Here is a 144,179-nt window from a genome sequence, read left to right on the forward strand (position 1 = left end):
CTGAGGCGACGCTGAGATACAGTGTTAGCTTCATTGGCCTCGTCATTTGAGGGCTGATCTACAGAGGCCAGCATTCAAATTATACACATACAACCGAAATGACAAATGGTGTTACAAGGCATTCACTAGACTAGAAGTGGTTGTCTTGGTCACTGGAGAAAATCTGCTGCATTTGAAATATGCAGGTTTGTGGAAATCATTTTGGACAGAGATGGTTAATAAAGGTATTGGTAGTGCTTCGGATAGATTTTTTTCTTCTCCTGCAGAGGATGTTCATCAGTTGTTGCACATGTAACTAAAATGAGTGCATCTGAAACACTTCTAGATCTTAGAAATTCCATACTACATATTAGAGGATTATTTTAGTTTAGCTGGTGTTACCGGTATATCGTTATAGGACACTTGCAGTTCAACCGCGCGATCGGTCTAAACAATCCCTGGATTTAATTACTTTACAAAATCCCCCATCTGGTTTTCATTTTGTTCAGAGACATTTGAGCCATCAGGAAAACTGAATCGAGTATGTTGTACAGTAACACATCACAAGTGGTTAGAGCCATAAACTGCTAATAGTGGTTTGTGATGTCTTGTCAACCAAGGATTATCCCCAAGTGCAGTTTAAGTCCCAGACAGCCCTCGGATAAAATATGACTTCGAATGCATGGTGCTGGGGCTGCGATGAGACATCACAGTTGACATTTGGCCATCTAATAAAAACCGAAAGGACACCCATAATAAGTCGCAAATTAAAACAAATGCAGCCAAAGTTTTATACAAGCTTTATTTACAACTTGTTTAACAACTGTACATTTTTGCAGCATAGGAAGCATATTGTATTATTAACAGATTTCTAATGGAAAGATACTGCGAAATCCCTATATTCAACCATATACATTTCTATATGACCCAACTCCTTGTCAAAATGTTTCTCACATATGTACATATATGTATACAAGCAATATAAAACTTGGCAGGCAGAGAAAAAAAAACAACAAAGCTTGCTACTTTCAAGAAATGTAAAACAAGAAATCTCCCACTTCTAAGAACAGCAACCAAAACAGATTAACTAAAGCAGAGTTTTGTATGCCTTTGTCTGACAGACTTTGTTAGAGGGTTTTGGTTCTATACAGGAGAGAAGCACACAATCAGATACTCCTATTATGGACGGGTTAAGTGGTAACCTTTTATATTAGCATTTTTTTTCAGGATTTGATCTACCAAGTGGCTTTCAATAAAACCCACCTTTGTGTACCTTTAGAAGTATTGTAAGACTGACCTGCCAAAAGATCAGGTGCAATAAATATGTGGTTTGATCACGTGTGTGTATGTATAAACACATACATATACATTTTAACAGGCAGTTTTAGTCTATATCTCCTACCTATATTTATAGGTTACCTACATTCACGAAAACACAAACGAAAAACTTTAAATCTGACCCTTCCTGCACATATCAAAGATGGAGACACATTTGGAAACATTTCATTACTAGACTGATTTCTAAATATTTACAGACAGACTTTTATAAAATCACTGATGTGTTTTTGCTCCCTTTGGTTTGGAACAGGGAGCTTCATGCTTCATGTCAAGGTGCAGCACAGAAATTGTGGTATTGCGATTATAGTAATCGTTCTGCTTTAATGTTTACATGCCACTAACATCTCACCAAACAATATAATATGAGGTAAGAGAGCTGAATTCTTGGTTTATATCTATAACGAGAGAGAAGACAGCTGTTGACTTTTTTTCGTCTCTTTGGCCTACCTGCAGCAGATGATGGAAAGTTGGATTCTGTGCTATTTTAAAGAACAGGGAAGTAAACATCAGAATCGACGCAATACATGCTAAATAAGCTGAAATGTTACGAATCCCTGAATGTTTTAACTCACGATGACCCTTTATTGGCTGTAATATTTACTTTTAGCAGTTGAAATGCAAACAAAGCTATGTGCTGCCAAGTAGGACATTTTCCATTATGAATTGGCTCCCCTCAGTAAAGTCTACCAGTTAAAAGAAAACTGTGCTGACCGGTAAGTAAATAGGATAACCTAAAATAAAATCTATAAAATAGAATATAATCTTCTAAATGCATCTGTAGGTCAATACTGCATGGGTTAATTCAAAACAGAAATCAATACACTACATTAAAGGCATAGTTGTGCAAAAGCCTTACACTTATGCAGCAGCTCCAAAACACAAACAAAACACTACCCTTTTATTTCAAAGAGAGTCTTTTTTAGAAGAATGGTACAAGTATGATTATGATGTATTCGGGAAAATAATAAAAAGAAAAAAAAAAAGAATGATGGGCATGATGGGTATTACAGAAGATAATACTGTTTTAAAATGGAAAATGCAAATAAATATGAACGAGAAAGGAAAGAATAGAGTGGGAAGTAAGTCATTCAATAAAAGACCTGGTAACTAGGCAACAAAATGGGACATTTCAGGGATCCATGTGATCATGTAGGCAGTAATTACAGGGCAAACTCATTTAAAAACAAATGATGAAATAAAACATTACATTGCGTGTTGCAACCATATTGCCTTTGAAAAAAATAAAACCAAATCCCCTGGGAAAATAAAATAAAATAAAATAAAAATACTTTTTTTATTGAAAATGCAACTTGACAATCTTGCATATGGTTAAAAGAGTTTACAACAGTACGTAGCCCATTTTTGAAGCTACAAAATGTCTTGCCAGATATAAAATATGAGTCATTCGAGAGGAATACCTCTGGTTGAGGAATATCTCAAGAAATAAAGTAAATGCCTCCCCCTCCCCATTTCTCCCTAAAACACCGTTTCTGCCATTACATATTTCTGAACAAAGTGCAAAAGCAGTCCAGAGAGAAGACAACCTTAATAGCCCTGATAAGAACTGATCTGCAGGAAACATAGTAAGAGGCAAAGCCATGCATTTACTCTGGAGGACCTGTGCCCAGTGAAACCCCCACCACAAAGAGCACTGGCCCTTGCTCTGTATTGAGTCTGGGCAGGAATGCAGTTTTAGTAGCACAGGCAAGCTTCCATGATTGGAGCAGGCAATGATCTCCTCACTTTGAGAGCTCTCCCTATGAGCAGGGTTAGTCGATGGGTTACGCAAGGCTCAACTCAAAAAGCCATGCAACTGCACATCATGCAACCCTCAACCATGCTGAAGGTCATGCAATCACATCGCTGCAAATAAAAAACAAAGGAGAGAGAAAAATTACAAGGAGCAAATGATCTTTTGGGATGTTAGTGTTACCCTGTTAGTCATTATATTGTCCTGCACTTGGTCACTGAATCCATGGGTTTAATCTTTCAAAAGAAACACTGGGAAACAGGTTCAAAAGTTATAGCTGACCACAAACAAAACAAAAGAAACGGGAGGTAAAAAGCATGATTTGAAACACAGTACAATAGCTCCACCTACAGTAAAAGATAAACAATGATATATGTCAGGTAAAAATTACATTTTTTGTTGTTGTTGTGAGAAGTTACATTCCCTCAAGGTCTCTCTGTTGAAATAGCAGTCGTAAGCAAGCATTATTCTTTGGTACATTTTCTTCTTTAAAATTTCCCAACGGCAACTGTCTAGAGAAGGGCAATACATTTCAAGGAAACCACTTAAATCGAAAAGTGCAGAATGGGCACTGTAGGGCTAGGTTAACACTGTGAATTGGAAATGGACTGAAAAGGTTGTATTCCCATTCTGAATAAATAGCACAATTAGTGAGAACGTCAGCACTGGTTTTGAAATTCAAAGCAGAAAAAGTCAACAGTACGAGGCAAACAGTAAAGAAACAGATTTTTACCTGGCGCTTCTCATCTTTGAACTCTACCAAAAATATGATCATGACAAAGGAGGGACAATAACTTAAAGAAAACAGATTTGCTTTAAAGTAAATGTACAGTTTTGTTAACTGATCAATATATAAACACAGTCTAGATCATTGTCCAAATATGCCACTAAGTAAGTTCAGAAGCAAAGGTTCACACACAGTCTTGTAATAAAGAGGATAAACACTGATTTCACATACAGAACTATAACTTAGTTGACTTTTGCTTTTTGCATGAAACCATAACCTGTGAAGATAGATCTGTGATGTTGATTGGATTATAAATGCATCTTTTCTGGTTTTCATGATGATCAGGATATATAGCTCATAGAACAATATTACATCTTGTAATTAACTCACGGTTGTACTGTTATTCAATACAATCCACTTCTAAAACAAAAGCGTATGAAGAAGTTAAAGGACTTCAGGGTTATTGGGCAAAAATTCATGAACTGGAAAATGTAAATAGAAGACTCAAAGGAGCTTTGGCACGCTTGATTTGTGGATTCAGGATGTCACTTTCTGGAAGACGTTTGGAAATCTTAAAAAAGGTGAGTATTATGAGCTGGTACTACAAGTTACCATCAAATGTGATACAGTTTTAAAGACTAACAAATCCGGCTTCCTTAAATTAACACTTCTTTCATACAACAAAAAAAATCTATACACTTGAGTTAAAATACAAATTAACATGCATATTGTCCTTTTGTTAACTATATATATTCTTTACTAGAATCTTCTGCACCATAAATAGCCCGAACATTTATAATGGCATCAAACGGATGCTATTGATATTGTGTTTATTTGCAGCCCATAAACAGACTTAAGCACTTAAATATGGGCAGAAGCAAATCAAAATCACAATAAAATAACACAAGACACAAATGATGCATGGTATCGCACCATTGACTTCTAATGCAGAACACCATTTGTCATGTTGCATTGGACGTGCATATATTGTAATGCATTGAAATCTGCATCCAGAAAATTGTTTGTTACAAATTAGTGCAGGAAATCCAGGGTCTACATATATGAGGTGCCAATGATAATGAAAGTTCCCAGTTATACTTAATACATGTGCTTAACTTTAATGCATTACTAATTAAAGTAAAGATCCGTCTCAACCTAATTTGTATTTGGAAGGGGTAGATACAGAAGAACATTATGAAAGAACCCAATATATGGTTCTTGCAGGTTCTGAATATGTTAGTTGAATACAGTGTCTGTATTGGCAATATAAGGGGTCAAATTTGTCAGTGATGAAAAAGCATCAACTTGAGAACCTCCACAAAAACCACAAACACAGAGGAATTAACCTTCAGTTAATGCATATGTCATGGCAGGTCTATACACAGCAATCTTTTTTTATCTCATACAAACAATTTTCTATGTTTTATTGCACCCAGCATAATGTCTTATGAACATGACTGGAATAACAAGACCTAAAATAAATAAAAAATTCTATATATACACTTTGAGAAAAGTGCAGTATGTAAAAACCAGCCTGCACGCCTTATCTTCAATATTCCATTAACATCGCAAACTTACAATCCTTTAGCTTTTGTGTTGTTTCCAAACACAGATCCATGTCTGGTATGTGCTGGTCATGCTGGATAGAGTTTACTTGGTCAAAACCACATCTCATTTAAGGCTACATTGCCACATTCTTATAGGTCTAATGCATAGAAATGGGAATTTTTAGCATTAAAAAAGGCCTGACAGACAAAAAAAAAAAAAAAAAAATGCAAACAACCAAAATCATAATTACATATTCACCATTTAAGCTTGGAAAACAAGGTTTTAACCCCAATTCTACCCAATCCTCACACTTTGTTCATTCAATATTATTTGATTTCCACTATGGGGTTAAGGGAAATTAAGATTTAAGCAGTATTAAAAAAAAAAAAAAAAAAGGATTACATTGCATTTGATTTTGGGCATTTTTAAGCAGTGATGCCAACTACAAAAGAAAGTTTTAGTGTATGGAAGCACTTGATTGCTATTGATATGAAGTGGGATAATACACATTTCTGCTACCATCAAAAGTACTACAATTATTTTTTCATCTAGTAATCCATAACCAAGAATTTTTTTTTTTTTTTTTTTTAGTATTTTTGTGCATTTACTTTCCATCCTAATAATTCAAGCTGTGACAGCTCTAGAAACTAATTATAATATATTTTATATAGGACAATGCCTCTGGCCAGGAAAAACATCTAAATAGTTTAACTTTTGTAAAGATGTACAGAACTAAATTAAAACATATGGTCTCAACTAAAAAACGGCATGTTAGTCCATCAGTCACTTTAGAGTCAAGTTTCAATGAAGACTGATTTTCTTCTACATTGGAGAAAAGGCTGAAATTTATTTTCACTTTCAACTAGCTTGACTGATTATTGTAATAATAATAATAATAATAATAATAATAATAATAATAATAATAATAATAATAATAATGTGTTTATGTATTGAAATATATTACAGCAGGATCCACTCAAAGTGCGTATGTGAAAAAAAATGTTAGCACTTACTTCTGAACAGTATTTCCCAATAATCATGGAATGATATTCAGTTAGAAAACTACTTGCTAAATGAATGGTTTTAATCCAGATTACTTCATGAGACCAGGAAAAAGTGGAGGTGGTGAAACTGATTTTTAATTTAAAAAAATGTAAAATGCTGAACTGCCAATATATACTATATGTTTTCTGTTACACATTCTTTGCTACCTACTGTACATCTCTTTTAGACCCATGTCTTACAAATGTGGTTAAAACCTACAATAAATACACAAAACACAATTATGTATTTAACATCAAGTATCACCTTGTAACTAAGCAAGGAGCAAAAAATAACCACCTCATAACAAGGTCACACTTCTTTTCAAATTTCTTAGCAATTGCTTGGATATACAGTACTTTACTTTCTGTATGTAGACATAAAAATTTGAAAAAAAAGTTAATTCCATAGTATTAATAAATGTACACTTATACACATGTTAATTGTTACATTTTGGGGAAAAAGATATATGTATACATTTTTACATTGAAGCAAATATTAAGTAGTAAAAACTGAGAAATCCAAAGAAATCATTCACTTCAAGCAAGACAGCCTACTTTCAGCAACACGTTGCAAGGTGATTCAGACATCAGTATATGCATATTGTAATGTAAAACATTAATTTCTTTCATAACTTTTACTCTTATTTATTCATCTAAATGTAGATTCTCCAATTACTTTTCTTCTCTCTTCCCCTCAATTTACATATCTCAGCTCAGTGCTATCTGTGCTTTTTCAGCATCCTCTAACCTGAAAACCATCAAAGCAATCCTCTGCGTTTCACATTCTGCCAGCTCAGAATGCTTACTGTTCATCTATCACACCGATCACGGCATCTAATACAGATGAACCAGCCAACACCATGAACTAATGGGCACCTGAAAGCCACAGGAAAAATGAATAACCCGCAGCCGCTTTTCACAGACCCACTTGTGCGCAGTGCCCAGCTCATTGTGCGTGGGATTGTGGGAACACCCGGGCAAAGCCAGCAACAGGAGAGGTGGGATACGAGACAAGCTCACTCTGTCCTGTAGTGAAATAGCTTGCGCTCCAGAAGGCTTTAACAGTTATGCCACTTAGGACTTAACCCCATAGTAACTTTTAATGTCCATGAAACCTGTCAAAAACACCCATCAATTGTGGAATAAAGCTAACCCCCAAATAACCCCTTTGATCACTGTGTACACAATTGTGTACATAATGTAGATGCTAACTATGTATCTGAAAGGGTTCTAAAGGTTTTTGTAGGCAAATGTGTGTAAATAACACTTACCAAAGGTCTGCTGCCACCTGAGCAAATATTACCTTGATAAACAAGGAAATGTACATGGAAAATAGGAGTAATTTGCTTCAGTGGTGAAATCCAGATTCAGATAAACAGGTAAATAAGAGAAAAGTTCATTAAATCTGTTGCTTATGGACTTGAACACCCTTGTTAGTTTAAGATAGACCTAACCCCTTAATCTAAAAACAAATTTAAAATAAAATGCTAATACTTAAAATAAGCCTATTTGCAAAACTTTGCTAAAACTACACATATTTGAAATGTTTGAAAATGTGCTGAAACATTATAATAAAAGTGTGAAATACTGTTACAACATTTCCTAAAAAATAAAAATACAAAACTCAAACTACATAAAACATTCTGCTGAAAATACTTTTTTTCTGATTTTGTATGTGGAAGGTTATACAAGATTAGCCTGTTCCACAGCATATGAACTTAGGAACTGAATAATGACACGTGTGGATGAGTAAAGTAAAAACAAATAAAACATAAAAAACATGAAGATGTATGTAACATTCTCTCCAAAAAGACTAAGAGTTGGCATCTCTGCTTAAATCCATTCATTTTAGGTAAAGAAGCATGACACCCAAAACAATACACTGATATATTAAAATGATAAAATGGAAAAAAAAATATATAAAAAAAAAATAAACATAAGATAAGCAACAGAAATATGTAAATCCCAAAGTTGTACAGTATTTAGTGTTCACCAAAAACATGAATATTTGTCCTGAATTGCTACAATGGTGCAATTACATGATTGCTTGGCTGACATCTCCTCAGGCTAAGCTTCTGTGTCTCTACCTGGCTGTGGCTGGCTGGACGTGACCAGGATATGACCTTCTCGTGCTCGTAGCTTGTCTCTGCCGGGCCAAAAAGGACTGTCCAGAGCCCGTGCTGGCCAGCCTGTCTTCTGCAGCTTTCTTCTGAAGGGCCATACCCTGGAAGGACGAACATTTTTAATTTCTCTTAAAACAATACCTATATTTGACTACTCAGATAGTGTTTTCTGCAACAAAATATGGTGACACTGAGGACACTGACAGCTGCAGAAGTTTTGATTGATCAGCACTGCCTGAAGCAATAAGCAGGACAGATTCACTGGACGAGAGTAAATTCTACACATGAATACATGTTCATGTATCATTTATTTCCCTAGTTTCTTCACACTTCAGTGATTTATCAGCACAGACTTAAGTATGTCTTGCTCTACATTTTCTTTTTTGAATAAGTTTTTCTTAAATGGTATCCTTCCAGATATTTATGTAGTGAAGATCATCATCAAGTCTTACACTTCCACGCCAAAGGTGTTCAGGAGGAACCTGGATTATTATATTTATGTTAGGTATCTTGTGGTTACGATATTCCAACTTTACTGAACTGGGAAAATGGGAAGTGGTTTTAGATAGTTACATTTCATGCAGTTCTGCCCACTCACTTTGCTGATGGACACTCACCATGTTGTACCAAGCGGAAACAATCAGCTTCTCTTCTTGATCTCTCTGGGATTTTGTCTTCTCATATTCTTTCTGGAAGCATAAAAAGAAAGATGATCAAAAATAAGGTAAGGCTGATCCACTCACGTTTGGTATTTTCCAGATAATATCAAACAAAAACAAAACGTACGAACAAAACTGAATTTTGAAGGTGTAACAGTAACAATACTATACCCAGAAGTCTGGGAATGAGCATTTTATCATCTGTAATTTGCAAAACAGGGTCCTTTTCTGTGAGCTCACTGTTTTTAAATGAACACACACACATAGGATGACATTTTTTTTCTTCCTTATGCCCAAGTCCTATGTCTCAAATCTCAAAGATATATTATGAAACTGGTGCATTTCAAGTACTGTATGCCTTAAATTGTCATTCAAATTTAATATAATATGTAAGGCAAACTTTACACAAAGAAATATGAAGTAGAATGAACTTTGTTTAAAATAAGTAAAGCTAGAGCACAATCATTAGTGTTTGTGTGAAAACATAGGAGCAGCATAGCAGTGCAAATGCAAAGACATGAAATGCATATTTTCTGCCAAAAACAACTGCATTCATATGGCCAGAGATTTTTAAATACAATGATTATTATTATTTACATATTCTACACATCCATTCCATACCTCTAAAGAATGAAGCATCCTCTCTCTCTCCTGTAGTTGGTTCTTGAGCGCCTGGACTTCAGGAGCCGAGCCCTGGTTCTGTTTGGGATCCAGTGTCCGGATAACCTGCAGATTAAAAAAAAAAAAAAAAAAAAACCAACGATTAAACAAAAGAATGATGAGTGGTTAGGGCACCGATCTTCGGACTCCGTTACAGCACATTTATTACTATTCAGTCTGGAGTGTCTGGAGTAACAAACCCACAGTTGCAGATGAAAGAAGAGAAGTTATGTTAGTGCAGGCAAGAAAACCGAACAGATGTTTAAGTATTATTTACAGAAAAATGTACCAAACAATCTTTCAGTACTACAAATACAATGAAAACAGTAATTACACAAACTTGTAGGAAAATGGTCATCAGGATAATATTTATTTTTAATTTATTATTTAAGATGTTCTGTTTTAAAGAAAAAAAATGCATACAAAAACAACATTAGAAAGTTTATAGACCCTATATCTATTCAAGGAGAACTATATATATATAAAAAAAAGTGTGGCAGCTCTAAGCAAAACTTTCAAGAGTTATTGCTCAGGCTGATAATGGGCATGATTAAATAAAAAAATTGCAGAAGCATTAGCACATGTCTGCGAATGGATATCGCACTGCTAAACTTTGGTGGTATTAAATCTAACTCGATTTGCGCCGCAAAACGACCTTCTCGCAGCTCCTTTCTTTTATGCGAGAGAATAACTTTCACACAGCCGCTACTAGAAAACTACACCACTGTACTCAGTCGCGCTTTCATGTTTTGCTAGATGCTACATTCTTCTGATTTTTAATGTAAACCCCATGATATATAGTTGTGTAGTTTGCTATTAGTGGCTGATTAAAGTTGTATTTAATCCCACCCAACAATACAGTGGGAGTGGTTACATTTTCGCTGTATTAAATCACATAAATATCGTCGAGAAAACAACCTGAAAATGCTCTTGCAGCTACTCTAGTTTTAGACACTTCGGAGTTGTCTAGAGCCTCTCACGGTTATGGCAAAGTGTAAAGAAAGCCTGTCCGGCACAGGTTTGCGCAGGCGCAGCTCCGGGTTTATTCACAGCCTCCGCGGCTCTCTGTGTTCAGTGGAAATAACTGCTTATTGCTACAGTAACTACAATGAAGTGTGCATCACGAATTAGATGATGTTTCCTTCTTTAGTGGGAGTAGTGCCTACCGCAGGGTCGGTCAATACTGCACTGCGAGCATAAAGTTTGTACTTATTGCTTTCTAAAGTAGAAGGCATCGAGTTATATTACAAGTTATGTTCAGTGAGATAAAACTACTTAAAACATGTTTGTAACCGCTAGGAAGGACAGGCTTGTAGTGTTGTGTCAGCAGAGAGATTAATGCTGTGGATTTACATCACAGAGCGCCAGATCACTGTGTTTATCTGCTTTCTTGACCCATCGCTGCTTCTCGCAGGACCATCCTGCTCTTCCGCCGCCCGGTTTCTCTTCAATTTCGGACACTGGTGATTGGCTCGTGGTACCTCTCGCATTGCCCGCCCACCTCGGAAGCCACACAAGCAAAACACATCTCCTTGCCGTTCGCAGCTCCTCATATTTTAGATTTAATCCAGCGAGGAGCTGAGCTGCAAGATTGCCTCCTGCGACTCTTCCGCGACTTTTCACCCTCGCGCCTTGCAAACATTTTTGATTTAATCCTGCCCAACGTCTAATTGGTTTAATGTGATTTATTTTCATTATGTTTATTTTTATTAACACAGCATCAAAAAATGTTTTGTGCTACATCCTCTTTTGGAAATTAGAGTATCCCTCACTCAAACAGCACAAATCTCACAGCCGACTTCACTGTCTCTGAAGAGAACAGGATTAACTATACTCACACTCTTGGCCTTCTCCAGATACTTCTTGTATCTCTCTTCCATTTGTTTCATATCTTCATCTTTCTTCCTTAAAGCTTCTTCCAATTCTTCAACCTTCTGAGCTGTAAAAGGATCAATACAAAGTAATGTAACAATTAGACCAAAAAAAAAAAGTAAAAGAAACGGGAAAAAAAAAAAAAAAGATTAATTCATTATGCATGTTGCAGAAATCATGTAAGTTGGCTGAGGAAAAAAGTAATTGTTTGCATTTAAAATACACCAAGCTTCTTTTATTAATTTATGGTTCTCTGTCTTGTGTTTGACCTTGGGTTGGCTAATTGGTTTGTAAAATGTACCACTCACAGCTAATGTTGTATTTTGGCTCCAGGTCTTCAATATAAGCACTTTTCTTCTGAAGTTCATTGTGTACTTCCCGCATCTTCTCCCTTTTTTATATATAAAAGCAGGGAGGAAAAAGAAAATTACAAGATTAGTAAAAAGGGCAGAATAACTCGGGACCAAAGAGAACAAAAACAAAAACAAAAAAACAATACTTACAAGTGTTCTTCATATTTCTTTTTCAGAATTATCGACTACAAAAAAGAAGAAGAATTAGGCAGGATAAATGGTTCAACTTTATTGCACATTAAAAAAAAATGAAATACTTTTGTGTCGCAATGCTGCCCTCTGCTGGTAAAATCCCATTTCTAGAGTATTATGACTCAAATTTCATGTCAAATTTTGCTTGGTAGAGCTCCATTTGAAACATATGGCATTCTGTAATCACACATGGCTGTGTTTGTCAATCTCTTAATGACATTTAATGACTGCATACATGCATACTTTAATAAGTGTGAAATTTATCAACAATTTAAAAATGTAAGACTTGTTATTTGAAGGATGCAATACAGATGTGAAAGATTTCTTCATTCTGCAAATGTATAACAGAAGTGAGTCAGTGCAGATCACTTGACATTAGAGACAAATGCAACTATTTAGTATGCCAGTCCCATTTTAAATGCAGAATAAGAATAAAATAAATAGATAAATTGGCACCCCACTTGATTCCCAAATCAAAGGGATCTTCAACACTGTACACTGACGAGAATCTAACTTTGAGCGAAGTGAAATGCTATAATTTGTGGCCAGTCAGTGTGTTGGTAAAAGGTGTAGTAAAATTTAATGTACTGCCTCTGGCCAGGCCTCCAGAGATGCATTATGAGTGCTTGGCTTCCATTCAATGGCAGAGTCAAGTATCGCATCAATCTGAATGGACTGATGACATTGTACAGACTGCTTGGCATATGGCTGTTAGCTACACTGTAGTCACAGATGAGTGACCCTACATTTGTCAAAGCTAGCAGGGCATCACAATATGAAGAATAGATTACACATGATTTTAAATATTAAGTATGTAATTAGCAAACCTTTTACTGTAAAATTTCTATTACGCGCCTGTGGATTTGTAGTAAAAAGAATCATGCTGAGTTTAGATTATATTAAAAAAATGTGCAAATTTGTAATAGGTGTATTTTATGAACTGAAGATCAGCAAGATACATTTTAAATGGTTGAAGAACCTGCTATTGAAAGCACTGACCAACTTTATTTTAAAATAAACATAAAAAAAATGAAGTGAACAGGTGTACAATTTAGTGTAAAAGTATAGTCATTGTTACTAAAATAAATGTACTTGAGCTCTGGATTACTCACAAGACTACTAGAAATGAATGCAACATAGTATACAAATACATCAAGGCAGAATCTAGAAAAATACTGGAGCCTGTATAAGATTAACAGATTTCTTTAAATAAATTTCCAAAAAGCAATGTAATGCAAAGTAATGTAAACTTTTTGTATGAAAGTGTAACAAATTTCCAGCGGAAGGCACAAAACGACACAAAAACAGCAAAGCTGGATCCCCCAGATACACACACATGGCATTTTGAAAAATGAAAGATTTGCCAGGGAAAAAGGCATTGGACTGCAGAGTTGTTGCAGTTCACTTTTTCCCCTCCCCAAATATTAAAGATACAACACCCTTTTCCCACATACATAACATCTGTAATACGTTATATCAAGTTTGAAGAAATATTACATGTGAATGGCAATTGCATCAAAGCAAACTTCTGGCAAGTTAAAAACGTATCTGTCCGCGGTTTGATTACAGCAGTGGACAAGATGCTTATTCAAGACTTATCTAGGCACCGAGGGAAAAGCAACAGAATGGGTCTTCCTCAATCTACACTGTTAGTCTGCATTCCAAGAAGAGAGCAATTCTCTTGTCAGCAGTGGCGGATTTAGGTGTAGGCGACATGGGCAGCCGCCCAGGGCAGCATCTTGCAGGGGGCAGCACGGGGTGGCCGCACAAACAAATTCAAAATGGTGACATTTGCAAAATCAGTTTTCTATTGCTCATTTGCACATCACTTCAACGATATCATGTCACTGTGTGGGACTGTGGGTCAATTAACCTTGGTCGGGGTGGGTGCCCCGATTCTAGTTTGTGAGCTAGGCAGGCTACTGCCTGAAGGAGGGTTCACTCCAGGGTGCCATACAAGCTAGAACGGCCACTGCTTGGCAGGTAGGGTTAAAGCTCACATTGTGTAAAAAGGTACAGTATAATGATCAGGCAGTATATGAAATATCTTGACAATACCCATTCTTGACGATGTGAAAAAAGAGCAGAGTTAAAAATAAAAATAAAATGAAAACAATAATTATATACATGAAAGACTTCTCTCTTTTACACATCAAGTGAAAGGTAAATTCATGTACTTAACATGCACTTCTATATTAAATGTAAATTATTTTGGAGGAATAAAATGTTAATTTACCTCCAATACATGGATTTTGAAGTTGACAGTTTTATCTTAGCAATCTCATATTTTGAGATAAATGACTTCACAATGTGAGATGTCAGGTCATATATACTTATTAATGGGTTACTGCAGCAACTAGGTAAAATTACTCTGCAAGTGTTACTTTTCCCCCTGGCATATGAGTATCACTAACATTTTTATATTTTAATACATGAATTACAACAGTAAATAGTTGACATTATGATTATAGATAAATGCAGTGATTGCAATGATTGGCAGCATAGAGCAAAAGGATGTAATTGTCTGGATTTCTTAATTGTACTTTGCTTAAATCAACTTAAATTCTTAGGACTAAAAATGTTCTCTCAAAAGTTCAAGCTAATAATACGAGATTATATGATGTAACGCCAATGCTGCATCACAACTAATTTGCCGAGATAAAAATGTGGGCTAATGCTTTTTAAATAATTGCACCTTTATTTTAAAGAATTGGGGCATCTACTATATATGGATACATTTCCAAAAGTTTCAGATGTTGACCTGGCCTGTACAGGTTCTTATCCTTCCTTTTATTATTAATTGCTGTTATGATAGTTCCAATCCCAATTACATATACTGAGAGTATGAAACCTCTGAATACCCAGACCACTTAAGTCACCAATCCACCTCATCTTACATGTCTCCAAACTTGTCTCAGTAAATAGCAGGAAATGCAAACATGAGCACGAGCTACATCTCAATATAATTACTTTCCTTGTAGTCTCTAATACAAAACTACATTTAACTTCTGAATAGTGTAGTGTGAAATAGACTATACTGTAAAATGATGGTAGAAGCAATGTATACCGCAGACATGTTTTGTTGCTATATTAGTAAGCACTGGGTTATTGCTTTACAGTTTTAGTCCTAGGAGTTCACAATGATTGACATGCAATACTCACAATAGCCTAGAGAGGAAGCAGCAGAACAAGAGACAAGAAAGATAAGGATGAGAAACCACCAACCGAGAGAAGAATGGAATAATTTGAGACACTGGCAAGCAAGGTTAAGAGAACAAAGAGAGATGTTAATGTATATTTTCACACATGCATTTTCATTCCTCTTCATGTTTTCATCTGTGGAGGCACCAACATGTATCCCTCTGTGGAGATTGCTAGATACACAGGGCTTAGTGTCCACATTGCTTGCATGAAAATGAATGCCTTTCTGCTTCCACACTAAAACATAAATAACATCAATAAGAGTGAAAGGAACACACATATGGACGACTACACACAGCACTCTGCATTATGTTAAGAGTAACATGCTTTACATGTAATATGCTTTATGTGACCCAGAGAGAAGAGAAAATGTAAACACAATGTTAATATCATTATCTTAGAAACAGAATTAGACCTTTATTTTGTTATTTTTTTTGATCATCTCATTCCAAACACTACAATGAAATATGTAGTGGATCTTCTATATATTGGAGATGGTATGAAAAAATACTAAACACTAATGGCTTGCTGATCTTACCCTAGAAAATGTAACACTGTCTATTTACTGCCTTTACAAAATGATTGGCTTTAAATTGTGCAACTCCTGAATTACTAGCTGCCTCTTGCATCAAATCTTTACTCTGTTTTAAAACCAAGATAAAAGATTACTCAAATCATGCAAATGTTTGTCTATGCAGATAGCATATGACATTTGTCTACATGTTGGTTATATATAAAAGTAAACCAAAGAACTCTCAGATTTGTTTAATCATAAATCCATTAATCAAATTATGATACCTGATAGAGACAACGGTTAAGAAACCAGCCACAATTTTTGCTAATGATTTACACTTTCTTCCCTCCAAAAGGCCAATTATCTAATTATCATTTTAATGTCACTTAAGTTCAAAAGGGACTGAAACTTCAGAAACTACCACTACAAATGTATGCGTTTTATTACATTTGCCATTTAATCCTAATTATTTATACAGCAGAATGCCAGTCCAATTCTCAGACGAACACTTCTGAGTGATAACCAGAAACAAGAAACGTACTGCAGTGCCAAGAGAAATGATACCATAAAATAACTACTAAGGAATAACTTTAAATAATTTTGCATTTCATCATATATTTTACCCACTGAATATGGAATGTCTTCTAATTATAATTAATCAGTGCTGGTGTAATTGACACAGAACCTGAACACAACCAACAAAAACAGACACAAACAAGGTTGGGGTATGAGAGACAATTATTGGAAGATAGAAGATTTGCTGAATATTTTAAAATGCTGAATATTCTAGCAAGAGACACTAAATACATTTATGAACTTACTACACATAACATGCATTGTTAAGTGTTAGTACTGTTAATGGCTACATGGTTAAATGGAATCACTCATACCACCATTTTTGACATTTCTTACATGTGTCAATAAGGTTTACAGCAGAAATAAACAGTGTATTTCAACCTAGCTCGGTAATAAGAGGAATACAATAAACGGCTTTTAAATTCTGCGTTTATCAAATGGAATTGTACTCACATCATCAGCCTTTGAACCCTGCTCCTGTAATGACTTCTGCAGTTCCTCTACCTGAGATTGCATTTCTATCAGTCTCTGGTTGACTAGTCTAAAAAGGAGATTAAAAAACACAGTTGCAGTTAATGGATTTTCTTTCACTGCTTTAAGTGGATTTAGTCTAAACTGGATTCCTTAATATTTACTGCAGAGACTCTATAGTACATGTAGTAAACTAAACTTGAGAAGAATCACTATAAAGCGACCCTTCAGTTAAATAAATAAGTAGTACTACTCTGCACAGATGTTATGACTATATTCACCCTTCCATTAACTATCCCCACTCAAGATGCAGGTAATCTATGATGATTCACGATTTGTTAGGATGGGGATGGGATCCTATTACAACTGAGATGACGATCGTGTGATCATCTATAAAAGCCTCACCGGTTTTCAGTCTCCAGCTCATTCTTCCGGCTATTGGCATCTTCCAACAAGCTCTGTAACAAGACTATCTTCTCATTGTCCGAGCCCTCCTGATTCAGCTTCAGCATCTTGTTCTCGTGCTGCAGACGGATAAGCCTCTCCCTGCGTATCCAAAAACAGGCAGCGGAAGAATAAACCGACCATGACAGAGGTAGTTTTTCCACTTTATAATTAGCACACAGAAGTAAGCAAAAGACAAGGGGATTGATTGTGCAGTTGTTGTTTTTTCCAGTCTTCTACAGCTGTTTACAGGGGAAACACCGTTTAATCCCACAAGGCCAATAATCAGCTTCACAATAATCACCCTTTTAATTTGGCATCAAGGTTGGGACAAAAATGAAAGATGAATGTGCAGCCAGGTTCAATTAAAAAGAATAGTGTCTTCATAATTAGTGTCATGTTGTTCAAGTACCCTAATTAACAAACTTCACAAAAGACCAAAAGTAGACATTGGGTTACTGGACAGTATTTAATAAAATAATCAACTTTACCATTATGAAAGATGGGTTCAGACTTCAGACACTTTATATTGCTAAATCATTAATTTGAGTTCCAGAAAGTGATAACACAAACAAACAATCTTAATAACATTGTGCTGAAATACTGGTCAGTAGTCTTTTAAATACTGGGATGTATGTTCTAAACACAGGCTGCTGATACGCTGTTATCATACACTATCGTCAGAGCTCTGGCTGGCTGTAATAACCCATGCTAATGTAAACCATCTGAAACTCGGCTGATACAACTTTAACATCTGGGGAGCCGTTGGAGACATGGTTGTAGATCATGAAACCTGGACATCACTACAGTAATTAGTTTTAATAGGAGTGTTTTGAAATGGAAAAAGGCAGAAAGAATGAAAAACAAAAACAAAAATAAAAATTAGGCCTACAGTTCTCATGTAATGGGGTTAAGAATTCCAAACTAATTTTAGAACAGATCTGATTAGTTCTCACAACAAATAAAGTTTCTGAAAAAAGAAAAAAAAAAAGAAAATTTAAAATGCATTTCCCCTACAATCACTCTGAATTTAAAACCCCAAAGAAAACATAGGTTTGATAAGGAAATAAAGGATAAAATACCCAAATATAATATAAAATATCCCATAACACATGTTATGTATGAACTTTGGCTAAATGTAAAGAAACCCTCAAAAACTATACATTAACAATTTAAAAAGGTGGGTTATTTCTCTTTCTTACCGGATCTCAGGTGTAACAATTTCTGCTGCCAAGCAATCAGAGGCTTCTTGACCATCAAATGGCACAGGTCCTGTAGAAATAAAGAGGGGAACAATTAATCCGTGGTTTTATAAGACACAGGAGGCTTCATCAGAACATTCATTTCAAAGCAATGGGCATAAATACAAAAATTACTCCAGTGAGAAGATCTGAATCATTTGCAGTAGAGGTCTCATATGCTGTATGTAATCAAACCTTTAAAAAGCACCTCAAATGCCAACATCAGCAGACTCTGAGCAAGACTTGCAGGGAGTTTAAGTGAATTATGAGCACTGCAATTCCATGACAGGAAGAGTCTCCATATTGTGGAAATTCATCATGTTTATTTATATTTATGTATTTTATATGGGTTTTCCTAGTACATTACATCGATTATCTAGAGCAGGGGTGTCAAACTCATATTAGGTAGTGGGCCGCATTTGTTCAAATGAGACCTCATGTGGGCCGGATAAATCTTTGCTAAAATCAATTTGACTCTACACATGGATACTTAGGCTGCTTGCAGATTTATTATTCAAAATCATTCAAGAAGGCCTACAGATACCAATCAATGCATTATTGGCACATAACAATAACACACAATGTATTATTACATAAAGCAAAAGAGAGAACTGCAACAAATACATGTTGAACAGAAAGCATTTCCCTATGCAACATTGACAAGAATACATTTCAAGAGAAGTGCAACAAATAGCCGTTCGTAAGTGCCATAGAATGCATGTTTTCTATTAATGTTAACTATTAATAATTACATATTGTGTTGGAATATCTGTGTTATTCATTAATTATACATTTGAAAGAATGCAGGTTAAAGTTATAAAACGCCAAATGTCTGTCCAGAACAGCTGTACCAATCAATCAGAAATTGCATGTTGGCACATGAAAACACCAAAATGTAAAATTACAAAAAGTAGAAGAGAGAAGTGTAACAAAATGGCCTATTATAAGTGCCACATAAAGCATTTCATACAACTATTAACAACAATAATTACATATTGTGTTTGAATATCTGAGTAATTCATTAACTATGCATTTGTCCAGAATAGCTGGTTCAGATACCGTGGTTAATGCAGCTGCCCTGTGATCAGTAGATTTAAAATCCAGTGCGCTATAGTAGGGCTATGACATTTTCACTTGCTGGTTTGAGCTCAGATTGAGTGGATACAGTGATTACCTGCAAATAAACATGGATTCGAAATGGAGATTGAAGAGAGCTCGTTTTGGAAATACCGTGTATATGAACATGACTGATTCAGGGGCATCAGCGATACTTGGGAATGACAGATCATTCGTGGGTTTGTGCCAGTGTTGTGAACACATTGCTAGTGAAATGCCAGGTCCAAATGGCACGGAGTGCTTTTACTCTACTGATCAATTCGCGATTGCTACTGCACATAGTACAGAGTGCAATAGCGCAGACACATCGCATGCAAATTAATGATTCATGGACATTATTAGCGGAGCAGCATTTATTGCGATGCTATATATTCGTGGAGTAAAAGTGTTCACCTGGAGAGGGCTGTCAAAATGCAGTGTGAGGTACAAGCTCACGCAGGGAAAGTGCAGAAACGTGTCCTGTGTGAACTGTACGAGCTTTCAGGTATGCAGGCTAAATATATAGTAAATAGTTTATTGAAATACAACGCTACAGTGAATACAAGCACCGTATGTTGAAAACAAAGTTTACATGATGTTGAAAGTATTTAGTGTACAATTATGTTTTGATAAAAGCACTAGTTATTTTTGCACTATAAAATATTGCTTTTGAGCATTACTCCAAATATTTACGTTTGCACTTTTGTCATTCCCTTATTGTATGCCGTTTTTGAGCTTTTTGTTTATTGTAGGCTATATAGTTATTTATGTTTTGACTGCAGCGTGCACGTTTAGAAAAAAAAGTACATTTATTTATAGCAATAATATTAATGTTTTATGGTAATATTTCAATTTAAATACTCTATTTGTGCTATGTAAATGTAAATGTTGGATTTGATATTCATTAATAAAACTTCTGAGTTTTTTATACGATGGTTTGCCTGTTAAAGAGCTATTGGTTACAAAGTGCTTTGGCACTTGTAGGTGGTTCAAAATGTCGGCGCTTCTAGTGTTAATTAATGTATCATCATAGAAACTTCTTACTTTGCTTATTACACATAGCTGATAATAACATATGCAAACTTTTTATTTTTTACCCAAAACATCTCGGGCTGAATAAAACCTGCTGGCGGAACATATCTTTGACATCCATGATCTAGACCTTTCCTTTTTGTATTGAAATACGAATTGACCACAGTACCTCTTGTGAGCTGATCGTCATGTGCTTGGACACACCGCAACTCGTCAATCGTTTCCTTCAGGGAGTCTCGCTCTGTTCGCAAACGCTGGCAGGGGACAAGAGAAGAGAAAATTCAGCCCAACTGACCAACATTGTTAAAAAATGTTAAAAGTTAAGAAATTTCTGGAAAAAAAAATCCAGTACTGTCAGAAGTTCTTTAGTTTCTTCCAGTTTATTTGTTCCCGATCTGAACTAAATCTGGAATGAAGACACATTTTACTCAGGGCAAGCTAGGGAGGGAAACAAATCCTGTGATGTTTTTATTGATTGTTTTTCATAACCACTGCACTCAGCAATATTGCCCATTTGCTGTTATTTAACTCCATTGCTGATATGTCTGCTTTACAGTTACATTTATAGAGCAGGGACCCCGGGAAGTGCAGGCAGTGACTGAAATTTAAATACAACACTGAAAACCCGGGGGTATTTGCTTTTTATACACTGATATGGTTACTTTGTGTAAATGGGATTTTGCCAGTGGGGGAGAAGTGACTGCATTCATGTTTTTTTTATTCTCCTATATCACTTGTGGGTTGTTGTGATTCAAATTCTGAGCAGAGTGCAAGAACACATCATAAAGTAAACTGGACACACTACATTTATTAGAGGCAATAAATAAAATTTAATTTTACCTTAGGCACTCGTACACTGTGAAAGAAGCTATTATTGAATAGACTCCATCAGATGTTTTTTTTTTTCCTCTCAGTGTTGCCCAATATATGATCTGAGAAATAGTATTTATTTATGATGTGTTACTGGGCTAATATTAAAAATGCCACTATATGTGCAAGACTGCTGAGAGTGCACGCTTAACTCTACAGGTAGCAGCATGATCAAACTGGTGAATTAATGGCACATGCAGAACCCAAGGCAAATTTAAATACAAGCATACGATTAAATATTAAATAGAGGCTTTGAAAAATAAATGTATGGTACATATTTGACAATGTAAAATATTTGGGGAATACTAGTGCCCTCATATTCAGTTTTCTGTCAGATCCATGAGCAAGTTGGGTAAAAAAAAGGCTTCAAGGATTTTTAATCTTCAACGGACTGTTGCAGCAAAAAAAATCAATATTTTATAAAAGCTTACAAATTATATTAAATACAAACACATATGCATTACATCTTTTTCTTTTTGGAGCGAATCCACTTTTTCTTTTAACCGTTTGTACTCAAACTCCATCCTGTCTGCTTTCTTGGACTCATCGGACAGTCTGTTCTGGAGCTCTACCGCCTGTGGGAAGCAGAGAGAGAAAGGGTCACTTCAAGGCACCAAAGCAGCCAACATCTATAGATTGTATGAAGCACTTAAGCTTTCTCTCAAGAATGCATTCTCTATGTAGGAAAAGCAATTCATTACACTAAATAATACTTCCTTAGTTGTTGTTTTCTTAAGAGTTCCACTGTAGTCTGATCGAGTGTTAAGTTTGGACGTTTAAGTCAGCTTCAGAAAGCAGTTTTCACTACGGATACGTTACATAAACAGAAAGGAAAGAGCCTGTTGTGCTTTGGATGTTCTCAAATGCACCTTTTAAACAATTTTAAACAAATGATCAGGTTCTAATTAAATAGAAAACAAATAGATTTAAAGCAAGCAAAGTGTTTCTTGTATTAATGTAAATATACATAATCAATGCACAACTGAATACAAACTGCTGGTCATTGCCGACCACTTCAGTACACAGCAGTCCACAATAAATAAACATAGCTGTCTGTAAGGAGATTGAGACTGTGTGAGTATTTGTGCCAGGGAAGCTGCACCTGTCTCTTGTAGGTTTCCAGCTGCCCGCGGGCATTGTTGGCTTTCCTCAGTTCTTCCTCCAAGTCCACTGTGTTCTGCATGTACAGTGTGCTCTTCTCCTCCAGCAGCTTCACTTGTCTTCGCAGGTCCCCCAGATCCTCCAACTTCTTCTTGTATGACTCAACCATTCCCTCCAGTTTGGCTACTTTGTCAGAGGAATGCCTGGGTGCAGACACAAGCCAATCATTTTCACAGCAAACTGGAGATGCTGGGTCTTATTTGAAGAATGGGTGTTTGTACAGCTGTTAAAGCCTAGTTAAGAGTCCAAAAATACTGGACAATGTTTTATTTTCTCCATATTAATATTAATTTTGAAATGTATTTGAGATTTGGGTTGAAATGCAATATGAAAATAGATAAATGAATACAAAAAAATCTAAATAATCCCAGATGAAACTAAAAGATTTACTATAAGTGTACATGTGAATTAATGTTGTCATGTCGGGGTGTTCCACAAGCCGACATGAAGGACCAATGCTAACTAATGTCTCAAAACTCAGGAACTGGAGAGCTGCAGTATCTAGAAGTTGTCTTTCTAACTGCAGCTCCAAATGACTTAATGTACCTAGTTGTTCAATCAATACTGCATATACAATTAATTTTACACTGCATTTAAATCCTTTTCATTCAAGTCGGCATGACTATTTACAATATAATTCGCAGCCTGCACAGAAGGGATTCAGTTCATACGGTAAATTATCTACATTATTGGGTGCTTTGTTGGAACAAAAGCCTTACTCAAAATAGTAAGATACATACATTAATACAATAAGCTATTTGTGGATTACACATTAGGCAATTGATCATTTGTTTTATAATATAAAACTGTATAATAGATTAAGCTACATATTGTACCTTAGGACATCCATTTCATCCTTAAGAGACTGTGCTTCATCTGCTAGAGAGGTCAGTTCCTCATTCTGTCCTCGCAGATCCACAATTTCTTTCTCCAGCTCTTCACAGCGTATCCTGAAATCGTCTTTGGAAGCCTCCAACCTGAAAGGCCAGAACAACATTGACACCCTGCACTGAGAATAGGAAAGGAAACTACACAAGAAGAATATGCAAAGATCTACCCTGACTTTAGTTCTAACACCAAAAGAGTGGGGACAATCCCGTGAAGGTTTGAGAGGGTTAAAATGGATGCTTTGAGCAGAGGTGAAGTGAACGAGAAATCAGATGTTTGGTAGTTTGGTTTTCTCTGTAGACTCCTTGTCAGGTAAGCCGGGTACTCCAGTTGTCAAAATGTCAGTTGTGGCTGATAAAGAGTAAAGGGGCTGTTGGGTAAAGAGTGTGTAGAACACTTTACTTCACTGACATGGTGCCTTGGAAGAACGCCGATCAAAAGTTTACCTCCATGGAGGCGTTAAAACAATAGGACTGATAATGGAGGGATACCAATCCCAGCTTAGCTGTGCACTGTCCGTGAAGGACTGCCTGGTGTGAGAGCAACAAAGACTGACATCAGTTACAGTACAGCTCTGAGCTCTGGTCTTGGCATATGGCAGAGTCCATAATAGTCTCCTGATCAGGAGTAATTGCGATTTACAAAGCTCATTAATTGCAATTACGGTATTTCATCTGTCTCTCTGTGGAGGTTATTGGAGCCGTTAACAGAGCCCGTGGCTACGGGAAAGTCAATAACTGTTCAAGAGAGAATCAGTGTTTTTGCTGAAGCTGCAACTGGTCATGTGGCCCTGCGGTAAGTTGCAGTAATCAACTTTATCTGTTCAATGCATTTAATTTGCCAATATCAGTATTTTATGCAATTTGTTTATAGGACCTATTAAATGGAAATTAGACATTTAGAACATTTAAATATTCCATGCTACAAACATTAACCATATAGATTGCAGTTTTAGTTTTTTCTCATTCTAATTGAAATCTCAGTAATAATCCTTTAGGAGAAGTGAAATTTCTCACAGCTCCTTTCTGCATTGTTGCTTTCAGTGCTGAAAAATAGGGCATGTACTGCGTTCAGTCAGTGCACCTTCCTGTTAAATCAGACAGCTTCCCAACAACACATTAGCGATGGAGACCAAAGACATTCAAGTGTTGCAGATTAACGCAGGATTGAAGTCAATCCTGGAAAACTTGGCTGCACACACTTTAAAGAGCTCACTTTAACACAATAAAGGAAATGAGACATTGAAAATATATAAAAGCACTTTTTGCTCTCCTTACAGATTGCAGGCTAAGATCAGTAGCCCACTTCTGCCTGGGACTTGAACTTGCTTAGACCCAGTTGCATCACGAGTGTAAAACATCACTAAGCCTGCTGGTTTTAATGAGATCAGCAACTAGAGATGCCACAGAAGACATTCCTAATGACTACAGAAGAATGCAGAATGTTAGAGACAACTACTATAATACAAGTGACCAGATAGGCCCGTCTACCTGAATGTTTCTTCCTGGAGCTGCTCCAGCTGGGTCTGGAGCTGTAGATGTCTCCTTCCTGCAGGGCTGTTGGGATCTTCAATTGAGTCAGATTGGTTTATTCGTTCCATGAGGATCTGGTTTTCCGCTAACAAACTACCTTTCTCCTCCTGTAGGGCTGCCACCTACATGAACAAATTAGACCACACAGCACATGTGAGTTTGCACACAAGTCTGGGATTTCACATTTCTATTACTGTAATTATATAACTTGAAGCTCACAGATGACCTATGTCAGAGGCTCATATAGAAAAGTCAATATTTTATAAAAAATAAATAAATAAATAAATAAATAAATAAACAGATTAATTATTATCAAGAGATATTCTGTCTGGAAATAAAATAAAACTTGAACTTGAAAATAACTTGAACACAATGGAAAAAGGAACAAGGAACAATGAGATGCATAACAATTAGACTGTTTAGTGCCAATCAATGAAAACATGCAGCTTAGGTGTGTGTGTGAAGAGTGGGTTCAAAACACATTCACAATCGCAGGACTAAAGCAGCAGCAGAAAACATTGCGGTTTTGGGGGGTGTCACTAGCAAAACTACTTTTACTGGTTATAGAGCGGTTAGTCTTTTCTTCTGTTACAGAATCTCCCAATTATTACACGCCTCAATTTGCAATTGCCAATAAACGAACTTGGCTCTTTGGTACGACCTCCGTGTTTCTTCAAGAGGGAAGAGACCAAGCATGAATACTCAGACTCTCATGGCATGAAAGACGTGCCATTTTACACACCACAGTCAAGAATGTCTACTGCCGGTCTATCACACCAATCAGAGGATTTGATGCAGATAGAAAAGCCAACACCCCAAACCTGCAGGTTTTCAAGCTTCCCGAGAAGCTACAGGAGACACTTGAATACGGAGAACCGATATATTCCCAGCTGGCTTTTGCCTTCACTCCATCAGTGGTGCTCGGCCTATTGTGTGAAGCCACTGTGAAGCACTGGCTAAAGCTGGCAATGGCCCAAGCGGGATTGGAGATGATCTCTCGCTCGCTGTAGTGCCATGGCATGCACTCTTTTACCACTATGCCACTCTGCAGCCCATAGAGCTGTTAGTCTTAAATATAAATTACACGAGTTCCCCATTTCTAATTCGTTTCTCATTCCTTACAACATTTGTAGTCTGGATTAAATCTTAATTTGCTGCTTTCTTCATACTTTTCCTGACCATGTCTTTCCCTTCTTTGAAAAGTCCTATATCCATAGTCCTAGTGTTTATGATTCTATTCCATTCATTGTAGGAACTAGTATAGTTTAATGTGTTACTCCCCCCTCTCCCGATAGAAAAGGTTAATAAAAAGAACAGTTCCTTTGGAACATTACAATAATTTGTAATTATCCAATTTAAAAAGAATAAGTCATAATTTCAGGAAAAAAAGTTTTGAATTAAGAATGAATACACTATTGATCATACATTTCCATTTCATTTGGTGATTTAAAAAAATACAAAGTCCAAAATCTCAGCATTACATTATACAAACTTCACATTCTATCTTTAAGACCACAACACATAGAAAGCAAAAAGGTGAAATACAGTATTAAAATACATACTTCATGTTTTACATATGTCAGGCAATGTAAAACAAAAATCTTTCTTTTTCTTTTTCTACCCCATTCTGAGAGAGAGGAATATTAACTTAATCTCAATATGATCTTGAAAGTCTGAATTTGCACCTCATACACAGCCCAAGATTAAATCATAACTTTAACAACCACAAATTGCTAGATTTCTAAATCTTGTAAAGCAAAACATAGCCGCATTTACCCAGGGCAAACCCTCCATGGAGTACTGGAATTTAAGTTTTGTTTTTGCAAATTTAGATTTAAATTTGAGCCATAATAATGTTATTTTGTTAGAGCTTAAAGCGGAAGTTTAATTCAAATTCGGAGTTTATACATTTACATTATTTAAGACTATACCTACTCCTCTTGGTACTAACTAACTAAATAAAATTACTCAGCTAGCTAGTCCCAATAGTCTCAGGGCAGATTACCATATTTTCTATATACAGTATAACAACAACAATTATAAAAATAATACACTCATCTAGAACTCATTGTAAGATGTTAGAGTGGGTCAATTAGCAGTACTGTACACTTGTGCCTTATGCCTTCATAGCTTGCCTTCCCCACAGAGAAAACCCCACAGCCACCAATGAAGAATGCAAGCCTCAAGGTTTTGTACCCAATATGATCTGTTTTTTCAGTTCACGGTTTTAATCTATTAAGCCCTTCTTGCTTTGCCTTTATTTATCTGAAGTATATTCACGAGTCTTCAGCAAAAAAAAGAAAAATTAAACCGATTTTCCTGACAGCAAACAAATTGGAGAATAGAGTCATGCACCGCAAATATTTATCTCAAAACAGCTAGGCCTAGATCTTTCTACAGGGAGACTGTCTAAGCTAAATCTCCATGCTTCTTGAAAATATTTATTTTTATAAAGTTTCTTATGGTTACAATTTGCAGAAGGAAAGGTTTAATTTCAGTTTCTAGAGGCGTATGGAAAGCCAGCCTCCTGGGATTCCCATTGCATGCTGTTCTTTACAAATCCCCCTGCTGCTGCCATTTGGCGTCAGTTCTGACTTCTCTAGCTAGTTTCAGTAAAAACAGCAAGCAACTCCATGGATCACAGTCACCTACCTAGAGATGTTTTTACACACATTTTCACTTAAATCTTTGCCGACACATTTCTACCAATTTAAAAACTGGCATACAACCTTGGCTGTGATACAGAAAGATCTCTTATGGTGCACTCATTCAATAAAAGAACTAGGCTCAAATCACCCATTTTATATGTGTTATTTCTTATATACCACATTAAAAATACTATGTCACCTGTAGTTTTCAACAACCATAACTATAATCCACTGCATATGCCAGTGATATGACAAACCGTTTCCACTGTTTGTCAGCTGTCCTTTGGGTATCTCAATGTATATATCTTGGGTATCTCAGTGTATATATATATACACACAAACAAACATACAACTAACTCTAAAGCAAGTAGACAAACTGTAGTACACAGTAAGATTGAAAAAAATGAAGATACTGTACAATTACCAGTATTCACAATAGTTTTATACATCTAAATTAAATATTATAAATCTTTATAAATACTATTATTGTTAATAACAATAACAAAACAAAAAGTCGGTTCATTTATAATTCTTCCATATCTGTCACATTATTATATGCACTTGTATCTGTATTGTTACATATGATGTAAGCCTGAAGTGATACAAACCATTTTATAACCATCTAATGTTTCTGCTGATGTCATATGCTGAATAAGTTAAAAAAAGAAAAAGAAAAAAAAGGAAGGCATTAGTTTTAGCGTTGTGACAATACAGAACTCGGTTTGACAGGACAGCTGATGTGCACACAGAGTTAAAGAGTCTGGATTTCCCAGGGATGCTGTTAAAGCAGGCTGCAAATCCAGTGCTTTCTGAGCCCCAAACGAAGATAGAAGAAAAAGCAGATTTACCCTTTCGTCTAGTTCATTACACTCTAACCTCAGTCTATCTCGCTCCTCTTGAACAAGGTATGCCTTCAAAGCAAGGCAAAGTGAAGAGGTTAAAGGAAAGGAAAGGAAACAAAAACAAACCAACAAAAAAAAACGAAGCATAAATTAGAAAAAAGTTACAAGAAATAGCAGGGATTCCACGACATCTTGAAAAACCTATATGTGATCAAATACTGGTCACTAAAGTTAACTTTATTATGGGAAACCCTTGAACAAAGATTTTCAGATAAAAGACTAGCCATCTGCTATATACATGTCCATGCCTCTAGCATTACTATAATGCATACATTTGAATGCTGCGTTTAGAGAACAGTTCAGCGAAGTTACACTGCCAGAAAGTTTTCTTCAATCCAGTCCTCTTACTTAAATCTAGAAAGATCACGTGGGAGCAGTTCCCTATTTGCTTTGCTAACTTGGGGATTAAGCAGTAGTGACTTAATGGAATTTCAAAAAGATTTGACCAAGACATCCCTGTTCTTTATGGTAAAACAACCTTGAGATACACGTAAAGAGGCATACAATTCACAGGATTATAGTTTAGTCATCTTATCTAAGGGTGGCAGCCTCTGTAGTAGGGTAACCCTCATTAAGTGCCAGGGCACTGGGACTACCCATATACACAGCAATAACACCTCCTAGATCTGATATTCCTAAACCTTCATATTATGCCTTGGAGCCCCTTACTGGTCTTGAATTGAGCTACAACCTACAGAGATTCTTTGCTCGTATAATATCAGAGAGTGCAGCTTCTGTGGTTTTTATTAAAATAGGACTTATTTCAGCTCTTTGATAATTCTTTCACAGAAGCACCTACACTGGAAGTAGAAGATAAATTATTAGGTTCCTAAAATATATTTAACTTATTCATGCTACATTTGGCAATCTTTTATTAAATCAGCATTAATGATGGTCGTCAGGATTAGAGCTTTTCTGGGATGCGTGGAAACCCTATAAACAACATGGAAATGATACGTAATCGAAAGCATACAAAAAAAAAAATTATGATTCCAGAACATAAGGAAAAAAGGCAGAACAAGTATGTTCAATTTTAACTTGGATAATTACATTAACTAATACAATGTATACACATACATAAAGCACATCAATATAAATAACCTACTACATTCAATTATATTAAATGCAGGTTAGGTCCAGTATTTATCATAAAGTAAGCATAAACTTTCAATATAGCTCCATAAAAGTCACTGTTAAAATGACCCTGTCGCCACGGTACATCCAGCCCCACCTGCATGTCCAACTCATGACATCTTTGAGCGATTTCTTCTTTAGCAGCCAAAGCATCACTGAGCTCCTCCACAGTTTTCTTGAGCTAAGAAGCATAAAAGGAAAAATAATAAATGTGTATACTGTACATATACTGTATGCTTAAAAAGGTTGTGATTTTCAGTTAAGCATTTTGTTGGGTACCAGTTCAGCAAATGGTTCATGTTTGCCATCTACAGGTAATAGTCTTGTACAAAGCAGAAAAGAGGGTTATGTAGGGAGACACACATTCCGAGGATACAGAGAACAGTTTTTATGTAGTTTTGTATGCTTTTAAGTTACAATGCATACAGAACTGAATCAACAAGCTCAACAGAGCTCATTGAAATGGAAAGTAAACATAATATTACATCAAGTATTTCTTTAAGTTGGAAAAACAGATGGGAAAGACAAGCTATTTAGAAAAAGTCAAAACGACAATTGAATGAAAATAAATGTAGAAACAATTACATGCTATTTCTGGGGGAAACTGAAATACTCTTGGAAACTGAGTTACTTTTGTTATTGTGTAGGTTGAAAGAATTGTGCTCTTTATATATTACCATAATGAAGGAATGCAGTCTGTATAGATTTATAACAAGTCCAGTTAACTGACATATAGTCTATAGCAAACGTGTACCTGTCTGTCCAGATCAACGTAAGTGTCATTTCCTGCAGTAACTGGGGTCTCTTTGCTCATCAGCTGAAAGAGAATTGCAAATAGTTAAAACACATAATAATAATTTAAAAAGTCTGACATGTTATTCAGGTAATTTGTTTTTCAGTCATTACCATTCGTATCACACTAAACAACTCAATTTTAAGTAGAGAAGCACAAATACATCTTTGAGTGACAAAAGTATACTACTAAATGAAGTTCAGAAAAAAAAAAATGACAATCATCCATTTAGTAAAAATAAAAATAGACATTTACCTCCTGTATTGCTGTCATGACAACATGTTGTACAGACTCCTCCATCACCATTATGGTTTGTATGTATTCTAGGAAGCACAAAGGCACACAAAACAAAAATCAGTAACTATTAAATGTAAAATAACACAAGGTAGAGAAGCTTTGGGTGTTCAATGAAATCATAATTCTGAGCTTCGATGTATACTTTATTTGTACCTGTAATGATTCAAGTGATTGGCAAAAAACACTTTGATGCACCCAAGACACAGAACCACTGCAACTGACAAGATAAATATTGCTTATCACACAGAATCAGCAATTCAAAATATAAGCCTACCAAACTATTTTACATTTGCAGTACTTGGCCTATGAGAGGGGCACCCTCACCTTGTTTCTGCTCACAGTTGACCGCGCAGCCGAGGATGAGCTGCAGCATTCGACCGAGCTCTGCAGCATCCGAGTGCTCTCCAATCAGGATCACGTCCGGGAGAGTGAAGTCATTGATCTGCTGGCCAAGCACCTGAGGGCACAGAGGGCAGCCATGTATGGTACAGGTTAGGGGTCTGTAGGTCCTTGCGTGAAAGTGACATTTTCACTTAGGTGTACAAACTGGTACCAAAGTAGATTTGGGCTGGGATTAAACCAAAACTACAAAACCGTACTAAAGTTGCGGCTTCATTTTTTGTAAAATGCTACTAAATCATAAATGTAACCGCTATGATGTACAGGTTTGGAGTTTTGTATTAGCAGGTGGGTGAAAGTTTTGAATTAATCGGCCATTGGTTACAAGTGTCTGTCAAATAACAACAACAACAACAACATAATAGGTAATAATAATCAATACCTTTAACAATGAACTCAAGTCATTAGCACATGAAGTGCAGAAACCCTTTGAGTTTTAAATTACTTGAACTGGGTTGTAAGGTAAATGTAAGATAGCAATTGATTGGACATTTTAAGATTAACATCTGAAGTCTAAAATATTTTATTAATCAATTATATGCTGTAATTGCACATGTTGCAATACTATGAGGAGACACTAAGGTCACTTTATCATTGGGTTACTACTAAATGTTTGCACATTCCCCCCCCCCATTTCGGTCAATGGCATATGGAAAGCATTTAATCTGATAATACAGGGTTAAGGTGAGGTCTACACTTTTACAGTTTACAGAGGCGTCAAGTGTCCAATTTTTTTTTTTTATAGAAGTATGTTTACGTAGGGGAGATTGACTGATTAACTCTTAATTTTACTGGGGAAATACCATTGATGATCATGCCACATTATTGTATTATTAAGTATGGAATACAACACACTGTAAAATATAACAGACAACACTATTGTGATTTGTGACATTTACTTCTCTCTTCAGACTATGGGTAGGATCAAAATCAAAGATGCAAATGCGAAAAGTTGCAGAAGAGTTACATAAGGGAATCTCGTAGCTCAGCTCCTCACTGAATTAAATCTAAAATATGAGGACCTGCGTACAACGTGGACACATGTTTTGCTGGCGTGGCTCCCAAGATGGGCGGGCAGCGCGAGAGACACCTCGAGCCAATCACTGTCTGAAATTGAAGAGAAACTGGAGGGAGGAAGAGCAAGATGGTCTTGCGAGAAGCAGCGATTGGTCAAGAAAGCAGATAAACACAGCAATCTGGCGCTATGTTTTGTGAATCCACAGCATTAATCACCTGCTGACACAAAACTACAAGCCTACACGTTGTGACAACGTGAATGTATTTATTTAGATAAATAGTAAATAGTAGTTACATTTATCATTGGAAGAAACTAGCAACTAAAAATAAGTCGCAACTGTATAATGTGTCTGGGATAAAGGCAAAACGTTGACCACCCCCTAGAAGATTATCTGTTCAGATTATTTTTATAAGATTATATTTGTTTCCAATCCTAAATGTAAATCTGATACGTTGTGCAAGTTTGCCTTTAATGGATTATTTATGTATTTATTTAATCCACCCAATGTGCAGTGCACAAACCTCATACTCTGGGTGTTTTGGCTTGCAAGTTACACAACTATATATGCCTGTACACACTCCATAAATATCATCCAGACATCTCTATGCTTTACCTATTTGTGTAATTATTAATAATTTTAATTATACTGTACGTTTATGCTAAAGCCGCTTTGACAGAAGTGTCACTCGATGCAGTGTTCGTCTCTTAAAAGTTGCGTTCAGTCCATAGAGAGACATGCATGAATTATTGAAAACCTCATATGTCCAAAATTTCGATTAAAAAATGCTTACATTAGATACACATTAAATCTGCGGTGAGTGCGTTACTGCATGGGCTTCTAGGGTACAGATACACTGTAAGAAAGTATACTTAAACGGATTTCTAGTCTGTATTTGAATGTGAGTGACAGTGAACACTCGTAATATCCGCATTACAGCAGTTCACAATAATATGTATGCTAACCTAATATAAATGGATACTAGTCGGCATTACATTTGCCCTTCTGTTGGATATACCCATCAAAAATAAGCGGTTTCTCACTGGTGTTACATGTAAAACTTTAAACTAATGCCAAATGTATCATGCATGGAAACAACCCCCTGAGCCTTATTTGGAATATAGGCTGAATATACATAACTTTGTAATGAGTATGAGTGGTTTAAGGTTTACTCGATAGTAGGTACTACTCCCAGGAAAGATGTGTTAAGAAGGTAACCATTTTTAAACAGTTTTCAAGAACAACGAACAAAGCAACAGCAGAATAAACGAACGAGTGAATTAAACAAATAAGTCATGAAGAAATAGGTAAAAAACATATCCCAAAACGAACACTGACACATTGCTGAACAAAACATAATATAAAATGACATTCAATAACATATTTTCTCTCTGTGCATGCACAATAGGCAACATTGGGCGCAACATGTCATTTGTTACCCACACTATACACCTGTATCACTGTAGCAATAAGCAGTTATTTCCACTGAACACACAGAGCCACGGAGGTGCATGAATAAAACCGTGGGGCAGCGCCTGTGCAAACCTGTGCCAAACGGGCTTTCTTTACACTTTGAAGTTGTCCAAAACTAGAGGAGCTGCAAGAGCATTTTCAGGTTGTTTTCTTGATTTAATAAAGTGAAAATGGAACCACTCCCACTGTATAGTACTTTCACACAGCCGCTAACAGCAAACTACACAGCTGTACATCATGGGAATTACATTAAAAATTAGAAGAATGTAGCATATAACTAAACATGAAAGCGCAACTGAGTACAGTTGTGTAGATTTCTAGTAGCGGCTGTGTGAAAGTTGGGTTTTATTCCCTGTTAGATTTAATACCACGAAAGTTTAGCAGTGCGATATCTATTCGCATTCACGGCGCGAACATTTTTGATACCCCTATGTATGGACTCTGTATTTGCTTCAGTTTTTACTTTAAGAATGCAGAAATAGTTCTTACCTCATGGTTGTAATCCAAAATGCCTTTCAAAATTTTCTTTAAATTGCTGACCTACAAGAGAAAAGCATTCAGAGGATCCATCAGAGCATAAGTGTGTTCATCTCCCCTGGAATAACCTTAATAGTTCAAAGGAGAAGGGCAATCAATATGTCTGGGCTACATCAAAAAGACAAAAAAGGTCTCTTACAGAATTTAGTCAGGAGGGTTTTAGCAGATATCTGATATTTCAAAACATTCAATGAAACACCACTGCTTGTAAGAACAAATAAGAAAATACTTGATAGTTTATGGGTGGATTAATATTGATTCTTAATTTTAAGAAGTCCTATGTGTTAAAAGCAATACTGTTCTGAAGCAAAAGGAGGAATACCAAAACATTTCTGCAGTCCAAGTACAAAGGTAAACTATCTGTAATGATGGATTGTATAAATGTATTGCCAAAACATTCAGACCTCTGTAGTGCCTTTTAAATGCAGATTTTTAAACTGAGATATACTCTGACAGGAAGTACATATAATGGACAGAAAAAATATCAGAAAATAAGTCTATTAACGTATACAGATTATACTTTTGAAGAGGCTTCTTCATCATACAATACACTTGCTAAGAGAATATAGTGAACACAGGGGGTAATACCATTGTTAGGCTCCTCATTTCAAACAAAGCAAATCCTGCATCAGTTTCCCTCTCTGCACCAACCTTATCAACAAAGAATCATTTAATGTTGAAACTCTTTCTCTCAGAGACAAAGCATTTGAGTTACCACTGGCTTCAAGGGGAAGAAAACTAGGACAATTTCAGTGTTGGTTCTGCACAACACACAAAAGGCTGGAATAAATGTGTTATACTGAAATGAACTCTTGAAGTTATACACCTTAACACACTGCTCTTAAAATATGTATCTTTAATGTTCATGAAACAATACTGCAATACATAAAAAGTTAAATTTCACATTACCTTTAGTCTCCAATTATCACCCACTTCAGTTTTTATCCGGCTTATCCAGTTGTCATTAAAATATGAAATATCTCTGAAAAACAAAAACAGTTAATGTAGAAAATTTGCAACAAAATAATTTCAAAGTACAGTGTATAAGACACTACTACTAAAACAGGGAACAAATTACAATAATTATCTTATGAGGAGAAAATATCTGCAACATGTATCCTACGTATAAAATAGGGCAGTAGTATACAGCTCTGGAAAAAATTGAGACCACTCCAAGTTCTATCAATGTTAAGTGGTCTCTTAATGTCTACCAGGGCTGTATTTAAAACAGTATGAGCCACACATTTATTTAATGTCAACTAAAATGATATGGCAGCAAAACAACACTTGAATATTTCTTGCACAACCACCACCCCACCTCCCAAAAAAAACACGAGAACAAAGACAAGCACCCATCAGGATTAAACGCTTATTCAGAGAAAACCAGAGAAGCAGGCATTAAAATATGATTATTTTTTTTTAAGTTTTAAAGAGATCTCATGCCTTCAATAAATACATTGTGTCACATGGAATGCCACACAACCAGAGACAACCAGTCATCCATGAAACTAGGGAGAAATGTATATTGGGACAGTATATAGATAAAGGAAGAAACTGCATCTTTGATGAAAAGACCATGCTATTTTCATTTTTTATGTTGACTCCAGACTTATATTAACTAGCTGGGCAGAAACTTCTGATAAAAAGCCTTCTCAACTCTTATGAATTTCCAGGCAAATAGATTAATATCCTCAAGGCAGTGTAATGGTTATTTACTTCCGTTATTGCCTTTCATTAGTCTTTTTGTAGGTCAACATTGCAAATGAATTTAAACAAACTGTGATAAAGAATTGTGCAGATCAGATACAGTCATTGTGAAATACAAAGTAAAATAAAAAATAAAATATCTTAAATAGTCTTACTCTTGATAAAAGGTGATCCTGTTGAAATTAAATTAAAATACAATAGAAAATAAAACCCACATCAGGGCTATAGACTTATATTCTTAGTCATCTCAAAGTGGTCATAGAAGGCACTCACATTTTTTGAAGAACTTGAGCCATTACTACTCCACTTGTTAGATCTTCTACCGTTTTACATGGTGCCTCCACTCCAAACGTCTGTATCTGAAAGGATACAAACAAATATCAAATAGATTAATATTTTTTTTTCCAAGATAAACACAAATTCTTACATAAGCAGCCTAAAATATTTGCCAGCTTCACTGCATTTTTCTTTTCCTAATTCATTGTATATATTTTTTTTATATAGCTCAGTAACTGTAACAAAAACTGTCTATTTAGACTAAAACCCTCTATTGGGTTCAGGCTGAAAATAGAGAAGAAAAAAGAAAATAATGAAAATATGAATGCATTCAGTTGCTTAGATTTGTATTTATTTTTAAGTACCCTTTCAAATTGTGTTGTAAAGCACATGACTACTGATTAAATATAATCTCATACATAAATACACAATTAGGTGTCTTTGGTTTAATTTAATTTTGCCTGGCTTTGTGAAGACTTTCACTCCCTCCACTATTAAGTAACACTCACTTCAGAGACAATTGAATTTTGAATATTGGGTGTTCAGTTTTCGGTATTACTGTAAATAAAAGGACTACATTTTCTTATTTTGCTTTTTAAAGGGCACCCAGCTTAAAAAAAAAAAAACTCTTCCCAAGTGTCTAGTAATTCAGTACAAAAGGCCCATGATTAGATCCAGGCCTTTCTGGACCACCCAGTACAGTACAATATGAAAGTTGTGAATTTCCTTACCCAGGAAATAATGGAGATTTGTTAAAAGCACAGCGACTTCATCATTCCCTAAGGGCCTGATTACAGGCCTGAGATACCGAGATTCAACGGAAACTCTTGTACAGAACAATTAGACACACTTAAGAAGTAATTTGACTTCTGTTATGCAATCTGGCTCAGATTGAAACACATTATTTTGTAGTCTGTCTACAGCAAAATGTACAGAATAACTTTACATACAAGAACTACAGTGAGGGAAAAAAGTATTTGATCCCCTGCTGATTTTGTATGTTTGCCCACTGACAAAGAAATGATCAGTCTATAATTTTAATAGTAGGTGTATTTTAACAGTGAGAGACAGAATAACAACAACAATAAAATCCAGAAAAATGCATTTCAAAAAAGTTATACATTGATTTGCATGTTAATGAGGGAAATAAGTATTTGATCCCCTATCAGTCAGCAAGATTTCTGGCTCCCAGGTGTCTTTTATACAGGTAATGAGCTGAGATTAGGAGCACTCTCTTAAAGGCAGTGCTCCTAATCTCAGCTCGTTACCTGTATAAAAGACACCTGTCCACAGAAGCAATCAATCAATCAGATTCCAAACTCTCCACCATGGCCAAGACCAAAGAGCTGTCCAAGGATGTCAGGGACAAGATTGTAGACCTACACAAGGCTGCAATGGGCTACAAGACCATCGCCAAGCAGCTTGGTGAGAAGGTGACAACAGTTGGTGCGATTATTCGCAAATGGAAGAAACACAAAATAACTGTCAGTCTCCCTCGGTCTGGGGTTCCATGCAAGATCTCACCTCATGGAGTTTCAATGATCATGAGAACGGTGAGGAATCAGCCCAGAACTACACGGGAGGATCTTGTTAATGATCTCAAGGCAGCTGGGACCATAGTCATCAAGAAAACAATTGGTAACACACTACGCTGTGAAGGACTGAAATCCTGCAGCGCCTGCAAGGTCCACCTGCTCAAGAAAGCACATGTACAGGCCCGTCTGAAGTTTGCCAATGAACATCTGAATGATTCAGAGGAGAACTGGGTGAAAGTGTTGTGGTCAGATGAGACCAAAATCGAGCTCTTTGGCATCAACTCAACTCACCGTGTTTGGAGGAGGAGGAATGACCCCAAGAACACCATCCCCACCGTCAAACATGGAGGTGGAAACATTATGCTTTGCGGGTGTTTTTCTGCTAAGGGGACAGGACAACTGCACCGCATCAAAGGGATGATGGACGGGGCCATGTACCGTCAAATCTTGGGGGAGAACCTCCTTCCCTCAGCCAGGGCATTGAAAATAGGTCGTGGATGGGTATTCCAGCATGACAATGACCCAAAACACACAGCCAAGGCAACAAAGGAGTGGCTCAAGAAGAAGCACATTAAGGTCCTGGAGTGGCCTAGCCAGCCTCCAGACCTTAATCCCATAGAAAATCTGTGGAGGGAGCTGAAGGTTCGAGTTGCCAAATGTCAGCCTCGAAACCTTAATGACTTGGAGAGGATCTGCAAAGAGGAGTGGGACAAAATCCCTCCTGAGATGTGTGCAAACCTGGTGGCCAACTACAAGAAACGTCTGACCTCTGTGATTGCCAACAAGTACTAAGTCGAAGGGGTCAAATACTTATTTCCCTCATTAACATGCAAATCAATGTATAACTTTTTTGAAATGCGTTTTTCTGGAATTTTTTTGTTGTTATTCTGTCTCTCACTGTTAAAATACACCTACCATTAAAATAATAGACTGATCATTTCTTTGTCAGTGGGCAAACGTAGAAAATCAGCAGGGGATCAAATACTTTTTTCCCCTCACTGTATACTCATCCACATGTTGTAAAAGCTGACTACCAAAGCATATTTAAATTTAAATAAATACAATAAACTGGCATTCATACATAATTAGATTAACTGGAATTAAAAGGTACCCTAATTGTATGAAAGGGAGTTATTTGCTTACTGAACAGTCATCAGTCTGTCTCTGAATGCTGATGATATTGCATAAGAAAAAGCATGGAAAAGGTCCCTCCCAAATCCCTTATGACTCTGACCTTCTTACATATTTTGCGGTTTCACAAAGACCCATCTTGTACTTGCAGACACATGGCCATTATGTAACTTTGCTGCTGTCATACAAAATATATTTAGAAAGTTTGTAATCGAGATCCCTTACACTGATCTTCAGACATGTGCTTGAGAGCAGACTCAATATTATGTTTCAATGCAGGCCTGATGTGAAATAGTATGAGCATCTCTGATTTTCTCAGGCTACCAAAGCAGACTTACTACTCACAGATCAAAACAAGTTCACATTATTTCACTTAACACTGATCACATTTGATTTTGAATCAAAAACTGATAACTGAATTAAGATGCAATGGAAAATTATTAAAAACAAGTAGACCATTTTGAGCAACTTCTAATACATCTACCAGGGTTGCTACTATTGTTTAAAATATTTACCTGAAAGTACAATATGCCACCTTCAAGGGGAAGAAAAACTATTTACGCTATACTGCATTTGGGATAAACATCATGAGAACCATTCCAATTGTGTAACTTAAGCTTCTGAACAGCCAGTAATATGGTTCCATAAGCAAACTGTTCCATGAAAAAATACCTGACAGTTCAAAGAATTGTCTAGACAAGGTTTTAATTAATCTTAAACACATGGATAGGGTGGGGAGAGAAATTAAAGTCTGATGTTGTTTGGGAACAGAATCCTTAAAGTGTCAGATGAATAACAGAACAAGTTGGATATACATAAATTCCAGTTTTATTACAATCTTAGATTTTACAGTAATCTATCAATAATTTGTATCAATCATGATTATTTTTTAGACATTCTTCAAAAATGTAGGCTAATACAGTTCAAAGGACATTACTGTTGGTAGGAACAATCGATCAATTATTACTACATTTCATACATGATGCTTCTCTTGCACTATAGATAGGGGTCAGGGGTTCCTGATCTATTGGTTCATGAAAAGGGCACGTTATCCGTTTTTATTTTTTATATTCAATACATCCCTGTGATCAGAACAATACCACACAACAAGATAGGCCTGTATATCTTGTAAAGTATGATGCTACTCCTATCCAAAGTCTTGCTAAACTCCCCTGTTCTAATCTCAGTTCTTCTCTAACTTTCTTGTATCAAAGATCTCAAGCATATCACTGATGGGCTTGGAGAACAGCCCGTGGTCTGCTTTCTCTGCTACACACATTTTCTGATACTAGCCTAACCTTGACAAATTCTCAGATTCTGCTACAGTACAGTGATTATGTAGTTGTTTGTGTCCCTATATTGAAAGTAAGGGGACGTTTTGGTTTCCAAGCAGTCCTAAATAAAATAAACTATTTTATTTAGTTATATTTATTCACATTCTTTGGAGTATTATGGAAAATTCCACATAATAATAATAATAATTCAACTAAATAGAAAAAAACTGGAGATAGCAAAAGCCAAAATCTAGTAAAGTGAATTTAGCATGCGTCAATACTACAGATGTTAATTCTGCTTTTGAAAAATTGTTTTTTTAATAAGCATATGCAATTTCTTACATCAATTCTGCCCCACGGCCTAATAACTTTCAGCTTACCATTTTAAAGTCAGCATATTATACCTTTAATTTATTCATAGTTTGTTTTGGGCTAGGTGCAGTTATTCTTTTGAAAATCAACTAATGTATGAATTTGTCATTCTTTATTTTTGAAATTTTGAGATTTGTTCTCTTCTACAGGAAGATGAACCTGTGAAAATTCAAGATTATAGTTCCTTCATCAGGACATGGAAATAAATTGGATTTCCTAAAGCACATAGCACATTTTCATAGTCAAATATATTTTTGTATAGTTTTTATAGTTACTGGGGCTTCCAATTATTTAGCAAACTGTTGTTTTTCATTTTGTGAATCTGCACAAATTTACATTTCCTCTGCAAAGAGCGGTTTTCCAGTGATTCCCTAGGCAATACAGTTACTCTAGTAACACTGTCCCAGATTTCCATTTCTCAATTAAAGGCATTGCTCAAACAATTCCCTTTCTGAAATCTCCTTGAGTATCACTGCCCCCCCTCCCCCTCCCCCAAGAGCAGAACTTTGTCAGGATAAAAGTTCAAAAATAAAATTGAGAAGAACCATGACCACTATACGAGTTGGTGTCCACTACAGTACATTTTGAGCTACAAGTATTAGGCTACAAGAGTTTCTGTAGAGTTTGGAGGAATCACTGCAGGAGACCCAAATCATTTTGTGTATTAGCACTACCTCATGAATGTAGACTAACTGGGTCATTATGGAGACAAGAGGATCAGACTAGACTGAGATCAGAGCACACCCATTGATCTTCAATCAGTGTGTGTCGGGATCACAGTAGAAAAGTGAAACAGTAAATTCAGCTATATGAATAAGGTAGACAATCAAGGATACATACAGTGCACACAACAGGACAGCAATAGCTGGGATATATCCCATTGTATATATATACATTGATATTCAGATGCCATATTATATCCGTTGCCCCAAAGTGATTTATCGGTTTTAAAAGACAGGCCCCAGCAATTGCCCTGAAGAGCACATTTGAAAAGATGTGGTAAAACAGCTGTCTTTCTACAGATTCATAAAGCACACTAATCCTGCTCCACGCAAAGAGCTAGAGGGCAGTACTATGAGTTATGACTGCACACAGTTCAGGCTGTTACGTAATGTGATTTACAATAAACCGTTACATAGTTCAAGTGCAGCCCGCTCCCCTCAAATAAAAAGGAAATTCTGATTCCTCCATAGCACTTCAACCTGCCTTACAACTGTTGGTCACTTTATTATGCATTTCCTAACCATTCAACACATGCTCAAAACAAGTCTTGTTCTGATTGTAGTCAATCAATGCCTCTGGTTACATATCGGCACCTTTGTCCATTATAAAATAATTGACTACACGTCATGTGTTGGTTTCTAACACTTCTCTTAAGAGTAGAGGGCCACCTTAACTTCCACAATTTACAATAAGCTGGCTTCCTCTTTGAAAAACACTCTGTAAAACATCCCCAAATGTGTATTAAACAAACGCCAAGTGGAGAAAACACCACTAGACTGAATTAGAAACCCTGCTGAGGTAGCTGATGTTTATTTAGATCCAAGGGTATCTTTCAATATAACAATCTAAATCATAGACATATTTCTTAGTTTCTCAGTTTTTGTTTTGAAGTGTTCAGCAGCTTATGGCTTCAGTTTTCAATTTTGTTGAAATGCTGGTAATGCAGAGGTACATGAAGATTAAAATGTTATTCCCTAAATTGGAGGAGGGCCAGGTTATGCAGCAGGGGGAAGTAGATGGCAGGACTAAGAAACTATTGGACAGATTGTCGTCTCACCAAAGGCTAGGCAAAGGACAAACTCTGCAGGGCTAGTGAGATTATCTGAAATGTGGCAGACAGGGCAACCGTTTGAAAATTAACTTAGCTGCTGCCATGACATAAAATCACCCCTTGGAATGAACTGTTGGTTGATGAAAAAAATTCCAACAAGCAGCAATTAAACTGACTGAGTAAATAAACAATGTAACCAAAAAATTATAAATACTATACAACAGGGCTTAAGTTATTGTGGAACATAGCTAAACTGAGGAGCCTGACATTTAATTACTGGTTACAGGGGTTAGCTGTCATGTATAGTAAGAGCTAAACCTGACTGTTGCCACATAAAAGGGAATTCTATTTGTTGGCAAATGGGCAGGCGATGCCCTCACTGGTGAATACAAACAGATGTCAGGAGAATGCAGAAAGAGCAGTGCCACCAAAGACTATGTTTTATAAAGTAGAAAAGGATAGCTAGCATGATGCGGTAATAAAGAAAGCCTTAAGTGAAGCCCAGGGTTTGGCATATGTAATTATCCCTCCCGTTTCACACAAAATGGCTCATATTTGACCATTTTTGATTACACAATTAAGGTCTATTGCCACTATTCTAATAAATGTTAAGATTCTAAGCTCTTACAAAAATGAAGCCACTGAGTAGTGTTTTTGGAGTTCAGTTTTGCATAAATTAGCATTTTTATGCATCTTAACCAGACCATGTCAAACTTGTTTGGAGCTTGATTTCAGAAACTGACTTGCCCTTTGGTGCAAGGCTGTTTCAGGTGTTCTCTGACAGAGAAAAACATTTGTATAAAACATACAAATGCTTAGATGTATAACAGCAAAAAGAACAAGAACAAAGAATCATCTTCCGAGACAGCTTGCACCACATTGTTGATATTAATTTTTTTTTAAAATCATTCCCAATGTTCCCTTTCATAGAATGAAAAAGTTAATCTAAAAAAGGTCTACATTCCCTTAAAAAAATAAAAATACTAGTTTTACTCAAATTATAAACAGGAGATGGCACAAACTAAGATTTATATGGTGATATAAATAAAACTGCATACTGTACTCTCTCTTCCCTCTTGGGATACATGGCGTGTAGTGCAATATAGCACCAGGGTAAAATCCAGCAATTAGAAAACATGTGTACCAATATGTCTCTCACTTTGTGCTCTGTATAGTATGGCCTAATTTAATTTTCAAAGCTTCATCCCGAGAAAAGAGAAAGGTGAGAAAATCATGAAGCCTTAGCCTAACTTGCAAGTAATGATAAAAGGAAGGCAACACATTTCGTAAATACAATGGTGTTGAGCTGCATTGAAAGCAACCCCACACAGTTTAAAATCAATGACAATTTAAGCACTACCATACACACAGTTAAAGCAGATGTATTATTGAACACATTTTTCTAAAGCCACTTTTTTAATAATGAAAACCTTATATGAACCTCCTTTGAGACTGAGGATTGAAGAGTTTTGAAATAGAACGTAAAGGTACTGAAATCCCAAATTAGGTGAATTTGTTGAACAATAACTCAGCCTGTGTCTGTGATGAATCTGTGCAAACTAAAAAACACATTTAAAACAATGTAATGCAGCTATAAGCTGTAAAACATTGTATTCTTAAAACAGCAATACATTTCATATTCATAGTTAAACAGGAGAAACATCCTTCTGGCAAGACCTCTTGAATTGAATTGACAATGGTTTTACAAACAAAACTGCAGCATAGTGTATTACCATAACTGGGCACACCCTGAATTCCCACAACAAAGCAAACAATACAAATACTGGGTTTCAACAAACAATTAGGCCTAACCGCACTTCACTACAACAGGCCAGGGGCAATATTACATTTGTGTGGTTTTATTTTGTATGGAATCCAGAAGAGCCTGGAGGCAGTTGAAAAATACCTCTTTTGCTACAGGTTTTGTCTATTATTTAATTTTTTTATCATCTTTTCTTTGATTCTTTCAAGGCTTGTCAAGTGTAACAGAGTTTCAACCAATTAAAAATCATGGTTATATCATTTGTGTGTGTTATAATACAGAAAAAGGTTAATGCATCATATTTTCAATGGTTACTATATAGTGGTAGTGATGAACTGCTACAGTGCCATACTGTTTAATGAAATGCTACTCACTGATGTGCACACCACAATGCAATAGTGCAGAGGCAACCAATTAATCACAGTCAGAAAACAAGCTCAACTTTTCACCTGGCTAGTTATTTTTAAACAATGTGTTTTCCAGGCATTGGTACACAAAGAAGTGCAAAGACATGGCTAACATTTTGAAATGCACAAGCTACACCATTTCATAAAATAAATATTACACCCATTTGTTCATTTAAATAGAGTACACTACATTTCCCCATGTAATAGGTGCCATACTTTACCTTCACAGATACCTGGTTTGTTCTTCCCAAGGGAAAACTTTGTTAACTTCGCTAATAATTACTAACTTTGGCTGGGATGAAATCAAATGTTTGATTTTAGAACGAGAACTTAAAACTGTACTACTCTGTGGCTTGTTTTTGTAAGATGTTACATTTATGAGTAGAATAAATAAGCCAGTATGAATTAAAGGTTTGTATCTTACAATTAGAAAGACAAAGGTTAGATTTAATCTTGCTGTCTGGAGTTAACAGACATATTATTCAGAAAACCCCAAAGTAATTCAAAATAGCACAGCAGTTTTTTTAACATAATTGAGTTGAGGAAAAAGAAAAATGCTATGTACAGACTAAACTGTTCTGAATACTTTTAAGACATCATGATCCATTATTTAAGCTCTCGGACATAAATACAAACTTTATTTTAAAATATTCTTGACAAAGAATCTTCCAATAACTCCACATCAATAATACCACAGTTCTATTAAAGTGTTATACATATTCTGGTGATGTTTTCATTGTACAAACATGGTAAACTGTACTTCCTTGTTGTCATATTTCACTCACTCAGGGTTGGGGTCAATTCCAGTTTTTCCATTCCAATTCTGTTTGTAATCCCTTTTTCAATTACAGTCCTGACCCAAACCCTGCACTCACTGTAATTCACATATTTCACACAGACACTAACATCTACCTTCCTGTGTCACCCCATCGATTCAGACTAATTGATCAATGTGTCTCATAGAACAGCTGCAGTGACAGCAAGAACAGTGCCTGTGGCTATAGGAACCTGCAATGTGAAATCCGATTGGCTACAATAAATGGTTCCTCTACTTCATATGTAGGCCAAAATCACACACAAAATCTAAACTACTAGACCAAAATCAACCATCTTTACCAGGCGCCTCACAGGGAAGACTCCCTCATATACTACAGTAATGTATTGCTATTCTTCCATGTTAAATAAGCCTGTATATGCCACATGTCGATTACATTTTTGTACCATATCAGTATAATTCTCAATTCGTTTTTTTTACCTCTACAATCCCAATTGTTGTAGTAAGAAACAAAAAATATTTGAGAAAAGATATCAAAAAGCTGAATGATGGCTACATAGAGAAACATTTCAGCAACTGCTTATAGCCAATAGTGTAATGCTTTGTTGGTGAGCAGGTGCTTCATTCATTTGTTTGCTGTGTACCACTCTGGGCAGTCAGCCATGATAAATCCTTTCAGGACTATTTAGGCTGAACTAGAGTGTCAGTTCAGTGGGGTTCCCAAGTAGCTCAGCCAGTAAAAGCCTCTACTTGGAAAATATAGTTTCAGCCCTATAGACAAGACAACACTGGTTAAAATATGGGCTGACATGGGAAACGGGATATGAATGAAAATTTGCCAGCATTACATTTGATGTCAATCTTGAAATCTTCAAAGGTTCATTTCAGACCCTCATTTGGAACAGTTGATTGTACTTCAGATAATGCTTGATTGGTTTATTAACAGGTGAGATTTGCATGAAGCCACTCAACCCAGTTAAACGTGTCAGTGTTGGTTCTTTTTGTCCATCTGATGAAATGTTCAGAACTTGCTTTTAATAAATACATTTACTCAACTTACTGAGTGAAGAATGTTTTTTTGTTTTGTTTTGCGTTTTTTTTTTTTACAGCACCAACTTCATTTGATGAAATGCTACTAGACGTTGGGTGGGCTTCAAGCTAAAATGTTCTCGGCTAAATGATGAAGCTTTATGTCTATGGGCCTGTAGTTAATCAACGAGAGCTGCACTATGCCTGGTCACGATGTTATACCTCTACTGTTTGCACTACAGTTTTGCAGTGTGAAAAGAAGTGGATGGCTTTACAGGAAATTGTTGTTCTGCCCTTTTGTAGTGAAAAAGTGGCAGACAGATTACTGATACATGTCTCAATGTAAAATTTCTAATATAATTGGACCTGGCTTTGTGATAAATGTATGAGGTCTTTATTTCTCCCGCACATGCTAAATGAAATTGAGCTATAAAGAGCTTTTCATGTGTTACAATTAAATGTGATCACACCCAAACATCAGCAATAAATTTTTTAAAACCAGTATCGTCATGAACCAGTATACTTTAAGTAAAAACGATGCAGGCACCTACATGATGAGATTTGTTTTCAGGAAAAATGCAATGACAGGGCTGTCAAAACCTGCATTGGTCTAGGGTGGCCCAATAATAGCCCAATAATAGCAAAACAAACTCTATCCCTGTCATGACAGCAGTAAAGTTGAGATTTCAAAACAATGACCTAAAACCATTTCCCCCCAAGTCTCAGTATAGGCCTACAGTATGGTTTCAAATAATATCACTGCACATCCCCAAAGAGTACGAATTAAGTATGTGAATCAGAGTATCAAAGTGTACTTTTATCACAAAATAGTATTCCCATACTTTTAAATATTTCAGGTAGCTGTAAGCAAGACAAACTATAGTGGCTTCAGTGCTCTTTAAAGTGATCATATCTCAGTGACTTATTATTAAAGACTTTGGATGATTCCCACACAGTTTATTTTTTTTCCCTTTGGGTATAACGTGGTTTTAACCCTTGAGTTAATTTTCTGATCCATTACACTTTCTCTGCTGGATGGTGGGAATGTCCCTGAAAAATATAGGTCAAGTCTATTCTTGTTACCATCAACTTGGTGCCTTCAAGAGACGACCATTTAATATGGAACTGGGGGTACATCGGCCTGACCAGGAGCATATTGATGTCATCCTTAATATCTCTGTCAGAAAGTGAAGCAAAGTGGTCTAGAATAAGACGAACGGGTGGATTTCACATCTAAGACACTGCAATAGCTTTGTGAACTTTACAACACAAATGTCATTTTACACTGAATTGAGTTTAAACAATATATGCAGTGAATCCAAAAATCATTTAAATTAGAGAACAAAGAAGAGAATTTGCTGTGCTCTTGTAAAACTGATTATTCTTATTATTCTCAAATGCTTATTAGAGACTTGATGCATTACTGTATTATTTGTAAAGATTATGGAGGTCCTGGGCTACAAAAACAAACACCTAAGTGATGACAAGAGAACTGTGCAGTTACATAGACTTTTTCACCACATTTGTCTTTTTAGGGTGAAAACTGTATATGTCATTTTAAAAACTAGATATCATACCCACCTAATCCCTGTTCATTTGCTGAGTTTCCTGTAACCCTGCTTCCCAATGAGACTGCAGTAGATTATAGCTCACCTGTAATCATTCCCACCTCACCACATTCATGTTTCTCTCAATTTCTGAAAATTGTGTTTGTATTATATATTTAAAAATATGAATACACTAACATCTTTAGAGGCAGGGTTAAGGCATCTAAAATAAGTATTCAAATTATTAAAGAACCTGTTGTGTTAACTTTTGGCTGTGGTGCTTTGGCATTACAGTTTTACAGTAAGAATAATGCCTAGTGTAATTGTATTTAATGGAGAACATGACATGACAAACTCATAACAAGCCATGCAGAAATGTGCAAATTAAGTGTTGCATTACCCAGAAGTAGTGCTGCCATCTCCTGAGACACATTCCCCAAATTTTATTAATTAAAATAAGTGCTAGAGGTAAGGTTCAAAAGAGTCACTGTACAAGCTTGGACTCTTCAACAATTATCATATCACTGCACCTAAGGTGATCTGCAGTATGTTTCATAGACACATTTATCTTTTAAACAGTGCTATTGGTGTATGGGTAATATATCCTAAGCCTCAAATAAATACTCAGATTTCAACAACCCACACTTTTGACATACACTACCGGTCAAACGTTTCAGAACACCTACATTTTTCCAGTTTTTACTTAAATGTACACAGTTTCACATCTCAATGTACTTAAAGCATAGAAAAAAAATAAACAATAGGAGATAAAAATAAATCATGGAATCATTTTGCTGAAAACCCCCTCTGCTACCCTTAAAAGTGCACGAAATCCATGTGCTTCTCTTTAATCCCATGTGTACTCTTCATTGTTGTGTTTGCCAAGCGTTTGGTATCCCATGAAAGCGGAGACTCTCAGCTTTCTAACGATGTGAAAAATCATTTTTTTAATATTTTACATAATTGGATTTGAACTTCTCTGATACGTTTGATTTTCCTTATTCTAATTGGTGACTCGATTAAAGCACAGCCAAGGCGTCATTGCACTGTATCGGAGGTCGTGTATTAAATCTTGATGAAAAGGGAGTCTGGGTCGTATTGACGGTACGTTTTATTCAGGTACAGAAGAACAAAGTTTACAAATGAGAGGAGGCCATTCGACCCATCGTGCTTGTTTGGTGTCCATTAATAACTAAGTGATCCAAGGATCATATCCAGTCTATTTTTCAATGCTCCCAAATGTTCAGCTTCAACCACAATCACTGGGGAGTTTGTTCCAGATTGTGACAACTCTCTGTGTGAAGAAGTGTCTCCTGTTTTCTGTCTTGAATGCTTTGAAGCCCAATTTCCATTTGTGTCCCCGGATGCATGTGTCCCTGCTGATCTGGAAAAGCTCCTCTGGTTTGATGTGGTCGATGCCTTTCATGATTTTGAAGACTTGAATCAAGTACCCATGTAGTCTCCTCTGTTCCAGGGTGAAAAGGTTCAGTTCCCTCAGTCTCTCAGTAGGACAGTCCCTTCAGACCTGGAATAAGTCTGGTTGCTCTCCTCTGAACTGCCTCTAGAGCAGAGATATCTTTCTTGAAGTGTGGAGCCCAGAACTGTACACAGTATCCAGATGAGCTCTAACTAGTGCATTGTACAGTCTGAACATTACTGCCCTTGTTTTAAATTCTACACTTTTGACAATATACCCTAACATCCTGTTTGCCTTTTTTATTGCTTCCCCACATTGTTTGGATGGAGAAAGTGAGGAGTCCACATAGACTCATAGGTCTTTCTCATGCGTTACTTCATCTAGTTATATTCTTCCCATAGTGTAATTATAGTGGATATTTTTGTTACCTGCATGTAATACCTTGCACTTGTCCACATTGAATTTCATCTGCCAGGTGTCGGCCCACAACTGAATATTATCTAAGTCCCTTTGAATAGCCTGTGCTGCCGAGATTGTATCTGCTGAGCAGCCTATTTTAGTATCATGTGCAAATTTGACAAGTTTGCTAACTATCCAAGAGTCCAGATCATTAATATAGATTAGAAAAAGCAAAGGCCCTAGTACTGATCCCTGTGGAACTCCACTAACAACCTCACTCCATAATCCATCTACTTACATTACCCTGAAAGCCTACAGCTTCCAAGTTGAGGATCAGTCTTTGGTGTGGAGCCTCATCAAAAGCTTTCTGAAAATCTAAGTATATCATATCATATGTTTTCACGTGATCTACAGCTGCAGTTGCATGTTCAACAAATTCTAATAAATTAGTAAGACATGATCTGCGTTGTCTAAACCCATGTTGACTATCTCTAAGAATATGGTTTTCATTAAATAAGCCTGGCAAAAGTAGAAAGATATTAATATAGTGAATGCTCTTGGCTGCTTGTACTTAACATGTTTCTAGTACCATTCTTAAATTTAATCTTGTTGCATTGATGGGGTCTCAAGGTTGTGAAATTGGTCTGTTCTTCAAGACACACATGCTTGCTATCCCTTTTAGTTTTGTTATATGAATCATTTGGCTCCCACTTGGCACAACCCTGGAAGTGTATTAAGAGTCAGCTGCCAGTCATTACAGCTTAAGGTTACAAAGGTTGCTCTTACCACGATAGGATGTGCTCTTCAAAGGGGTGAAACAAATATTTATAATGAACTCTACTGATTTTGGAAACATGGACATGGGATTTAAGGCTGTTAAACTGATATAAAGTCATGCTTAAGTATGCTAAGTAGCTATGATTGGAAATACCCTTTGATGTCATTAGGCTTTGACCAATGGAATGACAGACCGATTAGAGATAAATAAAAAGAGAGCAAGCTGAAAAATGTGCTTTTAAATTTAAAGGGTCCTTTGCTCTTTACTGCATAATCACACTAAGTGCTACACTACTACAAATTTATACTGTGCTCCTGAAGTCATCCTTGTCCATAGTTAAGGTGGACTTGTATAGTCACAGTTAGAGCAATAAATAGCTTTCATATGTTAACATGATGCGAGACTGTTGTGGAGACACAGGGTCTTTTTAGGTCTCTTACAGAGAGTTAGCTTATACCTCCTATTTTGGATTTTACACATCGTGGATAATTACAGCAGGAAAATGCAATAAAATGACTTAAAAGGAGCCAATGACTATAAAGGTGTTGAGTTGATATGACCTGTTGTAATCTTCAGTCTTGGTGTTTTCTTTTTTAATCAGCCCAAAGAAGGAAATTAATGCACAATAGCTGACTTATCTGTAGATTGCCTTCGTGATGTAATGTGTTAAGAATTGTATTTTATTTTACAACATACTGATATGAGAGGAGCATTCCAGTTGAGTATGTGACCAGTATACAACATTCCTAACATACCCCTGCACCTAAAGAGATTCACTTGGTGGAGCAGATGTCAGTGAGAGGTTGGATGTCTGCATGGAATCCACTTTTCCATGTAGACAGGTCTTTCAAGTAAAGGCTCAAGCAAAACTGTGACCTAGACCTAGGCCTATGTGTTCATTCTCAAATCTTGTGTGTTCTGCTTTTGTTTTTCTGTTTTAACTAGAAATCAGATCAGCCTCAAGTTCTTCCAGTTGACTTCCTGGGATTGAATAAACACTTGTGTGCTTGTGGGTGTGAACGTCCTCTGCATTGTATGGCTATTTCACTTTTAAAAAGAACAATGATGGATGTGAAAATGAAATCAATGCAATTTTGAGTAAATCACTGGTGATCCAGGCTGGATTTAATAATCTTTTAGCTGATATTTTGATAACTACCAGCAAAAGGATTGTGATTAAATATCACTTCATATACAGGTGGATTTCTCTAATAAAGAAGAGAGATTTACCTTAGTACTCTATGTCCATGTAGCATACTTAATACAGTTTTATCTTTAATCCAGTGTGTTGAGTTCAGAAAATGTGTTTCTCAAAGCCTTAATTATTTGGAATTTACTTCAGGTGTAGCAACTTGCAGTGTATGACTATTTTACTTACAAAATAGTAGAGTCCCAAACCAGACGGGGTTTCAGAGCTATATTTAAAATTTTAGTGACTGTCAACACTTTACATAATGATGTATTTGAAACTGTTCTAGACCCTACCAAAAATGCATACTGTACAGTTAAAATGAAATTTGGTAATGAAGGCTTTAATCATGTTTGTGAACTGCATTCTTAACTTAGGTAGTGTTGCACATTGAAATGTTTTCAAAGTTTTATTGTATGCACATTGTATATTTCCAATAGTACTTAAAGAAATGAGGGAAATTATTTATAGACTGCTAACTCAAATATTCTAAATGACACTTAGAACAGGGACTGGAAGACGGCAAATGTCATACCAATCCACAAGAAAGGGGACAAAACTGAGCCAGGAAATTACAGACCAATCAGTCTCACCTGCATCACTTGTAAATGTTGGAAAAAATGATTAGACACAAAATAGAGGAGCATCTTAATGCAAATCAGATCAGTGCAGTTAACAGCGTAATGTGTTGCTAGATTCATGCCTCATAGTGAACAATGCAGTTTGGTAGTACAGACAGCATGCTTGTGTCTAATCACACAAAAAGGAAACAATTGAATTACCAGCTTTGGTTGAGATTCACAATTTGATATAAAATTAGATGAGATTAGATTAGTTGCAAAGGATGTGGATATTTCCATCTATGATAGAACAGTAATCAGTGGAACCTGTGAACATTTTCCTTAAAACAGACAAGAGACGCCTATTATTATAACTCCTCTAATGAAAAGGTTTCAATTACTGTATTTATAGGAAGTCTCTTACCACAATCGCTCCCTGGAGGCTACTATTCAAATTCCACAAATGGGTGTTTGTTAAAAGGTTATTAAGAACAAAAACTGAATAAAATCTGCACGTTTCTGGACACATTCATGTGGAAATACTAGGTTAATGTATTTTCACCACAGCAGAAAACGTTTGTCATAATTAAAAATATAACTCACGTTTCACACCTCATTATGATTCTTGCTTAAGAGTGTAATCATTGGACAGGATTATAATTCTGTAAAACCTTGAATGCATCTACTTCTACTGCACTACCATCACTAACATAATGTAACTGCATAAAAGAGGGTGTGTACTTGACCATACATTTCTTTTTTTTTTTCAGTTAATAACATGTAACGCCTCAGTTGGAGACAGTTGAAAAATTAATGGCAGTCATTGAAAATGTCAAGATTAAATATATTCTATTAACCTAGTGCCATTCTCAGAAGATACAAACCATGACAGCTATAATAATAAAAGCATTTAAAGACAAAGAAGAATTAATAGTTTCCAAATCTGATGCTTTAATTTATGTTGTCGTTTGCTATACCTTTAATATGCAGTGTTTCAAAAACACAGCAGGCTCAGAATACGTGTTCTGATCTTTAAATAAGGAAATAAATAAAAGTAATCCAATTATTCAACCTACCCTTTATTTATAGGACTGGCTTTCTACAAGCAAATATATGCACTGTACTCATTTTAAAGTAGTCTTCTTAGCAACCTGATCTTTTCTCTTTTGAATGCCTTGATGATTTCTCATGGCCGGTGCCTCCCTGTACTGGTTAAAGAAGATATCCATCACCCAGAAGGAATGTCACTGCACTACAGCAAATGGCAAACAGACAGATAAATGAGAAGTAAGAGATGAGCACATGATGCAGCAGGACTGTTTGTGTTGCACAGTAAGGTCACCGATGGTAAGACAGACAAGGAGATCTGAAACAGCCCACTGCAGAGAAAAAAGGATAAGAACATATGTTGCAACTGTAGGCAAAGTTGAGCAATAGGGACAGATTCTATTCTGTATCATGTGTTTGAGGACTACGTAGTAGGGAATATTGACACCTCCGTGTTTATAATGTTACAAACAAAAGTTGCTCCATAATAACTCAAATTAAACAGTGTACCTTGGGCTCATATGGTCAATGGCATTTCACCTCTCAATACCTCGTCCCAAAAACAAAACGCTAACAATGCTGATGAATGTTATTATCAAGAACAGCAGTTCCCATTTATTTCAGATGTAGTAAGCTCCAAAATACATTGGCCTCCGATTGCATAAAAAAGCAAATCTATATTTGTTAATCAAAACTTGCGGCATAGGTACTGCAAGTTAGCTTGAGCATTTAACCCAGATAGTCTAGAAAATTTTACACAAAGTTTTATAAATGTCTTGCCTAATTAATTATTGGATTCCTATTGTTTGATGTGTGGTTTATTGGACTATCTGTGCATTTTTTTTTTTTTGGAGGGGGGGGTTATGCAATTTTGTTTTGTACATTTTTATGGTGCTTCCCTCCAAAATGTTTCATTGGCAACCCTTACAAAATGTTTTATAAATGCCTTTTTCATAAACATTTAGTCTCGATCTATATTTTGTTGATTTTTCCTCAGAGCTCAAGCAGCAAGAAATCTCATGGTGCTCTAATATACTTGCACACCAGTACAAGCATTTGTTTCAATCAATCGGATTCTATTTAGATCATTCTATTTAAACCTTGGCTAACACCTCAAGGAAAAAATATGTTTTGAGAATTTAATTAAGAAAACAAATAAGAAATACACATATCTTATTTGTCATTTAGATGTCTTCCAAGCAAAATGTCAGGTTGACTATAGTATACAGTTCTTGATTACAGTCATTTGTGCTTTCCTTCTTTCATTGCATTTTCTAAAACTGACTTTTTTTAGGCAGTACAAACCCATCTGCAATGCGATAAGGAGATGGTGAAAGAACTGCCATTTATCTTCTAGAATGATACCTACTAAAGAAATGAGCTGCGAGGCTTCTACAGCAAAGTCTTCATTCAGCTGGCCAGAGGAAAATTACAGTAAACAATCACCATTACAGCGGTATTGTTCAATGAAACTGAAAGTGTAATTGTTTGTGGAATTTGTGAGTTACTGCTATACAAACAGTTGCAGAGAAATGCACAAAGTACACTTACTGGCGTTTGATAACCAAGGAATACTTGGAATGTGGGTATGTGTAACGCATGCGGACACAAACATGAACATTCAATAAGCAATGCATTCTTTATTCTTCGTGCCTGACAAACAATGAATTCAGTCTGATGGCAACTGCAAAATCTGAAACATACATTACAAAAGGACAGATAAAGACAATGTTACACAGTTCTTTGTAAACTGATAATAGGCAAGTGAGGGGAGGGTCAACCAGAGTTCCTGTATTAAAGTGTCACCCTAATTTTCATATGTTCACTTGCTAAAGTACAGTAGGAAAATGAAATTTGGAAATTATCATTGGACGAACATGATGTCGATATCATATTCTAGTTGTTGATTGGTTAAAGAGGACGCCCTCCCTTGGAGCATAATTTTACGTGTTTTGGCCAATAACAGATTAGCATGAAAAAAAAAATGAAGTACATTAAATTGATACGCCCCCCACCACTCCACACAGCCTGCCCTTTCCCCTCTGCCTTCAGGTGTCGCTGTTGAAGCATTTTAATCAGAATTTCAATAATGGAATTTTTCCAAAGAAGAGAGAAATTGTATAAATGATACTGAGATTTGGTAATGGTTTATTTCAACCAGTTACTCTTTTTTTATATTTTGATCTCCCTCTTGCCTCTCAAAAACAGAGTAGGAGCAGCCTCCTCTGCTACCAGAGTATACCTTTAAAACAAACAAACAAACTTTTAAATTTGAGAGTTCACCACAAATGAATGGTGCTACACTATCATTACATTTAAAACTAAGGCCACAGATCTCAGGTAAGCCATCTGATGTAGTGTTAAATATGACATGAGCCTTCCTAGGGCATGTGAAAATATATTTACAATCTGGAATGAATTTACTAAATAAACTACAGGATATATAGCAAAATCTACCATGTGCACTGGATTACCATGGTAAGTGTCCCCCCCCCCCCCCCCCCCATTTGTAGCTCTAATAACTACTACATTTTGATTAGTATCTTACAGGCCTTCACTGATCTTTTGAAATTAGCTTGGTATTAACTTGGTGAATTGATTTGTCTGATTTCACCGACTTTGCAGGTTCTAGAGACATTGATCACTTTGCATTGATCACTAAAAATAAAATATTTTAGAAGATAACCTAGTACAGGGAACATACTGCCTTTCCTCCAATAGGCTACTTGTTTAACTCTGGAGGAAACATACAGTGGGGGAAAAAAGTATTTGATCCCCTGCCGATTTTGTATGTTTGCCCACTGACAAAGATACCGCCAACAAGGGTTTTGCCACCAAGTACTAAGTCGAAGGGGTCAAATACTTATTTCCCTCATTAACATCCAAATCATTGTATAACTTTTTTGAAATGCGTTTTTCTGGATTTTTGTGCTGTTATTCTGTCTCTCACTGTTAAAATACACCTACCATTAAAATTATAGACTGATCATTTCTTTGTCAGTGGGCAAACGTACAAAATCAGCAGGGGATCAAATACTTTTTTCCCTCACTGTAGATGAGAAATGCATACAAAAATAGACATTTGACTTCATGGACACAAAATATAGTACTGAAGAACACGTGCGTTGGCATAACCTAGCAAATGTCAGACTTTTCATGCAAGACAGGTATTAATTACAATAAAATAAATAAATGCATAGTTCTATCATTCTGAAAAGGTGCACCATAATTTGATCAATTTCAAATTATTGTAAGGCCAAAATGTAAAGCACTCTACTTAATAAGGAAGATATAAACATCATAATATACATGGATTAACAATAAAGATACTGAGATGCAGCATTGATCACTGCAAAGCATTGTGCCCGAATCCCAGCTTTAGTATGCTTTGCTGGTGCGACATGATAAAACCTGTCCTTTGTCTTCTTCCACCGGGGACAAAAGAGCAGGATTTTTAATTGAAATTTGGCAAAACAGCTGTGTTATCCTCAGCAGAGAGAACTAGTGCAAACCAAACGGTGAGCACTGGCACAGCTCAAATAGGTCAAACAGTATAAATCAATTGTATGTACACTATACACTGTGTATAAGGATCAAAATAATGGAGCAATAAATAATACATAAAAAAAAACATCAACCCACAAGGCAATACATTATAAATGCAAGGTTTTAACACAAACCCCTGTTCATCGTAATGCCGTCTTGCACCTCAATGTGTCAAATTCAAGCACCTCATTCGGCAGGAGTATGAACAAAGGGGGGGACAGATGACATTGCAATAGACACAAATCTGAACATCAGAGGTGTTTTAATTCAAATTATTATTTTCATGTCATATATATTGTTTTTAAAGGCTGGAAATAGTATGTAGGCTATGCACGTACAGAGGAAACCTATTGTCTTTTCAATCTAGTGAAAAACAGGGATAACGGGCACAGAACCCTGCGGTTTCCCGAGTACATATCCCGTACGATATTACCGTATTATAGTTGTGTTAGGAAAAAATAAATATATATATATATAATTCGGATTATTCTCAATACTTGTGCGTTTTGCAGATCGGTCTGAATTAAAGCAAACCCGTAAAAACGGTAAGCCTGGGAAGGGTGGAGCAGTGTGACATAAACCGCTGTCATGAGCTCCAACTCATTCACTGCCCGGCCTGCGTCCCCACACATAAACAACAACAACAAAAACTGCAGATTGCACTTGATGGCATTATTAAATTAAATAAACTCAATATTATGTATTGTACAGCATATAACACACTCAGAAAAACAAGCAGCTAAATACAGACAATGCATCTCACTCACAACTGGCTTACTATACATAACAGATTATTACAAAAAAAAAACTAAAACAAAAAGCTTAATGGACCATTTTTATGATTATGCAGAAGATGTTATGGCAAAGGTCAGAAACCTGAAATAAAGAACCGTAACAAAGCAGGATACAGGAAATCAGGCCGGTCACGGGGAATAAACCCAGCACACACCATTTCATTTCCATTTGAAAAGTGCAATTTGGCTACCCTCACAAAAAAGCGCTGTATGAGGGGAACAGCACCCACAACCGTGACAGGAAAAAACAAACAACAACAAAACAATACATTTTAAAAGTAACACTCATCGTGAACGGGTTTCTACTTCAGGATAGGGAGGTACACGCAAAATCTACAGTATACCGCTAGGAAACTTTTGAGCACTACTACAGCAGGATGCAAACTAACTGTACGCGACCGTACGAGTTTTGATGATGTGGAGATCAATATGGGAGAAGAGAAAAAAAAAACACTCACCCACGTCAACAGGCTCTCGCACAATTCAACCCGATCCACCGACTCCAGGGTATTCATCGTAGTCGCCACTAATTCACAGATATATCAATAACGCAATACTTAAAATGATATTAATAAAATCAGGAGACGTTTGATTAGTGTCCCGACGAGATCAAGGCAACGTCCACAGCACCGTGTCAACTGCACTCCAGCTGTCACCTTTGTTTTCTATAACCCCCTAATAAAGCTATAAAAAAGTAATTTTAGTAATTATAGACACAAACGGAGAGACACAGACCGTCCTCCTCCGGTTTCGCCTGCTTTCTCTGTGTCTCTCCCCAATCAGGCAAAGGGTCCTACAGCTGCCACCCAGCACACTCCGGCCACCCCTAGCCTTTTTCAGAGCACCACTGGAAACAAAACTAAGCCCCCATTTTCATGTTTTTCGTTCGTCGATATTTCTCTTATATTACGTTTACTAAAGACTCTCATTAGCGTTATTCTTGTTTCTTGCTCTTTAGTTATATATTTTACACAGGCAATATCAAAGACAGCCCGATTAAGGCAGTGCTAAAATTCTACTGGAAAGCCCTTAGTATGAATGCGGAAGTAGTTCGGTGTTCAATGCCAATGGGTAGAACAAGGCAGGTAAAGAGAATTACGTTATTTGTATGAAAATTAAGTTATGGTGAATCATGTTGCAGTGTCAGCATGTTTACCACTCTTGGTAAAAATGTATCTATTATGTTTTTAAACTACGTCAGTCGCTCACATTATAGCACAATTCAATGCTTTATTTTTCTAAAGGAACATGTAGCTGTTGGTAGCCTATTGCTAGTATGCACGAAGTTAGTTACTAATATAGTTTTAAAGATAGTGTTATGTAATTACTATTACATGTAACAATGTTACTGTACTGTGGGCTGTTGTCTGCCTACTGACTGACAATATTCGAGTAATTATACACCTCAATTAAATGTAAACTTTTGATGACAAGGAAATCTATTAATTTGCATCAAGGGAAAACTAATTGATCAGTGGATATTACCAGTGCTCACTTATGGTTGTGAAACCTGGAAACGAATTATATAAATTTTATTGAAACTGCGTACCACACAAAGAAGCGTGGACTGACGCATGCTTTTAATAACAATACGATATAGAAAAATAAATGAATCCATCCAACAGCAAACGAAAATATGTGACATCATTGAAATAGTTAAAATGGTAATGGACTGGACACTTTGCAAGAAGAACAGATCATATATGCTATCGAATTGGTCACAAGAGACGAAAAAAGATAGAAGACGACCACATAAAAGATGGGTGGATGGAATCATGAACTTTGCAGGCATGACATGCAAAAGAGAAACTCTATGGAAGCAAGTGGAAACATCTTGGGGAGGCAATGAATCGATTTAGGCTGATGACGGTGATGTATACCCTATGAGCTGCAGGTCTTCAGGTGTTTTTTGCAAATATGACAATGCCATATTGTTCAAGTACACTCCATTTACCTTGATTCCCCTTTCTTCTCAGTTCACAGTTGCAGTTCATATGTTGCTGTAAAGAGTTTTGGAGTGATTGTCTAGCAGGGTTGAAGTCAATTCCAAATGTGTTGGTAAACACCAATTCTAAATTTTAATTTTAATTTAAAAACATCTTCAGCATACAGAATTGTGATTTGAAATTTGAATGAAAAGAAATATCATTTAATTCTTTAACATTCCTTTCTAGGTCTTACTTAGCCCAACTTGCCTGCAAATACCTTTCCATACCTGCCTCACCTGCCCCTTTAGTGTGCAATTTTAGTGTGGTAGGCAAGATATTCATGTCAGAGAGGTGTAATTTAAATGATAAACAATATGAGCAACTTATGGTGATAATATGTAACAATTCTGAATACAAAATGCTGTTTTAAAATAAAATTATATTAAAAACTGAGTTGTTACTGTTTGTTGGGTTTTTATATGTATAACAAGGTATAACAATATTTATAGAAATATTTTGGTGTTTTAAAAATAAGTGGCATGTAACATATGAATGAAAAACAAAAGGTTTAAATCACTGATTTAAAAAATCACTAATGTAACTCTTAACTATCTCATTACAAAAATGCAAAAAAAAAAAAAATCTTTGTGCCATGCATGTTACAGTATTTTAAATTATATATTAATGCTATTGCAGTCAGTAATGTTTATATGCATACAATACATGTGACATTTTTAAATTAATGGAATTTCATAGAATTCAATTAGATTGCCTTTCATTATAATTCATATTATAATTCTGCATCCTGAAGCTTTTTTAAATTCCAATTCCAAATCCAAATCTTGAATTGAATTGGAATTTCCCAACAAATTTCAATTTGGTTCGGAATTGACCCCAACCTTGGTGTCTTGGTGGAGTCAGATTATTGATGTGGCATTGTTGTAGATATAAATGTGTCTCAGAATTAAACATATTTCAGATACATGGAGCAGCACAACTGCCATTGTCCTTCACAAGAAAGGAGACAAAGATCTGAATAACTCGTTAGTCTACTTTCCATCATATACAAAGTATTTACAAAGTAAATCGCCTCCAAGATGCCCTGGACCTAGCCCAACCAAGAGAACAAGCAGGAGTGGATATAACACAATGGATCATGTTCAACATTTAACATAAAATTCTTAGAAATATTAGAAAGATCAAGATAATATGAATTGTCTACTGTGCCTGGGCTTTATCCACTACAAGAAAGCATTTGATTTAATATAATTCAGTCATCAGGTCTGAAATCAAAACCTTGAGGAAACATCTATCAACACTAATTATAAATAGGAAAATCCTTTGCTTCATAAATGCAATGAACTGAGAAGATTTCCCTCACATGTTAAATGCACAGTGAGTTTCTTCACTTGAGTGCACTAATGGGAGCCATTCTGGTAAGCAGATTAATTCAAAGAAGCTGGTTTTCATCAGAGGAATAATTGGTGCATGGCCCATTTAGTCAGAGGAAACCTGTTATCTCAATCTTAGAAGGCTGTTTACTTTTTCACAAAGAATAACATGGCTGTTGGCATGAGTTTAGTTCAAAGGTGAACTCAATGTTCAGAATAAGTGTTGATTTACATTGTCCAAGCCAGCCAAGAACTGCACCCTTTCTGAACCTCTGTCTTACCCATTTAAAATGTACACTTTAAAAGTTAAAATGTCCAGTTTTCGGTATGCTGCACACAGTTCCCTTATTGATCAAATAAAGGCTAGATCCAATGTATTGTATTATCACTTTCCATACTTGGGCACAACAACTAGTTGCCAAATAATGTGGCATTTGTTGTCCAAATTGGTTCCAAATGTTTTCAGGTTATTATATTACTGGCAGAATAACTACATACGTGTATGTTTGTTAATATATTGGATGATATGTAAAATGCCTCAACAGTGCTGGTCAAAGCCTCTTTAGTATATGTATAGTATATGCCTGTCAATTAACAAGTTCTCAAAACATGTAGGCCTAGATGTTCCATATATCATTTTATTCCATGATGTCTTCCAGTTTCTTGTGTTGATATTCCCAACACTCAGTATTCATCTTGCCGATGGTGTCAATGACTGTTAACTCTCACTGCTTACCTTATTGACAAAACAGTAATGTAAAAACAGTTCCCTCACGTCACAATTGTGGCAAGAACCACAAACTACTTATGTAAGCAATGATCTGGATGCATATATTACATAACATTTCCCCTACCCGTGGAACATGCTCCTTGGTAGCCAAAATCATTTACTTTTTTTTTATCTCTTTCAAACAATGACTAAAAACTTAACTTTTAGAAAAATATATAGATAGCTATTGAGTTATGCATGATTTTATCTGGTAACGATTTGGTACTTCAATACAAATTCGATAACAAAAGTATAATGTGAAACTAGATTATGTGTTACTAACTTGTAAGAATCCACATGTTTTAATTTCTTCAAGAAATCTTATATATTTGTATTGAAGTGAAAAGTTACCATATAGGATTTATTTTATTGTGTATGTGGTCATAATGAAATTGCTAAATTACATCAGACAAGATCTGTAAATTAATTAATGCACTGTGTATTTTTTTTCTTTTGGCATGTATTTTCAGATACCCAGGTTGATAGTGTGGAATGGATGAAAACCAGTGGGTTGTGAATGCTATACAGGATGATGATTCTTTCATAGAAGGCATCAGCAACCAGGTTCTTGCTGTGGTTGTCCTCAGCATTACATTTCTGGGTGGACTTGCTACTCTGCTGTATAGGTAAGGATTCTAGTGTACCCTTTTAATAGGATAAATGAAGTTATCCCCTTGTTTTAAACTTTCCCTTATCATCTGCAGTAATAATAATATAATATCTACATAGGATATTCTGACTGTATTGGACTAGCTACAACTAGTGTTTGTTTATACATAGGAGTTTATTTAAACAATGCTAATATCACCACATTCAGTGTGAACTTGATTGGTATTAAAATGGATCATGTGACAAATGTATAAGTAGTTAAGTCAATTAGTTGCAAAGACCTCCAAACAGTTTGATGCCCCTTGATGCAAGTTTCATAAAGGGAGGCAACTGCATCTTCAGAGCCCTTCTGTGGTTCACCTGCTTTTCCATGGTTAACATATTCTGCAGAATGGTTTGGATGTAGTGATGAAGACATATGCAGTAAAGTTCTTTATTCATAGCATCTACTGTATAATGTAAAGGCAACTGCAAATTACAGAACCAGCTTAAACCCTCCAAAACTAACTGATGCACTCACTTACTTTCTCATTGTTATTTCTTCATTGCTAGCTTTGCATTATCAGCAGCTTCCAGTATTTTATGCATATTGTATATAATTATACTGTATATCGCTTTTATATACAGTGAGGGAAAAAAGTATTTGATCCCCTGCTGATTTTGTACGTTTGCCCACTGACAAAGAAATGATCAGTCTATAATTTTAATGGTAGGTGTATTTTAACAGTGAGAGACAGAATAACAACCACAAAATCCAGAAAAACGCATTTCAAAAAAGTTATAAATTGATTTGCATGTTAATGAGGGAAATAAGTATTTGACCCCTTAGTACTTAGTACTTAGTACTTGGTGGTGTAGCGTAAGGTACACTTATAAATTTCAATTAAAGAAGTGAATTTATAGTATCACCTTATCACGAATCCTGGAATCTTGTAGAATTTCTGTAATAATTGGACGCAGACACCAATTCCAAAGATATAAATTGTCAAATTTATTCAAAACAAAGACTAAATGTAGCACTACACTAATTATACAAAAGGGAAAAACTAATTAAAATTCAACTCTAGATCAACAAATCGAAGACAAATCACTTCCGTGACCAAATCAAAGACCATGGGATCGCATATGATAACACACAAATCGTTAAACAAAAAAGGTTATAAACACATTGACTACAATACCGGTTAGTAAGACGAAGGTGAGTCTCTCATTAGTATTGTTAGTCAGACATTAAATAACTACGCAGGTTAGTATTTAATGTCAGGTAACTTCTCGTTATATATATATCAGTCTCATTTACGTTTAGGTGCCGAGAAAGATCCTATCATTACTTGTTACCACAATTTCCCTTAACTGATTATTATTCAATGATTAAGGATAGGCAGGGCCACCAATAATCTAATGTCTATTAACTTGTGTCAATTTCAGACTAAACAGTTAAACAGGAATGAGAAGATATTTCTCGGCGTTGACAGATTTTATTTCTAAAATTATCAACAAAACAGTTTAATGCAACACACATTTATATTTAAGAAAACTAAATGATATTACACATTCTAGAGTTATGAATCACAGATTAACATTTCTAATTGATTTCTCAAATGTCATGAATCATGAACTCCAAACTGTTAAACTTATCTGAACTTCGTCGCAGAGAGGCCTCTCTGTCTTCGGGCTCAGATAACAGCACACGGCACGAGGTCCGTGTGGTTTGGAACAAAGGCAGTCCGGTTCGGCTTTGTCCAAGAACTTCCACTCAGTCGATGCACCTGGAAGTTGGGGTTTCACGAATGTAGAGTCTTTTCTAAACAGATTTTCCACTGGTTTGAAGGCTCCAAGGTTGTGCACAAAATCTTCTTTGTAAGCAGGGGTTCCACCGTAGTTACTTGAAGACGAAGTCTTTGAGGAAAGCAGGGTCCTTTTTGTTCCAAGGGTCAAGTTTCTTAAGACTCAAATAGCTATTTAAATGACTGACACTTTCATATACAGTCGACTTAGTCAATTGTCCAGCTGTAAAACTCCACTGATCAGGTGGGCACAGGCGGGCAGCGCATTCTGTAAAGTTCTTTATTTAATAAAGTCCTTTAAAAGAATTCTTCGTACGGCTCAATCTCCTTCTCCCAGTTTAACTCTTCTGTTGCCGGCAAAGACTTGGTTGGTTTCTGGTTCCGGTTCTGGCAACAGAGCTACAGGTTGAGCTGTGGCAGCAAGTTTCTGGTTCAGGTGAGAGAGAGAGAGAAAGAGAAAGAGACTGTCCGCTGTTCCTTATAGTCTGTCAGATCAATAGGTGATTGGTCCCTGAGTTCTTGAGATTGGATTTCGGTTTCAGCCCCCAGTGTCCTATTGGAGGGGGGCTTGATTTATGACTGATGTCAATCCATGCCATCTTTTGGAAATGCCGGTTGGCCTGGGTTCGTAGCTCTATGTCGGGATTTCGGCTCTCGTCCATTTCAAAGAGTTTTTATCACCTACAGGCCCCTTTCTCCAGACATCTCATAGCAGGATTCCAAACTATTTGGCCTCTTCTCGGTGCCATCCTCCCCAAAACTGTCACTTTGATGCAAACCAGTTCCAAGCTGATGAGCTAAGGAAATCTGATAACTTTGGGGGGGGGATAGGTCTTCTTTAGATCAGTGCTTCAGCTCAGAGCCCAAATGCTCTTATCCAAATACACCCAACATAACGCTACAGTGGCAAAACCCTTGTTGGCAATCACAGAGGTCAGATGTTTCTTGTAGTTGGCCACCAGGTTTGCACACATCTCAGGAGGGATTTTGTCCCACTCCTCTTTGCAGATCCTCTCCAAGTCATTAAGGTTTCGAGGCTGAGGTTTGGCAACTCGAACCTTCAGCTCCCTCCACAGATTTTCTATGGGATTAAGGTCTGGAGACTGGCTATGCCACTCCAGGACCTTAATGTGCTTCTTCTCGAGCCACTCCTTTGTTGCCTTGGCTGTGTGTTTTGGGTCATTGTCATGCTGGAATACCCATCCACGGCCCATTTTCAATGCCCTGGCTGAGGGAAGGAGGTTCTCACCCAAGATTTGATGGTACATGTCCCCGTCCATCGTCCCTTTGATGCGGTGCAGTTGTCCTGTCCCCTTAGCAGAAAAACACCCCCAAAGCATAATGTTTCCACCTCCATGTTTGACGGTGGGGATGGTGTTCTTGGGATCATTCCTCCTCCGCCAAACACGGCGAGTTGAGTTGATGCCAAAGAGCTCGATTTTGGTCTCATCTGACCACAACACTTTCACCCAGTTCTCCTCTGAATCATTCAGATGTTCATTGGCAAACTTCAGACGGGCCTGTACATGTGCTTTCTTGAGCAGGGGGACCTTGCAGGCGCTGCAGGATTTCAGTCCTTCACGGCGTAGTGTGTTACCAATTGTTTTCTTGGTGACTATGGTGAGATCTTGCATGGAGCCCCAGACCGAGGGAGACTGACAGTTATTTTGTGTTTCTTCCATTTACGAATAATTGCACCAACTTTTGTCACCTTCTCACCAAGCTCTTGGCGATGGTCTTGTAGCCCATTCCAGCCTTGTGTAGGTCTTCAATCTTGTCCCTGACATCCTTGGACAGCTCTTTGGTCTTGGCCATGGTGGAGAGTTTGGAATCTGATTGATTGATTGCTTCTGTGGACAGGTGTCTTTTATACAGGTAACGAGCTGAGATTAGGAGCACTCCCTTTAAGAGAGTGCTCCTAATCTCAGCTCGTTACCTGTATAAAAGACACCTGGGAGCCAGAAATCTTGCTGATTGATAGGGGATCAAATACTTATTTCCCTCATTAACGTGCAAATCAATTTATAACTTTTTTGAAATGCGTTTTTCTGGATTTTTTTGTTGTTATTCTGTCTCTCACTGTTAAAATACACCTTCCATTGAAATTATAGACTGATAATTTCTTTGTCAGTGGGCAAACGTACAAAATCAGCAGGGGATCAAATACTTTTTTCCCTCACTGTATACAGTGTTACCATTACCAATACCAATACCAGTTTAGGAATTAATTGTGTAGAAGATTCAAACTGTAATACTCACTCACCTACAATATACTAAGATCTTGTGATTAGAAAGTAATTCTATACCTCTTATAGAAATACATAGGTCATTCTCCTTTTGACATTTAGCTGGTCTTTTTCCTTTGTTATTTGTGTATACCTTATATTACCAGCAAAGTGTATGTACGCCTCATACATCAGGTACATCTTCTGTGTTTCACCTTATGGGCAGAGTGTGAATTATATAATGACAACCGGGTGGGTGATGGTCAAAAACTGTGAGAGCGGGAGGGGGGGGGGGGGCTGAGAAGAAACTCCCTGAAAAGAAGGAGATGATTTAGCCTGTTTCTTTAGGTTCAAACTTAAGTGAATTGTACAATTTGTGATGCCTGTAGACTCCAAGTTAACATGACAGTTGCCAAGTGTTAAATAATGCCGAATGCAAATTAGTGGAGTAACTGGAATTGGCATGTTCTGTCATAATTTCTGACATGTCCTTTTTAAGCATTTCACATTTCTCTTAATTGTTGTCATTGTATTTTAGAAAATATGATGGAAATGTATTTGCATTTATGTTTTCTCTCTCACTCTCACTCTAACTGACTCACACTCACTCTCTTTTGATAGTGGACATTTCCACAAAATGATTTTTTGCTCTCTGTTATTAAGCTGACAGGGTATAGAGGCAGAATATGCCTTTTTTTGTCTAGTTCAGAAGTGACGCCAATTATATAATCACAACATGTGTTTACTAGATACATTTTGCCTGTATCTGATTTGGCCTTGTTCTTTTACTAGGAATGAGCAACAGAATATCCACCCAGAAAACCAGGAACGTGTGAGAGCCGTTCGTCAACAGATTCAGTCAGAACAGGTACAGGACCATCACAGTCTGTCTTTAGATTATACACAAAAAGCTGCCATAGACATTCCTTCAGGGATTAAAATCCATTCAGAGTTCCACATGAAACATCAATTTCACGTGATAGTGTATTTTTTACTATAAGCGTAGAACCTGAATGTTATCTTAAACGTTAATCATAAACAAAATTACTACTTTACAATCTGTCTTAAGATAACACTGATTTCTTGCCAGTAATATCACTCCAAAGGGTAGTTTATGCCTTTTTTGGATATCTGGTGAATAGGTTTAAAGTTTCCTTTTAAATGTTCAAGCTGTATTTATAAATGGGTCAATGATGTGATGCATGCATTTTGGTGTCCCAAGCATATGACAAATATTACATGTATTTATTTGTTATTAAAACTGAATAATATGTCTCAGCAGTCCTATCTTTATTCACAGATATGAGTATTTTTTATGAGTATTTAACATTGTAGGAGCTATTAATCTCCAATCATCTAAAATGTCATAGTGGATAACTGTCCACACCTAAAATGAATATTCAGAAATGTAAAAAAAAAAATCATAAAAAACAAACAAACTATAAAACCTTAGATCTAACAGTTGGGCATAATCGTGTAAGTGTTTGCATTAATGTATACAAATATTGCAAAGACTCTTAATTTCATTTCATTTTGACATGAAGAAAACTTTTGTTCCGGACAACAGACTGGAGTGACTTATACTTTTATTGTTTTTGGGAGTATTTTTGAGAGTGTAGGCATCACATTTAAATTGTCATGTTGTTTTAACAACACAATAACATATTTATAATATTATTTCTGTTGTTTTAATGCAAATTTTGTCTGGGTGCATGTCCTTAAATAACAAACGAGATGGCAACATGGTCATTATTGTTTTGTTTTAATTTATGTTTATGCCATTTGCCATTTGCCATTTTTAATCTTTTGAAATGTTAATTAATTGAATTTACTTCATGTCATAAATGAGTTACAACATTGTTGTTGTCATTTTTTTTCAATGGCATATGTTTACATGTTTCCTGTATAACCTAAAACATAGTTAATGTGCTGAAAATGATTAAGTTAATCTATAACTAGTACTATATATCCAATGTGACATACAGAATTAATTAATTTAAATAGTTATGCCAAGTGTATTAATAAAACCCTTCTTTAGCCATATCCAGTTTGTGAACTGCATTGTTTGTGTGCAGCTTCTTGGCAGCTGGTGGTGAAGTAGGTGAGGAGCACAGAGGCACACAATGCCAAGACACTTTGTCTGACCCTCTTCTTTCCAGGCTGTTTTAGTTTTAGTATATATATTATATATATATTTTAGTATATATATATATATATATATATATATATATATATATATATATATATATATATATATATATATAAATACTAGGATTTTGGGACTTTAAACAGGGCATTTTAAATCCTGTTCTGTTTGTAAAATTATGTCCATCTTCTTATACCTTGAATGTCCGCCCCCAGATTTCACTTTACCAAAATATTTTGTAAATAACCCCATGCAGCTCTCACTCCCATTCTTTTTCATGTTTTTCCAAGACTTTCCTGTGATTGTCTAGTAAGACAGCATATCAAACAATTGCTCTTCAGTTTTCACCCATGTTCTTCCAGGATGCACCTGCAGAAGCGCGGCACCAGTTCTACACAGACATGTCCTGTCCAGTCTGTTTACAGCAAGCCTCGCTGCCTGTGGAGACCAACTGTGGTCACCTTTTCTGTGGTTAGTATGTCAAGTTAAAATGACTTCTATTGATCCTTAAATCTCAAACTACTCACTTCTACTCATTTGGGCCTATTCCAGCTATTGTGCTCTGAAATTAGACAGTCGGTTCTAGTAAAATGGCAACTCTTTCAAGTAGAAGAACATAGCTTTCTACAGATTAAAAAATATGTCAATACAATATATGACAATATGTATTGTTTGCTATCTTTCTGCCAACACACTAATTCAATCATCTGGTAAATCTGTATTGACAGGCCAAAATATCTACTTTGCCAGCTCTTTGCAAACCTACGTGACACAAATCCAGATATTCTGATTTCACGAGCTCTGACTTGTAAATAAAATGTCGTAAAATTGGATGGTTTCCAAACAACACAAGGGATTAAGAGACAGTGTAAGAAAAATCATTATCTCCGTAAGTAATCAAGACTGTTTCTGATGACACTTTAGTAATTAAAGTTGATACTGAGTACTGAAACATGTTTCCAAGAGCTGGTACGTGTTTGAAATGATCTCACTCTGAAAATGCTTCGAGCAGCTGTCACTTTTTGTCAAGGAATTCACATATTGTAATTGCATTTCAATACAACAATTATTTGTTGTTGTTTTTGTATTGTTATATTTTAATTTTTCCAGACAAAAGTTTAAATTGCATATAGAAAGTTTAGGAATCCAATACATTTCCAAGTGCAACTGTGAGATAAATTATTATCTATTAAATTATTAAGGCACTTATTTGCTGTAATTTGACCTCTTATGATTTTTCCTATAGATTGTGTTTTTACATTTTTTTTAAATGTATTGATTAATGCGAGATAACCTCTATACAGTCTGAACAAAAAGCCAAATCTGAATAAAGAATGACGCATCATTCACATTAAATATCAAGAACAAACATGTTACAAACGCAAATCAACGCTTTCTAGGTATTATCATAGATCTAGAAAGCAATCTAGAATATTTTGCCAATACATTAGGTGTGTTTTGTAGTTATATTCAGGAGATAAGTAATTTACTTATTTAAGTGCACCGTGTGTTGTTCAAACAGATTCAGGCATTAGTGTAGATGCAATATTACACTGCAGTGTAAACCCCAAACTGCAATATTATTAAATGCCCACAAGAGGGCTGTCTTGCACCTTAGAATAGGTTTTTAGATTTTTCAACATATTATAAACTTAAACATTGATATAAATTAATTAGCAGATTTGCTGTAAAACCTGTGCATGTAGGCTGGTAATATGGTCAGATAGATTTGACTAGACGTGATTGACATACCATTTCACAACAACATTCGCATATCTGGAATTCAGTTATTTGAATGCTCTTTTTTTTCTTATGCAATACAAATGTAAGTTTGATCTTGCTATTATTACCATAACATTAGCATAATATGTATATTATAGTTAGTGTTTTTGTGTGTTGTTGTTGTAGTCAGAATAGTGAGGCTGAATGGAATATGCATTCATGTTTTTATTTGATATTAGGCTTGTTCATTTGATATAGAATTCAACAGGGAAATCTCCAATCAGTCTGAAAATATTAGATTGAAAAAATAGATTGTTTCAGTTTGAGAGCAAACTATTTTGGTAGGTTTAACCATAATTAAGCATTAAGATAGAAAGCCCACCTTCATTTCTCATACCAATGCTTGTTGATCTGCTTTTTCACATTACATTTTGGTTTATTTAGCAAGGATTTATTATTGGACCTCACCGATTGAACTGCTCATCAAGTATGTAGTTAACAGAACACTGTAAAGAGAAGTTTAATTTTACTTCACTTCACTTAATGGATTTAATGTCCCGGTCTGAGGTCATATTTTGTATTTACACATCATAAAACGTTTATGAAAAGAGGGGGTTTATGAATATTCATGGTCTGACGCATAGTGATTGTCTAGATACAGTTTACTAACATGACTAACTCAAAAGAGGTACACGCAAAGCAAAGTATGACCTCTACTTACTAAGTCTCCTTTGTACCTACCTACCTCCTCTGAATCCTGATGTGTTTTATGACTTTCACTGTCAAAGTTAGCTCGAGTGCTTTATTGAAGCAATTAAATCGATATGCTTCAGCATGATAAAAAATGTTGGACATTTGTGCTGTCATTCTGATAAGTTAATCAGTGCCAGTTCAAATTATGTTTAACTTTATGTCATTCTTTCATAATTATCATATATTTTATCTTAACTGGCTTTCTGTAATGTCTGTACAGTCTTATTACATGCATCCAGCTTCTTAAATTGACTGAAATGTTATTCTGTTCCCATTCCCATTGTATTCTTATAATGATCAGGTCTCTATAAGAATAGGGTACACGAGTTTCAAATAAGCACCTTCATGGTTTAGACTTTAAAAGTACTGAGTTTTCATAGTAATTGACTTCTGCCAAGAGTGGAAAGAACAGACATGTTTTTTAGCCCATTAGCCATCTTGGGTGTAATTTTAAAAGTACAGATTGAGAAATATTCAGGTGTTAATTAATTAACATTTTAGGGATTGTTTTCAGTTCAGTAGACAAGCTTCTTTATTTGAATCTCGCAATTTCAACAAATGACCAATGGCATTTCTAATAGCACTTTAGAAGTCCCCTTTTAAAAAACGTTAATATGGGAAGTTATCTGATTGTTGTATTTTTCTTCATCCTTAGGGTCCTGCATTATTGCGTACTGGAGATATGGGTCATGGCTGGGAGCTATCAATTGTCCCATCTGTAGACAAATGGTAAGATTTGAAAGAAGCCACTCATCATCTGGAGTTCTTCATTGACTAAATAATTTAGTTGTAGTTCCCAGACAAACAACTGAACTTCTGTGAAGCAGTCTGGATGTCACTGGAGGGGAACATAGCTGTCTGTGCGCCAGCAAGCAAGAATGCTAGATTGGTCACGGTTTTACAGTTCTCTGTTTTACCCAAAACAGTACAGATGTTTCTCCTCAAAAGACTTTCCAATCAAAGAATCACTGTAATGTCTAGTGAGGGGCAGGATGTTTTTTGCTTATATTTTCCTGAAAGTAATTGCAAACGATTAAAGGTACAAAACTAGGTATAGAAAAGAGGACATTATTTGAAATAATTATATTGGAAAGATAATTGGGCTTTTATGGAACTGGAAAAGTGTGGAGCAATTTCCAGTGGATCAAAAAAGCTTTAAAGGTCATCCTTTGAATACCAGTTCTAAACATCAAATGCATAGTGTGGGTCATATTCTCACACAGTACTGAAATATTGAATTAGAAACTATATTTAACTATTTGAAACCATTGTCAGTTTGGATAGTTGTGTAATTTGGCAGTGATATTCTGTTCTTAGGTAGTTCTTGATTTGGACTGGTACATCAGAATATTACTGTCAGGTGGCCGTCAGTATAATCTTTTAGATTATGAGGATAACATGTCAATGATTAGAGTATCCACTGGGTATGTAGTGATAGAAGAAGAATGGACAGTGATTTTCAGAAGCTTTACATAATAATGATTGACTTGCATCATGATTTCAGTTCAGTGTACGCCTGCTGAAGTTATTGTTATCAAGAAAACACTGCAAAAACTTGAAATCATCATTTAATTAATTAGATCCCATGTCTTTTACTGATTGTGGTTCTTGGGTTTGGATGCAGGTGACTTTGCTGTTCCCATTATTTCAAGAACATGATCAGCCGTCCCAGACCCAGGAGGGCCAGCCTGAGGCGAGGCAGATACTCCAGGAAGTCAATGACTACAACAGGAGGTTCTCTGGGCAGCCCAGATCTGTGAGTGGAGTCAGCTCCTTTTATTTCTCTTGCCTGAAAACAATAGGCTGTTGACCTATACTGAGAACTTCCAAATAAATGTTGGCAAAGGTGCTCTGAATATACATCACACCCTAACAAATAAGCAATAACACAGTAATGGTTCAAGTAAATGGTAGGAGCATCAGTTACCTTGGACAAATCCCAGACAGATTTCCGGAAATTGAAGTTTGAAATCATGAGACATTGTTTTACTTGAATGAATCAAAAGCACTTGACAATAATTTGGAGTTCTGTTTGCTCTTTTTATAAGAGGAAATAATAACGTAATTTGGAAACATCATTGTTTATGTATTTATCTAGTGATCTTAATTTGGCAGCTACAAGTGCTCTGAAACAATCAAATTAAAATAAACAATCCCATAATCCTAGTAATGCTTCATGTGATTACACCAACTCAGCTATTTGACCTGTTCCATAACTGCATCAGACATCAGTTGGAGAACAGTTGAAAGCTCTGAAGACAATTGTGTTGTTCAGCATATCTAAAGAACATTCAGAGTAATGAACGAATGATAAAGTAGCTGTGAGCTGTTAGCCATTTTTAAAAACACATACAATCCTGGGAGGTTTTCCTTCCTGTTACCTTCATTCCTGACATGTAGCTTGGGATATTCTGTTAATGATGGATTTTGGGGGAAAACAGAAAATAAACCCTTTATTACTTGAACATGGACACCCTCTGCCTATTCAGTCTATTTGTGTTAGGGGTCCAGCTGGCTTAAACTCTAAAGCTGCTCTCCCCTGCAGTTGATGGACCGCATCCGAGACGTCCCCACCCTCCTGCGCCACGCCTTCAGGGAGATGTTCTCAGTAGGCGGACTTTTCTGGATGTTTCGAATCCGGATCCTGCTCTGCCTGGTTGGTGCTTTGACTTACCTTGTTTCTCCTTTGGACTTCATTCCCGAGGCTCTCTTTGGCATCCTGGGCTTCATGGACGATCTCTTTGTCATACTGTTGCTCTTCATTTACATCGCCATCATGTACAGAGAAGTGGTCACCCAGAGACTGGCCGGCTAAAGGCCACCCGTGACGCTGAAGTCGTCCGCATCCTTATGCAATACAAATGAAAATCGTAACGAAAAGGTGAATTCCACCGTGCTTAACTCCCATCAGCCATCGATTTAACTGTCTCGTCTGAATCCTTGAAGCCTACATAATGCCATCACAGCAGTTAAAGTAGCCACACTAAAGCAGGAGGAAAACGAGGAGGGAGGGTTTGCTTTCATACGTTTCGAAGTCATGGTACAGTCGCTCCAGGCTGTTTAGTTCTTCCAGCCTATTTTACTGTAGACACTTCAGCTTCAGTGGAGCTACAACTTAAATAGATATTTCCCTATGACTGCCTTATTCCCCTATTTTTTCTTTCATATTTATAATTCTGGTGGAAATTATCATATAAGCAATGATGAGAAGCAGCTGAATATCAGCAGCCCTGCTTTTTGTCATATAGGTGCATGGCCTGGTTGGGATCAAGGGGGCTGCTGTAATCGCTTGTCTGTTTGAAAGCAGCCTCTAGGCGGTTTACAGGTCTGAAGAACAACTAAAACAGGAAGGTCAAAAGAACAGACACCTACATAGGATGACCCAGCAAACATCATAGGAACATTTTTACAAAGAAATATATGTAAAGCCTGATATCATTCTTTATATGCAGACGCTTATTGAACATAAACCATTGTGCATGTGTGTGTGTATATATGTATATATATATATATATATATATATATATATACACACACACACACACACACACATAAGTGTTTCTGTTCAATAAGGGTCTGTATATAAATAATGATATAATAATTAAATAAATTATGTATATACATACTATTCTGACCATATTCTGCTGCATACTTTACTAATGGGCTGTATCAATACAGTTATTAAAAGCCATGTATTAAAAGGGAATTCATTGAAGTTTACATTTGGCTTTTTTTTTTTTTTTTTTTCCAGATTGAGGTAAGTTCAGTGACTTTGTCTTCAAAACAATTGTGTGTTTTATTTCCTTTGATGGGTATGTTAAATTTATGAGATCTCCCAATAAGCATGGAGGTGTGCTGGTACTCAGAGTCTCCATTGATCCTGGAGAACGAGTTGTATCAGAAGAAATGAGAAATAAAAAATTAAGCTGCTGATTCAACACATTTCATTTTTTGTGCTTTTTTTTGTATTAATGGGTATAGAAATTGTCTTACTATTTAATCATGTTATAATTTTTACTACCTTTTCACTGCACTGTTATTACTAATTATGAAATTGCCGCGGTAAATCTGGCAATAGGAGGAACATTCACATGACCAGAGGGTTTGAAAACTCGCTCTTGAACACCATGCTCTGACTCTAGTCTCCTTACTGGTAGTGACACTTAAAAACAATCACCCATTCCGAAGGCTGTAAGTATTAGGCCTACCCTTTGTATTGCGTGTATAGCACTCTGTCTGTGTCTCTGGCATGTTCTTAAACCATTTAAGTCAGTATCAAGCACATAGAACCACATAATGTAGATACCAAGTCATGAAATAAGCTATGAAGTATTACCCATGTGGAGTTCTTCAACATTCGACCGACTCTAAAATAGAATAACAAATGTATTCGGCTCAATGTAAACCATTTATTTATTAGTTTTCTTGCATGTAAAAAGGGGGAGCTGAACTTTTTTGAAAAAATAGTTTGCGAAAGGAAAAATATAGAATGTCTGTTTCATTTTCCAAAAGATTTCTAAATATATATAGATGCTTTTGTCAAATTTACATTGTCAATCAACCCCTACCTAATCAACAAAATGTTATTTGTGTTGAAATATAGTAGACCTCTATAAATAGGTGAGTCTAAGATCCATAAATCAATTAGTGAGTTTCTTTTTGCAGTCTTAAATTGTGCAATTTAATATTCACACTGACTAACTGAATTTCAAAGCCTGAAACAATCCCCATAGCCGGTGGTTGCGTTTTACTTTGCTAAATTCAGTTTAGCATAATTAGAGGGAGCTATGCCTTACATAAATAATTCCTATTTTCAGAACACTGACTGTAAAATTGTCTGTTCATATTCTATGATTTATTCCAGATTGTATAGGTCACAGCCATGTAATACTGCTTTTCTAATTAAATTAAAAATTTAACTGAATATTCTCCACAAAGTAATTGAAACTGAACCATACTAAGTGGTCAGCTTTCTTTGGAAGAAGAAAATATCAGTGGTCTGTGGCAGATTTTCAATTCTATAGACGATGACTTGCCCAAAACAAAACCTGAAATGAAGCTGTGAAAAGACATCTCCCAGAATACCTTCCTATGTGAAATGTGGATATATCCAGTCGATTTCAGCCAGTGCTCCATTGCTTTGAAAATATAAATGAACCCACAGCTGCAAGTGGTCAGGTCAAGAAAGGTGAGACAGTTTTATTTTTGTGTGTGTTACTGGAAGTCATCACAGAAGCACAACATGAACTCTTACAAAGTACAGCTCCTGATAGGGGCTTGGGCTCTATTCATTTCCATTATGAATATCTTGATTAGATTTCATATCTAGTCTTCATGTATCTGTTATGCAGGACATTTACTGTAAATAATAAGTTGTAAAGTTTCACTTTACCATACCCCAATCCTGAAAAAAGTATGAGGGGAGGTCTAGGGGGGAGGGAGTGGGTTACATACAAATTGTTTTTGTAGAGATCCATTGTATAAGCTGCATACCTATACACATGCGTATATATATATATACAGTTAGGTCCATAAATATTTGGACAGTGACACAATTGTCATCATTTTGGCTCTGTACGCCACCACAATGGATTTGAAAGGAAACAATCAAGATGTTCTTTAAGTGTAGACTTTCATCTTTAATTTGAAGGTAGTTACATCCCCCCAATTTTTGGGGCTCAAAAGTATTTGGACAAACTAACATAATCAAGAATTAAATTATGAGTTTCAATACTTGAAAATCCTTTGCAGTCAATGATTGCCTGAAGTCTGGAACCCATAGTCATCACCAGATGCTGGGTTTCTTCCCTGGTGATGCTCTGCCAGGCCTGCACTGCAGCTGTCTTTACTTCCTGCTTGTTCTTGGGGTGTTTTGCCTTCAGCAAGTGAAATGCTGCTCAATTGGATTCAGGTCAGGTGATTGACTTGAACATTGCAGAACATTACACTTCTTCACCTTAAAAAAGTCTTGGGTTGCTTTTGCAGTATGCTTCGGGTCATTGTCCATCTGCACTGTGAAGCACCGTCCAATGAGTTTTGAATCATTTGGCTGAATCTGAGCAGATAATATAGCCCTAAACACATCAGAATTCATCCTGCTGCTTTTGTCAGCGGTCACATCATCAATAAATACAAGGGAACCAGTTCCCTTGGCAGCCATACATGCCCATGCCATAACATGCTTCACAGGTGAGGTGATATGCTTCGGATCATGAGCAGTTCCTTCCCTTCTCCATACTATTCTCTTCCCATCATTCTGGTACAAGTTGATCTTTGTCTCATCTGTTCATAGGATGTTGTTCCAGAACTGTACAGGGTTCTTTAGATGTTTTCTTGGCAAACTCTAATCTGGTCTTCCTGTTTCCCATTTAGATCTTGTGGTAAACCCTCTGTATTTACTCTGGTGAAGTCTTCTCTTGATTGTTGACTTTGACACAGATACACCTACCTCCTGGAGGGTGTTCTTGATCTGGCCAACTGTTGTGAAGGGGTTTTTCATCACCAAGGAAATAATTATTCTGTCATCCATCACAGTTGTTGTTCTTCCAGGCATTTTGGTGTTCCTGAGCTCACCCTTGCATTCTTTCTTTTTAAGAATGTACCAAATAGTTGATTTGGCCACACCTAATGTGTTTGCTATCTCTTTGATTGGTTTGTTTTGATTTCTAAGGCAAAACTGAAGGCAAAACACCCCAAGAACAAGCAGGAACTAAAGACAGCTGCAGTGCAGGCCTGGCAGAGCATCACCAGGGAAGAAACCCAGCATCTGGTGATGTCTATGGGTTCCAGACTTCAGGCAGTCATTGACTGCAAAGGATTTGCAACCAAGTATTGAAACTCAGAATTTAATTCAAGATTATGATAGTTCGTCCAAATACATTTGAACCCCTAAAATTGGGGGGACCACATATAAAAAATGGTGTAATTCCTACACCGTTCACCCAATTTGAATGTAACTGCCCTCAAATTAAAGATGAAAGTCTACACTTAAAGCACTCTTGATTGTTTCCTTTCAAATCCATTGTGGTGGCATACAGAGCCAAAATGAAGACAATTATTTCAATGTCCAAATATTTATGGACTTAACTGTATGTAATCAATATAGACCAAGACAATACAGCAACATATCTGTAGCTGGCGGCTTGGTGTTGTGCAGAACATAGTGTCTCAGCATGCAAATGGTCATGTAGAAAGGTTGTATTTATACAGACAGATGCTTCCCTTTAAAAAACATATTTCACTGAAGAGAATTAGTTAATCAAATTGTGCCTTATTTTGTATAATCTAGCATTGTGCTTAGGACCAAAGAACTGAATCTGCATTACCATTCATGTTGAACAATCGGGCAAAGTACAAAAGATATATGTGCTGTCTTACAGAAAGATGAATCATGTCCTTCCTGTAGCCAAGAATGTGTTGGCGCAATCTGCTGGCAGCTTTACCTTTCAGATCTTCACAGTTTCAAAACCTGCTTACTTATACAGCTGTAGCACTTCAAATGGGCATTTTGACATTTCCCTAAATGCTAAAAAGGAACGAAATTGTATACCACACAGTAGCTTTTTTATTTTTCTTCCATTCCTCATTGCAGTTAAGATGATAAACATTCTCAGAACAAGTATAATTGTGAACTCATTTGCATGTAAAATTGAAGATTATTATTATTTTTTTTTTTTCAAAGGGCATACACTTCATACTATTGTTGTATGGCTTTTGTTTTCATGTAACCTTTTTGCATTGCTCTCAGAGAAAATATCAACCAGTAAAAAAACTTGAATTTAGATTTTATAATCTACAACAAAAATGGGTAATTTAAGTTCAATTTAAAATGCAATCAACAAAGCGAACCTTAAGAACAATTGTGTAGGGTGTAGAATCTTATTGTATGAATTTTTTTTTTTTTTACTTTTATTTTTTTTTTTTTGTAAAATGAATTGCACACATGGAACATCTAGCTGTAAGCAACCAACAATTTTCCAGCACTGTGAGGTATTGTACTATTTACTATCACTATTTGTTATTACTATTGTTGTTCTTGGAGAAAGTACAGCATTTGAAAAAGGTGTAATTTAGTCCCATTGAAGATGCACGTAAATTATGTTTTAAAGGTTCATTGAGGTTCATTCTAATTAAGGGTTTTACATTGTACACTTTGCTCGTAAAACAGCCATTTGAAGGAAGCAGAGATGAATTCAGCCACAGACCAAGAGCTTTTGCAAAGTTTTGAGTGTCTAGCATAGGAGTAATTGCCATTCCTTTAATTATGCTGAACTACATTTGTTTTGTTACAACCACTTGCATTTTTCGTATAAAATGTTTATATATTTATTTTAATTCAAGTTTTTAATCCACAAATGCTATTTAATAACCTTTAAAAGTGTTAAGTGCGCATTTAAATATCCTTTTTATGTTACAATATTTGTGACCTGGTAAATAAGACTTTCCCCTTTTTTTGTACTTTTTAAAAAGCACATAGCCACCAGGTGGCAGCAGTGTGCTTTTCCTTAGATGAAGAACATGAGCGACGGTAATGCTTATGGGAAAATAATTGTGTTGTATGTGTGTTTATGAGAGTATTTACATTTTTTCGATGACTGCTTCTCACTTCTATTTAACTTTCTTGACCACAAGATGCAACATCAGAAAGATGGAAGTTGTTGGTCAAGTTTCAGTATTAATTAGAAAGTGGTTATATCTTACGCAACTGCGAAATATGGTAAATCAGTATGGTTAAGGTATGGGACAAGAAAACTTAACTAATTTTCTGTGCAGCTCTCCCAAACTGTCCAACTAATTGAAAATAATAGTTAAATAAGCTATGTGCAGTAAAGTACTGTCTAAATGACATTACTAAAAAACAGGAGAAAATAAAAAAAAATCAGGAGGGACTTTATTCACTCGTATGGGTGTGAAGTTAGTCAATCTATTTGTTATTGTGAGGCTCAGACACTGTTTTATAATTTAAATTCCTCAGTTACAAAAACTATCCCTTAGTGTCGGCTGTGACGATATACCTTACCTTGCAGTCATACAAACTACACTAATAACATATAAACCCAGGAACTGATGAATATGGTTAAGTCAAATATGTTTTTATACATTTTTATATTCCAATTTTTAGCTATGCCTGAGTTTCAACAGTTTAAAATAAATGGTGGATATAAACCATGGATTCTGATGCTATTTAAAAATGTATTAGTATATTGATTGTAAGTTTATTATTTACTTACCAATACGTATGTTGGGACAATAAATGATGAAACATTTCGCACATGTTCTTAACTTAATACTGACCTAGTTTTTATCTTGGTACTGCCGCCCTCAGTGTGTTATTTATATCCCCAGAGAGGGATATGCATTTCATACCAGAAATAAATATATGGAAGAGGCTGCTTTTTTCGAATGTTGTTTGTTTAGCGGATGTAAGCTTAGACTCAACCTAAGTCAGGTACTAAGAATCTGAATAGAATCTGTGCCATAGCTGTATGCATTTAAAAATATGTTACTGCAAAAATGTTTCATAGTGATGGTAATATAAAGACTTCATACTGCATAGAACTTTTACATATAAACTCTACAAAAGAAGTGAAAAAACAAAAATCATGTATTATAAGCCTTTGGGAAAGGCAAAAAACAAACAATAATAGCACATTGTGTCACCAAACATGTCGGGATTTGTTTAATGGGATCCATTTTTGTTAAACCTCCGGTGTTGTCCGTCCTGCTACTAGACAACATTGCAACATATTTTACAGGAAATAGCAGCAATATTTGTTTTCTTTTCTACCACAAAGGGAGAGATCAATATATTATTACTCCCTTTGGCATGAAAGTCATTGAAGATTGTGCCAAGTGCTCCTGATTCATTGAGCGGTCACATTTACTGCATACCTGGCATGTTTTGCATTTGGCTCAGCAACACATTCTTTCAAAATAGTTGCCACAGTTGGTGGCTGGCAGTCAGACACTGTGAACATCACGTTTTAGGAGATAAGCACTCTGAGCTTATTGAATATTTCACGTATGTCTTAGATGTATTTCCATTACACAAACTATGCAATTGTATTAAAATGTAATAATAAATAAACAGAATATAGGCGTGCATTGAATAGTTATGTAGGTATGTAAATGGGTTAAAACCCCACACAAAAAGCTACAAATCTCATAACCACTACAATAATTTAAATTTTGCCTTTGCTTTAATGACTTGTACAACCCCGACCTCATTTTTTTTATTACGTATTTAAAACTCTAGTAATTTCCCCTTGTTCTATTCATCTGTGCTTCAAAATAGCTATTCAATATAAGAAAGGAATTGGATGTGATTAGTAAGGCTTTTTAAAAAACTCACTAGTCTCCACTGATTCTGACACAAATACTACGTTGCACTCATTTCATGAAGGCTTAGCTGCATACAAAAAATATCGACGCTGAATACAAGTAGCAAATCAATTTGAAGTAACATGCGACCCCTTCCCCTTTTTCTCAAATATGAATTTGCATGAAAATGTAAAGCTCATCTCTGCTATTGTCATGTCATTTTGGAATACTATGTGTGTCTGAGCATGATTTTACCCTTAGCTTCATATTTCCAATGACGTGATTCAAATACAAGAAGATGATGTATTCAACTTTGTCTGATGGTTAGACTTTTACTTTAACTCAAAACATGTATCATAGCATAACTACCCCCAAATTCGGTGTTTACCTAAGATTTATAGCTGTAGGAAAATCCCAGACTCTGACTTTAGAGGAAATTAATTAATTTGAATGAGCCCTTTGGTAGTGGAATGTAAATCTAATCCAGGACTTAACTGGCCACATTTACTGCCTATCTAGTCAATTCTGGGTGGGTACAGTTTTATTATTTTAGGGACGTTACTGTGACTGTACTATTACTTGAAGGGACTGTGACTTTTACTGCTTTGGATACTTTTCTTTTGAAAATAAGCTGAACTAAACAATTATAGTAAATTGTATTAATAATTGTTACATTAATGAGTGTGTTTTGTATAGTTAGTACAACTTTAGTGAAATTATGTAAAAACATTTGCTGGATAGTGTTAATATAGTCGCGTTTTCAGATTCTATGCTACCTGGATCTACCGGCTCGCATAAAACAATTAAATAATTTGAGGAGAATTAATTTATCAAAGATAGACAGAGGAAGCTATTGAATGGATTTTGCCATGTTTGATCGTGAGAAATACAGAGTATGCTTGAATACTCATATTTTGTGATTATACAAAACATTAATTTTGAACCTATAAGACCAGCTCATAGCTAAAGCAAAATAAGTACACCTCTTATCATGAGCTGATGCTCAACTTTTCAGTTCAGATCCATTTATCTGAAAGTATCCAACAGGTCTACGATAAATGATATGTCTTTGAATTTCGAATTTTCTCTACATGGATGCCCAAATTATCTTCTGTGATTATGAATTCTCTGCAGGACTAAACAAGACTTGCTGCCAAGATGCTCTCCCATTATCTTTGTAATGAGTGCTGCTACTGCAACATTACTGCTGACCAACTGAAGTCACAGATGCCAATCCTTGACTATGGGCTGTCAGGCAAATTGTTTCTAGAAAGAGAATATGTAATGGCTATTGTGGACATTGAATGTCAGTCTGATGTATCTCAGTTCCACAGGTGCTGGGCAAGTTTTGGGGTCATTTCAGTGGAGCACGTCAGAAATTGCCTAATGAGCTTTATTGTTTTTTTTTTTTTTGTAGACAGCACTTGAAGGTCTTCTGGCCACAGTGACTGAGTAGCCAAGCTTGTATCAGCAGTCACATAGCAAAATAATTCTGTACTTTTGAGGAAGATTTTAGCAAAACAGTTTCCCTTAACAGGAGGAATTAATCAGGATGTTTCCAGTACATCTAAAAGCACTAAGGCTTATAGATCGTAGCAATGTGCAACTACAAATGCAAGGAGACTATTAAAGATACAAACTGTAAAGTCATGTGAGAATGAAAGCCGTATCTAGCACCTATCTTTCACTACTATCTGTGGGAAAAAAAAAAACTTGGAAAAAAAATAGAATTCTATTTTCATTTCAGTTTAAAGCCATGAATAGCACACAGGCTCAGACCTGTTACTGAGAAAACCTTTGGTGAGTAAGGCTTCTCCCTTTTTCTTTCCACACTAATATGTAAATGAGTTTCAGTAAGTTAATGCAAATCAGACAACTGTTGCAACCTGCCTGAAAGAAAAAGAAAAAGAAAAATGCCCCCAGACGAAAAATAGGTAGTTGTTTGGGTACAATAAAATAGCTTCACTTTAATTGACACAACGTAATAAACTGCTTCTCATCTGAATCACACTTCTAAAGGGTTGCTGCTTTCACCTGAATTGACTATTTGAACTTGGGAAGATCTGCCAAGGAAAGATAAGGGAGAATAAATATGACAGATGCTTATAGTTCTACAGGTGCACAAAAACCCACCATGAATAAAAATAAAACACTTTATATGTATATTTTTATTTTTGAAGGGCCTTGAAATTAAATGTTTGTCAACAAATCAATCTTGGGTTTTCTAGACTAAAAGCAATAAGTAAATTAAAGTGAATGTGTTTTCTGGCATGCCTAACTAATAAATCATGTTCTGATTCCATCAGCCTATTTATTATTAAGGACAAATATGACATTTTGAATATTGGACTCTCTTTTCAAACTTTTCAGTACATTTTTTCTTCAATTATACTTTTATAATGTAGCTTTCTGATGCCATCATTTATCAAAAATAAACTTGCCTGACAAATGTTTCCAACTCAACCAAAGTTATGCTCAGGACAGTATCACAAAATGAGTTTAAAGGTTATCCAGAACTAATAATGATGGATAATATTAGCTAGTTCAATGTTGCTTTCTACACCACTGTTCATATTCCCTTTTATATATATATATATATATATATATATATATATAATTGCTGTCCATTTTAGGTTTCATTTACTGGGAAATAATATTTTTTCCCATGATTTTGTGTCAGTTATAGAAATCTCAAATACTGTCTTTGTATCTTTTGTCTGTAAAACATAAATATTAGTTCTACAAACAGAAACTATAGATTGTATGTATTTATTCATATTTTTAATAAAGATGCGTAGTGCCATACATTATGGCTAACCATATGCATACCCTTGGGTACTGCATTCACTATTTTCTGGCCATATAATTTTCCAATTGTGTTATGAAAAGCACATTTGTACCACTTAGTGATTTTATATTGCACAGATGGCTTGCAGATTTTATTTGACCTCTTCCCCCTTCCACAATAACACACACTCTCTCTCTCTCTCACACACACACTCAAATTGTATTAATCATAACTTAAATAACTTTCAGTGATATGCTGATGGGTGGAAAATTGTTGCTAATAAAGTAAAATAGAAAACAAAATATAAACCTTGACACCAGTTGACTTTTTACATTTTCTTCTGAATATGGCCTGCTATTTTTTTCCATTATTTGTCTTTTTGTCTTGGCTACAGCATGAGCTGCCAACATGTTTTTTTTTATTATTTTTTTATGAGCTATAGCAAGTGTTCTAAATTTAAGAATTCTAAACTGAATTACACTATGATGAGGTCATTTTCCTCCAGAGGAAACAAATATGCAGTGCCAAAAAGGTTTAGTATCCTTCCCTAATTATGTACTGTCCTTTTTGAGGTTTGCCAAGTTCGTCATAATGTTATTCTTCCTTCAGAGATGTTATTTTACTTCACTGATGGGAGTCCTAAGCTTGTGACTGGTGCCTTTCTGAGCAGAAGAAAGCAATAATTGTGTTTTTAGTGGTGCTGTGCTGCCATAGGCCAGTGGACTCTAGACAAAATGACTTCACTCATTTAGGGAAATTATTTTGCAGTTTGTAGCTTCCCCTGACATACAAGTACATTCTCTTGTCATTAGTCACATTCACAATTATTTTCATAATTAACCAATAAGTTCCCATATAGGGTTTTGTATAAACAAACAAATACATATACATACATACATACATACATACATACATACGTACATAAACCCAAATGTACATTTTGATGCTTACATGTAAAGACAGACTTACAATCCATATCAAATAAATTCAATAAAAACAACCCATATGCTTATTTTAAAGCTGGTTTGTTTAGGGGGTTTATTTTAGTCTTATTTTGATTCAAAACTACACAAAAACAATAATGTTGCAATGTGTTCTCCCTCTTTGAGGAGGTTATTTGGATTGACTGCAACCAAAGATAATTAACACAGGAATGTCATGGCAAAAATATGTGATTTTACTAAGTGGTCCAGTTTGTAATGCTTTAGTGCTAAGTTATTTTGAGAATGACTTTTCATGGATTATTTCATTAATAAAACACAGCAGGCAGACATTAAACTGATGTAGAAGCCAATATCAGCAACAAGTTTCAACACAATTCCTAAACACAGAAACTAGACACACATTTTCCCATGAATAACTGCTTTCATCTTTTAATATGTGGTGTTTTTGTCATGATTTTATTATTTATTACTTTTTTCAAAAAAACAGAAATTGACATAAATTTGTCGTCATCTACACCCATCTATCGGGAATACCCACCTTCTAGACAAACTCACACACTAGCCTGTGACAGATACAAAAAACACCTTCAAGTGTCACCCAGACGTGCATTATCGATACATAGGCCTCCATCCTGCACTGCATCATCTGAATTGGCAGTGCTTGGGTCTCCAGCACAGTACAAAAATGCAGAGACTTGCTGGCACCCCACCAGCTGCATTTGTGTAAATAGCGTTCATTGCAGACATGAGCCTGTTCAGGTGTCGTCACTTCCTTAGACCTGGAAGAGTGCAGACACTCACGTGGGGAGATTATGGCACGGAGGCATTGTCACTTGTTTGTTGTCCAGAGGGGTGCCTGTGATGATGGTGTCAATCTGACCTCTGACCTGAAGTGAACCGAGTTTCTCCCAACAGATTCCACCTAAACCCCAGTATTGCTTAATAAATGACTGCCCCTGCTGACTTTTTGTTCTCATCAAAGGTACATGACAACCAAAGAAAGTGTTTAACAAAGAAACACAGTTGTTGTCATTTCATTATAGTTAGAGAAATAAACAGTACCAGCTTAAGCTTTAAAGTACAAAATTGATAGACTTTTAGCAGTCATAAAAATAACATATTTTACATTATTATTTATTATTATTATTGTTATTTTTGTTATAAAGGTTGTATATCTTCCTAGTGTCTTGCTCTTGCTTTCATTTCATCTGCCTTTCAAGATAAATGTATGTAAATAAATCATATCCCATAACTTTTAAAGTTTCCTAATGTGGAGGCAATAAGCAAATGAAATAATTAAAATACATTTCATACCAGCCCTAAGTATTACATGTTTTTATGCATCAAAATATAACTCCAGCTTATACTTACTAAAAGTGGCTTGTAAGGCTCATGATCCCATACATGTAAATACAGCTATTGTAGCAAACCAGATGGTCTGAATTAGCACTACTTTATGGATACATGCAGATTTGTTTCATGGTTGTCCTGTGCAGAGTGCTGCATGAAAAGTCATTCTGATGCCAAAAGGGATTGGCTCGACTGTACATATTAACTTAGATTAAGGGCAGTGTTTGCATCTCTGAAAAAGAATGCTTTGGGGGTTATATGGCAAAGAGGTCTCATTCAATTGCTCAAGTCTTTCTCCTCTGGAGGGCTGTATTCAAGAAAAAAAAAGATTGGCCTTAAGCTTGCTTGTTCTACACACCATACAAAACTAAACTAAAACAAACAAAAAAGTATTTATGGGAAGTAAGTAATTTTGAAAGAGAAACGTATAGGAATCATGGCCAATTGACATTTGTCCCCTTAGTGGGTAAACTCTGGAGCTCCCAGTTCTTGCATCTGAAAAGCCCACCCATCTTTAGATAAAGGAACACTGAGTCTTAGCCATATCTTATCATGTGACTTACACAAAAGTGCCCTTGCTGGTATGATACTGAATGCTCCTTCATCCTGATCAGCAGAAGGAAATGCTCAGACACAAGTGAAATGTGTTGAAGACAAGCAATTTGTGCAGGCACGGTTCATCTGAGGCTACAAGCACTCCAAGGCATTTTATTTCTCCTTCCATATAAAGATAATTTCAGATTATTTGTTTTGTGCCTCTAAGTTTTTCCATTAGGTGAATGAAACCCTCTGTGCAATCAATGGATTTTCAGACTGGACACCATAATGAAATAGTCAAAAGGAGCATAAATTGCAATGCTACAGAATATAAATAAATAAAATTACTTGTCTGTGCAATATGAATCATGCCCCACCTGTTACAGGTTGTTTTTAATGCGCATGGCATCTTGACAGCCAGCTACAGAGCCATGCACCACTGAACATGGATTTGTGGGCTTAATGAAATCAAGCTTCTAAGCATTTGATGTTTCACTGGTTAATGAAACACAGATCCCTAAATAAAAGCTTTTCTTTACAAGTAATGTATTTGAAAGTCAAACAATTTCCTCCCAAACCTGGATCCCATTTTATTTCTCTAAAACGATATCGTCATGCATTATGATACCTCTAATCTTAATAAAGACCAAATCAAAACACTTATCACTCTAGAGAATGCAAAAGGCGAAATGTCATCACTTGTTCCTAATTCGTAATTTGAAATCTGCCCAAACAAAGCCATAACTATCATCACAGGAAAAGGGGGTAAAGCAACACATCGTTTGAAATAAGCAGGAAAGTGGGATGGTAAAAAAAAAAAACACCTCTCGATCAATCAACAGCTGATATTTAGAATATTTTAGAGAAGGCAGAAACCAGCGATTAAACAACTGATAGGCAGAAAGAGCAATCAAACACTTTTGCTGGATTCTGCACTTGTGCAAATTGACTTTAATTTCTACTACTGCACATGCCCTCTGGCCTGGACCAAAACCTTGACTATTCAAGAATTTGAAAGTGGATTCTGACAATATATTAAACAGCAATAGAGACAAGTTAGTAAATAAATATATACCCACACACAAGCACTGTTGATAAGTGAACACCATGTCCTACCCACATGAAAATTAATGGTCACCTTTTGAAGAAACAATACAGCCGCTGGCGTTGTCCATTTCCTTAATTTCACTTACTTTAATCTAATTTACAATTTCTCACTTTCTCCTTTTTCGATTGCAAGTCCTCTGTTATTTAAAACAGTGTTTTTGATCAGCCCATCTCTGCAGCCTTCTCCCTTCTGGTGCTCAAGCTGCTGAAGTATCTGTGTCAATAGAGGTTGTTGCATTCAAATGACATGTGTAACAAGCTTCGGATCTCATTTCACCTTGTTAAAACACAGTGAGTAACCCTCACATCTGACTGCCTTTTTTTTAGTCATGATCGTGGGTTTGATCTGCCAAAACAGTGTTTCTCAAGAGAGCTTTCGTTTATGCAGTGTTTAAACTTTTATACACCATTCACACAACCCTCAGTCAAATTTCACATGTTTTCTGGGTTTGAAAACACTTTTACTTACTTGACACACAGAACTGGACTGCCCCCATATATTCATGATTCACGCAATGATACGCTGAAAAGAACTACAGATACCGATCATTTTCAGCCTTTTGTTTTTCTTGGCTGACAAAATAAAGCTATGATCTTTGAGGTGTGAGAACTGGGAATGTGCCTCAGGTAACTTAAATGTCAGCATTCACTTTCTGATGTTCTCGATGTCTCAATTAAATTGTCTTATCGTATTACAAAGTATTATAGGGATAGAATATTTTCTTACCTGTATAAAATAAAATGAATTCCATTTTTTAGAAACTAACCATCTGATATATGACGTTTGGAGACCTGTTTTGATTGGGCTTAATGTAAACAAAATAAGTACCATAAGACTGACTTATTTACCTATTATTTAGTATTTTTCTCCAGTATTCCATGACTTGTACATCTTCTCTGAGTTATTCATTCACCTTCCCCTATTCCAGAGCTGTCAAAAATTGCTTGAAAAAGTCACAAAAGGCCATCAGGACTGATTACTTCTCACGCGGTTTAGTGCTTTTTGTACCCTTTTTTATTAAATAAAATGTTACATAGCTCATTTATTATTCACAACAACAATTTTCATCTTGATTAGATTTGTGCTTACAATGGTTGGAGGTCAATTGCTTATTGACTGGAATTGTAGCCTACTTGAATGAATTAATGAGGCTTGGTATGATTTTTGTCCAGTGTTCACTAAGGATAGTAAATGCTTTGAGGATTTTGTCATCAGAAGGGGTTGGTGTTGATATAGCTACAGGCCTAGTTTTGAAATATATATAATGGGATCGCTTGGGTCAGGAATCTGACCCCCTTGTTCCATTGCATGTGGTCACTTACATAGCAATGTATAATTAGACTTAATCAATGTAACAACCCAACACAATTATTTCAAGGTGACCTTATTATGAAGTTATAGTATCCAGTATTAGTATGAAATAATAGATAACATGTTCATCCATTTACCAAAAAGCCAACAATATCCCATTCCTGGTTTTAAATAATGTATTAACACCACTGGGTTAAGAATAAAATACAGAATACGAAATAAAATCTGAAATTCATTTTTATAAATATCATGGCTATCTCAGTTATCTCGGCTCTGACAAAGTTACAACTGTAGTCACTAACAACTGCTTGACTCATATGAAGCTGGATTCTCTCGGCCTATACGCAATGTATTCCCCAACACAGCACCTTCACACACAGCTTAGCTAAAAGAGAGCCTCCCCCATGTGAACCTCCCTTTTGACCTATCATGTCAAGTGAAGTCCCTCTGTTCGTTCTATACTCATTTAGCTCACACCCCTTCAATCACCCTAACATTTGTAAGATCTTAACCACTGTCAGATGGAAGAAAAAAGAAATACAACGCCACAACCACCTAGAAGACTGAATGGCATCGATCTCATTGATCAGAGATAGTGTAAGTATAGCATGTCTGGTCGGACCTTTGTTTGGATGTCTCAGGCAATCCCCTACCTAATCTGCACAGTCCCAACAGAGTGACAAATTAGCTGCGCCAAAAGCCACGTGGGGTTTGAATACACTACCAAGTCTAAAGGGGAAAAACTGTAACAGGCTCATTTTACATATTAGGAGCCTTGTTTAAGTCATATTATTTGTGGTACAGACATCTCTGACAGGTCAAAACAATGTTCCTTCTGTTTTGCTGGGAGGAAATACCTACAGAAGGACTCTTTCATGGCCCATTTTTCCCTTGACTTTTTAGGTACACCGTTGTCTCATTAGAAATACATCCCAGCTGTGACTCTGATGTGTTCAGTTCCAAAGTACCCATCTCACCACCCACTTCAAACACTTAGCTGATCCATCCTCTTAAAAAGCAAAGCTCATGGGAGTAATCATGGCTTTTTTAATGGAGATTCTTATTTGTCACAGCAAAGAGTTGTTATGAGCTAGTGAAATCATCACTGTAATGGTGGAGTAGAAGCAAGACAATTAGTAGGAAAGATAAGTATATCTTATTTACTATCACCTTTACATTGGCTTGTTCCATAGGATTGCCAATTGATTATAATGCATAAATCATTGGAAAAGTTCCTATATGAGTGGAATACATTCCCACATACCTATTGTTGGACAAGTTTATAGTATTGGGGTATATAGCACATATTTAGTTTCATATTTCTTTTGCTGTTGTTATTTTACTTTGTCTAATTGAAATGTTTTATCGATAGGCTATGTATATTTAAGAAGATTGTCTCTGCTGATGTTTCTGCTGATATCAATGCTTCCACCACACAACATTTGTTCTGTGTCTTGAACAGAATTCCTTATAGCTTCTTCATGTCTGAGCCTGCAGCGGTGATGTCAAAATGTTGCCCAAAATAGTGCAACACACTAAGAAAATATGTCCATTGCCACCAGTATAGTTCTGTGTTTTTAAGGGATAATTTAAGAAAAATAAAACTTTATCAAACTTTAAGTGCTCCCTACAGTATTAAATATACACAACCCTGCTCCTGGAGAACTTTCTGTTATCACACACTGTGTAGTATTTAACTGGAAATGATGCTGAAACACACTCCCTCTTTTCTCAAACGAAAGGTTTCCGTTCTCTGGTCTCGGCCCCTCCTCCTCCTCCTCTCAGGAAGTGTGTCAGTGAAGAGGCTGAGATGTCATACTGCTCATACTGATCCATTAAATCACAGTCCCTCTGACGCAGGCTACGGCCAGCACTGGGAGCAGCGTTTCCTTTGATAGGGTAAACCTTCTTCGCGAGTGGGAGACTGAGTCATTTCAGGTGGGCTGGACAGGCACTGACTCACAGCCAGAATCCCACAGCCAGACTTCCACTCAAACAGAGTGTAAAATCTGCGAGAGATTAGATCAGGATGTGTAAAGGACATCTGCGTTAATCCCCTTTCCTTACTTCTGGCCTGTCATATTAGTTCAGTGTGTGTGTGTGTGTGTGTGTGTGTGTGTGTGTCTTTCTTTTACTAAGCTTTTTTGATATTAAGAGACAGTAAGATTGTAAAATTGACTTCCCTTCCACTAAAACAGACTTGAATCAAGAAAAGTAGATGACAGAAAAAACATTTAGGCAGCGGTCTAGTACTTTGGCTTTTGTTATCATAGTTAATACAGTAGTGTAAAGGGATTTCAAGTTTTGCCAGAGTACATTTTTACTACTGTTTAACTTTGGTGAAATATTCAGGGCACTTTACTATGAAATGCTAATTGTTCCATGCAATTATGTTTTGGCTCATAAAATTACATCATAGGCCAACAGCAGACTTTTAAGTCATTATTGATAAAAAAACTAAATTAAATTACAGTACAGATAATAATAATAATAATAATAATAATAATAATAATAATAATAATAATAATAATAATACGCATAAAACTCATTTTCGTGAATATGAGTGAAAGAGTAGGACCCAAATGAGTGTCTTGAAAAATGAATAAACACAGGGCTCCTAAAAGACACATAAATCACTCTAGGCCAGATCATAAATTAAAACCAACAAATGTCAGCATAATGATGACATAGTTACCACATTAAACCACAGCATATATATGGTTTCAAAATAAACATTTGAAATTAATTACAACTGAACAATATTATGTTTCTGTATTGCTATTCTATCCAAACAAGAATGTAACCATGAGTATTGACTAGGGAAACATTAAGGATGAACACAATAAGGATATGCTTACATTTATATCCTACAGCTATTTAGATTGTTGTGCTGAAAGGCAGTTAGTCAAACCTTTATACTTCATGATTCATTTGTTAAGTATTTTAGAAAAACATTATATTGCTGCACACTCCATGTCTTTCTATTCTTTTTGGCATATTAGCAACATATTAAGTAAACTGCTTGTACCATTAAGAACTTGTATGAATCAGTAGAGAAGAATTCGCAACTACAAATCCAATTAGAGGGATGTTAACGCTTTGCCAGTTGTTTCTCCGTTAGGTAATAGGAAGGCAAGGAGTAGGTAGTAATCTAATGCTTCTATAAAATATTTAGCAATAGACTTCCACAGTCTTCTTCATTGCTGACAGTGGTGAAAAGAAAGGCTGTAGTAGGTCCATCTAGGAAACCAAGAAATGAATGAAAAACAGCCCTCCTGCAATGATACCTTGATGCAACCTAGGTGCACCTGATGACACAGCGAGAGCAGTGCCCCCATATGCAGGCGAATCTGGCAGCTCTAGGGCCCCACTTCCAGTGGATTGACATTGAGCATCTCTCCCAGATTAACAGAGAGAAAGGAACCACAGTGTGACACACCCTGAGCATGAGACGGAAGAAGCGCCACAGCTCCCTGAGATCGAGAGGGAGGAACCGCTGACATTCCCTGTGTTATAGTGTTACTATTCTTCCCCATGCCTGAGGGGGAGGAGCCACTGACATCCCCAGAGGTTAAAGAGGAGGAACGTCTGACCATTTCAGCAGTTGACCTGGAGTGGGAAGAAGAATTACTCTTCCCAAAAGATGACAATAGTGGCAAGAAGCCCCAGAGCTTGAGTAGGAGGAAGAGATATTCCTCCCAGAGATAGAAGGGGTGGAAGAGTTGCTGAAGGAGTGGCCTGTGCTTGAGTGGGCAGAGGAGCCGGTACGAAGGGGGCGGGGGGTGCTGAAGGTGATTTCTCCGGTATGAGCGGGACGGGGGAGGGGTGCTGACGGTTAATTGTCCGGTACGATGTGGGGGTGGGGGGGTGATTTCTCAAGTATGAGCGCGGGGTGGTCCAAAGATCCGGGGCTATTACTAAGAGATCTGGGGCTTAAGCCCCGGAAGCCCGGGTCTAACGACGCCGATGGTTCTGACTTCCACCCATATTTGCCTGGCCGACACTTTTGCTGGGGCTCCTTTGGCCTTGCTCCTCTGCTGCTTCCCCGAGTCCCTATGCACTTGGCCCTTGGCAGAGTGACCTGGCTGCTGCCCCAGGGGCTGTGGCTGCTGGGACAGCTCACCATCATGCCGTCTTGGCTGCCCAGCTCCTTTGCTCCCTGGCAGAGCATGATGTCCCTGCAGTCGCCCTCCATCCTCCCCACCCCCTGCTGCTGTGCTCGAGGCCACCTAACTGGCTTGGATCTGGCTGCCCTCTATTCGCCCTCAGTTGCATGAGTGTTGAGCCACCCTGTTGGTCCTCGGTGGGGGAGGCATTACTTGGCCATCTTCCATTGCCCTCCTCCGGGGTCTACAGGTTCCTTCGTGAGGGGGGGTTCTGTGATGCCATATGAGATGAGACACAGAGAGACTGACCCAGGAGGCACTGTCCCTCCCAAGATCCCGGAAGAACTAATGGGGAATTAATGGGGAAACACCCCACTGATTCCACAAAACTGGCTTCCCCCCTCAATTAAACAGGAATAAATCTGCTTCCTGGTGTGGAGAGTCAGGGAGGAGTAACTTGGGAGTGGAGAGTTAAATCACCCTCCTTTCACCATATCCCCATTTGTGTTCACCTGTGTTTTCTAGACCCTGCCTCATCGAGCTGTGATGCTGTCGATAATCCTCCCACAGTGCCACAGTACATACATTTTTTTAAGATTGAAAACCTTTAAAACACAATTGTCTTAAGTCAGAAATGTGCTGTGAAGGTAAGGTGAGGTACAGAAAATATTTCAGGATTATTACCACCCTTCATATGGTGTTTTGCACAGTTCTGCACCCCCCTCCCCACCAAACATATATATTATTGTTTCTTCATACTCCAGCATGTGTAAATATTTTCAATTGGTGAGACATAACAAAGTCATTAACTTCTAGTAAGTCTTCTGGCCGTATCTGTTTTTCGATTACTGAACTATTTTCAGGGTTATGTTCTCCATCTATAATGAAAGCTTGTGGAGAAAACCTGTAATAAAGCTGTCACTAAAATGTATAATTACGTAGTTAAGTCCATAAATAGAGAGAAATGTTTTGTGTGAACCTATGATAAGGAGTGTGGAGCCGGAAAACAAAGTACAGAAACATTTACACATGGTTTTCCTAGATGGGCCTGCTTGATTGTCAAATAAAAATATAAATGAGGATATTTTAGCCATGGACTTATTACATGAAAAAATATATATTTAAGTTAATGGCCAGCATGCAACCCACTACTGAAGGTACTATTGGCAATGCTATATTTAAATTCGATTTTTCTCCAGCTGCATGTATTCATATAGATTCCAGTTAATCTTTTTTACATTGCTTTCGCTATGAGAACCTCTAATAATAAATCTATGAAGTAGTACCAGCTGCCCAGATTCTATTAATATTACTAACAGATGATGCAGACAAATGTCTCAGTTTTCAACAGATAGAGGACTGACGTCATGACCAGAGTTTTATTTAAGAAATCTGCTGTCATCTGTTCACAAAAATTCCTTGCACTAGCATCCGTTTGATTTCAAGCAAAGGTGGGGGTAATAATAATTAAGACAAGATGAACGAGCCCTGTTCAAACTTTCTAACCATCAATCTGTGAGTCAAGCGTCTGAGTAGTTTTGACTTGGGATCAAGTGTCCTGAATGTTGCTAAAGAATACCAAAGTTATGGAAAGCTATTTGCTTGGGTAGTACCTTTTTAAAGTCTACTTCTGTGTGCACTGAAGATGTTTAGTTTATTCAACAATAACATGATTGGAAATCTGATGTTTAACCAAAACCTTTCCAAGCGTACAATGTCATTTTTACATTCACTGATTCAGTGGAAGATTGTTTTCTGAGAAGGCAGTAAAAACACTAAGTAAATACAGATTATTGTAGTTTAGGATTGTGAGAACAACATACATGTTTGTTTGTTTGTCTGTCTTTTTGTTGAATTCAGTTATAATATCTTGGAATATTTGCAAAGAAGAATTTCGAGCAGAAGAAATACGTGTATAAAGGTAATTTTTCAAGGCTTATGCATGGAGGTAATTACGGTGTCCCTGAAGTGCAACTGCTGAAAAAATAAAGCAGTGTCTGTGACATTTTCAGAAGCAATTACAGAAAGGGAAGGTACATCGTAAAATATATTTGACTTATGCCATTGGACAGCAACCAAGTCACATCAGCCAATCCTGCTTCTCCAGAAGAGTCAACAGAATTTGGGAAAGGGGCGCCAACTGTGCAGTGCACGAAGGCTAAACACAAGTGGCAAGTATTCATATTAACATTTTTGTGATCTTCTGCTCTCTATCCACTTTGTGGTGACATTAATAGAGTTAGGGCTGTCCTAAAATAAATTAGAAATGAATGAAAGCTTAGTTTATCAGAAAATCGATAATAAGTGCCTTACATAACCAACACATATTATCATTTTGGTGCTCTCTGTAGACTAAATCAAATATAAATGATCGTGCCAGTGAATTATGTTTTTAATTGGAAAGAGAAGTGTTGCTTCTCTTTCCAATTCTCTGTTCTATTCCTGTTCTTAAGAATATGGGGGGAAATAGCGTCTAAGAGGAAATACAAAAATCGCTGCTTAAATGAATTATTTGCAGTTGAGCCTTTAAGGTTGTTTTTTCACCCTGGTAATTGTATATAGTGAGGGAAAAAAGTATTTGATCCCCTGCTGATTTTGTACGTTTGCCCACTGACAAAGAAATGATCAGTCTATAATTTTAATGGTAGGTGTATTTTAAGAGTGAGAGACAGAATAACAACAAAAAAATCCAGAAAAACGCATTTCAAAAAAGTTATAAATTGATTTGCATGTTAATGAGGGAAATAAGTATTTGATCCCCTATCAATCAGCAAGATTTCTGGCTCCCAGGTGTCTTTTATACCGGTAACGAGCTGAGATTAGGAGCACTCTCTTAAAGGGAGTGCTCCTAATCTCAGCTCGTTACCTGTATAAAAGACACCTGTCCACAGAAGCAATCAATCAGATTCCAAACTCTCCACCATGGCCAAGACCAAAGAGCTGTCCAAGGATGTCAGGGACAAGATTGTAGACCTACACAAGGCTGGAATGGGCTATTCTCAATGATCATGAGAACGGTGAGGAATCAGCCCAGAACTACATGGGAGGATCTTGTTAATGATCTCAACGCAGCTGGGACCATAGCCACCAAGAAAACAATTGGTAACACACTACGCCGTGAAGGACTGAAATCCTGCAGCGCCCACAAGGTCCCCCTGCTCAAGAAAGCACATGTACAGGCCCATCTGAAGTTTGCCAATGAACATCTGAATGATTCAGAGGAGAACTGGGTGAAAGTGTTGTGGTCAGATGAGACCAAAATCGAGCTCTTTGGCATCAACTCAACTTGCTGTGTTTGGATGTGGAGGAATGACCCCAAGAACACCATCCCCACCGTCAAACATGGAGGTGGAAACATTATGCTTTGGGGGTGTTTTTCTGCTAAGGGGACAGGACAACTGCACCGCATCAAAGGGACGTTGGACGGTGCCATGTACTGTCAAATCTTGGGGGAGAACCTCCTTCCCTCAGCCAGGGCATTGAAAATGGGTCGTGGATGGGTATTCCAGCATGACAATGACCCAAAACACACAGCCAAGGCAACAAAGCAGTGGCTCAAGAAGAAGCACATTAAGGTCCTGGAGTGGCCTAGCCAGTCTCCAGACCTTAATCCCATAGAAAATCTGTGGAGGGAGCTGAAGGTTCAAGTTGCCAAATGTCAGCCTCGAAACCTTAATGACTTGGAGAGGATCTGCAAAGAGGAGAGGGACAAAATCCCTCCTGAGATGTGTGCAAACCTGGTGGCCAACTACAAGAAACGTCTGACCTCTGTGATTGCCAACAAGGGTTTTGCCACCAAGTACTAAGTCGAAGGGGTCAAATACTTATTTCCCTCATTAACATGCAAATCAATTTATAACTTTTTTTAAATGCGTTTTTCTGGATTTTTTTGTTGTTATTCTGTCTCTCACTGTTAAAATACACCTACCATTAAAATTATAGACTGATCATTTCTTTGTCAGTGGGCAAACGTACAAAATCAGCAGGGGATCAAATACTTTTTTCCCTCACTGTATATTCTTTAGAATATTCTTTGTGAAAAGTTTTGAAGTGACAATACAGTGGATGTTGCCACTACAATCAACTGCGTTTGATAATTTTTCCATGTATTTACTCATCAAGCTAAATTGTAATCCAGAGTTCATTATGTTATATTACCATTAGGATTATTTTGATGTACGGCTGTGTTCTCTGCTCTACCTTAGAATTTTAAGCCTGTCAGTTGTAAACCTAATATATTCACCCTTTGTTACCAATGGTCATAGGCTCCTGTTTGGCTTTATAGTTCAGACATTGTTGTCAGGATTCACTAAATGAAAACATAACAGCTCTCATAATTGGGCACTTTTTTTTTGTAACTTGTTTTTAAAAATAGCAACCACAGGACCTCCCAGTCCTGTTATTGGGAGACAGACTAAAATGATGTCAGTTCCACAATAGGCACATCGAGTTTTAATGTAAGCTTGGCAAACACTAATTTCACAAAATTATTTAAAATTTTGCACTACCTGTCCTTTTTATTTTTACTTCTCAGGTCTCTCTAAATTTAACAAAATATTGACACATTTAAGGTAAAGGGAATTGCTTTGGTACTGACTTGCAAAACGTGTTTGTTTTTTGTCCATACACACTGTATGACAGTGAGAATGTTTATTGTAACAATTAAGAAGATGGGTTATGAAAAAAATGTACTTTCTCATTATCGGCAATTAAACTTATATACATACATACATACGTACACTCACAATTGCCGGTAGTCAATTTCTTTACCAAAGTGTATTTTCCTCCCTTTGGTAATGATCTCCTTGGGATACTCCAGTTCCATGCTGTGAAGTCATTATCGCTGCACTAATCTTCAGAAGTGTTAAACTCAGTAAGCCCCATTAGTCGGTTTCTGAGCAATAATCTGCCTGAGGTAGTGACACTAAGGTAGAACCCCATTCAGCCTCAGAAATGAGTGAAGGTTGGCTATTGTAAAGGAAAGATTATCAAGCTAAATGGGTACTTCATTATGTAAATCCACCCTCTTGACAGCTTCATAAAATTAATTAAAACCAGAAAAATGACAAGTGTGTGATGTGCCTCATTACATTCTACTTTTATTTATTTATTTTCTACTGTTTGTCTTCCTTGCAGTTTCTCTGTTCATTTCTGATTGTTAAAGCCTTTGAAGAAATATTTAAACCGCAAACCACTTGAAAGAACTTGAACTAGATGTACAACTTTGCCATTGCACAATTTAATGTTGAACAAAATATAAAAAATGCATATTGTATTGCCTTTGTTGTTAAATTCACCTGAGACTACATTTTTTAAAAACAAGTCTTTTTTTTTTTTAATTCTCCCCCTTAAGCGCTTATTTCTTGTAAAGATAAAGCTGTTAAATTGGGAGGAACTGCAGGGGTACCTTAAAATAGTAAATCTTATTATCCAAGGCAGTCTGTTGAAACTTTCAAAGCAGTTGTTTTTTTCTCTCTCAAATTCTGTTGACTAATTGCCAAACCAATGGGAAGGAACTACAGATTGTAAATCAGTCAGGCTCATGATGCAATACAGCCAAGTGAACAACACTATAGTGATATCAGTGTATTGCTAAATCTAACAAAACAACAACTAATATCTAATCTAAAAATCTAACATTTAAAGGAAAACATTAGATTTATTTTAAATGTCCAGTTTCCAAAGTTTTAAGTGAATATATACAGTTAATTCAAACTGCCATTCCAGGCAGATATCTGTTTTCTGCACAGCCTTACATGAGCATGAAATCCACAACAGGAAAAGATCAGTCTCCTGCCATGGGGGGCTTGAATGCTCTTCAAAATCTAGGGAAGTTATGCCAGGAGTAGCAGTCTCATGTACACAGTGAGACCTGTTTTATATCAGTCAGCAACCTTGTATATGCTGAACACGAGTAAATAAAATCTTATATATATGCCTACAGGGGATTGGTCTGATTGGCATAGCCTATATTTCTTTTTGTAGTCCGCAAAAATAAAGAGACAGACTTTCCTAGAATATTTATGACACCATTTTCAATTCTGAGCATTAATATTGAAATGTTGTTGAAAAAGTGACTGTTGACCTGAAGGAGACTCGAGCCGACTTGGAATAAAAATAGTTTCTGAATCCCTTAACAGGACAATGTAGAATACATATTAATAATCAGCATGGATCATCCACTTTAAATATAAATGTATGTATAAAGCTAAGGAGATCCTCTGCTTATAGTGTAAATGGGGGAATGATAGTCTGGGCTGGAAATATAATCACCACTCATAAGGAACAAATATATATATATACACCGATCAGCCATAACATTATGACCACCGGCCTAATATTGTGTAGGTCCCCCTTTTGCCACCAAAACAGCCCTGACCCGTCAAGGCATGGACTCCATTAGACCTCTGAAGGTGTGCTGTGGTATCTGGCACCAAGACGTTAGCAGCAGATCCTTTAAGTCCTGTAAGTTGCGAGGTGGGGCCTCCATGGATCGGACTTGTTTGTCCAGCACATCCCACAGATGCTCGATTGGATTGAGATCTGGGGAATTTGGAGGCCAAGTCCACACCTTGAACTCGTGATTCATCAGGTCAGGCCACTTTCTTCCATTGCTCCGTGGTCCAGTTCTGATGCTCACGTGCCCATTGTAGGCACTTTCGGCAGTGGACAGGGGTCAGCATTGGCACCCTGACTGGTCTGTGGCTACGCAGCCCCATACGCAACAAACTGCGATGCACTGTGTGTTCTGACACCTTTCTATCAGAACCAGCATGAACTTTTTCAGCAATTTGAGCTACAGTAGCTCGTCTGTTGGATCGGACCACACGGGCCAGCCTTCGATCCCCACGTGCATCAGTGAGCCTTGGCCGCCCATGACTCTTTCGCCGGTTCACCGCTTTTCCTTCCTTGGACCACTTTTGATAGGTACTGACCACTGCAGACCGGGAACACCCCACAAGAGCTGCAGTTTTGGAGATGCTCTGACCCAGTCGTCTAGCCATCACAATTTGGCCCTTGTCAAGGTCGCTCAGATCCTTACGCTTGCCCATTTTTCCTGCTTCAAACACATCAACTTTGAGGACAAAATGTTCACTTGCTGCCTAATATATCCCACCCACTGACAGGTGCCATGATAACGAGATTATCAGTGTTATTCACTTCACCTGTCAGTGGTCATAATGTTATGGCTGATCGGTGTATATATATATATATATATATGTATATATATATTACAAAAAAATTAGTTGTGTCTCCAAACTCACTTCATCCCAGCTGGAAAGGTCCAACAAACCTAATTTCCTTTAAAGAGATTGTGCACACTTTGCATTTGTTCCCAATGATCCACTACTTTGAAGTTCAAACATTTAAATTTATATATATATATATTCTTATATGTCAGTATTGGCCCCTTTTTAGATATTTAAAATATATGGGATGTATTTTAACATTATTTTAGTTATCTATATCTTTATTTCATAGGTTGAAAATAAATTGTGAGGTTAATTTCTACAATATATTTTCAACATATAAAATAAGCATATGGATTACAGACAAATAAAACATATTTAACATACATTCCCTGTATTTTAAATATACAAAAAGGGTGCAATGTTGGCATTTGAAAGATATAAATTATACAATACCACCAAATATTAAAATTATATTTTTGTTCCATATGTACTCCTGCCTACATCACAAAAATGCCTAAGGAGTCTGTCTGGACAGTAATTAATTACTATACTCTTTATGGAACTGGACCAAAAGGCCAAAGGGTAAGAATATTTACAAACAGTTTTGACCAAACCTTTCTGAGGAAACAGTTAAGTTTCTTGGAGAAGATTCTTAAAAAATATATTTATATAATAACAATAACAGGTTCAATGATCCATTATCGATTGATGTGTGTTGCCAAGGGTACAAGGTAAGTTATTGATAGGCATGCTATTGCAAGGAGTAACAGTTAGAAGACCTCTGACTCATACATTGATCTGATATTCTCAAGTGAACATATTTATCTACTGTGACTGAGCTAGACATTAACCCTTTATCTGACTGCTCCACTAGCAGTTCTTAAAGTTCTTGGCCAAAGTGCAAATATAGTTAATTAGTAAATTATACTTTCATGTGTTGCACTAAACTGACTTTCAGTGAAATTTGAAGGGGAACGTATGCATGTAGGTGGAGGTTTAAATGTTACAGAGACACAAGTTTACAGTGGCAAGGTTTCGGACTGTTCCATCTCTCTTTATATTTGAAATCATTCATTTGTGCAAGCTAAATAGAAAATGTGTAACTTGTCTTCTTTAGCAGGACTGGGGAAATGTGAGCACATTGAATGGGTCAGTATCAAAGTCAGGGTTTTATAAATGTCTTTCATAAGCCTTTACAAGCTGATTACAGGTAATAATAAAGCACTGACCTTGATGGTTCAAAAAGAGCTTGATGGTGGTTAGTCTCCCTCTGGTTCTCCTATTGTGATTATAAAAGTGTGTAGTAAAAGGCAATTTTACACTTTTGAAGAGCTAATTTACAGTGCACACAGAGTGGTATTTTTAATCTTTTAATAATGTTTGTTTTTGTCATTGCAAATATAACTAAAGCGTTGAATAATTACAAATAGTTATATAGTGACACAGTCAAAAAAGATGAAAAAGTACAATTAAGCCCTTTAGATCTATAATAAATCATCAAAGGTTGTGCCAAGCTTCTCGTCATTCCATAAAACTTGTGGAAAGCATAAAATAAACATTGACTCCCTCAAGGCCATAAGACTGGTGAAGGAATAAAGTGGTGTTATTTATTTGCCTTTTTGCACTGCTGTGAACTCCACTGAGCAAACACCTGGTGAAAAACAGCAGAGATCCTCCAGCTTTTACATGTATCAGAGCAAAGGATCTGATTGAACCTGAACTTTGTTTTCTTTAACTGCTACCAAGGTACATGCCTCTGACAAGCAGACACATTGTGTAAGCCTTGTACCTCTCAATCACTTTCCACCCGTACAAAGAAAAACAGCTTTCTTTCACAGGGAAATCAGCATGTCTTTTATCAGCAACCTTTGGCTCTTTGGAGAATTACTCTAAGTACAAATCTCTGATGTGGAAAATGCACTGAAATATGTGGTACTGCTCTTGATTTGTTGTAAATTGGATTTTTGACATGTGGTGAATTCACTAAAGAAAATCGACAACTCCTAACCGCCTCTATTTCTCATGCCCCGTAAAATGGAGTTTGGTCCAAGATTGTGTTGGTTTGTAAGAAATATTCTGTAGTTCAGAAGAGGCTTTTGAATCATGCTTCAAAATCAAAATTAAGCGTACTGTATGTGAACCTTTTTAGAAACCGCTTTTAGAAACCGCTTTTAGAAACCGCTTTGAATTTGCAATCACATTCTTGTGTTTCTTTGATAAGCTGAGTCAAGCAGTGGTGGCAACTAAATAATAGGAGACCCAAAGTAAAAGCTTGTTTGGAATTTGTTGCTAGTTTTGTAAAGGACAAGCTACTCTATAACAAGGGTTTGCCATTGTGTATTTTTTGTTTTAATCTTTACCTGAAATAGAGCTATATTATGTACAATCTGTGAACAACTGTGCCACTCAATTCCTGTTGAGCCCATTTTTACTGTGGTCGTTCAATGATTTGATTGTCGTGTCTTTCAGTTGCATGCTAGAGAAAATAATGCACAGAGCGTGCAAATCAAATAACACTTGTGTGTGGGGAAAAAAAAATCTATACAATTTTCAAAATATAAAAAGTCTCTGCAGTCAGTTTTGGATACACCAGCGATACACACATTATTCAGCTTTATTGCCAGCTGCTACTAGTGACTGTGCTTCTCCAAAGGGAACAAGGCACTGAAAATATGTAGCTAAAAAGGTTATGGCCATGACTGATTAATGACTGCTGAACATATGTGATAAACCATGCTGTAACGGGATAGCAGCAAGCAGTTCTGTTCTTCAAATTAGGCACATAAATACATTGCAGTTACAATGATGTTGATTTTCAAACCAGTTGCTTCACATTGGTAGTATTGTTTGATTTGTATGGAAGCTTTGACACCATAAATCAATGTAATCATTTGTAAACTTGTCTTAATCTGTATAACTTCTTCATTGTTACACTATTGCCTCTGAATTTGTATGCTACTCCACTGGTTTCCATTTTAGATCCCCTTCCACAGTTTCATTTTAAACCTTTCTTAAGTGGTATTTGATAAGTTATTCCAATTATATTTTTAAGCAACATGTTTATTGGAAATTTTGTAACATGAACACAACCGCAGGACACATAGATGTGATGAACATAAAGCTATTGTAATGAACTGGGGGTTGCAGCCACAGTAGGGATTCAAACCCCGATCTCCTGCACCACAGTGCAGGGTCCTTACCGCATCACTAAAAGGCCCAGCCCTTTCTGAGAGGCTCGAGATCTCTACACAGCCCCAGCCCCCTCAGTAATTACAGCGCGCCCTCACACTGCTCTTCCATCTCCTCACCGAGCCTGATGCAGGCTTGTTTCGTGCACTTCAGACACTAATGTAATGATTGTTTGCCGGCATTATTGGATAGGGTTTCATTGAAGTGGAAATTTCAAAGGATAAAATCAGCCAGGTATGCAACAGGAAACAAAACAACAGAGAATTTCAGATTATAATGTTATAAGGAGACTAAGTTCAGGTTCCTAAACTGGGATTTCGATGTGCAATAGCTTTAAACAGGTACAAAGATTAATCAGGGGTAGTCGACATACAGCAGGGGTGGGCTGTTCATCTGTGTTTTTCAAAGTTCTTGTTTGGTTTTCCGATTTTTGTTTTCCTGTCCTTGGTCAAGAGATACTTTAAACAAGTAGAAAGATGTTGGCTCTCTTTATTCTACCTAAATGACACATTGTGCTCATGTGTCATCTTCACAGCAGGCAATGACAGAGCAGAACATGCAGCTCCATAAAGAGATAGCCACAGAAATATCCCACAACTAACACCAATGTAATGCACTGGGGGTTCCAGCCACTGCGGGGATTCGAACCCAGATCTCCAACACCACAATGCAGTGACCTTACCACATCACTAAAAGGCCCGGGCCTCTTAGCAAGGCTTGAGATCACTACACTAGTATAAAGTCTCTAAACTCTAAACTCTAAAATTGTATCCACATTATAACATTATAAAACTACCTGTACTGCTTTAAAAAATATATAAATTCAAAATACAACTCCTGTTTTTCTTACTGAGTTGATACACAGCTCTTCAGGTAAGATCATAAACAACCACCAAAAAGATAGATTTAGGCTGATATCAGAACTTTGTAGTATTACATTTTTATTTATAAGCAGTAGAAAGAGTTCTGTCAATAAATTAAACCATGATAAGGGTACATGTTTGTAGTTTGCTGTTCACTGGTAAGGCAACATTTTTATTTATTCAAGCCCTAAAATTCTCGACAAAAAGGCAATCATTTAAGAGAGCTGCAAGGCATGTATAAAGGTTCAAGAAATATGGACAACCTCTAACAACAGTCCAGTCAGAGGTAAATTATTATCTTGGATTTGCTTAAATATGCTCTTTGACTCATACGCAGGTTTGAGCCTGACCATGGGAACAAGAAAAGTTAGAACCATAAAGGAAGTCAGAAGGAAGCTGAGGGTGGATAATAAACAACCCATACTCGAGAAAAAAAATATTTTTCCTCTCCTTATACCAACACGGGAAGTTAGAAATTCAATGCAAGCTATGCAACCAAACATGTTTCCCCACTGTCATTTAAAAGAGAAGAATGGGACTTTTCAATGTAAAACCTAGATGTATAATTTATTTTATTGTATCATTCACCCTTGTCGCATAATGCAGACTGACCAAACTTCAGGATTTTAATTCATTAACTTAAATTCAGAATTTATTTAACATTATACAAAGCCCAGATCTATCACCAGAAATACATATTCACAGATATGGTTTTGCTTTCATGGTTGCAAGTTTCAAGATGATCTGCTGAAAAGTTATAAATCCCTAGAATCTGATGCATTCTGACATTTTTAAAAGTGCATTTGTATTTAAACCTATTGAACTTGAATGTGGTAATTCTGTGTTACAGTATTAATTAATAACTCAAAGTGCTTTGGTGAAGAACATTTGCCTGTTTGCCTGTGCACTTTCAGGACAGTAACTTGAATTGTGAATATTTACTGGGCAAATGCTGTACAAGTTTGAATCTAAAATAAACATATTAGTCATGGTGGAAGTTATTGTTACTCTGATTCTATATTTTGTGACAATAAGGAGAATGTAAAGATGAGGGAAGTGACAGTGCTTTAGTGACTGTATTCTGGAATTGATTCAAATCGAAATGAGAAGTGTCTTCACATATATGATTTAGAGTGTCTTTTTCAAAATTGCATAAAGCCATCATAAGGAAGGAGCAAGACGTTTTTTTAATACAATTCTTATTTATTGTATTTTATATGAAAAAAACATGCACGTACAGTCATTTATTTTAAAGAACTATGATGACATCTGAAAACCACACAGCTTGGTGTCAAGTGATGTGGGTGGGTGGGCTATCTGGGATGGAGCTCAAGAAAATTACATCTACATAAGTTACTGGTTAAATTATGCACATATTAACTCAATACAAGTAGAATGTCTCAAATGTAAAAGAAACAAAAAATAAATCACATGTAAGGAATCAGAATCCAAAGTCTGCAGCATTTTTATAATCTAGATATTATAAGAAAGGGATTGTCAAGGGGACCACATTAAGATTTTGAAGACAAAATAATGTAACATTTTACAGTAACACCTTTCTGTCAATTAGAAATGTTGGGTGAATTTTAAGTTAAGTGATTGCATGTTAATATAAATGTTTCCTAATGAAAAGCTTTCCAGTCCACGGATTGAAGTTAGCATGCTGGTTTTTTCACATGACTGCTCATTTCCAGTCAAGCTCACTCACCCCGGATCCACCTTCATACCTAGGAATTATCATCAGACAGAAGAGCATGCTAATGAGGTTTCCCCTATTGTTCTATGCATTAAACACTGTCCCCATTAGCCCTGAAGGGTTAATTATTTGAATTAACCTTTTACTTCAAAGCTAAAACTCAGTACTATGTTTCTCTTTGCCAAAGGCTGTGTTATCACAAAATGTTAATTAAATAAAATGGCACCAGAAGCACATTTACTCAATTAGTAAATTAGAAGAATGACATTATAACCTTAACTGGACTGCCTTCAAATGCTTTTTTAGATGGCTTAAATTGGATTTGCAAGGAAAACAACTATGAAAGAGATACAGTTTGCACTTCAGTCTATGTCCTCTGTGAGTGAATTAAATCATGCATATACTGTGTGTGTGTGTGTGTGTGTGTGTGTGTGTGTATATATATATATATATATATATATATATATATATCGTGTGTGTGATAGAGAGAGAAAGAGAGAGAGATGTTTTCTGCCATTTTGCATCAGTTGAACAGTAAAATCAGTTATAGCTTCTAGGACTGTATAGTTAGTTACCCTGACTTCAAAGAAGGAGATAATATATTTATATATTGATGATGTATCCATAGTTATCCTTCAAGGGTATTTTGTTAGGGAAACTGAAAGAAATGTCAATATTTTACTTCTACAGGTACAGGGATGTATCAAAGAAACAATAAAACAAAATTTTTAGAATATTAAAATAGGAAGGTCGTCACAAAAAATGTTTTGTGGTTGTGTTGTCAGTTCAAAAGCAGTATATGCTTGGAAGGATAAAATGAACTTCATCCTTCAACATTATTAAAATAGATAAACGAGGCCACTCATGCCAAATATGATATTCTTCTACTTTTATTTTCCTACTTTTTAAGAAGCAGACAGACAAAGCCAACCATTCAGACCTCCAGGCTTCAGTCAGGGCTGGGTGGGTTAAAACCCCAGGACTCCTGCCCTTATGCATCAAAAAAACCTTTTTTACAGCCAAAGGTTTTTCCTCATGAAAAAGGTTGTATTAAGTGCCCTTGGGTAACAAACACTCAGATGAATTAAACTCAGCACCCATCCACCCCTAGCCATGGGACCACAGATAAGCAGCAGGTTTTTTTGTCTTCATTATTCTCTGAAACACAGAATTCCCAGGCATGTCAATGAGCCCCACCCTTAGAACATCCTCTGCACACTATATCCTAACCCTAATCTAAATCTAAGACTAAAAAACAGAGTTCCAAATGACAATGTGTTGTTTAATTTTTAAGTTAAATTAACTTCTACGATGTCAGCTTGCATTCCTGCAGGTAGACGTGCCTTGAAATGAAGTTGCTGTCTATCTGTCTCTCAGCTGCAAGAGAGACATCAGTTGCAGGTGCTTGCATTACAGTGTAGAGATTTCTGAGTTTGTGATTTATTGAGTTAATTTAGAGAGCAAGAATGAAAAGCAACATATTTTGAAAGCAAAAATAAAATCATACCATTCCTTTCCAATACTAATTGAACATTATACAGCATATAGCTAAACCTACTGCAGTCCCCCCCACACCTCACTGATTCTATATATTTTTTGGACCAATTATACACAGTCTAGTGTGTATATTGCTGCCCTAGTTCTCCGCTCTTTAATGGATACAAAGCTGACGTGGTGACAGACATTCTGGAATATCCCATTTCTCATTTCTTTAACTAATACTGGACACTGTTAGTGGGAAAACAAACCAACAAGAAAAGAAGAAATTACTTTCACTCCATTTTCTTGACATATTAACAATGCTGTTGTCTCTGCAATCTGAGGCTGATTTGTTTTGAGATTGATGGCCTTTACAGAAAACAAACAATTCCCTTTCAAGCTTTTTACAAAAACAACACTAAAGGCATGGCTCTAAAGCAGCAGTGAAAGACATATGTCACCTGCTTTTCTGCAAATTCCCCACCAGATAAGACATTCTTGACATTTGAAAGCCATTTCATATCTCACGTATAACATGCATCACCTTGACATGACACTTAAATTATTGACCCCCACGACAGCAAAATGTTATTCTGTCTTGTTAATAATATGGGAGATTAAACATGGTCTCATCATACAAAATGTATCATTGTCATTATTAAATGGTTGTTTTCCCAATAATCGATGTCCTGCTACAGTATTATGGGGTATTGATTAGAGAACATGGGTTGCAGCAGAATTCAAACATGAACTAGACTTCTGAGAAGATGAAACTTCATGACACAGCAGCTATTTCTATTCTTTGGTACTGCAAACCTCGGAATGGGCAAAAATACATTTTAATTTGGATCGTCAATTATGAAAAACAGCTAGTACTAGATGCCTTTAAAATAATAATACTTAAAAAAGCATCAACCAATATAATATTAAAAAACATAATAAACATAATAATGAAGGGATGTTTTAATGCTACTATTTCTAAAAGATTTTCACATTACCAAATGAATAATGGAATTGATATTAATTATTATTTTTATACTGAAACTTTTTTTCCTAATTTGACAAATATGCAGACCATATATTCTAATGCACCACAAAGACAGTGGACAGTATATTAGCCATCATTAGCAATTGAACCCGCAAGATAATATGTGATTGTATATTATAATATGATTCATATTGCTATTGCACGAGACCACAAATATTGATTTATTACCATGAAGATTGAAGTTTTGTGTCCTGACACGCAGTCTTCATTGTCAAGTTCCAGATGAATCTGTCTGTGACCACGCCTTATTCATCAGCACTCAGCAGTGGGGCGTGGTTTGAATGCCATGGGTGGATCAGAAAAACTTCAGAGAATTGTACAGCCTTTAGACTTGGATGAGGGGCAAAGAGTGCATTCTGAGGAGAGGGAGAAGCAACACTATTGTTTCCTCACTACTCCCAATGTGAGGATATCAGAAAAAAAATCTAATTTATAGTATCCCATAAGTAAATGTGTCATTTTGAAAAGTGCGCAGATCTTAATTTGTGAAAATGGTTCCACAGTTCAGGATACTGAGAATTCCATTAATATGCTACCAAAATACAGTCAGAACAGCTCATGCGATAACATTGAGATTAAGACAATGGTTTATAATTATTTTACATAGACTTTTGGCTTTGGCCTTTGTCAGATATGAGGTATATATGGTGGAAATAGATATTTTGAACATATAAAATAAATAAATATATTACAGAGTAAAATATATTTAAAATGCATACAATATATTTTAAATACACAAAAAGTGACCAATGTTGGCATATGCATAAAATAAGGATCATACATTTCTAACATAAATGAAAAGCCCCTCTCTTTAAATTTAAGCTTAGCGTTGCACTAAAGAACAATTAAACCACCACATTTCTCCACTACAATTGCTGTCTGGATGATTTCACTGGTCCTTATTATAGAATAGTTTGTTAAGGCAAGTTTAAACTGTGAACATAAATCTGTGTTTGATTTGTGCAGGTTAGGCCGAGACAGTATGGTAATTAACTCCTAGTACAGGTTGAATAGTGTTACTGTCAAATACAAGCTTTTCCGCCTATTAAGTTATACAAATTACATAAATCATCATGAAGCGTGAATAAATAATGTGCTGATGTGTAATAATCAAATACCCTAACAAAAATAACGCTTTCTGTCAACTTTAAGTCTCGCCATCCATCCAATGACCTATTTCCTTTTTCCTGTTTTTTCATTCCTTCTTCCTTTTCAAATATCAGTACAATTCCCATTTCACTACTCTAGGGTGTATACACAAGCACCAACTTAAAAACCAAATTGGATTAACTTGAAATAAATAAATAAAATATACATGTATTGTATGAATTGAATATGATTAAATAAATGACATTTTTATGAAGAGATCTACCTGCATTCATCTGCTGGGTAATGCTGAAATTCAATTTGACTTTACTTCACATTTCCTGTAAAGCTTCTATTTTGAACCCCTGTTGAGTTCTATTGTCATGGCCAGTAGTGCAATCTTAAGACACATCTTCATCTTTTTAATAGGTGCATGGAGGACAGCCAGAGGCCCTTGAATTTGAACTTAATGTAATTTCAGGCATGTCCTGAAGCATCTTAATCTCTCTTAAAGCAAATCCTCCAAAGCATGTAGAGCCGCCAGCAGGCCTCTTTTAACTGTTGTCTTATGTTGCTTATTTTGACACAGGCCAAACAGAGTGTACCCTAAAGGAGATACAATTCAGACTTTAGCTAGAGATGTACAATTTTCTGTGACCTCAGAGGAAGTAAATCTAAGCCTATATTGGAAAGCTTTTTTTGCTTACCTCCACAGTTTTACATTTTATTTGTATTTATCCATTTATTAATTTAGTTTAAGTAGTGGATATCTTCAGCTTAGCTGTTCATATATTAATTACATCATTTAAATAGAATGATCTACTATAAGTCCATGAAAAATCTTTTTTTTTTATCATGGTATCCGATAAACATATATAGGATCCATTTGATAGCTTCCTTTGTCATTTTGGATCTGTTCTTCTTACAATGTCTCCAGCCCATTGCCATTTAAACATTTTCACTCTTTCAATGCTAAAACTTTTTTGGTTCTAGGATCCATTCATTTATTATCTCTTCTTGTTATTCCATGCATACATCTTTCCATGCTACTTTGTGTCGTTCGCCGTTTCTGTAACATTTTTGCAATAAGTGACCAGGTTTCACAGCCATACATGAGCACTGTTAGTAAACACTGATTGAATACTTTTCTCTTTGGGAAATGGGCAGTTTTACTCATGTTTATTTTAAGTCCACTTTTCATATCTTGTTGAGATCTTCATTCAGCTGTGGATCAACAAAGTTGTTGTTGCTGATATATATTGTGGCAGGGTAAGGTTTCCCCTGCCATAGAAAGCCTTAAAAGTCTAGTTGGTTGGCCTGTTTAGGAGGCTTGGTTTACTGATTGGCAAAAATAAGAATGAAGCAAATTGCTTGTCAATTAATGATTCACCAATCAATTGATTATGCCCTTGGATACAGCACCATGTCCTTTCCAAAAGAGAGGCTCAATCTTAAATTGTGAATACACAGAGACTGAAAGACACAGCTAGAGGTCTACCTACCTATACCTATTTGGCAGGTGTTTTGTTGTTTCAAGCCCACATGCTAGTGTTTTTATTTGCATTTTTAAATCCTGTGTCCCACCTCCCGCCTCCTGGATGCCAGCTCAAAATAGATTAACAAATTAAGAATAACAAGAGACACGGACATATGCTGTATAGAGATAAACACTGGCATTTCAGCACACTTTGAATAAAGCCATCATTTACCTAGAAAATACCACGCAGAATGTCATTTTTTAAAAAGTCATTCCAAATCATTCATTGTTTCTATTCTCTCCTTATATACTCACCATCAAACAGAATACATAGTCCACAAGTCACAAGGCAGGACTCAATCTGGTCCATAGACAGCAAAATTCAAATTCAGTCCATAATATTTGTAGTTGCATGTGTCACTCACTCATTGTCTGAATCCATTAATAAGAACATGAGAATAATTTCAAATTGTCATTGTGGGGAAACGGTTAGTAACAGCAACAATGCTCCTAATCTGTGCAGTCTGATTCATTGTATCTCTCTCACACCTTGTGCTTCTACACTGGACACAGGCTAATATATTATTTATTGGTATCCAAGTGATCTGAGACAAACATCCTTTAAATTGTGGGTGTTGTCTTTACATATCCATGTAATAAAGACACATTCTTCCCAGCCCTTGGCTGTTTGAGGCAAAGATGTATGGTTTTACTCTTGGGAATAAGAAAGAAAAATAAAAGTAATATGTTCATGTATATATTTCATTTTATCTATAATTAATTATCATATTGTACAGTTCCATAAGTATTTGATTTCTGCTTTGTAGGATTAAAAAAAATGTTTACAAAAATATATACAGTTTGTTTATTTAAAAGTACTGCTTGCAACTTGTATTCCTTCCAGAATACACATAATGTGTAACATTGTGATTTATAAACACAGTAACAATACATACAGGCATATATAGATATTGTATAGTTAGAGTTTGATATTTTAAGAAAAATACAAATGTGGTTAAGGTGCACTGTCCCAAACTGCCCTGAGCTGCTGTTCCCTCCATGTCCATGACTGGCTCCCCTCCCTCATAAAACAGACAGCGCCTGACTTCCTTGTTAAGGCAGGAGGTCAGCTTGGGCATGGAGTGGAGTGGTTTTGTGAGTAAGAGAGAGAGAACGAGCAAACAAGAAACATACGGTAATGGGACTTTGGCTTTGAACTTGACAATGACATTGGATTATGGACTAGATTGTTTGCTGTCATGTTTATTATTAGTTACACATTTAGAGAAGGACCTGTTTTGATTATGAGCACTCACACACTGTGTCTTGTAAATAAACCTGCACTTTGTACCGAAATACGTGCATCTTGTTTCCTGGGCACTACCCCGACACTTACACACTATATTGAAGCGTGTCCTCTTTCTCAGGTAACCAGGGTTGCATTTGCAACCTAATGTTATCTTTCGAGTCAAGGATACTACCTAAAGTGAGAGGGGTACCAAATACTGGTAAGGAAGCCTGCCCTGAGGCCAAAGTCTGTTAGGGCTTAAGACTCAGCTCAAACCGGTATTAATAATGATAATAATGAAAATAATGAAAAGGGGGTGAACCAGTCACCTGGCCGAATGGCCTGGGCGACAGTGTGCTGGTTGAGCATCTTGACAGAGGCAGATGCAGTTATAGCCGCAGACGGATGTGGGTGGCAGACCGGGGACCAAGCCAGACCCAGAGCAATCAATAGTACTATATATATATATATATATATATATATATATATATAGAAGAAGAAGAAATAGCAATAGGGAAAGCTAAATCTAAACTTAGCTATAAACAATAATATTACTAACATAAAATGTTACAGCCTGTTTCTGTCAATCGACCATGCAGTTATAGACTTTATTAATGTTAATATTAAATAAAATATTTACAAAGGTTTTCTGTGCTCACTGTTCACTGTATATCTGCTTTATACAAGCAGAGGAGTGCTGCTTGAGTGACAGCGCACAGTGGCAAATAGGCAGCTTTGTTATCCAAAATTCATTCACTGAGGTCACATTGTAATGACATAGGCCCCTCCCCCATTGGGTAGTAACCTCAACTCGAAAGATCACTAGATGAAATCATGTATTCAGTTACATTTGTGTTTATTTATTCATGTAGTTGATTACTTATGTATTTATTATTAAGAAAGTTACACATGTTTCTTATATATCAATAGATTTCACCCAGTTCTAATTTAGAAAGATGGTAACATAATTTGAATTTAGGATAATTTAGTGTATATACAGACATGCTCAAATTTGTTGGTACCCCTCCACAAAAAAAAAGAATGCACAATTTCCTCTGAAATAACTTGAAACTCACAAAAGTAATTGGAATCCTTCATTTTTTATTCAATATTTAATAGAAATCAGCCTTTGCTTTTGATTTTGTTTTTCAACATAATGTTGTAAATAATAAAACAAATTAAAGTGGCATGGACAAAAATGATTGGACCCTCAACCTAATATTTTGTTGCACAACCTTTAGAGGCAATCGCTGCAATCAAATGTTTTCTGTAGCTCTCAATGAGACTTCTGCACCTGTTAACAGGTAGTTTGGCCCACTCTTCCTGAGCAAACTGCTCCAGCGGTCTCAGGTTTGATGGGTGCCTTCTCCAGACTGCAAGTTTGCTTATATCGCCATAGCTGCTTATAGGTGCTTATAACTGTCTGTTTTGAGTCATTATCCTGTTGGGGGACCCATGTCCTGTGACTGAGACAGAGCTTTCTGACACTGGGCAGTACGTTTCGCTCCAGAATGCATTGATAGTCTTGAGATTTCATTGTGCCCTGCACAGATTCAAGGCACCCTGTGGCAGGCGCAGCAAAGCAGCCCCAAAACATAACCGAGCCTCCTCCATGTTTCACTGTAGGTATGGTGTTCTTTTCTTTGAAAGCTTCATTTTTTTGTATGCGACTTGCCAAAAAGCTCCAGTTTTGACTCATCTGTCCAAAGGACATTCTCCCAGAACGATTACAGGAATACAGGAAACTGGAAACGTTATGCAGGCAGATCGGCTGTAGGAGCTTCATGGTGAAATATCAGTAAAATATAGCGTTTCATATATTTACATTTTGCATAGAATGAATACTGGCACTGTTGGTAGGTGTACAGAAAACATTTAATGTTTTGATATATCTCTATAAATATATGCTCAAACATTTTTTTAAATCCTTGTATTATTGCTCTGTATTTTATTGTGATCTTATTAACAGTTTTACTCTGTTTATGATGTTTGTAAAGCGCTTTGAACACCATCAAAAATGTGCTGAATACATAAAGGTATTATTATTATTATTATTATTATTATTATTATTATTATTATTATTATCATTGAATGCCATGTGTGACTCAATTTACAGTCACATTGGGGCACTGTTTGTAGTAGCACAGTGAGGGAAAAAAGTATTTGATCCCCTATCAATCAGCAAGATTTCTGGCTCCCAGGTGTCTTTTATACAGGTAACGAGCTGAGATTAGGAGCAGACATGCAATCTCAGCTCGTTACCTGTATAAAAGACACCTGTCCACAGAAGCAATCAATCAATCAATCAGATTCCAAACTCTCCACCATGGCCAAGACCAAAGAGCTGTCCAAGGATGTCAGGGACAAGATTGTAGACCTACACAAGGCTGGAATGGGCTACAAGACCATCGCCAAGCAGCTTGGTGAGAAGGTGACAACAGCTGGTGTGATTATTCGCAAATGGAAGAAACACAAAATAACTGTCAGTCTCCCTCGGTCTGGGGCTCCATGCAAGATCTCACCTCGTGGAGTTTCAATGATCATGAGAACGGTGAGGAATCAGCCCAGAACTACAGGGGAGGATCTTGTTAATGATCTCAAGGTAGCTGGGACCATAGCCACCAAGAAACAATTGGTAACACACTACGCCGTGAAGGACTGAAATCCTGCAGTGCCCGCAAGGTCCCCCTGCTCAAGAAAGCACATGTACAGGCCCGTCTGAAGTTTGCCAATGAACATCTGAATGATTCAGAGGAGAACTGGGTGAAAGTGTTGTGGTCAGATGAGACCAAAATGGAGCTCTTTGATATCAACTCAACTCACCGTGTTTGGAGGAGGAGGAATGACCCCAAGAACACCATCCCCACCGTCAAACATGGAGGTGGAAACATTATGCTTTGGGGGTGTTTTTCTGCTAAGGGGACAGGACAACTGCACCGCATCAAAGGGATGATGGACGGGGCCATGTACTGTCAAATCTTGGGTGAGAACCTCCTTCCCTCAGCCAGGGCATTGAAAATGGGTCGTGGATGGGTATTCCAGCATGACAATGACCCAAAACACACAGCCAAGGCAACAATGGAGTGGCTCAAGAAGAAGCACATTAAGGTCCTACAGTGGCCTAGCCAGTCTCCAGACCTTAATCCCATAGAAAATCTGTGGAGGGAACTGAAGGTTCGAGTTGCCAAACGTCAGCCTCAAAACCTTAATGACTTGGAGAGGATCTGCAAAGAGGAGTGGGACAAAATCCCTCCTGAGATGTGTGCAAACCTGGTGGCCAACTACAAGAAACATCTGACCTCTGTGATTGTCATCAAGGGTTTTGCCACCAAATACTAAGTCGAAGGGGTCAAATACTTATTTCCCTCATTAACAGCAAATCAATTTATAACTTTTTTTAAATGCGTTTTTCTGGATTTTTTTGTTGTTATTACATCATGTATTCATGTGTTTTTCCTTTGTTGTACTATCGAAAGGCGAAAGGGGGTCAAACACAGTATTAGTATGGTGTTCCTAATAATCCTTTAGGTGAGTGTATATATATATATATATATATATATATATATATATACTGATATATGTATGTATATAGTAAAGCTAATGTAACATTGTAAAAAGCTAATGTAACTTATTTAGATGGCTTTTAATTCTCCTGAAAGACATGTCACTGCAAGAGACAAGAGACAAATCTGATGATCTTGTATAGTACCGATAATGCTAAAATGAAGACGTCATCTATATTTTTGACGCTGTCCTCTAAGGCAGTCATCATCTCTTGATAATGATAATAGGGATTAGACATGCATGGTCTGTGTCACTGCAGGCAACTGTAAGTCTATAATGAGATCATTTAAAGGTCTTGAACATTGGTTGTATTGTGGAAATAGTGTATGGGTCATTACTTTACTAGGGTCACTAAATCTCTTTTGAACACACTCTGAATTCACTTTAACCTGGTAATTAAAGCTTAAGGGACAGGCAAATCTTCCAAATCTGTGAAGCTTTCTTCTGTGTAATATATACATATATCTGTCTCTATATATCAGATCTATATGGGTAAGATCACTGTAATACTGTATTTAATAATATCCACAAAGGAGACATCTCTATATATTTAAGACATAGTTTTTAAAACTGGGGTATTGTACCCCTTGGGGTACGCAACCTCTCTTCAGGGGGTATGTCAGAAAAAATCTGTAATGGCAGACAATGCATTGTATTTACTATAATTTTGTGATCTAATCAATGTTTAATCTATTTTCTATTAATTTCAGATGTGTTGATGAATGTTTCAATTGCCTGCTGACTACCAATGTTCAGTGCACACATGGGTAATTTACATATGCAATTAGCCCTGTTTTTAACAGAAGCCATATTTAAATATGTCAGGTAACAATTGGGCAGGCCTACTTGGTGGAGCTCTAATCCCTCCTCTTTGTGTGTTTGTACCAGACAATCGAGAAGTCTTGTTTTTGCAATTACCCGATTATTGGTTAATTTCAAAATACATAACATATGACCAATTAAAAGACGAAGTTATGCCTTGCAGACTAATTTAACAATTTTTTACAAGCTGCTGTGCACTGTAGGCCTGATGTGAAAGTAAAAATATGCATTGTTGGCTAAAGACTGGTACATTGCAAAGGATGGAACACATGGGGTCAGCAGGAGAGCAGTGCAACCACAGTTCCAGCTGCTTCAACTACAACTGCTGGCTGTAGGTGTGAATGCAGAGGATGCCGCGATCAGTTTACAAGTTCAAACTGCGAAGTGTGCGACAGAGCAGGACAAAGAAAGGGTGTCAAAAAACGCAAGTATGACGAAAGTTACAAGAACAAGCAGGAACTAAAGACAGCTGCAGTGCAGGCCTGGCAGAGCATCACCAGGGAAGAAACCCAGTATCTGGTGATGTCTATGGGTTCCAGACTTCATGCAGTCATTGACTGCAAAGGATTTGCAACCAAGTATTGAAACTCGCAATTTAATTCATGATTATGTTAGTTTGTCCAAATACTTTTGAGCCCCAAAAATTGGGGGGACCACATCTAAAAATGGGTGTAATTCCTACACTGTTCACACAATTTGGATATAGCTATCTTCAAATTAAAGAAAAAATATTTATGGACCTAACTGTATAAATGCACTTTGAGCTTCATATCTAGTGAGTTATTGACCGGCTAAAACAGGGAAACCACACATGGTTGTTCCCAAAATGGATAATTGAAATGCCTGGATACGCAATCCATTTGAGGTGTCTGAATCTCTCCCAATTCCTCATCTGTCAGTGTGTGAGCAGGAGAAACTTAGATCTCTCTGCTGACGGTGGCCTTAAATTAGAGTTTGCATGCAAACCCTTTGCAGACATTTGGGTGCAAAGGATGGAAGATTACCTAAACCTGTCAAAACGAGCTGTAAAGCTGAATTCTCTGCCCTCATGGTGTTTAAGACCAAGTACCAACAGAGATTAAATGCTGAAAATCTCAAATTTTCCCTGCCATATGTGATTTGTGTGATAACAAGCAGGGACATCCATCACACTCATAAAGTAAGCTTTTTTATATTTTATTAGCATCAGTAGGGCTGCATTACTGTTTTTTCGTATTACAATGATTAACTATAAATGTGTGTATAGTAAACTTTTCTTTACATATATTTTTCTTTATCAACAAAAATACATGATCTCCATTTATAAACTAGGTTGTGTGTGAAGTGATTGAGACCAGCACAGGGGATTACATTTAATGTTTCAAATAGTTAGGTCATTGTTTTGTTTGTATCGCATTATTGTACCATTATTATATTATATGTATTATTTAGAATGGGATACACAGATTAAAAAGTTTGAAAACCCCTGCTCTAAGCACTTGCTGGCATATATTAAAGATCAAATAGTTAGGCCATAGTGCCATAGAAGCAATAAATCTTTACAGACAAATTAGTAGTAATGTACATCAAATTCTGTTCTCATACAGATATACTTATAGGTTTAAATGTGAATAATATATGATACTTAATATTCATATACTGTAAATATGAGTATTTCATATGGGTTTTTGCACTTATTTTATAGAATTGTTAATGCAAAAATATTTCAGTATAAAATGTGTCTTAAATGTGGCGTATTTCAGTAATGTGAAGTGTCACCATTTTGCCTTCTGTTAGAAGTTTTTAAGAATAAAATGTAGATTTCCACGTTACAGATGTTTTATTGGACTTCACCAAAACCTCTAAATCAGGTCAGTTCCTTGAAGACATTTAGCAGTGGATGTAGATGAAATTACCCATCCGGCTGGAAATTGAACTTAATGGCCAGAAAGAGTCTCATTTAAAAGAAACAACAGCAGTGCAGCCTGCAGGTGTAATCTCACTACCTCTCTACTCTGCATCACTACTTAAGCTAAATATACTTACACTTATTTCACAGAAATACTGATCTTGAAGTTTTTCATTCCAGGAGGTCTACAATTTATTTATTTATTGTTTTTTTTTTCATAGACAGGATGTTATTAATCTCAGGAACACTTTATCCTTCGGGCTGATACATATGTCTATGCTGGCAATAATGTCTTTGTGGATTGTTACAAAAAGCCTACATTCTCCTGAAAATGATCTGCATTAATTTAAGATGTTATTTCCTCTGTTTTCAGATAATTTTGCTCCAGAAATCAGTGACAGCAGTGACAGCAATACTTCATTGGTAGACTGTTTGGTTTGCAGAAGCAATTTTTTTTTTTTTGCAGAAATTTCCAGATCCAATCCAAACGTCAATATTACTAATACAAAATGTAATGTTAATAAACCAAACAAGCAAACACATTTTTTTTCAAGCACTTCAAAACTTACATTCCATGCAGTTTGCAACAGTATTCACAAATACACAAATCTGGCTATTCTGCATTCAATGTGTTGAAACATTACCTCACATACTTACAAAATAAGAAAGAAAGAAAGAAAGAAAGAAAGAAAGAAAGAAAGAAAGACATGAGGATCTGCTTCAGATTTTCAATTCTTGTTTTTGCTACATTCAACAACATTGTACAGCAGTTCAATAGTGTGTTATAATTTAGTGTTCAAATGGTGGAATGGCCAAGTTGTTCTATATTATGAGGGAATGTTATGGTTACAAATCACATCCTTATCAACAATCCTTATGAATGAAGATTGATTGGGCTTGATTTGCATCTTGTACAAGTCTCTGCGATCAGCCCTCATCCATTTAACTTATGCATCACGCAAACTTGCACAGACCAAGCTTTCATTTTGCAGTGTTTGCATCAACCTTCCCATTACACTTATTTTAGAAAAAACTTCTAAACAGTCTAGCAGGCTTGTCTACTAATACATAAGGCATGAAGAGTTGTTTACTAATGGTAAACTATACCACCATGACCCCACATCATCAAATTACCTCTGCTGATCTGTATATAGAGAGAAACCATATATTTTCAACCTATAAAAAGTAGTTTTAATAGTTTTATTATATAGAAGTACAGTACACCCTTGATACATTTGGAGGTGTGGTAGATTGTACTTGACAGTTAAGTGTATCCACTGGGGAAGTGCCTAAAATACTGCACTGAGTAGTCAATAAAGGTGAAACAGCACCTTTGATTAATATAAGAGCTCTGTGAATTTTTAGCCATGAAACAGTTTGGAATATAATGTTATGTTATTGCTTTGAAATAAATAAACATGACTGCAACATATGTGCAACACATATAAATAAGAATAAGAATACAATTTGTAATATTTGTCCTTCTACAATTTAGTTTTTATATTTAAAGAGTCAAAATATGCATATTTTACTCCAGGTCCCGTATACATTCACTTTAACACAATCATTAAGATGCTCTATGTAACTGTAAGTTACACCTCTGAGTACTATGCCTAATTTCTGTAAGTATTGCTTGACTATTGCAACCATTTCTATGGATTTCTTCTTACATCAAAAATATACAACGATGTAATTTGCTCTCCTTCCATGAGCAGAGTCTTTTATTTGCTCCCTCTGTTTCTCATAAAGGCAGTTGGGAAAGCAGAAGCAAGCCAGATTTGGTATAAATCATTCTTGTGTATTCATACAGGCCAAGACAGGCAGGGTTTTCTGGAGCTAATCAGCTTTGCCCTTGAGGGCCCGTGCCCTATCTCCTGATGAACAGATCTTCAGATGGGAGGACTAAGTCTTCATCCTTTAAGCACTGGGAATTGTGCTGCAAGGCCTCTCACATAAATCACAATGCAAATGTTGTAGAACCAAATAGAAAAACATAAGAAAAAACAGCAATCACTACACTACACCTATACACTCACACACACACACCCAATCAAAGTATTATTATTATTATTGGATAAATAAATAAAACAGTTATACTACAACTATTATCATGATTCTTGATTTATATATTTAAAACACAAAATGTAGTTTTTATTATTATTATTATTATTATTATTATTTATTATGAAAGGGGAATGTACCTCAATTCTGTAAATCTAATCCTGTTCACAATTAAAATGTTGTGTAATCAAAAAAGGAAAAAAATAAAAAAGTTCAACCTCCCCCAAACTTTACACTCACCCCCCGGCAAAGTATTCCATAAAAAAACATTGTATTATTATCACGTATAATTGAATAAATAAACAAGATTAATACTACCATGATTGTATTATTATTATTATTATTATTATTATTATTGTTGTTGTTGTTGTTGATTTTTTTTTAAACAAAATATAATTGTATTTTGTTTTTTTTAGTAAATGCTTGAATTTCTCCAGTATCATGCTCCTGAAAAATATTTACCTAAGGGCTTTTTCCTGCAAAAAAAATGAATAATGCAAGTAGAGAAAAAATAAGGAGTGTTTACAGGTCTTTCAAATGTGAACGTGTAAAAAGCTCACCCTGAACACAACTATGGTTCCCTCTCATCGTGCCACCAAACTGTGTCATCACTTGACTTGCAGGAATGAAGAATATGTCCTACAAGAACTCCTCTTATTTGTATTATGTACATTTTTATTTAATTTCCATTTGTAAGTCATATATAACTCGTTCACGTAGATTTGATGTACACAAAAATACACATGTTCAAACTATAACACAGATTGATATTAAAGGTAGCGTATAATATTGAGCCTATGGAAAAAACTGGTACAGTGCAATGTTCCAAATTTAATAACAACTGAAAAAATTAAGAAAATGTCTGTGAAAAAAATGCAGATTTAATACAACCAGATTTAAATTGTTGCATTCCATTTATTTTTACAAGGCACACACACACACATACTTTAAAAATGTTACTGAGCTTCATGATTTAGGCTGTAAGATACTTTTCCACTTCATACCTCTTTCTCTCACCTCAGTTCATTACAGGGTGATCTGCAAACAAGAAGTGGTGACAGGGGATTAGTCAAAAGGGATTGTTATGTGGAGAAGAGGATGACAAGCAATTAGATATTTTAATTTGCCTCTTAAGGTCATTGAAATGTTGGCACCTACATTATTGTCAGGGATTGTAAAGACTTACATCACATAAGTTATTGTCATTTGGGTTAGGTCTGCTTTGGTGATTTGGTGAAACTATGGAGAAAGCATCTGATGATGTCCTGGCACCATTAAGAGGTCATAAACTCACCTACAGCTAATTTTGAAGTACAGTAATTTAGTACTCCTAATCCTTGTACTTTACATGGTAATGTAAAGTTGATGAAACTGTACACTCCACAAATATGCTTTTTCAAGTGGAAGGACTAACAGTTATGGACAAGCAGAGTAGTTACTTAAGAAATAACTATCAGAACAACTACGTGGTAGCATATGTGTTGCCTATTGTACTTGATTACTTAACTGAGTGGGGTAAAGAGTTGTTTGCAACCCACTGTTCTCCAGCTGTATTCCATGGTATGGAGTTTACGGCAGATGGTTGTCAGCCAAATCTCGGGGTCTTTTCTCCCCACTCTCTTCCAAAGTACAAAACTATATCTATGAACCGTTTTAACTTGACTTCTCTTGAGTGGGGTGTTCCGTCCATTAACAACCTTTAGTTAATTATCTGGGATTTCTCATTAAGGATAGTGAAACTATGCAGGAGACAGCTGACAGCTGAGGGTGTTGCTTATTGTTTAATTGTTTTATTATTGATCATCCAAATTTGCAATTTGTTGTATTATTCTTTTTCTTTTTTTTGATAACCTTTTTGATACCTTTTTTGATAAAGCATGTGCTTCAGCTGTTCCTCTTCTCCACCAATTGATATGAGGGTTTGAAAGGAAGGTGTTTTCGGAACAAAGAGACACCAGCAGTGATTGGACCAGCCAAACAGCAGGCAGAGCTGATAGGCAGCGGAGTGGAGCTGGAGGAACTGGAGGAACCGGGTGTCACAGCTGGATATGTGAACTACAGTGGCGACAAGTAGCCGATGGACAGGCTGTCCTGGAATACCTGTAGCAGGGGGATTCAGACGGACTTTAAAGAAAGCAAAGTATTATGGTGCTGTTAAGTAATACTGTGGTGAGAGACAATTATTTCACCAAAATGTGAATATAATTTTTGCATCAGATTTAAATGAGACTCGTTAACCAAAGTGACTTCAAAGTGTTTATTCATTGCTACAGCTACTGCTGCCTGTTTCCTCCGTTGTTCCTGCACTGCTGCATCTGCAAGAAGAGGCAATGTTAGAACCTGGCATTCCATGCATTTAACTAAGATTCATTTAATCTTGCCTGTAGATCTGTGGTGGCCCCCATCCCATGATGCTGTCCAGTTGGGAAAGATCTGTCAGGATCTGGTGTTGATACCTGGAGGGGAGAGGGCTTGGTAGGGTGGGTGTGAAGAAAAGTGACCTACTACTCACTCATGCTGTTCCTAAGTCTCCCCTGCTTTCTCAAGTTATCTGTGAATGCCGTACCAAGCAACCAGCTGGAGGCCGTGGGAAGAGAGAAGAGCTCTGGATTACAAAACAGTGTGGTGAAAAGCTAAAGTGGTATAAGAACCGATCTGGACACAAGCCATGCTTCTGGACCACTGGACATGATAAGCCAATGCTCTTTCCTGTTTTACAGAGGCTATAGAATAGGAAGAACGAGACTTTAATAATTAAAAATTAAAGGTTTTAGGATCTTTTCTTTTGCTTGTTTTTCTTTTAGTAGTATACAACACAGATCTGTGATTTAGTGTGACGTTTAAATGTGAAGACTGGCTTGGCTTTATTCACTTGACTGAGGGAATGATGGTCTGGCTCCAGGTCCACTGGGAAACCAATTGGCAGATTTAAGGGTCATGTCCCATGTCCTGTCCCATCCCCTGTAAATAAAAGGGGTGGCATAGTCATCCAGAAGGTTACAGGTGTTAATGACATTTCTGACACCATGGTAATGAACAACCCTATTATGAACATTTACAATCAGTTTCAAAGGACCTACCTCTCTGAAAACACCAATCAATACCTTACACCTATCCAACTTTCTTTGAATTTACAGTTGCACTTTTAACATGGTTATACCATAGTCGTGTGGCATAGTTTTTAGGGTAGCCAGATGGTAAATTGTATCAAAAAACAGGTGAGACTGATGTATTCTTGAGCAATTGACTTTAACCAGATCACTCAATTAAAAACCCAACTGTATATATGAGTAATCATGTGGTTTCCTCCGAGTCCAACATGCTTTGTGATTTACCATTGTCTATCTATATAAAGTATCTCCTATCATTTAATCTACCTAACCTAGTCTACCCTATCTAAGCACACATCTACACATGTATAAACATACAGATACATTTGAAAATATTGTGAAATTTGGACAGATAGTACAAAAACAGTTTGTAAAAATAATATATTTGTATAGAAAAATAATTTCAATTATTTGATAACACCTTATATTAGTGCAATTAACAAATTATTGGTAAATAGTTTATAAAACAGTTAGGAAGCATTAATAATTAAATTTATACATTATTAATAAACGTTTAAAAGATATGATTCATTCTTTCGGAACTGCCAAAATAATTGTATTTCAAATCTGTATTATAAATTATATCTTATAAAGGTTTATTGATCATTCATAAAGGTAATTATGAATGGTTCCTTACTGTTTTATAATCTATTTACCAATCATTTATTAATGACACCATCATATAAAGTGTTACCAATTATTTTTTACATTCTTCTTTACATAATTTTTTACAGTCCATCAGATTCCTGGTGTATGATATTGCAGATTCTATCCAGAGAGAGCAATGTAAAATAATTATTGATTTGAAAATATTCAATTCAAGAGAAAAGTCAGGCTACAACATAGGAGAAGAGGTAAACTGGCATACATTCAATTCAGCATTGGTCTGAGGAAACAATTGATAATCAGTATTAATCTGAAATCCATCAACAAGCATGACTGGCATCTTTTGCCTGTAATAAGTAGGAGGTGTTTTTATTGCTCTCTCCATAGAAGAAGGAAAATAAATTACAATCAGGGAAAAATTATGTAGAACATTTTACACAAGGGAGAATAGGAAAAAAAGTCCCCAACGTCAGTGTATGCCTCTCACAAAAATGAACAACTTGCAGGTGAGCTCATAATCACAGCTTAGTGGTGGCCTTTCTTAATATTTAATGGCACCACCACCAAGTGCTTTTTGTTGTTTGTTTGTTCTTTGTGAAATGTATCACTTCAATGGGGATGCATCAAGACAATAAGGATGTAAATGCACTGTAGGAGTTAATTGACTTAATTTGCATGTCTTGTTAACATGGTAACAACTTTTACTAAAAGTTAATACAACCTCCTGAGATCAAACAATAAAGGTAATTAGTTTGTCCACATTTTGTGGATATACTTTTATAAACAGTAAACTTTTGCTAAGATGATTATTGGTGCTTAATTACCATACAGAGTAAACTGATAATACCAATCAATGGTTCACTTTTCCTGTCAATCAAAATCAGTGACAAGCTGATCAATGTTACTGATACGATCAAGAGGGAACTTTCACATTAGCTTTAATATGTGATTTATTATTACTATAATTAATGGAAGAAAAATATTGACTTTAACATAAGAATAATGATAAACAATATGATAAACAAATTAAACAAATGAGAACTAAGTAATTAAAGTAGACTATAAGCTTTAAGGGTAATTAATCACCAGTAATCAATTTTGCAACAGTATATTGCTTCTAATATAAATGCTTATGTTTAAATGCATTTTTAAAACCACATCTGGTGTCAGTCTTCTGTTGACTATAGAGCCACATGCTCAACCTAGATGTACATCTGGCTCTTTCCCCTCTGCATTTAAACAGGCTGCTGTCATCCCACTCCTCAAGAAACCAACCTTTGACCCCACCTCTCCTCAGAACTACCACCCTGTCTCCCTACTCCCCTTCCTCTCAAACACCCTTGAGCATGCAGTCCACCATCAGCTCTCTGCATTTCTTTCCCATCACTCACTCCTTGATCCTCTGCAATCCGGGTTCCACACAGCTCACTCCACTGAGACGGCTCTCCTGGCAGTCACTGACTCCCTCAGCTGTGCTCGAGTGGCCTCCCTCTCCTCAGTCCTCATCCTCCTTGATCTCTCTGCAGCATTTGACACCGTCAATCACTCCATCCTCCTCTTCTGCCTCGCTGACCTTGGAATCTCTGGGACTGCTCTCACCTGGTTCTCCTCCTACCTCAACGACAGGACCTATCAAGTGACCTGGCAAGGTTCCTCAACCACCCCCAAACCTCTCCTCACAGGAATTCCCCAAGGCTCCATTCTGGGCCCCCTCCTGTTCTCTCTCTACACTCGCTCCCTGCACCCCCTCATCGCATCCCATGGTTTCTCCTACCACTTCTACGCTGATGATGCCCAGATCTTCCTGCCTGTTCCCTCTTCTGACCCTCTCATTCCCTCTCACATCTCTTCCTGCTCGTCTGCTATCTCTGCCTGGATGCACTCGCACCACCTCAAGCTTAACCTCTCCAAATCGGACCTCCTCTATTTTCCCCCTCTTCCTCACCTTCTGTTGATCTCTCCATCTCAATCCCCTTGGAATCTATGACACTCTCTCCTTCTTCTTCCGCTAAAACTCTAGGAGTCACCCTCGATCCTGTGCTCTTCTACACTCAGCACATCACCATGTTGACACACACCTGCAGATTCTTCCTGAGCAACATACACCGAATCCGTCCCTTCCTCACCGACTAATTGACTCAGCTGCTCGTCCAGTCACTGGTCCTCTGGACTGGACTACTGCAACTCCCTCCTGGCCGGCCTGCCTGCAACTACTACCTGCCCACTCCAGCTCATCCAGAACTCTGCGGCTCGTCTGGTATTCTCTCTGCCACGATTCGCACACGCTACTCCACTGCTCCGCTCCCTCCACTGGCTCCCGATACCGGCACACATTCACTTCAAGACATTGACCCTCACCTACCACTGTCTCGACCACACTGCACCAAGCTACGTTCAGACACTCGTCTCTCCATACATCCCCTCCAGACCACTGCAGTCTTCCAGTGCCAGAAGACTAACTCTGCCTCCTCTCCACTCTCCTTCCTCCAGAGCCGCTCCTTCTCATCCCTGGACCCTAAGTGGTGGAATGACCTTCCCACTGAAAACAGTCCTTGACCTCCTTCATGCGCTTACTCAAAACACATATTTTTAGACAGTACTTTATTTAGTCCTTTACTCTCCTGTAAGACAGCACTTTACAAGGTTTGATCATACTTCTTGCCTTGCGTTACTAGTACTTGTATTATTTTGATTTCCCGTTTGCTCCCTTTCCCTTTGCCTTTGACTGTGACCTAACATCTTGTCTGCACTCTGCTTTTACAATCCAGGATGTAAGACCTCATATTGTATTCACTTGTGTAAATTGGAACTTGTAAAATGTACTATGCTTTGAAATTCACTGTATTATGTAAATTTGAATTTGTGATGTTTTATGGCTTGTACTGAGCTGTATTTTTGAACTATGTATTGCGCTCATATTTTGTAAGTTGCCCTGGATAATTAATAATAATAATAATAATAATAATAATAATAATAATAATAATAATAATAATAATAATAATACATAGCTTTAAAATAAATCAATTCATTTAAAAAATAATACTACTCACCATGTGTGCTGTTGATGAACACAGCTTGACACAGTAAATAAAAGATTGAGAGAGAGGGAGGATGCCATATCACTTAAAATCAATATGTGAGGTAAGTGACAAGATATCAAGAAATGTTTCAAATTCTTTGACACTGACCTTTAAAAGATGCAACACTGTTGAATTATCCAATGATCTGAAAGGCCTACATAAGGATCAGTGAAAGTGCTTAATTACTTGACTTAATTAATCTATACTGCACATTATAAGTTTAATGAAAAGGAAAGACCAATGTTTTATTTCTGTTTACATTCCACCAAACACTGGGTGGCTGTGTGCCTATAAACACTTGATTTCAAATAAACATTTCTGATAACCTGAAAAGGGAGTTTAAAAGGTTTCCACTAAAAAACAAAAACAACAACCCTGTGTTGAAAATCATTGTCTTGGGAATTAAACCAATAAAGTGTAATATTGAGAGGAAAATGGCATGACCCCAAACTTGATCAGTTAAAAAGTTCAGGGATATAATTATAGTAGCACATATCCCCCAAGGGAGGTGAAGTGGTGAGCAATATGTATTGCTGATGCAACTAGTTCCAAAGTGACACTGGTCTCCCGGGCAACAGTGACATCTGCTAAAATGAACCGACGTAAATAGTGAAGGCAGCTTCCGTCTCTGATTTTCTTTGCTTCAAAGCACAAAGTGGAGATCAAGTTCTTGAACAGAAAAACATTACAGATGCATGAGCATCAAAACAACCACTGAAATAACCCAATAGAGTCAAATCAATTGTCTTTCTCCATCTATGAAATGCCCAAATTAGTAAAGATTAGTAAAGAATAACGTATGATGTATGGTTGGTAAATTGGACTTATCCAAGATGAGTGTAAGATAAGATAACATACATGGGCAGCATTCTGATTATTCTGTCTTCTTAAGAACTTAAATCTTCATCTATCTTTAAATGTGGCTTTGACTTCTTTTAAATATACTAGTTTTAGTTTATTAATTTACTTGAAATAATTTACTTCCATAGTGCAAGCAATAAGTATACATATGGAATGACGCACTTATGCATGTGTCTTCATCAGCATTATGAGTAATTCTTAGAAAATGTTCCACTATGTGTCTGTTTATTTTTAAAATGTAGCCTAGTGATGATCGTTGATAGGTTCTTACTGGAATAAGTGGATTCCTGCTTCTCCATTTTTCAAGGAGTTACACTAACAAGAGACAGTTTATTCTCCAAGTTCTCTTATGCACGTTGTCTTCTGCACAATGCTGAGATTTGGATTTTGTGCCTTTGATCTGTTCTGTAGGAATAATATTCCACTGGATGGGTGTTAATTGCATTGTCGGGTTCAATGTTCAGGGTGTTCAATGTATTTTTTTTAATTATTTGCCTAGCATCATAGTTGCAGTAGATTACTTGAGATGTTTAATAGGCCCTTTCAGTACCTTATGCAAGTTCTACTACTACAACCGTGTGTTATTGGTTGTTAGATTAGATGCCATGGTGAATGTTCACCCGTAAACCTATGCTATCATGCTTCTAGAGGCAATGAAGCTCTGGGATTTCTTGATATTTAGTCATCTGTTTTTTCTGATTGTGTTTTGCAGGACCAGTGACAGCACTGAAGCAACAACCACTAAGCTACAACACTTGGCATCAACTAACCCTATATGTGGGAGCACACCTTTGCTGATACTAACACTACAGGAAATAAGGAAATTAATGAATACATACATTTTACAGGATTGGCATTGAATACTTAAATAATTCTTAAGAGGAGACATATCTTCACTTTTCTTTTTGGAAACAATAGTAAAGTCTGGCTTTTGAAACAATGCAAGCAAGAAAAAAATAAAATCCTGTAGGATATTTTAAAAATAGCATTACTGTGCTGTCCTGAGGAAAGTACTTAATGATCATGAAAGTGCTCCATATACAGCTAAGCTAGCATCAGGTCTAATCCAATAAACATTAAAAAGGACCATGTAGGATAGTTCTATTCTGCCCATAGCTGGTTCACTTTAAAAGTAGAGATCCATTCATTATCACAAGGCAAAAGGTCACAGGTCCTAAGACCGCCAGTGGAAATTCACTGCGGCCACTACTCACAAGTCACTTGTGGTAGGACATCAAAATATAGATCTTAAAAAAACTATCTTCGAGACCTGAAAGCAAATTCAAGAGCTAGAGGAATGCTTTGAAAAGCAACAAAGATGATTTTGTCTTACATGAGACTTGGTCAGAAGGTGAAGAATTCCTTAATTCCAGTGCTGTGGGACACACTACTGTGTTCTACTGGAGCCCGCAGGACACATTTTAGTGTGCTAATGTTGTAAGACAAATGCTGAGTCCTGCCAAGTATGTGTATTAGGCCCTGTCTAGGACACAAAGGAAAGGTAGTAAATACAGCTGTGTTTGCATGTGCTCTGGTTAATGTTTGGTGTTCTTTCAGTTACATTTTATCACTATGTCAAGGCAGAATCTTCTGATGTGGTAGGGCACTATAGCTATTCAGCTCACAGTATCCAAATCCAGAGGATAAGATGTTCATTAATCTTCATGATTCACTTTGCTCTGAATACAACTAGCCTTTCAGTCTCATTTACATTCAACTGTTTAGCCAATCACTATCGAACCAGTTACCAAAAATGGAAATTTACAGCTATGTTTCACAAGCACAGTTATGCATGGACAGCATTTGTATTGTCTGCGCTGTCATAATATGTGACTGCTGTGATTTTCTCTTGTTATGTGGAAATGTGTGCTAAAAGCAGTCTGTCAGGGCATACATTTCAATGCTGTTTTACCGAAAGAGTGGTCAACCTCATCCCTCCGCACTCCCTAATTCAATATAACAACTTCCATATTGAATGTATCTTTGGGCTAGAATTTCTAGACAAGGCATGGAACCAAAATACAAGCTAGTTATTGTGGAGAGCATTCCACAAGAAACAATAAGAGTATGCAAAACACATTATTATTATTATTATTATTATTATTATTATTATTATTATTATTATTATTATTTATACATGAAGCATGGTGTTAGATAAATCTGTGATGTTTAAGACCACTAGAAATACACTGTGTTATAAAAGTAATTTTCAAAGTTAGACTACATTCTAGATCATGTACTTTCACCTTTGGATGTTACGTCTGCAATGAGATCAACAAGTAAACTATGAGCAATTCATCTAGTGTGGAAGATTTAATTAGCCAATCAAGTTTATTCCAGACAGGTTATCATGATGTGCTTTCAGAAGTTGATGGAGAATACAAGTCATACATTCTTCAAATTCCATGCATTCCACTTCAAAATAATAATAATAAAAAACAGTTTTAAACCACAACAACCCTACTTTACCCCTTTATATCTATATTCATTCAAAGTAGGTCTATGTAATATAAATAATAACTTTCTCATTTGAGTATAGCAACATTTAATGCAAAAGTCAGGTATGAAGCAGTCACCTAGATGTGTCAGAGTATATTTAACTCTGCCGGATAATTAATTTGCTCCTGACATTCACCAGCTTTCAAATACCTAATGGCTGGAGGTCAGCTGCATTGTGAGAAGCCTGCGTGAAACCATATGCTTTAGGAATTGCTGCACTCAGACTGACATGTCCAGATACATGACCTTGACCTAATGCTGTAATGCAAATACAAAATATGTTTTTGTCTCAATCAATGTAATAAGTAAAATACATTAGGTGTAATTGCACATTACACTGTATATCTGAATGGTGGAAGTAATAATAATAATAATAATAATAATAATAATAATAATAATGTAATAATTTATCAGCTAGATACAGTGAATTTCTAATGCCATACCTCAGTAAATAGACATATACTGTACTTGAGCTATATGTCTCTGAGTGCTGTTCTTTTGGGGTTTCTCATCACAAAGTTCTGAGTAGAGCTAGCTGTTTAAATGAAATATGTTGGTTGCATGAAAGTATACAGACCCCTCAACTCAATATCTGATGAAAGCACCTGGGCAGCAATTACAGTCACAAGTCTTTTTGGGTAAGTCTCTACCAACTTAGCACATCATCTTGATGCAATTTTTGCCCATTCGTCTTGGCAGATTCACGCTCTCTCATATTGCTTGAGGATCGCTTATGGACAGCAGTTTTCAAGTCTTTCCACATATTCTCAATAGGGTTCAAGGTAGGACTTTGACTGGGCCACTCAATGACATTCACTTTCTTATTTTCCAGCCACTCTGGTGTAGCCTTGGCCTTTGGATCATTGTCTTGGAGAAAGATACATTTTCACCCCAGTTTTAAGTTTTTAGCAGACTGAAACAGGTTTTCCTCTAGTATTTGCATGTACTTTGCTCCATCCATTTTTTCTTCAATTCTAACAAGCTTTCCAGTTCCTGCTCAGGAGAAGCATCCCCATAGCATGATGCTGCCACCACCATGTGCTTGACTGTGTTAGGTCTGCGACATAAAGTTCCAATTTAGCCTTATCAACCTCAACAGCTTTTGCCACATTTTTGCAAGATCTCTCAGGATATTGTTGACTGACTGATTGCACACAGACAGAGCTCATTCAACGAATTGTGTGTCATTATGTGCACCTGAATTAATTCAGATTCGCACACAGCAAGAGGTTTGAATACTTATGCAATCATGACTTTCCCTTTTTTAGACAGCGCTCTCCACCACCATCTTCAAAACACCAAATGAGGGAATATCTTTTGGAAGAATGGTGTTCATCCCTCCAGTAGAGTCCAGAGACTCGTAGAATCTGTGCCAAGAGCATTGAAGCTGTTCTGGTGGCTTGTGGTGGCCAACACCTTACTGAGACACTTTAAGTTAGTTTTTCTTTTAATTTGTCACCCCTCTGTATATATGGAGAGATGGTATATACCTGCTCACAAGTTTAACTTTATTTCAGCTACACCTACATACCAAAACTATATGACACACAAGGCTTGGCAAGAGACCCCAAACACAGTCAGCTAACCAGAAGAGCACAATCTGAAGCGAAGTGACCATTACCTTTGAGATGGATAGTTAGATCAATTGCAAATCCATTGTTTATTGTACAAAATGTGATATACTGATATAAAAAAACTTATCCTTATGTAACTTGTCCTTTTTTCCATCAGATGTTGTTTTTCCTTTATTTAGATTTTATGGAAAAGCTGTAAATAGGTTACAATGACACCATTACACATTTCTCTCATTTTTCTGCCTCCAAGGTACTGTATGATAATCAAGATAATCACCTGGTGTACCTTTTATCACTCAAACACATGGGATTTTACTGCTAATGCTCTGCAGATTCAGTTACTTTACTGATGTTAAAACATTGCAAATTCCTTCTGATTTCACAGATGTTAAAAATCAAATGCTATCTCACTACTTTCCACATTGCTGATCATTCATTTCGATGGATATGGGGATTGCATGGTTGGAGCTATTCCTAAATATGCTCCACATTCACTTTGAACCAACATAGCCAACATTTCACACTAAATGCATAACTGTACTCTCCTTCTGGTTCACTGCTAGAGGGCCCTGTTCTCTCTGTGGTTTTTCCTAAGCCAATGCCAAACAGGACAGGAAGTAAGGGCTTTCATGTAGTTTCTAAAGAAACAAAGGGTTGCTTTGTTTGAAGTGATAGACATGAATGGATTTGTAATGCAACTTGTTATGATTCAGTCTCGGTTGGTGAAATGTCAGTTCCCATCCTCAACGCTCACCTGTCTGTTCTCTAATTATTCAGATTAACGCTGGAGTGGGGCTGTGTTTTAGCTTTCATCTGTATCTGACTCATAAATGTCAGGTCCATCCAGGCTTACTCTGACACCTCCTTTTGTTTCAGATAACACATCAAGATTGGGAGTCCGAGTGAGCACCTGTACTGTAGTAATGCTAGTAAAGGGAAATGTACATTGTTCTCCCTCCTGGGCGATGACAGCTTGAGAGAAATCGGCAACATTAATTTTCACGTACAGTCTGACTGCAAATTAAAATTGGTTTCAAACTGCAAAGTAATTTTTTAAAGAGGTTTAAAAGCCACTCACATTTTTAATGTGTGAAGTTGAAAATTCAAGTGTGGAGGAATGTGGTACTTTAAGTTGGCCTTGGATACTTCCACATCAAAGCATTGAAATTAACTCTCTGCAGTTCTTAACGTTCTCTACTTATTTCTAAGAACTACTGTTTAAGACAGATGATCATTTCAGCTTTGATGAATGATGGGAAGGAATGATGCTCCAACATGACAAAAACTCCACAGCTAGTTTTGAGGAACCGTGGGTGACTCAGTCCAGACCAACGCAAGAAATCCCCTATTTTTATTTGCTTTAGGGTCAAGTCTGTTTCAGTTGTCTCAGCAAAGTTATAATATTAACCATATATGACAAATGACAAACTGTCTACAATGAAGGAAGATGTCTAACTTTGGAAAAACATTGAAAGTGATTATACGCATGTTTTGCTATCCTGTCATCTGCTGGTGTAAGCACAATACAGAGAGAGCACTCTGTCAGTTCCACTAAAACAAACATGATTGAAATGGTTAGGACTCTCAATCAGTCCTGATTACTGCAATCAGACTTGCTCTGAAGCCTGTCTGGCACACATATCTGTCCTTTCCATCTAGAAGCAAGTCACCCAAGGTAGCATGTTGACTATCTACCAATTAGCAGGTCTTAAACATTTAACCTTCCCCTGCATACCGTTTTTAGCTGCAGTATTTATTTATTTATTTTTTTAATATAAAGCAAACAGACTGGATTACAAAAAGCGCACATCCAAATTCAGAGAGAATATATATTTTTAAGTGTTGTCGAATGATCTATTTGTGTCTAAATGTAGGCAGGATATAATCAGTCTCATGAGGCATCTTCAACTAACATGAACTAGATTGTTTGGCTCTTGAATTAAAATAGACAGATATTAGGCCCATATTAGGGTCTAGGTCATGGTTACTAGGGTTGTACATAGCTAGCAGCAGATTCTGCCAGTAATATTTTGGAAGGAGCAAATGGCTGATGAGCTTGATGTCAAGTTATGCTAGTATTAGCTAACATAACAATCTGGGAGCAGCCAGGCAGGGTAAACATAAGTACTAATAAGATGTTTAAAACATATATCTTATACAAATTACATTGATGGATTGCATACATTAAAAAGATTAAGTGTTTAGTGAAACAAATAGATTTTACGTATACAAGTTTTGTTTTTGTTTTTCATTTTATCCTCTGATAGCAAATTGTGACAAATAGGACTTTTAAGGATTTATGCAGGGAAATAAGGATTTATGTTTCCAATAATAACCAATTACCAAAGATGTGATACAGCATGTGATACAAGTTGGCCACATTTTAGAAGGCTGAGCTCTGAAAGTTTTGAAATCATAATAATTAAAATAAATTGTGCTACGTGATATTCATCCTTTATAAAACATGTATGCATTCATACACTTCATTGTAGCACTAGTTCAACTATTGAAACAGATTTCAATGTGCAGTATTCTGTGCCGTGCTTGAAATGGCATTTAGCCCCAGGGGGGTGGGAGTGGGTGAGGATTAATTTATTTAAAAAACATAGAACAATTGATTTGCAAGATCATTATATATTAATCACTTTTCTTTTTTTAATGAAAATAGTTACATAAAAAATATTAATTTTGACAGTTTAATAAATTGGGTCCCAATACAAAACAAATTACTATGGGTGCAATCAAATCAGAATAAAGTATAGACCTAACATGCAGCCTTCTTTTGCATTAAGGATTTTATGCAGAACAGTGTGAAGTCCAGTAGAAGACAGCAAGAAATAACTACACCACAAAAATGCAAAACAACACATCAAAGAAACAATGTACTTCTGGAACATTCTGTATTATGACCCTCCATGGAGATACACATATCTTTCTCCTTTTAAAATGTTCCTCCCAGTTCTTTATCATTCTCATCTTTCCATACACATTACCACTAACTCAATGTGATTCATATTTAAGTGAACCACTGATTATGTGACCTGTATGTGACCTAGTTACTATCATCTCAGAATGCTAGAGCACTGACAGCATCAGGAAACTTTAGCTGGTCTCATCAGTACCACAGTAATTGTACCACAGCCAGATGTGTCAGACAAAAACTCTGCTTATGTTGGAGGGTGGAGAAGGGAAAGGGGAAGTCTTTAAATAATTTGGATATGGGTCTGACATGACCTATATTTATGTTCAAAGTCAGTAAATCCAAAATAAATGTTGATATACCCAATGAACACTGCAGAAACATATCCACTAATTTTATTAAATAAAAAAGTTTAATTTCCATACATTCGTTTAATTTCCATTTTGTTTCCTGCATAAATAACATAAAGCAATAGCAATAGAATTTTTATATTCTATTTTTGTTAGGAGTCAATTTGTGACCAGTTTTGCCTTTTCCTTTAAATAATTTCTGTAATAGGACATTCAATTGGACACATTCATCCATCCTGTTGATGAAAAACTTTCACTCCATACCATATGGACTTCTTCAAACTTGACACAAGGCCAGGTACACCCAGCAGAACCAGGATTAAGACACTCAACAAGCCAGACCAAGAACTTCCCATGGGCTTAGATGGAAGCCATGTTGTGGTCCAGGAACCCTGGACTTTGTAAGAATTCATTTGGATTCTAAATAATACCTGCTAAATACATGCAAACATCTGCATCCAAGATAAAGAGACACAAGATCAACCCCTTAAGAGAGGAGAGACATTATTAGAATGTAAGTCAAGAAATGTATTTTAAATTATATTTGAATTTTAAAAGCAGAAACCCTGCTGGAGGTCATCTGATGAAAAGGATTATTTTAAGGAATGTACCTGATCAATATTTTACTGTACGTGCAGAGGGTATGACAGCAAACCCAAAACTTGTTGGATCAAGTAGACATACATATCACTTTCACAAAGGCCAGACTTCACCTTATTTGGTATGAATATGGTTCAATGCAAAATTCTGTTCTGAAAAATAACTTTCTCTTGCCTTCCTACTATTTGCTGCGCCTCCCAAGAGATGTCTTGAGGGAGCACTGTCAGTCATTTTTAGACCCCATTTGGTTCTTTTTCGAAACTACAGAAACCCACAGTTTCTGCATACTGCTTCCTGTGAAGTTTTCACTACTCCAAGAAAAGTGAAAGTTGCCTGTCAGCTTCTCCAAGAGGCAGGAAATTAGCTTGCTCTACTAAGCAGACCACAACTTGTGGCTGTCCTACTATTTAAAAGGAAGACAATATTGTAGAATGCTTAACATAGAACCGATATGGAAAAGGAAACTATCTACAGTTCCAAAACTAGAACTCTCTTGTGTGCTAAAAACGTACTTTATACACTTTTTTAAACAAGTTCCTTCATGGTTTCACTTTCAAATCTCCAAATCTCAAATGCCCAATAAATAAAGCTGTTGAAATCTGTTGCATGTCCTAGCTGTTTATCATGTAATCAGTTTATATATAATTACATAAATACATACATACATAAACTTTTACGAAATAATATTACTCTTTTTTGTAGCAGTGTTTTACTGCTTCTGTGTGGTAGTATTGATTAAAACTATATTGATGTAAATTATATTACAATTATTAAAATTAAATAGCAAATAGTAAGTTAATAGTAAAGATTACTTAATCATATACATTGAATAATATTACCTAAGAAAATGCATTAATCACAGTGGAGCTTTTAGAAGCCATCCTGCAAGAAAGCAAACCAACAAACAACAATACACCTAAGACCTTTGGAGACACATTGACAAAACTGTAGGTATTGAAATCATACTGAAGCATTAATCACTGTGGAATATTACATAATTCATGCAATATAACACTTTGAGGTTTTCACACAGCTTGGGATTCGATCTGTGCCACACAGACACTCCTCCAAGCTGCAGCAGCTTCACCCAATAACAGTGATAAGCCCGATACGCCAAAAGACCGGGTTACTGTACTGCTTTACAGAGGGGTTATGCCACATGTAATGTACTCATATATCTGATAAGCCCTGTTACACAGACCTATAGAAAAGTGATTGCAAGTATGACAGAACTATCACTTAGTCACATTTAACCTGTGATGATTTTTAATTATATCTTCCAGGATAAATAAACAAACAACCTTTTTTTTGTTTTTGGAATAATTATTTACAATTGGAGTGATTTCATTGGTGATACCAATGACTGACTTGAGTCACAATGCCACTGTAGACTGTTCATAGCTATATATGTTCTTTTAAGTACTCAGGTGTGGATACAGCACAACGTGTGGTATTGTTTGTGTATAGAGTAACTGAACAAATTGCTCTTGCTTTTACTACCATGATTTCCCTAACAACAATATCAAACTCTGTGGCCATTGAACTAATCGTACTGCAATTCATTTTCACATTGGGTTTTATATGAGATGCACTTAATTTAAAGTAATTAGATATCTGTTAAAGCATAACTGATGTTTCATATATCTGGGGACACATCCATATGTGCACGCATATGTGATTTAGAAAAACAGGCCTAATTTGTAAATACCACTCTATATATTTTGCAGTATGTTTCACATTAGAATTCCATGACCATCTCTGAGAGTGCAATGGGTGCAACACAACTGAAGTGCTTTTGTGGGCTTGTTCAGTCTTTACCCCGTTATGCATCACAAAGGCTCCAGCTCCATGTAGGTGGTTATAAGCCCAGCTCCTTGTCACCCACACTGGGAGAATGACTAATTCATTGCTGCTCACACCTTGCATTCAGAGCTGAATTTCACCCAACAGTGCTTGTAGATAATAAATGCAATCTATCACCCTAATATCTAAAACTATCCTCTAACCTCAGATTCAAATGCCCACCAAGAGACGAAAAACAACAACCAAACAAACAGAACCTAAAGATGCAAGCAGTAATGATAAGAGAGTACTGTTTCCTTTCCATAGTTTTCTACTTTTATGTAATTTTATTTAACACAGGTATATGATCAATTTGACCAATTTGACATGACAACCATATAACAACCATAGTGGACAAAAATGGCTGGTAGATGCACATCGATAGAAAATACTTTAGGATTATGTTAAATCAATACAGACATGGCGAAGAACAAAATGCAGCATGAAAACAAAGTGGTGAAAAGGAAACTTGTTGCTAGAGCAAAGATGGAAAAGTAGGGTTTAAGGAAAGTAGGTTCAGGAGTAGCAAAAGGGTTGCTAGGGATTGCTTTAATCTTTCAGTGGATCCATTAAGTTAAAATTGTATTCATTGTGAAAGCTCTGAGGCAACTGTCTAACATTACAAATACAATGGAGATGTGGGATTTAACACTTTACTTCATGAAGCAGTATAATATGCCAAACCAGCAATATTAAAAAGTCCAATTTGATTGTAATGGTATGTTCATTGGTCGAGAGGAGAGCAAAATGCACCTGGACATTTTTAGGATTTTGTCAGTCAAGTTATTAAAAAGGCCCTGTCTCTGGTCACTCAATATCCACCAAACATTCAGACTTGACTCTCCATGATGAAATAAATTAGAATTCAAACTCAAATTCCTTGTCTATTTACACTATCACATTAGGATCCCTATGTGCAAATTCAACACAGTCATACAAATCAATCATCATCTCTTGCCATCCTGGCCTAATTAGTTTAAGTATATTCCAATTTAATGTCAGACTAACTCTATACACTGATTTTCTTTAGCTGTAATAATTTAATCAAGGATTGCTGGAATCTGATTTTCCTTTTAATCATCGGCACATGTTCGACGCCAGTCTGCTCCTATTCCCTTATATATATATATATATATATACATATATATATATATATATATATATATAATTTTTTTATTACTTTCTTCAAAATTAATGTAATTGCTGTAAAGCTGTGATGCTGTAATTAGGCATCAAAACTGATCTCAGCAAAGGTATAACAGTATGTAATAATTTATTCAGTTTTACAAACAAAATGTTTCCTGGCTAAAAATGTGAATTAGGGAGTCATATGGTCATCCTCGTGATATGACAATTTTATAGTTTTCTGTCCTTCACATATATGTTTAGGGCTAAACCAAATCAAAACTGTGACCTACCCATGAATAGCAATGTTTTTTCGCCAAATCTTCTCCCTCTCTCTCTTTCCCTGGGGGCCCCTGACCTGACCTGTTCCACCCTCAAGTCTCAGATACTGTGGAGCAGCAGCCGTTTGTCAACAGATCTTGACTGAGGTAGCAAGTCACCAAAACGTGAATTAAGGATTCATCAGTTAAGAACCAATTAATTAGCTAGTGCATGAATATATTGAAGGAAATGTGTTAGGTAAATCAAGAGATACAGAACACCTTGTCTGGGAGTTCCGATATAGAGAACAGCAGCAGAGGTAATATAACCTGTGTCCCTTTCTAAAGGTAAACAAGCCAGCACAGCAAGCATAAATTGTTCCTGACATCATCTGCCTGCACCTGTCATGACTCGGATGCAAAGGCCCACAGATATAAATTGAAGCATAATTCCAAATGACTGCAAAGACATTATATAACCTTTAAAGTGTAAAATAGACTAACAAAATGCCTTGCATTGGGCAGGGAAATGCAGATTACGAACTGAGGTAAAGTTTTTGCTCGGAAAAAGTGCTTCAGGACTGCCCGCCCAAATTAAACTGTGCCCCTGCATAGAAAGTTATATAAAGTATTTGGACTCACATGATTAAGCAACAGGAAAGACTTTATTAAGCCCAAAACACAAACAATGTGATACAAGGAATAGGGAAATGGCCGTTGAGTGTCATTTAATTTATCCTGTGTTACAGATGTGACTGAGTTAATTTAAATGATCAGCATACTAAAATAAAAGTGAAACATCATACTAACATAAATCCAATATACACTCACCTAAAGGATTATTAGGAACACCTGTTCAATTTCTCATTAATGCAATTATCTAACCAACCAATCACATGGCAGTTGCTTCAATGCATTTAGGGGTGTGGTCCTGGTCAAGACAATCTCCTGAACTCCAAACTGAATGTCTGAATGGGAAAGAAAGGTGATTTAAGCAATATTGAGCGTGGCATGGTTGTTGGTGCCAGACGGGGCGGTCTGAGTATTTCACAATCTGCTCAGTTACTGGGATTTTCGCGCACAACCATTTCTAGGGTTTACAAAGAATGGTGTGAAAAGGGAAAAACATCCAGTATGCGGCAGTCCTGTGGGCGAAAATGCCTTGTTGATGCTAGAGGTCAGAGGAGAATGGGCCGACTGATTCAAGCTGATAGAAGAGTAACTTTGACTGAAATAACCACTCGTTACAACCGAGGTATGCAGCAAAGCATTTGTGAAGCCACAACACGTACAACCTTGAGGCGGATGGGCTACAACAGCAGAAGACCCCACCGGGTAACACTCATCTCCACTACAAATAGGAAAAAGAGGCTACAATTTGCACAAGCTCACCAAAATTGGACAGTTGAAGACTGGAAAAATGTTGCCTGGTCTGATGAGTCTCGATTTCTGTTGAGACATTCAGATGGTAGAGTCAGAATTTGGCGTAAACAGAATGAGAACATGGATCCATCATGCCTTGTTACCACTGTGCAGGCTGGTGGTGGTGGTGTAATGGTGTGGGGGATGTTTTCTTGGCACACTTTAGGCCCCTTAGTGCCAATTGGGCATCGTTTAAATGCCACGGCCTACCTAAGCATTGTTTCTGACCATGTCCATCCCTTTATGACCACCATGTACCCATCCTCTGATGGCTACTTCCAGCAGGATAATGCACCATGTCACAAAGGTGGAATCATTTCAAATTGGTTTCTTGAACATGACAATGAGTTCACTGTACTAAACTGGCCCCCACAGTCACCAGATCTCAACCCAATAGAGCATCTTTGGGATGTGGTGGAACGGGAGCTTCGTGCCCTGGATGTGCATCCCACAAATCTCCATCAACTGCAAGTTGCTATCCTATCAATATGGGCCAACATTTCTAAAGAATGCTTTCAGCACCTTGTTGAATCAATGCCACGTAGAATTAAGGCAGTTCTGAAGGCGAAAGGGGGTCAAACACAGTATTAGTATGGTGTTCCTAATAATCCTTTAGGTGAGTGTGTATATATATATATATATATATATATATATATATATATACTGTAAATTTCAAAATATTCAAATGATAGGTGAATGAAACAGTACAGCTACTTATTCTATTTTAACTATAAAACGTATGATTACTATGTATACAAATGTATTTTCAATGTATAAACACATGGAAAGAAAGAATCACCACAATTGTAAAGTGTAATTTGGAGGGAATATTTAATACTCATGAAACCCAAGGGGTTTTCTGTAGATAATTGCATATTTCACATTTGGAAAAATATTCACTATACATTGAAGCATTAGTATTGTGTCCCAATCTGAAATACCACTAACACCCAAACATCAATCACTGACTAATGACAAATTTCACCCATAGAAGGATACATCGAAAGCTAATTGAGAATAAAATTAATAACAGATCCTGTTCCACTGCCACTGTTCTGGAATTTGTCATACTTTTTTTGCAGTTCCATGTGATTCTCAAACTCACATTTGTGTTGGTGCTGCACAGACAATTAAACAGGGCAAGTTACAATTCAACTAATGTCTTTAGCTGAATATATAAACATCCAAGATTATATATCTTTGTGTAAAGTGATAACAATGCAAACCTTCCTCCCACATAGAACAACATACAGAATTCCACTATTTCAAAATGGTTCACAGTACCTGGCCAACAGACTGTCAATCTGCTCACAGAAAAATTCAGAAATATATATTTTATGATATTTATAACCTGTGCACACCACTTTGCAAGAAATGTATTACAATTTAAATATATACTATGTGTATATACAGTATATTAAATTCAAACATTACATCCAATCAGATACCCCTGTATAAGGGATAAGTAACTTGCGTATCGACCATTTGCTCAAACAAAAGCATAACGGTGGCTTCAGACTGGCAGAGGCATTACACTCAGACTACAGGGATGTTCTTCCGTTCAGAGTCTAAAAGCACAGACAGCTCAGCAATTTGATGAAACAGTGGGAGATGCTGGTGATCTTTATGGGTCTTCCATGATGCTCAGTTGTGTTTGCAGCAATAGCAGTTGTTGCTGTGCAGAAGGGATACCTCAGGTGGTCTCTCTGTATCTGAAGATTGTACTGTTGGATTGGGACACATGGGTTTGGGGTCTGGGCTGGGTTGGTCGGGTGTTTCTGCTAACATTGTCTTTGCACATGCAGACTCACAGAAACAACCTTATTACTTATCTAATGTTGTCACGATTGTGTAATGGTTTACTCTGGCTGTAAACTGAGGTCATGATTTCCAAAACATTTTTTATCAGCATATGAGACATTCTCATTATATCACACTCAAACACAGTCATCTGTTAGAGGGCAGTACATACATGAAAATCTATGGTGCATAACAATTATGCTGTTTTATGACATTTGTTTTATGTCATTTATTGTATTGAATGTTGCTTCATTTTCTTTATGTTTATTTTTTTTTGCAGAGGTAAACTGAATGCCATCTAATTTTGGAAAGCAAAATATATGAGTCATATATATTTTACCTCCATTGCAATCATAAGCATCCATTTGTGTAATGATTGAATAAAAATTAAAACTGTACACCCCTATGGACCGTTAAAAAGGAGTGCATGAAACAGAAAAGCATGATTGTTTGATTCACTATCCTTGTCATGAACTGGATCCATCAATTGATTTCAGAAGCCTCTAACTCAGTCTGAAAGGTTGGCAACAATTACTACTGAGTTGCAAAATGTGTTTGAAATTGTTAAGCAAGTTATTACATTGTGCACAGTTTAATTTAGGATACAATGAATTCAGCTGCAGAATACAAATCGTATCCTTCATTCAAACTGTGATTTGTTCCCAGAAATATATTAAGAAGTTTATTTTTTTCTTTCCCAAAGCAGAGCTCATTTCAAGGCAGAGCTTCATGCCTTTAGTCACATAAGATCAGTTCTTGTCCCCCTCAGGAAGGTTTGTCCTTTGCTGCCTGTATATCCTCTTGTAATGATCTTTTCTTCTGAAGTTTATCTTTTAATTATTTCCAACCAGAAGGGGCAATAACTCCAGGTCACACTTTTCTGTTTTGAGTTCAA

At 36.5% G+C, this 144,179-nt stretch overlaps 2 protein-coding genes across 6 annotated transcripts; one reads left to right on the top strand and one right to left on the bottom strand.

Moving 5' to 3' along the window:
* Positions 1-762: 762 nt before the first annotated feature.
* On the bottom strand, positions 763-58,567 carry hook3 (hook microtubule-tethering protein 3). Of its 2 annotated transcripts, XM_066710969.1 has the most exons (24): positions 58,246-58,567; positions 36,449-36,534; positions 35,378-35,450; positions 34,421-34,471; positions 31,368-31,500; positions 31,002-31,069; positions 30,708-30,770; positions 30,051-30,134; positions 28,766-28,828; positions 25,228-25,391; positions 23,686-23,826; positions 22,791-22,992; positions 22,153-22,263; positions 20,988-21,072; positions 18,653-18,722; positions 17,412-17,552; positions 16,989-17,076; positions 12,203-12,237; positions 12,008-12,090; positions 11,666-11,766; positions 9,789-9,893; positions 9,126-9,197; positions 8,473-8,609; positions 763-3,180 (listed from the first exon to the last, which is right to left on the bottom strand). In XM_066710969.1, the coding sequence occupies exons 1-24, from the start codon at positions 58,300-58,302 to the stop codon at positions 3,165-3,167; spliced, it is 2,229 nt and encodes a 742-aa protein (XP_066567066.1). In that variant the 5' UTR covers positions 58,303-58,567; the 3' UTR covers positions 763-3,164. The 2 variants fall into 2 exon arrangements, with proteins under 2 accessions (XP_066567066.1, XP_066567067.1); XM_066710970.1 differs by lacking the exon at positions 28,766-28,828 and having other exon boundaries at positions 58,246-58,566.
* Positions 58,568-58,804: 237 nt separating this feature from the next.
* rnf170 (ring finger protein 170) lies at positions 58,805-75,059 on the top strand. Of its 4 annotated transcripts, none has more exons than XM_066710971.1 (7): positions 58,805-58,872; positions 62,346-62,501; positions 67,289-67,364; positions 69,005-69,113; positions 71,773-71,846; positions 72,742-72,873; positions 73,663-75,059. In XM_066710971.1, exons 2-7 carry the CDS (start codon positions 62,368-62,370, stop codon positions 73,930-73,932), a joined length of 795 nt encoding a protein of 264 aa, XP_066567068.1. In that variant the 5' UTR covers positions 58,805-58,872; positions 62,346-62,367; the 3' UTR covers positions 73,933-75,059. The 4 variants fall into 4 exon arrangements, with proteins under 4 accessions (XP_066567068.1, XP_066567069.1, XP_066567071.1 ...); XM_066710972.1 differs by having other exon boundaries at positions 58,822-58,868; XM_066710974.1 differs by lacking the exon at positions 58,805-58,872 and adding an exon at positions 58,932-59,656.
* Positions 75,060-144,179: the final 69,120 nt, after the last annotated feature.

The sequence above is a fragment of the Amia ocellicauda genome, chromosome 8 (assembly GCF_036373705.1).
Source record: "Amia ocellicauda isolate fAmiCal2 chromosome 8, fAmiCal2.hap1, whole genome shotgun sequence".
Classification (NCBI taxonomy): domain Eukaryota; kingdom Metazoa; phylum Chordata; class Actinopteri; order Amiiformes; family Amiidae; genus Amia; species Amia ocellicauda.

Coding starts and splice junctions, on each gene's coding strand:
- rnf170 (XM_066710971.1), top strand. CDS start 62,368: ATGGATGAAAACCAGTGGGTTGTGAATGCTATACAGGATGATGATTCT. Junction 62,502..67,288: donor CTTGCTACTCTGCTGTATAG/GTAAGGATTCTA, acceptor TTCTTTTACTAG/GAATGAGCAACAGAATATCC. Junction 67,365..69,004: donor AACAGATTCAGTCAGAACAG/GTACAGGACCAT, acceptor ATGTTCTTCCAG/GATGCACCTGCAGAAGCGCG.
- hook3 (XM_066710969.1), bottom strand. CDS start 58,302: ATGAATACCCTGGAGTCGGTGGATCGGGTTGAATTGTGCGAGAGCCTG. Junction 30,135..30,707: donor ACGTTGATCTGGACAGACAG/GTACACGTTTGC, acceptor TATGCTTCTTAG/CTCAAGAAAACTGTGGAGGA. Junction 18,723..20,987: donor TGACGATCAGCTCACAAGAG/GTACTGTGGTCA, acceptor TTATTTCTACAG/GACCTGTGCCATTTGATGGT.